The sequence below is a fragment of the Oryza glaberrima genome, chromosome 2, assembly GCF_000147395.1.
Source record: "Oryza glaberrima chromosome 2, OglaRS2, whole genome shotgun sequence".
In the NCBI taxonomy this organism is placed as follows: Eukaryota; Viridiplantae; Streptophyta; class Magnoliopsida; order Poales; family Poaceae; genus Oryza; species Oryza glaberrima.
In genome coordinates this window covers 31,073,707-31,200,977 of record NC_068327.1, presented here as the reverse complement: position 1 = coordinate 31,200,977, position 127,271 = coordinate 31,073,707, and the positions used below count along the sequence as shown (strand labels likewise).

Below are 127,271 nucleotides of genomic sequence, written 5' to 3'. Positions count from 1 at the left end.
ATGAATAGAACTCGAGCAACTCGCGAGCCTCAAGCTTTTTTGACAGCCCTAGAAGTATATACAAAATATACAATGTAGGCTAGGTCGATCTTCAGACCATTTGGCAAATTAGTTTATGTGTATATGTATATAGTACACATTCATTTTTGAAATTTGAATTTTCCAAAATGCGTGGACTGCATGCGTGCGTGCACTGTGTATCCGTGTGTTGATGGACATGTTTTTGAATAAGCTGAGACATATACATGTGTATATACAGGAAGAACCCAAGAACAGGAAGAACCCAAGAACCCAGAGCTAGAAAGCCTTTGAATACTCTTTCGGGGAGTGGTGTTGACATTTCGGTGATGCAATTACAAGCACTTTTTGGCTGGCGAGCTAGCTAGCTTGTCATAAAGGACATTTTGATTCTTGTAGCACTTGCTTGCGTCAAGTCATCCAAGTCTCATTCCTATTCTTCATCCTTTCCAAGATGGAAAACGTTTAGAAGTTTGAGCTACTATCTACTGCTAGCAGAGGTATGTGTGTAGAAGACCTTTAGTTTTGGGGCAGGTAACTGCAGAACAGTAAAACATGGAAGAGGGGCTAGTAGATCGCAGGTGACTAGATGAGGTTATATTTGGTGTGGTTTTAATGAAGGCTTTCTTCCTACAAGCCTTTCACAGACATTCACTGACTTTAATTTACACTAAATTGGTTCATTTCACGAGGCAAAATGGACTCCATACACTGCTTGTCTTAAGGGGAAAAAAATGTAAATGAATGCACTTTTTTTAAGCTATCGCACTTCAATGCTGTCTTACAAACAGTGAACAGTAGGAGTACTGTATATGTAGTATTACACACAAGATCGTAAAGCTATACCTCATCTCTTGATATATATAAGGGCACTTCAATGCTGTCTTAAAGAGAATGAATATGCTCAGGTCGGATCAGAATTAAAAGCACCGACCGATCATGTCCTGAAAGTGTATTGATCACTGCTAATGAATACTCCATATAAGTATACCATTTTTTTCTTTTCATTTCCGAATTTTGACATTCATCTCGTGTGAGCCCATTGTTAGAAGAGTAGTCTTTTCCTCAGTTCTGAAAATATGAATTTTGCCGTTCATCTCTTCTGAACTTTTTTTAGAAGAGTACTTCCTCAATTCTGAATTTCAGATGAAAAGTAAATTTTCACCACAAGCTTGTCCAAGACATTCCAGGCCCTGAAGAGACGAGAGAGAGCTAGGGAGAGAAGGGGTGCACTTCACGAGGCATTTTGTGGGAATTCAAAGCAGTGGAGTGAGTCAGCTGTGGCCTCTCTCTGAGCGAGGAAAGTGAGAGATGCGCGCAGCTAGCAAGCAGCAGCAGAACTGCAAAGCAAAGCAAAACCCAGCCCTTCACTGGCTCGAGCAACGTAAAGAAAGGCCGGGGGCTGGACGTAGAGTAGCGCAGTTATTGGGCATTAGGGCACCCGCTGTGCCAAATGGGGCATGTCACCATAAATTGCCATTACTGCCCCTGTCCTCGCTTCCCTGCCCCATCGATCCCTCTCCTCTTCAAAACCCTCGCATCCTTCTCCTTTCTTGCCCAACGATCCATCCATTGCAGCGCGCTGCTAGCATGTGGTATCACTGCTAGCTGCTGCTCTTTCATGGCTCGCCATGTCCGTGCTCTTCTTCATTAAATTCATTGGCCATGGTGGCTTGTGGGGAATGTTGGCTGGCTCGAGGCATCCACATCTTAATTCCTCTCCGGCGATCGAGCCGGCTCGGGCGTGTGGAGGCGTCGGACCAGGCTTCATTCCTCGCAAGCCGATGTATCCATGGCGTCTCGATCTGTAGTGTGTGTGTATTTGCTTGGATTAGGTTAAGGGGTTTGTTGTCTGGCTCGAGGCATCCGGGACTCCGGTTTCTCCTTTCCTACTGGAGGCGCCTAGCTTCCGGCGAGCTCGGAGCCTCGGACCAGGCTTCAATCCCTTTAACCATGCGGCATATTGTCCTGTCAATTCGATGATCTAATCTTCTTTGCGATCGATCACCGCGCGTCGTCGTCGACCTCACACTGTCTAACAATCCACTGCCGACAGACGGTAAGCTTAACATATGCTCTCTGCCTCTCTTGGCTTCATCCCTTTGACTGTTTGACAATTGATCTACCGCATGCTAGGTTATTAGGTAGTTTTAGATCGACGCCCAATTGCTCTGCAGTTAGCTCTTCGATCTGTCTTCGTCTAGATTGCAAGCCAGCTAGCTAGTACGTAGTTTCAGACAGCAGGTAGTAATTCAGCACGAACTTGCTTGGGAGTCTGAAGATGATTGATCAACATGCTAACACTACTGATCCATTAATTACGCATACATTTGTTCTTGCAGCGTTAACTAACTAGTAAGGGTTTTACTACTTACCTGCAAAAATGTATGTTTCGTCATTCTTTGATCTCCCTGCATGGTTTCTTGATCGGCAACGAAGAGAGATTACTAGATATGAGGGGAAGGAGTACCTAGCTAGAGGAGAAGTGTTTTTCTACAATACGCATTATCATGCAATCATTCGAGCTTCTAGGCGGAATGATGCGCGCATAATTGTGGGCAAGTGGCATATGCAAGCATCCAAGCGCACACAGCTGCATGCGGTGACAAATTTCTTTCCCCATGTCTTTTCCAACAACAGTAGGCCACTGATAATCCAGGACGTACAAGTCTTCTTGAGTGTGACAGGAGAGAAAAGAGGGGAGTAGCCCTGACGACATGGCACCTCTTGCCCTCCTTAAATACGCTAACCAGCCATAGAGCTCAACTGGGACTTATTACAAGTCCTTGTCACATCGAAAGTTTGAACACTAATTTAGAGTATTAAACATAGACTAATTATAAAACACATTCCATAACCTTAGACTAATTCGTGAGATGAATCTTTTGAGTCTAATTACGTCATGATTTGACAATATGATGCTACAGTAAACTTTTGATAATTATGGATTATTTAGGCTTAAAAAATTCGTCTCGCGGATTAGCTCTCATTTATGAAATTAGTTTTTTTATTAGTCTATGTTTAATACTCCAAATTAGCGTCCAAACATCCGGTGTGACAAGGATTAAAAAGTTTTAGCCCCATCTAAACAACCCCTCAGAGTAGCTAGCTAGCTCATGGGTGTCATGGTGAATAGAAAGAGATATACCAGTGTGTGTAGTTGTAGTCATTGTGAATATAGTAAATTCCACGTGAGTATAAATACTTTAACCAAACTCTCGCCAGTTAATATCTAAAATAGAGTATCACAAAATTATGGGTGTGTTTAGTTCACGCCAAAATTGAAAGTTTGATTGAAATTGGAATGATGTAATGGAAAAGTTGGAAGTTTGTATGTGTATTAAAGTTTTAATGTGATGAAAAAGTTGAAAGTTTGAAGAAAAAGTTTGGAACTAAACTCGGCCTATATACTTCAGAATCAAAACACAATGTTGCAAAACTACAGATTTGGCACCAATTTAGTATTGTAAATGTTACTACTTTTTTTTTCCTATAAACTTGGTCAAACCTAAAGCACTTTGACTAAGAAAAAAAAATCAAACTATTTATAATATGAAACAGATGAAGTATATAGGTATGGTTTGGGAAAATTTGCATCACTGAGAATATAGCAGCTATGTATGTGTAAAAAACCTCATAAATTGTCACACTGCTATAGCATTAGCTGTGTTAGCTAGGGTTTACAAGCTCAGGAGGAGGAGGAGGGCAACAAGAAAACAACAATAGAGAGTGGGGGGGGGGGGGGGGGGGGGGGGCTTTGGGGAGCATGGTATCTCTTGCGTACGTAGCTGGCGTTAATGGCAATGGCAGTATGGGCACACAACGCCGAGTACTATGTGTGGGCCACCTGTGTCTGTGATGGAGCACATCATGGGCCCCTGTCGCAGTGATCTCTGCTGAATACTGGTGCAGTGAGAGGTACGTACGTGCATGCTCACACTCTGCCATGCATGACCCTGTTCCACATGATACTATGATACTGATATGATCGCGTATGCATGGATGAGACAAATCGTTCATGCACCCAGCTTGTCCCTAATTATACACTGCAAATAACGAGTGTCTTGGCATGTTTTGTTTTATCTTTTTCGATAGGATTCCTTCCCGATACAGCATGCACATTTAGTACTCCTACATCAATATATATATCATGATCAGTGGCACATTGGCGAACTGGGCACCAATTAATTAGTTTTGCAGATTCTCTGCAGTTTGGACACTTGTAGGGGGCATATATTGCTTGTACGTTACAGTATGTTTTACCTCTGTGTGACGCTTGTACGTACGTTACTGTATACTCCCTTCGTCCAAAAAAAAAAACAAACCCTGAATTTCCGTGTCAACGTTTGACCGTTCGTCTTATATGAAATTTGTTTATATTTGGTATTTTTATTATTGTTAGATGATAAAACATGATTAATACTTTATACGTGACTTATCTTTTTAATTTTTTTATAATTTTTTTAAATAAGACGGACGGTCAAACATTACACACGAAAATCAGGGTTTTTTTATTTTTGAACGGAGGGAGTATTTTACATTTGTGTGACGGCGACTTGACCAGCTAAATAAACACACAAAGAAAATAGCGTCATTGTATTCTTGTCGAAGAGGCAGTCAGAGATCTTTCTGGCTTAAAGAAAAGGGAAATGAAAAGGAGGACGCAGTCAGATGATTACAGTTCCAAAAAAAAAAAATCAGATTGTTGCAGTACAGTACTACTACTGTACTAGTCCATGCTACTGCTGTACTGGACGTTGTATACTGGCCACGTTATGCAGCTGCTAGCTTGTGCCCCGTTTTTCCTGGGGCCGTGCGTGCGGACGTACGTGGGTGAGCTTGTGTATCACTGATGTCAGTACTACACTGCATGCCTCCTTCCCGCATACCAGGACACTACTGCATTATCAAGTCTCTGAGACTCTGAATGTAATGACTCAGGGGAGCCCCTCTCTCCCAAACACCCCCTCAAAGCAGCTATGCAGCTATGAGTATACTGCTAGTATTTGACTACTTGTAGTTGCAATATTTCTCGAGTATTCTGCAATATACTCAGGCCTAGTAGTCTAGTACTATATATGACTGCCATTTTGAGGTTGACCACTTTGTATACGTAGGTTTGATTACTTGTAGTGCTCCCAACTGGGGTCTGCAATTTAATAGCTAGCGCAAAATCCAATTGAACCACATCCGGTGAACCACAAAATAGCTGCTTTGACAAAATTTACAATTCAAATTAATCTGATGAATTTAATTTAAGCCATCGAATCAACATCCAAGCATGTACATGGCCCTTGAAAGGTGAATATGTTTCTCGATGCATGCATATATATGGTTCACCATCATCAACCAGCAAATAAGGAATAACTTGGAATTAAGCAGTGGGGATCACACTATCACAAACAATATAGTGGCTGTGTTTAGATCTAAACTTTCAATCCAAACTTTCAACTTTAATTTTTTCATCACATCAACCTATCATACACATACAACTTTTCAATCACATCGTACCAATTTCATCTTTGGAAGGAATGAAACACAGCCATTGACGAGAAAACTGGACTACTGCTTAAGTAACGAGTATTCACGAGCAGGCGATCCAAAAACAACGTAGCATCAGGCACAGTGGCCCGTCCCGTAAGGCACACAGACCAGTCGGCGTGATTTGATCAGGATGCTGCCTCTCCGATGGGACGCTCGCCTCGCACCCATGTGTGCCCCATCCCATGCATACCTGCTTGCTAGCATGCTTAGGCTGTGTTTAGATCCAAAGTCTAAACTTTATTTTTTTTCCATCACATTAATATGTCATATATACACATATAAATTTTTAGTCACATCATCTCAATTTCAACCAAAATCTAAACTTTACGTTGAACTAAACACAGCCTTACTCGTTTGTCCCCCCAAACTGTCTCTGAACCCTCTTTCAGGCCGGAGTAACAGTGTGCTAATTGGCCGGCCATTACATGCATGCATGCTGCAGCTATCTGACCCGGACTAATTTTACATCGACGGTAATAATCAAAGATAGTACTGGAGTACTATTGATATCTTAAGGTATTCGTCGAGATGGAAGCCAGAGAGAGAGAGAGAGAGAGAGGCAGAGTGCAGTACTGAGAAACATCCAATCCAATATCGTGGACAGGCAATCTGGCATCTCTTGAGTTTACGCAAACGGCAAACGTATGAATCCTCCCGTGGAATATTATAACACCGGTCAACTGTTTGCGAATACGGAGAGAACGTTATAATATGTGGTCGCGTCGATCATCGCATCCCTCCTGCCTTCGTCTGGTCTTGTCGCGCGCCACAGGCGCCGGAACTTGGATCGGAGTACTAGCTACGAGTATCATATGGTTCGTGCTCCCATCCATGCACCAGAGCCACGCCTGCCCCCGGCCGGTAACATGCATGCACTGCCGGAAAGGCTACGAGTCAAACACCCTCTGCTAGCTGCTCGTACTCGTAGATCGGTCAGTACAGCGACGACGTCGACGTACGTACATTTTTCAATGGTACTAGTAGAATTCTGCATGTCTGCTTCTTCTTCTTCTTCTCTCTTTAGCAACCAATATTACACAGTTTCACGGTGTAGAAGAGGGGAAAGATACTGACTTAGTAGCCATGTCAGATAAAATTGGTGTCAAAACCACCGAAGGATCTAAAGTGAACGATTTTTTAAGTTGAGAGATGTTATATATTTTATGATTGAAGGACAATTTTGTAATTCGATGACAAGTTGACGGACCTTCGGTTGTACTTTTTCCTGTCCCTCAACATATAAAAGGGCCATCCTACTTCGCTGCCGCACACGTAACAGGCCGGTGGAGAGTTCTACCTGGCCCAACTTGTGAGGTCGTCTGTTCATGGGCTATGCCACACCGTCCCTTGGGCCACACCGCTGCCTGACTCATTGCAGCCCAATCCGAAACACAGTTCGCGACTCTGCCACCAAGTCAGCGACAGCCCGCAAGGCCGCAAGCGCCAAGAGATCGTGACCGGGTCACAGCCCGCACGGCAGCCGAGGCCGTCCCGTCCGTTCTCTGCCACGCGGCCCAGTTCAGCTCACGTCGACCGTTGCGCCGGTTCGCCCTCTTTTCGAAAGGCAAAGACGCACCGCACCCCGTCAACCTCGCGGTTAACCAAAACCACTCCATGACATGTGGGCTCCATGGTATCCTCTGACCCACCAGGCAGTGACTCAGCCTCGAAACCAGCGCGTGGCAGAGGCAAAGATATGGTGTCTCTGAGAGCAAGTTTAATAGTTTAACTCACTACTAGCTCCAATTCATCTATAGCCAATCTAATAACTCATCCATACAATAGTTATATACTACACTATTAATATATGGTCCCACCTGTCATACACATATTGTGTCTTGAAGTCCGTGCTACAGCTGGCTATAAATCTGTAGACCACTGCTCTTTTCTCTTTTTATTTATCTTCTTAAAATATGTTTGCAGCTGACTTATAGTGTGCTATTGTACCTGCTCTGATGATACCTTTCCCTCCTCCCCTCGCTTGGCACAGATTCCCCCATCGCTGCCAAAAGCGGACGCCTCCAGCGTCCTCCCGCCATTACTCACCCAGCAACCGACTCGCTCCTCCCTTTCCGCCGCTGACCGGTGGGCCATCCCCCCACCCTCCTCCTCTCAGCTTGTATACCAGCGCTTCCGCAGAGTCACGCACTGCACAGTTGAAGCTGGTGGAGTGTGGAGTGGAGTGGAGTGGAATGGCGGGGGTGTGTGGCTCCGTCGCGGCGGCGGCGGCGATGGTCGTGGTTGTGATGGTGTCGTCGTTGCCGGGCAGCGTGGAGGCGAAGACGACGATCGAGCCGTGCACGGGGTCGGACTCGTGCTCGGCGCTGCTGGGCTACACGCTCTACGCCGACATGAAGGTGTCGGAGGTGGCCGCGCTGTTCGGCACGGACCCGGCGGCGCTGCTGGCCGCCAACGCGCTGGACTTCGGGGCGCCGGGGGCGGCGCACCGCATCCTCCCGATGGGCCTCTTCGTCCGCGTCCCCACCCGCTGCTCCTGCACCGACGGCGTCCGCAAGTCGGTCTCCGTGCGCTACGCCGCGCGCCCCGCCGACACGCTCGCCACCGTCGCCGACGGCGTCTTCGCGGGGCTCGCCTCCGCCGACCAGATCCGCAACGCCAACGCCCTCGCATCCGCGGACCCCGACGCGCCGCTTGACCCCGGCCAGAAGCTCGTCGTCCCGCTGCCCTGCGTCTGCTTCAACTCCTCCGACAACAACCTGCCCGCCGTGTACCTCTCCTACGTCGTGCAGGTCGGGGACACCGTGCCCGCCATCGCCGCCAGCTACGAGACCACCGTCACGGATGTCATGAATGTGAACGCCATGGGAAGCCCGATCGCCGCGCCGGGAGACATTCTCGCCATCCCATTGCCAGGTACATGTTCATCTCAAACTTTGCAAACGATATCGCAGATGAGCCGTATGGTTTATTGCATTGAGCTAACTGTTTTGAGCTAAAACTTTGCAAACGAGCATATTTTCTGCAGGCAAATTGGTTCGTCAGTATGTTTTTGTTCTGAATAAATAATAATCAGACAATGCATCATTGGGGATATAAACAGTATGCATGCTAGTGGACATTGCATTGGTGCCTTAGCTTTAATATTTGATTGCTTCATAGGCTGCTTATATTCTAGGGTTTAATTGATTAGTACAGTAAAGAAAATCACATCAGTTTAATGTCGGGCTTCACCATCTTGCTCGATTTTAGTCTTCCTCATGTTGGTCCGAACTGAACATTTGAAATTATGAATCTGTCGTCATTACAGTAGCCCAATTACTAGCTGCAGTTTGATGTTTGGTACTTCCTCCGTTTCATAATATAAGTATTTTTAGCATTACACACATTCATATAGATGTTTATCAATTTAAACATATATGTGTGTCTAGATTCATTAACATCTATATGAATGTGGCCAATGCTAGAAAGTCTTATATTATGAAACGGAAGGAGTATATGCGATGTTTCAATTCGCTAACATCGGAGTTAGATAAATAGAACTCTGTGTAGGCAATCGATTACTCTTCAATAGGAATTAGGAAGATACTATTGGAGAGTTATGCACGAACTGTTCAGTTTTCCTTTCTATTCATTCAGTGAGTTTCAGATTGTGTATCCTGTAAGAAAACATAAGCATCATATTATGATGAGCCTCTGCGTTTATGGACTCTATCTTTTGTTGATTGCTAATTCTTCTGTTCTGCCTTCTGTGACAACAGTTGGGCTGCATCATTTATCTTTTCTAAATATCAGCATTTTCTCCCTAGTTCTTCCAGTGACAATTGTTGCTTGTTTCTGTATCTTAGCATGTACATCTGCATTTCCCAAATCTGCTTCAGACCATGGACTAATTGTTGCAAATGGGACTTATGCACTTACTGCTGGAAACTGTGTGCAGTGTAGTTGCGGGCCAGGGAATCTCAAGTAATTTTCAGATTGTACCTTTTCTGTTTAACACGATATTATATGGAACCATTATTTGGGTCGTAATGTCTGTCTTCTCTTCTGTCTCAGTTTATATTGCACACCAGCTTCATTGACAGGGTCATGTCCAAGCATGCAGTGCAGTAACAGCAATGTTCTGCTAGGTAATGTAAGCGCTCGTTCCACCAGTGCAGGCTGCAATGTTTCTTCTTGTAGCTACGGAGGTTTTGTTAATGGAACCATTACCACATTGTAAGTAACATGTTGCTCAGAGTCTCTGTTTTTTCTACTTCTACTATCAAGTTGTTACATTCTACCTTCCTTTGCAGGCTGAGCACAGGTCTTCAATCCAGATGTCCAGGTAATTACTGTTGCTGTGAGCTTGTGGCCTGCAACTGGCTTACAATGCAGCAATATCGTGCATTTGAATTTCAATCTGCCTCAGATGTTAGTATTTTTCAGGTTTTTGAACTGGAAAAGCATGCATCCTTTTTTATTAAAAAAAACAGTAGTAAGTTGCATCAACAGAATTAACATCCCACCTGAATAGTTGCAAAAATTGCACTTTGTCACTTTGAATTCCAGAGCAACCTGCATCATACTTTGCGAATGAATACATTCATACCTTCGCTTTGGCTGAGCAGCAATTGTTCGTTCTATGATTACAAGTTCTTTAACTCGGCTCTTTTAGTCAGCATTGCCACTTTTACTTTGATACATGTCCACTGTTTTTTATTCTTCTTCTGCACGCAGGACCACATCAGTTCCCTGAACTCACTGAACCCCCTACCACGGTGAACCATGATTCAACGTTTCTCCCGCCATTATCGGCACCTGGACCTGCAGAAGCCGGCGGCGCCATTCCCCCTCCGAACTCAGGCTCACCATCAGTGCAAGGAGGGTCTTTCACACTGCCCAAAGTATCCACTGCAAATGGCCCTGCCGGAAGCGTTTCAGAGGCTCCTTGGATGAACAAGCCGCATCAGATCCTATCAAGTTTCATCTTGTGTCTACTACTTCTCTACTCGCAGATGTGAATTGCAATGTGTAGTCAAGGACCAATTCTGTAGTAATTGTAAACTTGAAGCCTCATTTAGGCAAGGGGAGGTGGACAGTATCATATCGGCGATGTTTTTGGAGCTTCTTTCTATGGGTATCAATTCATGCCATGAATTGTGGCTTTCTTTCATGACATCTTCCAGTTGTCGTCGTACTCGGTCGCATCTCTGAATATGGCCGAGTTTAGTTCCAAACTTTTTCTTCAAACTTCCAACTTTTTCATTACATCAAAACTTTCCTACACACACAAACTTCTAACTTTTCCGTCACATTGTTCCAATTTCAATCAAACTTCAAATTTTGGCGTGAACTAAACACACCCTATATAGCTTTGCAATCTTTGCATGAAAGGAGAGGTTTCAAGTACTCTCTTCTCTGACGACTGTCAATTCTGTCCATGTTATCATACATGACCATTGGTTGGCTTTTCTTTACTGGGGAGCCACGGACAAGCTCTTTTTCTTCGACCCCTCATCTGCCGGCGTCGAAAAAGATCTCGCTAGAGTGTTACGGGTAAATTTTTTTAACTGCTTGGAATCAGATCTCGTTGCTGATCTGTGGTCTACAAAGCAGTTTTGAGCCATGTGAAGTTAGCTTTCATGCTCTCTCCTTTTCTTCTAATTCTCTTTGGACTTTGGCCTCATCTTTGGTACCTTTCCGTCCGCGCAATGGTACTTTCGCTTTCAGTCTTTCAGTTGAAACTCATTTTCATCATGTAGGAGTAGCTTCTTGCCTAACGCACCACACTGTTTGATATGCAGTTCTGCACATTTCCAATGCTGAATTCCCTGACCAAAGTAGGGAAGCCAGTCCACTAACACGATGCACACCTCATATCCCAACCAACCAACGCATAGGACCAGCAGGACCATGCCACTGTATCAGGCAGAAGTGAAATGCCATTGCTCTTCTCTCTGAAATGAATTCAGATGCTCAGCTCCAGATAACATTTCGCCTTTCAGAAGCATCTCTGCAGGTTGCAACAAGTGTCTGCTCCTGTGCCGAAAGGACAGTGAATAGCTCCATGAGTCATGGCCCGTGGAAGGATCAATTGGCGCTGCAAATCGGAATAAAAATCCAAGAAATGCAGGAATATCCAACGGCGCCAGGCTTTCTGAAGAATATAGTTCTGCTGCTGCTATTGCTGATGCTATAAGCTGGTAGCTCTCGCCATTTGCTCCGTGTAAATACTGTCAAGTTAAGAGTGATACGCACGCTTTAGCAAGTGCTTTTATCGGCTTAAGATGCCAACCTCACGTGGTGATTATCCACTTTCGGTAATGTAGCAAACTAGCAGCTTATCTTCTTTAATCAAGAAGGAGAGCAGTGCCTTTCACATTTTCCTTTTGTAGATTCCTGACCAACCAACCAAATCTATGATGGTACGGAGTTCAGGATTAGTTTTTGTTCACTAGTTACTTGGATTTATCTCACATGAGAATAGCTGTTTTTTTTTTTATGTTGATCATGTGATTTACAGCACAAAAATTGATCAATAACACCACAAACATGCATAAATTGTGCCTGGTAACTTAGATGAAGCGTAGAGCAGGCAAGTTCCATCGTCCTACCATTTATTTTCAGATCAGCATAATTTCATATTTACAAAATAACATTTTCTTTAATGTGTCACAGTTCATTTAGCTACCGTAGCATCTCTCTATTTCAGCTATTGTACTTATCGTCATATTCAAATACTACCAAATATAAGTCACCGGTCATTTCACTCATTTCACTTTGGTACCATAGCAATTCAATAACCCCGCTGTACACACCTCATAAAAACACAAAAGTCTGATCTTCAGAGTTTTTTTTTCGAGTCTCTCCAGATCTTCGGAGTTTCTTTTTCCAGTACATGAATGGTACTGACAGGACCATAGTATAACACAGAGTCTTGTCTAAGGTTTTCTCTACCGACGAAGGATCGAGTATTTTTCAACCAGTCCAATCAGGCCAGATTCAAAAGAAGTTCAGAAAGCTAAACTCTTTTTCACGTGAACACGCAAAAAAAAATTGCACGTTAATATATTGAAAGGAAAAAAAAATTGTAACACAACGCAATCCACTGCCCGGAATCCGCACAATTCTGGTGGATTGTGATGAATGCCATTGGGCGTCCGGATCTCTTCCCTGCCTCTCAGAACTCCTTCTTCTCTTGGTGGTCGGCAGCCAGGAAGGGAGTGACGAAGCAGCTCCGTTATGGTTTCGATACAGTTGTGGTCCTAGCCGCTTGGTTCATATGGAAAGAGAGGAACAATAGGGTTTTTAACCAGAAGCAGTGAGCGTGAGAGGAGGTTGCTAGGGCAGCAGCAGAGGAGGCCGCCCTATGGAGGCTAGCAGGTCTACTCCCCGAGTAGATCATGGTTGTCGTGGTTGCAAAGTTGATGTCACGAGATTATAGCTTAGCCTCCTTTTCTTGCCTTTCTTTTTCGGTTTCTCTTTCAGTTGCACTGTAAAGCTGTCACAATTTCTCCCCAATCTTAATACAAAAGATGCGCAACTCTTTTGCGCATTCTCGAAAAATAAAAGCTACTCCAATCAGCGAGAGGGTAGAGGCGGAGCCACACTACACTAAAAAAAACACAAAAGCAGCAACGCCAGTGGAAGACCACAGACAATCCTCTGAGAGGATGGACTCAAAAACCATGGAGACCGAGGAGAGCGCCGAGTTGAAAACCTTAAAATTCCGCTCCTTTCACAGCTACTAAGAGACCAGAAGGACCAGAGAGTCGAAGCCGACACGAAGATGTTCAAGTAATCAGGCCCTAGAAGACGGCCACCGGTCCTGAAGCGAGCTGCCACGGGCCTCAAACTCTCAAAGATAATCCCAAAGAATAATCTGTGTTCACCAACTGCACACATCACCTCCAAACACGTACGTACGGACGTACCATGGCCGCCGGCGACGTCTAATCCAAAATTTCCAAACCAATGAACAATAGCCGGTTTGACACGACGAAGAAGCGACAGAAATGCAGATAGACGTGTCGAGGCCGATTGGCTGGCCTCTTGGACAATTTACGAGGAGTATCTGTCTAGCTGATGGCCTGTTGCTGCAGAAGTAGCAATTCGTGCTCTCCCTTTTCGTGGACAGAGAGAGCGATCGAGAGGTAGCAATTACGTGCTCAACTGATCAATTGACAAAGCATACTATACATTTGTCTCAAACTGAAGGATTCCGCGAGAAGATTTGTGGACTTGTTTTCAGAGATGCTAGGCATCATATGAAACACTGCTCATGACGCAGATCTCAGAAACTTCAGAGTTACTAGAGGATCACATTCACGGTCATTTTTCGTCGCCGTTGTAAACTAGATTTTACTACTACTTCCATTGACAGGCAGGGAAAACTTCAGAGCGATCCAATCTGTTCTTTTCTGTTAATGGTACTAAAATATTTGCGAAAATCTCATTTGGAAAAGTGTTCTTTGCACTAATAACTAGTACTAACAGAAGCACTTTTATTGCGAGAATAAGACGAGCCATCCAATGGCAACTCGTTACGCTGGCACGAGCTCTGAAATTCCGATCTCCACTTGGGCAGCACATCCAAATAAACAAGCTGCTTATGTTGTCATCTCTGTCCATTACTTTGCCCTGCAATTCTTCGTGAATATCGTTATCTGGAACCTGGATCAGAACAATCTAGTGGCAGCCAGATTAGTTGCTGCCATTATCTCTTGGTTAATTAAAGGCTAAGACAAGCTCAGGTTAAAGCGCAAAAGGAAGTGGAAAGAACAAATGAGCGAGCTGAGGATTGGTTCTGACTTCTGTAGGAGATGATAGTTGAAGTTAAAAAAGATTATACTTGAGACCACTCATGCATGCATCGAATGAGCTGAACTGCACTTTGGGTGATTTTTACGGCAGTAGTATATCTGATCTGATATTTGTTTACTCTGAACAAAGCAGATCAACTGCACAAATGGAGTGAGATCACGCGCCTCTGCTAGCCTTGCAGCTGGATTAGTACGGCAACTAGTACAAGTTGACAGTATTGTCAATATATACAGTTACATCTAGTGCTTCTGTTCGTTCACAGTGATCAGTTTTGTTCTTTTTGAAAAAAATCAGTGTTCAGTTTTGCGATCGGTGAAGATTGCAGGCATTTATTATTATTATTATTGAACTGAGCCACGAAGCTATATCATTATTGATCGAGATAAAATAGTTGAAAAATGAAAGTACGTTTTATATGATATAATAATTCTTGTGTCTACGCAGTTATACATGGGGAATATGCTGGAAATGTGCTAATGGAGAGAAGAGAAGTTGATACGGCAAGGGGCAAGAACCATGTACTTATCAAATTGCAACTGTTTGTCTAGCTTGTTTCAGCTTTCCAGATGAGTTTCTTTCTTGGGCTATGGTAATGGATGTACAAGCTTTTGTAAGCTTAATATATCATTAGGCATCTAGTGTTCACTTCAATTTGTACTTTCTACCTGAAAACTTTAATTGATTAAAATCAACTTGCATGGTGATATGATATCTGTGTATTGCTCAAAGATAAGTAGTCACTGTACATTACTATTATGATCATTAATCCTACTATACAAAGTCCAAATTGACTTATAGCTTTACATCTTAAATACATTAGAAGTCTTGGTGGCAAGAATACGAGTCATGACTTACATCCACTGAGTTGCAAGGACAACTTTACTGTATTCCCTCCGGTCACAGAAATAATGGCAGTCTAAAATGAATGTAATCTTACGGTGTTAATTTTCAGCTAAAAGAAATGTCAAATTTTGACTAATTCTAGTGTATAAATTTATAATTTGGATGTACACTAATGTACAAATAAGCCTGTCATAAAGACCACCACTTTTAGTGCATAAATCTATAATTTGGATGTACACTCATCGTATAAGTAATGAGTCTTTTACCTTTATGCCATTATTAAGAAAGTTGGAGGTTACGCATGTGCCACAAAAAAGTTTTGAGTTACATGTATACCATGACACAAATTTTCGTTTATCCGTGTGCCATTCCATCCACCTTCTGTTAGAGAATGAGCTCTGACATGTGGGACCCATGTATGAAGATAACTAAATTGCCCCTGAAGCATTTTCATCTCCACTACTCCTCTCCTCCAGTGCGCCTTGAACCCTAGCCGCCGCTGCCGCCGTTCGTCGCCGTCGCCGGCACACCGCCGCTCGTCGCCGTCGCCGGCACGCCGCCGCCGCCGCCGCCGGTCGTCGCCGTTGCCGGCATGCCGCTGTCGCCGCCTTGCCTCGCCGGCACGCCGCAGCGCCGCCACCGCCGCCGCAAAAGTGGATGAAATAGGAGAAGGGCAAAATAGATCTTTCAAACCTCTGTTAGTCTTCGTTAGTGCTGATTCCATCCAAAGTGGCGCACAGGTAAACGAAAGTTTGTGTCATGTCATACAGGTGACTCAAAATTTTTTTTAGCACACACGTAACCTTCAACTTTTTTAATGACATAGGGGTAAAAGACTCATAAGTAAGCCTGTCATAAAGACCACCACTTTTTGTTGACTATGTTAACTCAAGAACACCATTCTTCCGTGGCTGTTGGGTGGGCAGGGTGTAGGTTTGGCAATGTGCCCAGAGCCTAAGAAGAAGAAGGAAAACGATGAACTGCTGAAAGCCTTTTCGGGTTAAAACTGTTTTTGCCATAATATGGGGAGGTACACAACTGCGTCTCTTGCCTAGGCTTAGCCTCAAGTACCACCTATAAATTCACGTTAAAAATGAAGTAGTGGAGATTTTGGTTGTCAATTTGATTTGATGTATAGTGCAAAGAAAAGAAGGAAAAGAAAAGGAAGAGAAAGAGATCGAGAGACAAGATGCACTGAAGATCAGGTCCTGAGACGAGTGCTGTCACCTCTTCGCAAATTGCCTCAATGCTGAACCTATCCTGATTCAGTGATTCCTGATGGACACGACATGGATGAGTCGTCCAGAGGAAAAGAAACGCCGCACCGAGAAAACCAACAAAAATTAACCCTCATTTGAGATCATACATGCCCTTAATTGAAACCCATCGACAGTCAAAAGATAACTTTTCTCAAGACACTTATTAGTCAATCAAGATTCAAGAGCCTGGAAACAACAGTCAAAGTAGATCTTATACATACTAATCAAACTATTTTGCAACAAAGAACATATAGAAACTAACCGATCGATTGGGTTCCAGGAGATCGCCGGAGCTCCGGCGAGTTCGGGCATTCGGCACCAGAAGGAAGAGAGTCGCCGGCCTAACTGATAAGAGCAAGTTTAATAGTATAGCCCACTGCTAGCTCCAAATCATCTATAGCCAATGTAATAGCTAATTCATACAATAGTTGCTTACTAAACTATTAATATCTGGTCTCACTTGTCATAGACAAATTACGTCTTGGAGTCCATTCTGCAGCTGGCTACATATCTATAGTTTGCTGCTCTTCTCTCTCTTACTTTATCTTTTGCTCTTCTCTCTCTTACTTTATCTTTTTAAAATATGTTTATAACTAGCTTATAGCCCGCTATTGTATCTGCTCTAATACGAACAAAGAGGAGGGTTTTATGAAAAACAAGTCCTACTCTCTCCAATGGGATTGATATCGACCGTCAGATGATAATCGGACGATGAAGAGTGATCCAAGATGGTCGCGATCCAAACTCTCGGGAGTATTCTCAACGAAAACGTCCTACCTGCACTCGAGTCCAACCAATCTGAACTGCAGAGTTTGATCGAACGGCGAAGAGGTATTCTAGTCAGATCGCTACCATTAATCGCGACCCAATTCTCAGGGGTTGTGAAAGATAATTCGACGAAAACGAGGGTTTCCTGTGTAAATATACCTCCACCCCCCTCAACTCCTCTCTCTGACAGGTGGGCTCACTCGCTGACCCGCAGTCAACGGCGGCTTTCACGGTGAGCTACCGCCGCCGCTGCCGCGACTCCTCGCCGTGCCGGCGTTGGTGAGAGGTGGGCCTCGCCGGCAGGCGGCAGAAGCAATCGCCTCGACCTCGAGCTCATGCCTAATCCCTCTTGATCAATCAGCGGCTAATTAATTCGTCTGGCTTAGCAATGGACAGAGAAGCAAATCGAGCTATAAAATGTGTGAAGAGAATATAATAGCTATGAACTGTGAGTTCAACTGATAATTATACATACATAAGTCGACCTGTCAATTCTATCATACATGCGTCTATACAAGATCGATCAAAAAGATCAAGAAGAAGAAGGGGAAATCAAGAGACCAAAATCATGAGATCGAAAACCCGGAGCAAATCACTAATCACCTAGCTACTGTATGCCACTCCACTCTTCTCTCGTCGTGTACTGTCTCTGCTAGCTATAGCTAATCGCTACTGTACACGTACGCGGGGCGTCCTCGCCGGCAGATCGACTCCGCCATGGCGCACGGAAGCGAGCTCGATCGATCAGGAGCTGACTTTGGCGCGGGTGCACGGGGAGAAGGAGTAGTGGTGGTGGTGGTGGTGCGATCCGCCGCCGGCGTGGACGCGGTGCGGCGACGACGAGCCGCCGCCGCCGCCGGCCGCGTGGGTATCCCGCTCCACGAGCGAGCGGAGGCGGAGGAACTCGTCGACGGAGCAGGGGAGCCGGAGCGGGCCGGCCGAGTCGTAGCCGTAGGCGTCGCGCGCCGCCTCAAGCAGGCGGCGGAACAAGGGGTGGTAGAGGTAGGCGATCGGGATGACGAACCGCCGGAACCCGCCGCCGTCGCCGCCGTCGGCGCCCTCCACCCCGACCCTCACCGCCAGCCACCCTTTCTTCACCTTCCCGGCCTTCTTCTCCTCCCCCTGCAGCATGGCGGAAGCACCAACCACCGAAACAGACGCCGTCCTCTCCTCCGCGACGACGACCTCGCCGCCGTTGCAGCTGATTAACCTCGCTGCGCAAGTGCAATCAAGCTACGCACACTCCACGAGCTGGAGCTGATCGATCTCGAATTGGGGCGTGGTGTGTCTTTTATAGGACGCGGCCCGTGCGGGCGAGGAGTTTAGCTTTAGCTTAGCTAGTGGCAGTGGCGTACGTACGTCCTTCGCTACGGAAGCCGGCCGCCACTGTCATGGCGTGCTCGCGTTCCTTCCGGCTCCCGTGTCGCTGACACGCGGGCCTCGGGGAATATCAGGGTTCAGGTGAACCGCTGCAGTGAACGAGAGAGAGATTGATATGCTCAAAAAACGGGAAACTGTTTTGAACCCTCCCTCAGTTGTCTCCTCCTCCATCTAAAAACAATTCAATCAGTTACGAAAAATTCTGAAAAAAAATAGATGATGTTTATGCAGCGTATATATATATATCGCTCCACAAAATCTTAGGTCGTTAAAACTCAACATATATATTACTAAGATATAAAAAGTTTCAGTTGGTAAATAGTAGTGGCACTATATATTTATATCCAAATTTGTCTCTTTTTCTTCTTTAATACGTAGGTCGAATTTGATGTTGATTTTCGGTTAAGCGCTGGATTTCACTGTAGTCTATATTGTTATTTTCTTTAAATCTTTTTCATAACTATTTGCATAAAATTTAGAAGAAAAAAAGTACACAAGTCTAAAAAAAAAATCCAAAATATAACATGTGAGCCTGTTTGGCACCTACACGAATCGCCGATGACCCGGGCGGTGGCGCCCACCGGGGGATCGAGTGGGGTGGCAATAGCTTGTGGTGGAACTGATCCGGCCAAGTGGGGGAGGGAATAGCGTGTGTTCGTGCAGTGTGTGCTGCCCCACGAGAGATGGTGGGGATTGGCATGCAGATCATGACGGAATGGTTCGTCAGATTGTTGCTGCTGCTGCTGCTGCTGCTGTTGAGTACTAATCACTATTGGATTTTGTTCTTTGTGCTTCTGCTTCTAGCTGTTTCGGTTATCTTTTCCAGTGATGGTGGGGGATGCGTGATTAACCCAATCTCATCTATGGTGTGCGATCGATCGACATGACTGCAGATATGGGCGTTCCTTTAATTTGATCGAGGATGATACACATACATACGCCACAATAATCTGTGTGGTTGCATGCAGTGCTATTGATTTAGTTCTTCTCGTCAATCTTTATCTCTGTTGAAATATCTCTGTTGTCCTCAATAGTTATTCTGAGGTTAGTCTTACTGGTAGACAGGGAAGTTGTCACAGGGGAAATCTCACATCATTCTAGCTCCAAACCAAATGACAGGTGCTTTGTCAGGGGGTGTGATGGATTAGCGATCCAGGATTATTCCAGGCAGCTAGGGCCACAATGTTTTACTAATTTGTTTCTTTGCACGAGTGAGACCACCATGCACACAGATATCTCGTACTACTACTCTTCTACTAGTAGTTTGGATAAAATACGCAACTACTCCTACCTACGAGTTTTCTTTTTAAATTTTAACAGATGCACGCGCCTAATGGTTGTCTTTCTCGAAAGGATAGATATCATATCACGATGAGTAGACCGACATCTTGGACTGCTGGATTGCTTATCTACATGTATGTCATGATTATTGGTTATGTCAGCCAACTTTGTGGTCACAAGATGTGTTGTATGCTTGTAAAGTTGTACTAATAAAACTACCCAAAATTTTCACGTAATTCTACGCAAATCGCAGGTTAAGGTTCATTTACAAGTAGAATTGCATCTGCTATACAATTTCGTTGTGTTTCGACAAATTAATATGTATATTAATTGAGTGAATCGTAGTTTAGACTACTTTCTATTGCCGATGTTTCAATTTATACTATCTTTTGACTAATCCTTTCGCTTTGCATTAGTTAAATACTTAAATTTACTCTCTCTCTCTCTCACTCTGGACCACACCAATTCTCTTATATACCCATATCTAACTACGCCTCCGACAAAGATATAGCTTGGGGAGGGAGTTTATCAGTGTATTGGAACCAATCTTGGTTATTGATGTGCTTAAAAAAGTGGTTTGGGTGGTTTAAATCTGTTGACAGAAAACACGAGGCCTGGGAGATCTGCTTAACTCCAGTGCAGGTTCAAAGCTCGTCTTCGAATGTATGAGCGTGCCAGTTGATTTAATCCTGTAATCAACAAGAAATAGAGACAAAGAATTTGTGGTTAAATCTATAAATGATAGCCGATCGGCTAAGTGCCGATGACATATCATTTATCTTTGAGCCGATGTCATTTATGAATCGATTAGTGGTTATAAATAGATAGTAAGGAACTAAATCTATTCGATCGGCTGTAGATATTAACGATATATAGTTCTTATATTAATATATACTTCAATCAAATGATTGGGATAGATCGGTCACCATGCCGAGACAGTATAAATCACTTAGATCGAAATATATATTAATAACAGGATTATATATGTTTATAGCATAGCCGATCAGATAGATCTAGCATGTATCGGCTAATACTCCGATACTACTCTATATAAAGATATCAAAACAAGTATAATATACCAAACAAAAGCTTAATATACTTAAATGCAATAAGATCTTGATATAAAGGGCATATTTAACATGTCACTGAAGCATATAGATCGAATATGGTTAAATCAGATAAGATCGGCTGAAACTCCGATATTACCCTAATCGGTAACTAGAGGACATGCTAGAGATTGATATTCTAAGCACGACTTAATAGATCAAACTCAACTAATGCAGCATTAAGTATGAAAAGAAGAACAATATCTAGACAATAAAGCCGCTGGATGTTTCATAAAGTGGTAGATATCTTATATAATCTAGGACAACGTCGCTATTTAACCTAATCGGCTGCCTTCTATTAACAGATGTTAGCCGATTGTAGGTTAGATGACGATATTGCTAAAGATTATGTAAGATATATAATAACTCGACGAATTATATAGACAAGATTAGAATGTCATAAAGATGGAAGCACTAATCTCGAGAACACAAGTCGTCATAACAAGTTTTACCTCTTGTTGAAGATCGAAACCGATGCAGCTCAACCCGAAAGCAAGAACTCGTCGAAACAAAATTAAAGCAAAAAGGTGGCGATGCGCCGAAATTGTATTGAATGTGTGCGTTAAAAATTACATAGGGCTCGGGGTCTATTTATACTCGAGAATTACAAGATATGTCCATACCGGACACGACCACTATCTTTAACAAACTCTAAGATACCATAAGTCTTTGCGGCAAACTTTTGCCCAAATATATCTCTAAGGAAGTTACATAAAACATCCTAATTAATAGATACAATTGCCTTCTCAGAACTCTATCCATGTGCGGAAATCATCTTGAAGCACCTCAATTCAACCCGATGTCATACACCAAATTATACTGTCGGAATCGGCTGCATCGGCTTACCTAGTCCGACTCAGACCCAGCCGATCCTAATCGTAGCCGATCTGGACTTCAGCCGATTCTTGCTCTGTTCTCGGATCAATCTCCGCCTTCGACTCCACCTCGATCTAATCTCCTTTTCCGATACTGATATTACCAAATTTGGTCGTTAACACATGCCCCCCAAGTCCAGGATATTTGATAATGTTTCGGATTTGCCGTGTACCAACTCCGAGCAAGTTTCGCACTCTGCCGTTTTTCGACCGTTATTCTATCGCTTTAAATACCAACCGTTGCCCTCGAGAAATCTCACGCCGTGACTTCCGTTTTCACCGCTCAAGCAAAACTTTGTCCTTTCTCTCTCCGGCGATTCCTCCGACGCAAAAGCGATCCCCAGGCGATTTCGCTTCTGATCAGATCTCCGCCTGCGGTGATGTCGTCTTCCACTAGCCCGTCTACTGCGTCATCAGCCGAGTACGCTGAGGTAAGTTCTCACCGGCTAGATCCCTTTTCCTCGCATGAAATCAATTTCTCCTTTTCTCATTATGTTTTCTGCTTCCCGATTCCTTTGGATTTGTAGCACCTTTCCAACCTAGTTGCGATTCCCAGCCTATCGCACAAAAACCATTATTTTCTTGGCCCAATCGGCAATCTTAACCCCACTGATTTTATCATTGGTGAAACCAACATAATCCCCTTTAGACTAGCTAACCCTAACCTGGGTCACTGGAAGAATACCTTCAAGTCTTGGCCATCTCTCGAAAGGCCTACCCCTGATAAGAGCTGGACCACCTGGTACCATCGCATATCGGCTAGTAAGAAAGTCCACTGGGATGAGATTGGGATCGGCCAAGCGCTTTCTCTCACCATAGCCAATTCTGCTAAGGATGAACCTCTGATGGCTGCCGCCACCTATTTTTGGTCCAACACCATCAATGCCTTCTTATTTAACCAAGGGCCGATGACTCCAACTTTGATCGACATCATCATGATTACTGGATTAGATGTAACTTCATCGGCTAACCCTATGAGTATGAACACCAAGAACCAATTTGACTTCAAGACCAAAAGCATAGGAGGGTGGTCTGGTTATGTAGCGGCATACATGGGCAAAAGGCCTGTCACTCCTCGAGAGCACGTAGCTTTCTTGCTAATGTGGCTAGAAAAGTTTCTCTTTTGTAGATCCAGCTGTGGTCTCACAACCAATTGGCAATTTGTAGCCGAAGCCTTAGGATCAAAGAAACAATTCCCCTTGGGCAAAATCCTTCTCGGCTATCTATACCAAATGTTGAACAATGCATCGGCTAAGATAGCCGTCGGCTCAATAGTTGGAGCAGGTGGACCATGGTGGCTACTGCAGACTTGGCTAAACCTGGTAGTCATGAAAGTTGTCAATCGGCCATCTGTAACAGAAGCTGAATTCCCAAGGTTGGAGCCAATTGTAGAAGACGATAGAGAAGAACGCACCCATCGCAGATGCATGTCATATGGAGAATATGCATCCACACCAGCCGATGCTGGGGCAAAACTATTGGCTGAGCTGCTCAAAGATTGGTTCTGCAGCTTTTATGAAGGCTTCCAGAAAGATGCCCGGGTTTGGTTTCTTTATGAAGACTCAGCAGACCTTAAGCTCCCATTAGACTTTGGATTTGAAGACATCAATCATGAAAGATATCGAACGTCCAGGGAAGTCTTTACAGCTACAATCAGCCCATGCATCCTACATGTCGGTATTCACCAAGGAAGAAATATCCAAGTCTTCTACGAATTCTATCACCCTATAAGTTCAGCTAGACAACTTGGATTAGGCCAACTCCCAATCGGCTTATTCTTTGCTGGCAAGATCCAATGCTGAGGAGAAATTTCTTCAACTCTAATGATGGATCGACTGCTTAACCTCCAAGGACCTTCCTTAGGCAGTATCGACAATATTGAGTTAGCAGGATTTAGGAGTAGGAACTTTGACAGATGGTGGGGTGAATGGAAGTTGCATCTATTTCATCAATCGGCCACAATGTACATGACAGATCTATTCCCTGACGTCATACCCCAGGTAAACTTTGTCATCACTAAATTTCATAACGGTTAGCCAATTCATTACTTGACTAATCTTTTGTTCCTGTTTTGCAGACAACAGAATCCTCCCCTCCACATCAGAGCAATAGTGGTAGGAACATTGAATATGCCCTAGGTCTGATTCCTAATGGAGGCAGATTGTCTCCCCCTGTCATCGGCTATCATGCCCCCCAAGGTCTCAACCCTCCTCCAAGGCGCCATCAGGGAACCAACCGATGTAACCAAGAAAAGAAAAACTAGATCATCGGCTGTGAGCACCTTGACTCTAGCTCCAAAGAAAAAGGCCAAGTCTAAGAAAACCAAGCCAACCGACGACCTGCCTGCTTTGGATCCATCCATTGAACAAGCTCTGGATGAAGAAGATATTGAGGATGATGTTGATCAGGCTGCAGCCGAAGTAAGTGATACTGAAAAAACACCATCGGCTTCGCCTAAGCATATACCTCCAACTCCTTTTGCCCCCACTCCTTCAGAGTAAAACATCTTTCCCTGCAAACCCTTTTATAATCATTATTTTTCAGCTGACTACTCATAGGCTTTGTAATTGCATAAGAAGAAAACTGCTATAAAGAAGAAATCGGCAGCAGCAATTCTCAAACCAGCTCCACCAGTAAGACACTCTCAATTTTACTAGTTGATTCCAGCCGATTTTGTCTAACACTTGTCTTTTTACAGCCTCCTCCTCCTCCTTCTTCCCCTGTACAACAATCATCGAGTGACCGAACTCCATCGGCCGTGGGGAGTCATCATATTGTGGAAGAAGAACAACCAGCTGCTCCTGCTATCCCAGTAAGTTTTCCTTTGATGCAAGAATTTAGATCGGCTATATTGACTTAGCTCTCAAACTGTCTGAACTTATACCTGCAGGTTCTAGCCGATCTCTTCTCTTTTGATATCAAAGATTATCTTGATGAGGCAGAAGAAGATACTTCAAGCAAAGCTCTAGCTCTCTTATCTGACAATGCAAAGAAAACACTTGAAGATATCTCGCGTCGGCTAGAGGCCTCTTCTCTAGATAGCTTAGTGGTCGACTGTGAATCGATTAGGACACGATTGCACGAAGTTCAAGCTCTAATTCCTGAAGAACTGGCCGATGTCCTAACTCCAGCCGCTTATCTTGAGCAACATCAATTTAAACTAGAAAAAGCCAAGCTAAGATTAGCCGAACGCCGTGAACGCAAGGAGATTGAAGCCACAATCCAGGTCAATCGGCAGCTTGTGCATGAAGAAAAAGTCAAACTCGATCAGCTATCCGAAGGTCCGATCAAATCCAATACCGATTGGCTTGAAGCCCGCAAGATCGATCTCTTGGCACAGCTTGAAGAATGCAATGCTGAATTGGATATGGAGCACAAAAAGCTAGCCGATCTCCCAAAATCTGTCGAAGAGCAAAAAGCAAAGCTCAAATCGGCTATCAAGAATGTTGCTGACCTAACCAAGTCCCTGAAGGTCATTTCTGGAACTGATGCTCAAGATGCCCAAGCCATTGAAGAAGTCGAACAAATTAGGCAAAGAGCTATTTCGGCTATCCAGCAGTACTTGTCTCAATAACTTTTGTGTAATAGGACTTAGAAATTCCTGTAATCGGCTAAGATACCTTAATACCCTGCTGTTTTAACAATCCTTTGTGCCGATTAACATAACTTCTAATTTTCACTTTCATTTTTTGTATATATGTGCCCCCCAATTTTATAATGTCAACAGCATTGATAAAATTAGAAAAACAACTAAGGGCGATATAACAATATCGGCCGTTATATATCAGCAAATCATAACCGATGACAATTGGAAAAACGACTAAGGGCGATATAACAATATCGGCCGTTATATATTGGCAAACCATAACCGATTACAATTAGAAAAACGACTAAGGGCGATATAACAATATCGGCCATCTCAAGACGATGTAAAACACATCGGCTGTCATGCATCAGCAACACTAGCCGATCATGCGTCAACCCAAACACTTGGGTAATTCTTCTTCAAGTATTTGCCATTGAGCGCTCGTCCATAAACCTCACCATCAAGCCCTTGCAACATATATGCCCCTTTAGACACAACCTTATAGATTTGAAACGGTCCTTCCCAATTTGGTGATCACTTGCCGAACTTGTTATCCCGAGTTCCAATCGGCAAAATCAACTTCCATACAAGTTCACCATCCGAAAAATCCTTGGCACTACTTTCTTGTTATAATGCCTAGCAACTCGTTCCTTATCTTTGGTAACCTTAGCAAGGGTTTATAAACGCGATTGAACCAAGTCCTCCCTCTCATCGGCCATAAGGTTATAATACTCATCTGTTGTCAAACCGTCTTGCAATTCTATCCTTCTAGAGCCGATTCTAACTTCCCATGGCAAAACAGCTTCATGTCCAAAAACAAGCTTATAAGGAGGAACTTGAATTGATCCATGACAAGCCATCCGATAAAACCACAATGCTTCGGCCAACCGGGTATGCCATTGCCGAGGATAATCAGAAATCTTCCGCTTAATTAATTTGATCAAGCTCTTGTTAGATGCCTCGGCCTGCCCATTAGCTTGTGCATAATATGGTGAAGAATTCAACAATTTGATACCCACGCTATCGGCAAACTGAACAAACTCATCGGACACGAAGATTGAACCTTGATCAGATGTAATAGTTTGAGGAATACCAAATCGGTAGATTATATGTTCTTGAACAAATTGAATTGCATCCCCAGAATCAACTTTCTTCAAAGAAATGGCCTCCGCCCACTTGGTGAAATAATCAGTCGCCACCAATATAAACTTATGCCCTTTACTTGATGGTGGGTTTATCATACCGATCATATCAATTCCCCAACCTCTGAATGGCCACGGTTTAATAATAGGATTCATAGCCGACGCCGGCGCTCGTTGAATTGCCCCAAACTTCTGACAATCTTGACACCCCTTATAATATCTGAAGCAATCCTCTAGCATTGTCGGCCAAAAATACACTGCACGCCGAAGTAACCACTTCATCTTATGGGCCGATTGGTGAGTGCCACAAATTCCTTCATGAACTTCGCCGATTGCAACTTTAGCCTGATCGGCACTCAAACACTTAAGTAACACTCCATCAATCGTCCGATAATAAAGCTCATCATCCAATAGAGTGTACTTCAACGCCTTATATCTTAATTTCCTAGAAGCCGATTGAGATGGATTATGTAAATATTGATGCACATCATACCTCCAATCATCGGCTGTTATTGCTGCAATTTCAACCTTAACATCTTTGATCATCGGCTTATACCCCGATGCCCCTTGGGCCAAATCATTAGCTTCAATATTTTGTTCTCGAGATACATGCTTTAAAGTAACCAGCCGAAATTTCTTCATCAGTTCTTGGCACTTCTCATTATAAACCATTAATGTATCATTCTTGCATTCATAGTCCCCTGCCAATTGACTGATTACCAGCAAAGAATCCCCCATGATTTCAATAGCATCAGCTTCAACTTCCTTGAGCAATTGCAACCCTTTAAGCACTGCTTCATACTCAACTTAATTATTAGTCGCATAAGGTTTAATAGTATAAGCAAACTTGAAACATGCCCCCTAGGGGAAATTATAACTAGGCCGATACCACAACCATGAGTACACACCGATCCATCAAAGAATAAAGTCCATGGCACCATTTCAACCGAGCCGATTGAATCATCACGATGTTCCACAATAAAATCGGCTATAGCTTGTCCCGTAATCGCCTTCGGTGACTCATACCGAAGATCAAACTCAGTTAAGGAAAATATCCACTTTCCAACCCTTCCTTTCAATATTGGAGCCGATAACATGTATCTAACAACGTCGGCCTTGCATATAATAGTACATTCATTGGATAGTAAATAATGCCTTAACCTCGTGCATGAAAAATATAAACACAAGCATAACTTCTCCACAGGAGAATATCTAGTCTCTGCATCCAAGAGCCGACGACTGAGATAAAATACAACTCGTTCTTTTCCATCCAACTCCTGAATCAAGACTGAGCCGATTGACTTCTCACCGGCCGACAGATACAATCTAAAAGGTATCCCTTTCTGTGGAGGAATCAAAACAGGAGGGGAACTTAGGTATCCTTTAATATTATCCAAAGCCTTTTGCTGCTCTGCCCCCCAAGTAAATTGTTGATCGGCCTTCAATCTCATTAATGGTGTAAAAGGTTCTAATTTTTCGGACAAATTAGAAATAAACCTTCGAACAAAATTAATCTTGCCGATCATCTCCTGCAATTCGGTCTTGTTTCCCGGGGGCTTAATCTTTTTGATCGCATTGATACTTCTCTGAGTTATCTCAATTCCCCTCTCATGGACAAGAAATCTCAAGAACTGGCCAGCCGATACACCAAAAGCACACTTTGTCAGATTCATCTTCAAGCCATATTTCCTGGTCCTCTCAAAAACTTTTCTTAAATCGGCTATGTGGTCTTTTATTTCCTTAGATTTAACAACCATATCATCAATATAGACCTCAACCAGCCAGCCGATTAGATCATGATAAATATAATTCATGGCCCGTTGATATGTAGCTCCAGCACTCTTCAAGCCGAAAGTCATAACAACCCATTCAAATAAGCCGATTGCACCAGGACATCTAAAATCTGTCTTATGGATATCTTCTTCAGCCATAAAACTTTGATTATACCCTGCGTTTCCATCCATAAAACTCGAAATTTTGTTCCCTGACGCAGCATCAACCAGCTGATCGGCTACTGGCATTGGATATTCATCTTTCGGTGTAGCTTTATTCAGATCTCTAAAATCAATGCATACCCTCACCTTGCCGTTCTTCTTGATGACAGGAACTATGCTAGAAACCCACTCAGCGTATCGGCAAGGACGAATAAAACCAGCATCATATAAACGCTTAATCTCAGCCTTGATAGGTTCAAGCATATCGGCTTTGCATCTCCTCGGAGGCTGCTGGTGCGGCCTAACCCCTGGTTTGATAGGTAGCCGATGTTCTACAATTGATCGGCTGAGTCCAGGCATCTCATAATACTCCCAAGCGAAGCAATCTCTAAACTCTTTTAAGAGCTCTATCAGCTTGGTTCTAAATTCTGGATACAAATTCTTACTAATAAATGTCGGCCTTGGCCGATCGCCTGGACCTAATCTATTTCTTCCAAATCATCGGCCGATATAAAACCTTGACCTTGCTTGTCATCGAGATCATCTACCGTATCCTTAGTGTAGACATTTGAACCCTCCACGACACCCTTAAAATAATAGCTTGGGTTCTCCATCTTCAACTGGCTGTATATCAGAATCGGACACTTTTAGAAAATCTCCATCCCAAACTTTTCCAGATAAACAATCAAGGCCATCCATCTCCCAAAAAGCTAAATCGGCACTGGCAACATTAACTGACATGTCGGCTGGTACGATCTCTATTTTGTCGCCTTGCCACTGAATCAAGCATTGATGCATAGTTGAAGGAATACAACAATTGGCGTGAATCCAATCCGTTCCAAGCAACTAGCTGTAAGAACCCTTCCCATCGATGACAAAAAAACGTGGTAGGAATAGTCTTACTGCCGACTGTCAGCTCCACATTTAGAACACCTTTGGTTTCCGATGGATTGCCACCAAAGTCCTTGAGCACCATATTTGTCTTGATGAGATCCTCGGCATTTCTACCCAACTTCCTAAACGTAGCATAAGGCATCAAATTTACCGCGGCCCCACCATCAACCATCATTTTAGACATCAGCTTCCCATTGACATAGTCATTTATATACAATGGTTTAAGATGCTGATTCTCTGTCCCCTCAGGCTTCTCGAACACCGCCTGTTCTGGTGATAGAACCAACTTAGCTGATTCCTCTTCCACCTCGTCGACATCGGCTTGATCAATCCCGAATTCGGCTGGCAAGGTAAAAACCATGTTAACTGGTGCCATCACAATACTCTTTCCTTTTGCCAACCTCTTTGCCTCATCGGCTGCAACATCATCGGCTACAGGAGCCTGATTCTTAACACGCCACTCCTGCCTCGGTTTTGCTTTCTTCAGCCGATGATCAATTTCTTGCTCGACCTCCTGGAAGCGTTCCCTACTCCTCAATCTTTGAACCCTTCTTTTCTGATTCTTCGTAAAAATACCAGAAGGACACCATTGAGTCTTCCTATTTTCATCATCTTCCGAATCACCACGTTGGTTTACTGGGCCCAATCTTTGATGAACATGTACTCTTGTCTGTTTTGGCCGATTGCCTCTATCGTACAATCGGCTTGAACCCCCTACAACATCACTGCATCCAGGACAATCCTCGATAGATGGTAGTCTCATACCTTCATTCCAACAGAACCTAAAGAACTCACAGCCCCAATAAGGATCAAAGCCACCATTATCTTCTTCATGATGCCTTTCCTGTTGCTTGTCGTATTTTCTTTGATATTTGTTTATAATTCTAGCCGAACTTACTTGATAATCCCTCATGCGCCCCGTATCAGCTGTTCGGTCAGTTGTGTGTACCATGTTAACGGGAAATGGGTTACCATCGACCCTCATCGGCTTTTTGGAATCATCAAACTTAATCTTGCCTCCCTCAATGGCCACCTGAATCTGTTGTCTAAAAACCTTGCAATCGTTAGTAGAATGGGACCCAGAATTATGCCATTTGCAATATCTCTTTTTGCCTAATTCCTCAGCCGATGGAATCGTATGACCAACAGGGAGTTGAATTTGCTTCTCTCGGAGTAGCAGATCAAAAATCTTGTCAGCTTTAGTAATATCAAAATCATACTTCTCTTCCTTTCCAGAACTCTTTACCCATTGGCACGATATGACCTTTTTACTTCTCACCCATTCGGCTGCAGCTATTTTAGAATCATCCTCATCGTCATCCGACCCATACATGTAAGGACAAACATGATTAACCTTCTTAGAGCTTTTTCTAGCCTCCGCAGACCTATGCTCGTGCAAGGTTACCTTTTGTATCAGATGTGACAAGCTATCAAAGTCTTCAGACGAGAATTTCTCCCTAATCGGAGCAATCATATCCTGAAAGGCCAGATCGGCTAACTGAACGTCAGTTAAACTCAAGCTAAAGCATTTGTTCCTCATCTCCCTGAATCTCTGAATATACTCGTGCACAGGTTCATCATGCCGCTGCTTAATCGCCGTCAAGTCAGATAACTTCATCTCATGAACCCCACTGTAGAAATAGCTGTGGAATTGCTTCTCCAAATCGGCCCAACTATTGATCGACCCATACGGCAGAGAAGAAAACCAAGTAAAAGCCGATCCAGATAAAGATAACCGGAACAACCTAACCCTCAGAGCGTCCACAGCCGATGCTTCACCACACTGAGCTAAAAATCGGCTAATGTGCTCATAAGTTGACACACAATCTTGTCCCGAAAATTTGGAGAAGTCCGGAACTTTGAACCGATTGGGGAGAGGAACTCTCTCAAACCACTCAGTGTAAGGCTGCCGATACAAGCTTCCAGTCTCTTTTGGTTTAAGCCCAAACCGTTCCCTCATTACATCAGCAATCACATTGGCCCACGGTCGTTGTTGAGCTGTTCCCTGTGACTGTTGTTGCATGGGCTCGAACTGACCATACTGAGATGCAAACTGAGGTTGAGCCAGTCCCCCTGGCTGATATTGGGCTTGCGGGGAAGGAGACTGATATTGATAATTCAAGTTGCCCCCCTGGTAATTATGAAGGATCGGTTGAATATTACGTGCCAAATGCTCGGGAATAACTTGAGGCATTACTGTGCCATCTGGCTGTACGTGGTGAACCAAGTGTTCTGGGACGACTTGATTTAAAAATTGTTGTATAGGCTGTCCACCAGGCGTCACAAGCCCAGCCGATGTGCTCATTGAGCCTTGGTGCTGAATCGGCTGACCGATTTGCTGTCTTAACGGCGTCTGCTGAATCGGCCGCGGAGGCTGTTGCCTTGGTAACGTTTGCTAAACTGGTTGCACAACTTGTTGCTGGATTGGTTGTACAACCTACTAAATCGGGAGTGTCTGTTGAATCGGTTGCTGTTGTATTGGATCAACAGCAGGTTGAGGCGGCAGAAACATGGCAGCAACCTGATCTTGCGTCAGCCGATTCGCAACCTGCCCACTATGCTGTGGTTGCTCTCTCATTAACAACCGAGAGTTCACCAGCTGGCCTAGTGCCAATGCTGACGGAGCAGGTAAGGGAGTCGATGCCGGCGCCGTCAGCTGAGCTGATGGTGCGATGGGGGAAACTGCCTGAATAGATGGCTGGGCATCAGTGATCAAAGGCCGATAATTTGGAAAGACACCTCCTTGCAAATAAACTGGGCCTGCAGCCTGGGAGATCTGCTTAGCTCCAGTGCGGGTCCAAATATGATGAGATGCGAGCGTGCCAGTCAGTTTGATCCTGCAACTGACAAGATATGCAAATAGTATATCAAAATAGCCAATCGGCTGACAAGCCGATGGAGTAGTTCCAGCCGATAGCCGATAATAGCCGATGCCGATACCAGCCGATAGCGATAGGGTTTAAGCAATCGGCTATATGTCAAATGTAGATAATGATATAAAGGCAATCGGCTGATGATAATAAAATACGACAATAATATAATCCGGTATAAACCAATCGGCTATCAATACAATATGATAGAATAAGCATTGATCCGAAGGTTAAAGCATACATCGGCTGGAGGTCCAATGTCATAAAATCCACAAGATTGGATTAAAAAAATGAAACCTTTGTTACGATCGACTAAATCCAATATGTATGCAATCCTTGTAAGCCGATGCAACGTCCACATAACTCATCGGCTGAAACCCCGATGAAACCCTCATTGGCAATCAAGAAGCAAGCTAGAGATTATGGTTCTAAACACGACTTAGTAGATCAAACTTAACTGATGCAGCACTAAGTATGAAAAGAAACATAATATCTAGACAATCAAGCCGTTAACTGCCGTTAACTGATTTTTAGGGTGGTAGATATCTAAGCTAATCTAATCTAGCAACACGATTTAGCCGATACCGGCAGAAACCCTAAAGCGAGAAGCAGCCGATAGAGGTAAATTGATATGTTAAGACTAGATTAACAGAGACATATGATAAATAGGTAGGCAAATATATCATCCAAATCAGAGCAATCCAAGAGGTCGAATGTACTAATGCAGCCTTGAACGACGTCGACGTAGACGATACAATTGCCCGGACCGGCGAAACATTGGACTTACCCCTTCGCCGGAGATCGAACACCGATGCAGCCCCACGTCAGGTGCCAAGTCCCGCCGGACGATAAAATAAAGTAGAAAAGGTAAAAGGGGTGGCGATGCGCCGAATTATATTGATCGTGGAGATAGATTACATAGACCCCGGGTGTACATATTTATACCCATGGGTTGATACAAGTCCTTGTTGGACAAGAAAGAAACTAACCTAAAGATAAAAGGAAAATATAAAATCCTTATCGGACACTAAATACACTTTCCTAAAGAAAAAAGGAAACTAACAAACTATTCCTAATTAATAGATAAACCGTCATGCCGCATCCTCTTTAAACTCGGTCACTTAGGGATAAGCTTCCTTTAGTAGATTGATTTCCTTAACCGAATATAGCAGGAATCCGACTATTGGCGACTTGATAACTCCCATCGGCTGATTCCGAGATGCTGCAGCCGATAATGATTCTAACCCGATGACGTCGTTACCGATTACCAAATTTCACTGTTAACAAAATCACAACAAAGATAAAATTACTAGTTTAAAGTGAAAATATGGTATAAATGGTGGTTCAAAATAAAAAACTTGAAAAATATAAGTGGTCCAGACTATAATTTATTCAGTAATTAATTTATAATGCTATATAGTCTAGACCATCACAATATACTGCGTACATATTTCTTTTTCTAAAGTTAACATGATAAATTATAGGTCATCGATGCAAACGTGTTGATTGTTTTTTTTTAGTTGGCCCCTTTTCAGAACATAAACTTTATAATGCAATACATGGCTTTCGTATCAGCTCCCTTTCATGAGGATACTGGTCTATATATGTTAAACTAACCTTTAGCTACAAAAGTAACGTGTACCTTTTTTTACTGGTATCAACTTTAGAAGATAAGTAATGAAGCAATCGATTAAAATACAAGAAGTCATGCATGCACGCCTTGCATGCTTACTGTAAAACCACGGCTAACTGTGGTTTTGATGGCAAAACTTCGAATATATGATTGGTGATAACAGCAAGTTTAGTACTAGTATATACGTTTCTCTTTAAAAAAGTATACTTTTGTAAAAAAAGAAAAATTGAAAGTATATCTTCCAATATGAGTATGGACTTCTCTTGTCGACTCATGCTATAGATGCTAATGTTGGATCTTCATGGTGGGCATGTAAGAGTATGCTACACAAAAACCCACGGTGAATTTAACAATGTGCACTATCAACAATCGTATTTGTTTTTTTCCTGCTTGTATAGGTCGAATTTAGATTTGTAGAGTGATATATATCACATATCTATCAATTTTTTTTCAATTTTTATGGCGTTTTCGTGACATGTAAAAACAAGGGGGCATCCTCTTGAAAAAATAGCTTATTCACACTACAAATATTTCGACCAAACTATCATAAAACTACATATTTAAAGTGTTGTATCACAAAACTATACATTAAGTAGCTAAATTATCATAAAAATATAAATTTAGTACCAAGTTAACCACAAAACTACGCCATTTATAGCTCCAACATAAATGTAGTGTTATGAATTTAAACTCTAATAAAGGTTATAATTTTTTGATGACTTCTTCGATATTAAATCTATACTTTTATGATACTCAACATTAAATTTGTAGCTTTATTATAAATTTGGTACTAAATCTATAGTTTTGTGATAAAATACCTTAAATTTGTAATTTTACGATCGTTTAGTTAAAATGGTTGTAGTTATGTAATCCCTTCATCCAAAAGTCTAAGGGTGTATTTGGTTGGGGTGAGTTTTTACGAGAGATTAGAAGTTTAAAAGGATGAGGTTATTAACTATTCTATTTGGTTGAGAGACAAATGAGTTTTCGTGGGATGGGATAGGGAATTGAGGGAAGATCTCCCTCCTTTTTAATATTTGGGTAGGGGCTAGTAATTGATAGGAAATTTCTCCTTTACGTTGCCTAAATAAATCTCAGCCATCCATTTTCATTTAAAATCTAGTCACCAACTAAACTCCTTGTCAATTCCCACCACCTCTATCAAAAATAAAATTGGGACTAAAAATCAAATTCACATGTTAATCTCACCATCAATTCCCTCATCTAAACTTCCAATCATTTTTCCTCAAGTTGCCAAACCAGCCATAAGACATTTTTCTTTTGTCACTAAAAACTAAATAGAAATTAACTCATACACCATGTGACAAAACGAAAGAAATTATACGCATGCAACCAATGACTATTAAGATAGCTTTTCAGGTATTGGTCGATAATTTAGTCTAGCACATAGAAACTACAAATATGTTTATCTCATTTAAAAAACCAGAAAATAAAATATATCTTAAACTTTTTGATGGAGGGAGTACATTTTACTTCAAATAAATGATTTCCCACACAAAGCTATGTACACTATACAACCCTGATTAATTGGCCTCAATATTACTACTACATCAATAACTAAAATTAGCATGCAAATCAAACATGCACCAGCACAAGACTGTATACATATCCTCTTTTATTCTCCTTTTGTTGCCACTTTCGCTATTCACAAACAGCTATCTAGGGTCTATCTACCTCTGCAGGCCCCCCGAGAAAAAAGGGCAAACCAACAGGGGAGAAAAAACCCGGCCGTTGTGCGCCCGAACAGCCAAACGCCACCCGACCCACGAACATGGCCACGGTCGCGTCACCACCAAGCCATCTCACCTGTCCAGTGGCCACCCCGCATACGTGCCCTATTGCGCTCGGCATCTGGCGCGGCATCATCCATTGTAATCCTCCTACCCCCACCACCACCACGGTCCACGAGAACGGGCCTGTTTAGGGAGCTTAAGATTCTGAGAAACAACTGCTGAGAAACTAGCTGGTGAGAATCTGGAGAAACTGGAAAACTCCGCTTCTGGCTTCTAGTTTATTTTCCAGATCCTACAACTACATATTCTCATAATCTAGGTAAAAAAACTATACTGTTTGGGAGAGCTTCTGTTAACTGGAGATTCTAAAAGAAGCTGCAGCTGCTAGAAGCTCCCCAAACAGACCCAACGTCTGCTCCCCCCGTCCGCGAAACACCCGATGGGTGTACCGAACGGTTGCGTGATTCCACCACGCCTCGCCGCGACTCAACGCAACGCCGCAGCCGCCCCCACGCGAGCGAGCGACGTAGTACTACGTAACGTGATCGCGCGCTCGCGCGCGGAGACGATAAGGCGGAGGCGATGGCACGGCACCACGGTGGGGTGGTGGATGATGGATGGGTGGATGGACGCGGGATCGCGCGTGTGGCCGTCGCGAGCGCGAGCCCCCTCTCTCCGTTGGCAAGCTGACAGCGAGGTATAGGTGGTGGTGGTGGTGGTGCGCGCTCCGCTCCCGGGGCGGGCGCCACACGGTGTTTCGCCTTTGCTCCCGCCCGGCTCCCGTTGTCGTTGATAGGAACGGGAGTGCACGCGCGATCGATCGATCGATCCCCTCCTGTGCGGTGCGGAAGCCGTACGGGGCTCAACCGCTCAAGACGCGTCGATCGGTGGACGTGGAGGCACCCATCATTCGATTTCGCCCGTGCATGCCGGCCCCGCAGCCTCTTGCCACGTTGGCTTTGTCGGTACAACGACGAAAGGCTCAACTAAATTCTTCGAAGAAAAAAAAAGGAGAAAAAGCTAAACTAACAAAGGAGGAGGATGGCGATGGCATTGCGAGCAGATATCCGCTGTACGTTGGTGATCGATAGTACGATGCTCGATCGACTTTTTATCAGTGCTCACAAGATAGTGTATAATAATAATTTCGTAAAGGAAAAGTGCACAAAATGGAGCTTTGCGAGTTTGTCACGAGGTGACGGAGTACACCTGCTTTGGTACTTGTTTGGCTCGCTCGATCACCACACATGAAAAAAAAAAGTGACCTACCATGGTAAGTGGGAAGGGCCTGCAATCAACTTCGTCCCCTTCAGCTAGCTACCCTTTAGAGTAACCAATCAGGACGTACATGATATCCTAGCTAGAAACTCCAGTTCATTTTAGTAGTTATTGTTAATTATCCTACAACTAACAAAGCGAGGAGAGATCAAGACACACTTGGATTAGCACAACTGGCGTGATTAACTCCAGGGGACCGCAATAAGATCGATACGCTCATGATTAGGCGCCAAGCGCACAAAGCAAAGTGCCGTACGAGTAAAGCAGCAAACTCCATGCAAAACACAAAGCCGGCAGAAAGTGCCGGGCCATTCGAGGATGGCCGGGGTCAAGCGGTCAACAAGAAAATCTCGAGCTAGCGCGTGGGCATCTATCTCCATCCTCTTCTTTTCTCTTCTCTTCCTCTCCTGCGTGCTATACTAGCTTGCAAGCGAAAGAAAGCTAAGCTACCGGCTTCGATCGATCTCCACTTCCCCCCGGTGCACGGCACGGCTCCCGTCCCATCCATCATCTCGAACCGCACAACAACAACAACAACTAGATTGCAATGATCGCAATGTCGTGGTCACCGAGACCCTGCAGGATCATCAGAACGATCGAAGCAGATCGATCGATCAATCGAACAACCGCATGCAGCAGCAGGGCACCGAATAATCCGCGCTTTGGAGGTGAAAGCAACGTGGGGTATCGGAGCCCAGCCACACGCCGAGCCCGAGCCACTCGCGGATCGAATCGCTCTCCCTCGCCGCCCTGCTCCTGGCACGTACATCGTCGAGGGAGATAGCACATGTACAGGAGCAAATATTCCTCCTCCTCCTTCTGGTTCTTTTTCCAAAAGCAACAATTCGCTGGATGATTGGTCAGCAATCAGCACTGTTCATTGGTCCAAGCTAGTAGATGCCGACCCAAGCTGCCTGAATGAGGGTACTGGCCTTTTGTTGCGCTTTTGACCCAGTGGTGGTAGGGAACGACGAGACGCAACGTAGGGCCGTACAGGCAAATATGCAATGCAAGAGGAGAGGAGAAGAGAGGCTCCCGTGAGACGGGCGGCTCGAAATCTCCCCGGCGAAAAGGGACAGAAAAACAGGAGTCGACGCGACCGTCTAGAAGCAGAGAAGCCTGGAGATATCAGTGCGTGTGTGTGTGTGTGTGCGATTTTCCCTGCAAAAGACGGCGCCTCGCGCGGCTGCAACAACAGGATTCGGTCGATCGGTTGGAGATGCGGCGGTGGTGGCTTTTCGAAGGGTCGGTCAAGTTGGAGTTGGGGGGTCGCATCGCGTGCGCCGCGCACCACACCGACATGGCCTGTCACAGTACTACCACCGTATCACGGATGCTCATTCGTCCCGATCGATATTTTTGCTGGTCGGCTCGGCTTCGTGCCGTATACTGTCGTGTCGTGGCCGGATGGCTGCAAGCCTGCAACGAGCCGTCGTTGCCTTCGCTAGCTGACATTGTGGCTCTGTTTATTGCCTGCTAGTATATCTCGCGGCGGTTTTTCACGCCCCTGCACGGGTACTGATCTGTACAGCAAGGCTGAACAGAGTAGAGAAATTAACGTGAAGCCTATCAATAAAATGTTGGTTAGTCCTCACCCTCCTACGACTACGAGCCAGATGATTCCAACCTACTCCCTCAGTCCAAAAACAAACACAATTCTAGATTTGAACCTGGTTCAAATTTAGAATTGGGTTTTTTCGGGGACGGAGGAAGTAGTTCTTTTCTGTCGACTCTGTAAATAGCTTTATTTATTTGTTCATATTTGTGTAATCAGCAAACATATTACTCAGTGCTACTTTTTTACTAGTTTCACAATGATTATTATCAGGGTATGAATAAGACATACCTCAGTATCCTTGGGGTTGTGCAGTGTACAGATATGATATACCCTCAAGTATAAGGGAAAGTTATCTTAATCCTAAGGAATTCAACAAATATACAAGAAAACTGTCTTTCCAAATATAAGGTGTTATAGTCATATTCGGAGGAGTTGCGGACTCTGTGATCTCGTACGCGTAAGGTATTCTCCAAGTTCTATTTGAAGGCCAAGACACTTAGGGGTATAAATACAAAGCCCTCAGGGATACGGGATCATCGAATCATAATCTCACCACCGGGCATAGCAGAATCAATTCGGAGGACTCGGAGCCAAGCCGCCGGTTAATCTCATCGACTTAATCTCGACAAAGGTCTAATCGGTACTCGTCGGTTCTATTGTTCTCTTAATTTCTGTGGTTTTCTTCATAATCTCATATAAACTGGATTAAGCCTATCACCTTACGAGAGGTCTGAACCAGTATAATCTTTGTATTCTGTGTGTTTGATGTCGTATTGTGTAGATCCTACTCCAGCGTACCCTGATACCCTCATAATAGGTCTACGGGTATCACCTGTCAACAATAGTAGAGGAGCATCTAATTCTTATTTATCAATATATCTCTCCCCATTTATTTTCTATTAAAATATAATTTTTTTTTCATGATTTTCATTAGCACATTTTTAAACGGTTAAACGGTATGCTTCTTTCTATATAGAAGTTACTTTAAAATATCAAATATTTTTTTACATGTTTTAATAAATAAAACTCAATTAATTATGTGCAAATAGTTTTCTTATTTTGTATACACTGACTTTGTCTTCGTCTTAATCTATTTTAAACACCACCTGAATGCTCTATGACTACGAGCGTATCATGCTTACATGTTACTGTGCATTGCGTTTCTCGAGCATGTACTAATCGGTGGTACCATCCAAGTGATAATTAACCGTGGAAGAACGGTTAATCGAGGGAGAAATAGTAGTAGCAGTACTGTATTCTGTATATAAGGGGACAAGGTACACATCGGGAAAGGGAACTGTACTCTAAAAAGCAAGTGTAAGGTCCTATGACAGTGATTTTTGCGACGTGCCCATATCTGCTGGGACGCGTCTAAACATCAACGCCGTAGAGGAAAAAAACTGTTATTGCTACGATGACTCTAAAAATTTAAAGAACGGCCGCAAATTATAGCCCTACATTCATCCAAAAAAGAGTATAGGTTTGTCTTGGTTATGTTTAACGTTTGACCATATATTTTATTTAAAGAAATTATGATTGATATTTTTATTATTATCAGATGATAAAATATAAATAGTACTTTAGGTGCGACTATTTTTTAAAAAAGTTTGCTTATAAATTTTTGAAATAACGAACATAAAAATCTATAATTGCACTTAAATTGAGACGGAGGTAGTAGTAATGACCAGCTAAATCATTCGAGTTAAATCCCCAAAAATTTACAAGTTAAATCTTGTATGAACCCTCATGTAGTACATCAGTATGTGTTTAGTTCGTGTGCCAAAATTGTTTTAAGTATACGGACACACATTTGAAATATTAAACGTAAACTAATAACAAAACAAATTACAGATTCCGCCTGTAAATTGCGAGACGAATCTATTAAGCCTAATTAATCCGTCATTAACAAATGTTTACTATAGCATCACATTATCAAATCATAGCGTAATTAGGCTCAAAAGATTCATCTCACGATTTACATGCAAACTGTGTGATTAGTTTTGTTCGTCTATATTTAGTGCTTTATATATATATCCAAACATTTGACGTGACGGAAAAATTAGAAGTTCGAAGAAAAAATTGAGTCTAAACAAGCCTATGACAAGTAGGCAGGACACTGGCGTACCGAAATTGGAGTGGGTGACATAAGCAAACGCAATACTGAACGCATACCAATATTGCAATACAGTAACATGAGTACTGGACAGCAGCATTATTACGTGCAGTACGTCATACAACGGGTTTACTATATCGGCAGCCTTAAGCTCAGCTTTCCGACGACTAAAAAACAAAAATGCAAATGCGTACAATTAATGACAAATCAATATTTGGAAATATACACCAGGTACTTGGGGTCCGGTCCAAGCATACAACAAATGAACATAAGTACCACTAAAATCTTTAGAAAATGTTTTTTTACATCGTCTGTGTGGCTCCCAATGGCAGGAAAGATTATTAACCCAAGTTACAAATCTGGACGGCAAGAGGAAAACACCTGTCTCAGACCAAAAAATTATCTGCATCTAACATATAAAAAACTGACTACCACACCAGACTAAGTTATTACTAGTCATTAAAACAAAAACCTCTTGTTTGCTGAAATATTAAATGGTTGTTAACAAGCTCCGAGCAAGTCACCCGCAACCAATCAACATAAAAAAGAACAGGGTCAGACTGTACTGCTGTATCTAAAACTATACCAGCTATCACCACTTCACCATTAAAATGGCTGCTGTAAACCAACAGTTCCATTTCAACTGCTTTCGCCGTCTCCATCCCAACAGGCAGCAATGAATCAGACCTCATTAGCCATTACCAATTGCCTGTCTCCAATCCCTTGAGCGATTATCAGCCCCGCGGTGGCCCTGACTCGCACCAATGGACCATTTCTTTTCTTGTAATCCCAACAAAGAGTGGTTATTTCTTTTTTTGTCTTCTGCAAAGCTAAACTATCACTTCTGCAACGCTAAACTATCACACGCAAAGGCAAGAATGTACAAAGAAATTACAGAGAATTTATATGTACAGGCGAGAAAGGCATCTTTGTATATCCTCAAACAGGTAAATCCACCCATGTTGCCGTTCACCCGAGCGACCTGAGGCGGAGCAAGATTTCTGGTAAAGATCCCACACCATACATTCATCTGTTTCGTTCTCTCGTTCACATTAACTCAGTTTGCACCGTTCTACAACTTCAGCCCAATTGGATCATCGTTTGCTTGGAACCCTTTGTAGCAGCAAAAGACTGGCCAGCCCCACTTGACGCTTGTACTTTCTGGCTGTGAAGACCAAGGAAACAAACGTCTTCTGGCCTTTCTTGAGACAAGATTAATCATCTTGATCTCAGCTGCTCCTATCCACCAGGCTCTTGTGGTTCATGGGCCTGTGTATTTCGATTCCGCAACTTGTCTTTAGAAAGAGAGTCACGAGGAACATATGCATACCCCTTCGGAAGACGTTGGTTCTGTGTAGAAGCTTGATCAGATGTCATAAAAAGCTCCTTTTGAAATGTTTCCCTATTCTGAAAAACCATGTGGTCTACACATTAGCAAGGTACAGAAAAGAAGTAAAAAACCTGAAAACAGAAGTACAAACCTTCTTATCCTTCGTCTTCTTTTCTCCAGCTTCCAATTTCTGTGAGGTAACTGGTCTTCGCGGGAGCTGCTTACCAGCAAGTGATCCCCTTTCACTAAACTTCCGTTTGAACGATATCAGTGTCCTTGAGCTATCAGCTGTGTTTATCTCAGCATCCCTGTTATTCAGAGAAAACCTGATCGCCTTTTTCCCAGAAATAGTACTGTCCACTGTGACATCATCAGACCTTTGCATGGTTCCACTGTATGATTTGTTGTTAACAGTAGTGGCAGATTCTGAACTTGCTCCATGTGTAAGGTAGGAGAAAACAAGAGTATCCTTCGTTTTGGCAAGTATGTCATGATCACATAGAACCCTCTCACGCTGCATAAATTATTTTAAGGTTTACACACGGAAATATCAAGACAAATCTGATGTATAAAAAAGAAAATAATCTCAACACTCAGCAGTAGATTTTAGTGGATTAATGGTTGAAATAGCATTCACGTGCACAAAACCATATGGATTTGTTAATTGAGGGTGTATTTATCTGGGCTTTTCTTTTTCATGATAAAATACTAGTAACACGTCCAAATATCTCTTCAAAATTGACTTTCTAGCAAATAATATATACTTCCTCCGTTTCATAATGTAAGACTTTCTAGCATTAACCACATTCATATAGATGTTAATGAATCAAGATATACATGTGTGTCTAGATTCATTAACATCTATATGAATATGAACAATGTTAGAAAGTCTTACATTATGAAACGGAAGGAGTACTAAATGAGTAACTCAAGCAAGATTTTCACCTATTAATATGATTTTCACCTATTAATATGAAGGAAACAAAAGGTGATTCACAAAGAGGAAAAAACACAAGGTCAAAGGTAGTTTCTCCAAACAGGGCTTAAAGTAGCTTCCTCATATAGTTCAATTTTAAGAAACAAAGCAAAAAGTATAAGTAGGGGCCACACATACCTTCACCTTTTCTCTCTTAATTATCCTCTCGCACAAGAGTCGCAATTTTTCCAACTCAACCTGCAAAATTGTAATGTAAATATTTCATCAGGGATTGAGGGATCATTTAATCAATGTTCAATGAGAATGGACATCCTTCAGACATTTCCTCAAGGATTGTTTGAAGTACAAAAAAGAAATACAAAAACAAATATTACTTATAGAAATACAAAAAAAAATTAACAGGGCCTCTAGAAGAAAGAGGAAGTGAGGGAACACAGGATTTGATGCACTGGAAGTTAGAAACCTTAGATAGTAACTGAACAAAAATATTGTATCACAGATTTCTTTAAATAGGAAAAGTGAAATGCATCATATATACGAACCCTCATTCTTTTCATGTTGTTGAACTCCTCAAGTCCATACTGTTGCATATCAGCCTGCATCAATTTCGAATAACAAAATAAGATTACAGAAAATAATTGTACCAACACAGGATTTCCATCTACTCATGCATCACATGCTCCCTTTCTGATTATATCGGAAGGAAAATGAGAATATGCAACCAAAGCCTTCAAACCGGATATAGGATTATATGAACCCTCATCCACCCCCCCCCCCCCCCCCTTTCTTTTGTTTAAGTGTCACAATGCTAAAATGAGAAGGCAATTGACTAAGTTCATTTCCTATCATAATGAAAGATTATCTGCAGCATTAGTAGAGAATCCTGATCTTAGGTAGGAAAGAAGAGGCTCATCATTCCAGAACAGTTTCTATGTTAAACTAATACACTCACCTCCTTTTGCTCTATGCTGTGTTTGCTACAATATGCCTTGTGTTGCAAAATACCACCAGATCCTTTTGTGTTCATGTAGAAACCAGCATGTCTAGCACAATAAGGATGAAAAGTGGTTTGGCAGTCCCCATTATTGCACTGAATGGTAGAAAAAGACAAACTTATCAAGATTCCAAATGGTTGGTTTCATCATGCATTGAACTAGAAGAAAGAGCAAAGATTATGATGTACCTTTAGACATGCGCCAACAGTATGAAGGCAGACACAGCAAGTATCTTTGTCCTTTACAAGACTTTCCTGATAAATGCATCAAATAGCCAAGCATCAAGATGATGCAATATAAGATGATATGCCAACACTGACAAACAACCTCAGCTTCTAATTGTGCAAACAATAAACGCAGTTGAGACGATCCTATGAGTTCCTAAAATTGAAAAAGGGATAAATGTAATGTTGGGTATAGAAGACTACCATTCCTTTGACTGGACTATCTTGTCCCCTCACATACTCGGTCTCCAACAACCACTAAGAAAGCATTAGAAATATTAGATATCACAAAATGAGTCACATGAAAACCAAATATAATACTCATTTAAATACCTCAGCACAGAAAGCATGAATCCACTGTCCATCTGCAGTCTTTCTAAATGCACCTGATGTGCCATGGCACAGATCACACTGCACTAAGGACAGGTTTGTGCCATTGCAATCTGATTGATCACCAACACAAGCGTCTTCTGGTGAAATATCTTCGCAAAGTTCACACTTCCAGGGGCCAGAAATATTCTCAATATTTCTATAGCAATCTATGTGGACTGCAGCCTGTTGAACATGTCAGAATTAGTAACACAAGGGAGTACCATAAGACTTCAGAATTCAATAAAATACAAATAAACACCTTGCATCTGGAGCAGACAAATATCCGGTTCAACACAGTCTCACTTCGCATGCATACATCACAGTATAGTGCATTTTCTTTGGAATAATTTGGCATATGAAAAGTGCTGCGGTTATTATCTTGTGAAATTTTGTTGTTGGGTGGCTTTGACAAATCCTTGAGTCGTAGTACTGAAGAAGTCCGCTGGCCAACGTTTGGAGGTCCAGTGCCAAATTTTGGAGAATTCTACAGGTACAAAAGAAATAAGAAACATAGCCTATACAAGAATAAGAATTTGTTAATTGACCAATCAAAGTACAACAATAAACCTCTTGCTTAGCAGGTACTACATCATCATTGGCATCTTTTCTCACAGTTGAGTTACGTGAGGAGGCCGCAACTGCAGCTGCAGCTGCAGCCAGAATGGCCTGGGCTTCTTTATGTCTCTTCTCTTTTCTCCCACGTTTCTTAGCTTCTCTAACATCACGGAGAAACTGATTGACAAAAATAAAATCCCATTTTCTCCTACTGAAAGCATCCAACTCACGAGAGAGATTCTGGACAACCTTTGCTATTAAATCTTCTGCGAGATTAAGAAGCCAAGTGGTTCAGAAAACTGAAGAAACAATAAATTCATCATATAGACAGTATTGTACACTGTTCAAGCAAAGGTCCATTGAAGAAGTAAACAAGCAGCAGAGGAAACATAAAAAGTTTGATTATTCCATAAAAAATACAAAGAATAAACAACCACAGTATATTTTACCATATCTGTGCTTCAGAAAGGCAGCAGTGTCAAGTAGCCTGGCTTGCAAGTACAGCATTTCCCCTTCTACTTCATCATCAGGTGAGTGCTCAAGGATACCCAAGGATTTTGCTCTTGAAACTTGATCCATCACATCTGTTGTTTCTGTAAGTTTTATCGAGGAACCCACACGCCTTCTCTCATCAGGATAACATAATGGATCTTCTGGTGATATTTGGACAGAAAACAGATTTAATTACATCATAGCAAAAAAAATTGTATTATGAATATACGTTAAGTAGTTAGCTAGGACAAGTCCTTAAAACTTTACCAGGGTGACATGGTGCCAGCTTATCTTGCTTGAACGTATTGTCCCAAAGCTGAGTCATCTTTTCCTTGATGAGTGGATGGATATAATAGTGTGAATCATCGAAGCTGCACACAGCAAAACAGCAGTTAAGATCTTCCAGAGAGCATGCAGAAAAAGAAAATAAGGAAGGGGGTCACATTAAACAAAGAAGGGAAGTAAAACCATAGAAGAACAACTATAATTCAATTGGTTGAAATTTCTTTCGTCTTACTTGGAAAAGGGCTGTCCAGGAACATGATCTGCGTTGCAATCATGGTTATTCCCAACACCATTTTCAACCGAGTTTAACTCATGTTTTACATTATCACCTGGAGGAAAATATTGATTCAATGAAGAGACACCCTCCAGCTCCGAGCCAGGTTCAGCCTCAGTTAAGTTATATCTTTTCTTTCCAGGAGATGTACCTGTAATAACATATTGTAAGAACTAAAAAAAGGCAAACAAATGACCGGATAATGGAAGAAAGGGAATGATATCTGAAGAAAGGGCAAATGCATTGCCAGATAGCATTGCAGCAACAGCTATCCAAGTGAGACGAAATTGAGAAGACATCCAAATAGCCGTAAATGCCCATAAACCAGAACATAAACAGAAGAAATTGAGAAGGCATACACTATGGCCCTTAAATGCCTGCGACAAAACAGATAGATATAGAGGAACAGACCAGCCCTATCACATCTCACAAGTCAACAAATTCAGTATTACCAATAATAATAACAGCACACATACCTTGACTCTTAACTAACCACTAAAGAGTGGCAATATTTTAAATGGTTAGCAATAAACATATAAATAGTGTTAAATCAACACTTGCAAATTTACAACCATCAACATATAAATATTCCAAGTAAGCTAACTAACTAAGAAAATTCACAAAGTTAGTAGGCACTACATTCTGATAAAAGCAGTCAATCTAGCACAACTACAAATAGCATTCAGAGCTGATGCAGCATTACAGAGAAAATGTTGTGCAATCTCTTTTCAGGCTATTTAAGTTTTTTGCGGCTTTGTGGAATTTTAATTTTTTTTCCTAATTCTGATTGTGGATGAACAATTACCAACAGTAAATTGAACTTCCAGTAACTAATGCAAAAGAGAACAAAAGGATAGGCCATCAAACAATCAAAATGTATTTTACAGTCCAGAAATTGTACCGATTACACAGAGAGACGAAAAGGCAGAGGAGATACTTCATCATATTTTACCTTTATTTTCATTTGGTATCGCCATGGAAGTTCCAAATTGTGTATTGCCAGAGATGTTGTTCGATATCTGTCACAAGGATGGGAGTCAGATAGTATTTATGATGAAAGATTTAGTTCCTTAAGATAATAAAATAATGATAAATTCACCAGTTTGTTTTTAATATTTTTTTAGTTGAACACTTAGCGATAAAATTATTAAGGCAAGTATTGCTGTGTAACCAGTATAAATGGAATGCAAGTGTTTCCATGTCAGGCACGCGCACACGCACCCAACACGCGCACATACACAAGAGAGACTAATTGGGGAAGTGGAAAATCGTTGCTACATTTACAGACCAACTATCGTTTGCATGAATGAGCAAATTATAGTCTCACCTTACAGCTGGCAGAAAAATATAGATTGCAACACTGACAATGAAAGTGGCCTCTACTCACTACTTTAAATGCTTGTGCCAGTTATTCGCTGCCAGTAGAGAACACTTTCATTGCCAAGTTGTAGGTAATAAGATTATAATTTGATCATTCATGCAAACAATAGTTGGCTGTCCATAAATGTAGCAATGATCTTCCACTTCCCAAATTGGTACATGTGCGTGCGTGCATGCGTGTATGAGCATGTGTACAGAATCATTAAAAGTAATAAATCTTACCAATCCTCCATGCTCTTCCTTTGGAGTACCTTTAGCACAATCTTCAGCAGGGGAAGAACACTCACGCTCAGCGCCTGCTTCAGCCATCTTTTTTATTCCATTCTGCAAAAGGGTTGTTACTCCAGTTGCACATACAGCTGTGTTATCCCTCATAATCTTGTTATTATCTTTAGATCTTGTTGATGAGGATTTCATCACAGCAGAATCTGACAAGTAAGCTGTTGTTCCTTTCTCATCATCCGGAACCAATGAATTCTTCATGTTTACACTATTTGTATCCTCAGACCTGCCTGGTTTGCTATCATGCACCACCATTGGGCCCCCTTTAAGAGTCTTTGCCTGAGCAGCTGGTATATGTGCAGAATTTTGGAGCCACTTGATAATTTTCAGCTTCAGACCATGGGAAAAAGTGGTGGTTTCACCCTGACAAACAGATCATTAGCAAAGTAGTTTATATCCTCTCAAAAAAAAAAAGACAAAGTAGCTTATAAACAAATTGGCATAGTAAACATATAGTATGAACGTACCACAAGAGCAGCTTCCAAAGATTCTGAAGAAATACCCACTTCAGATGCTACATCACCAACACTAACCTTTCCTTGATCAATTAGCTAAAATACAGTACAGAAATTAATGTTTCTTTCCTTGGCATGGGTTACGTAGTAAATATCAGAGTCCTAACTGAGCTTTGCCGGAGTAGAAATTACCTTTCTAAGAACAAGAGCAACATCAGCAGAGTTTCTCATAAGGTTCCCACCAACCGAGAGATTGTTAGTATCCACTTCCATCCCTTGGATTGCTAGGGAATCTGAACTTCTAACAGTGTGGGGTAAAGAGGCTTGCTCTATGGTCTCTACTTTGATAAGGTTACTAGAGTTAAAGCTAGTGGCTTCATAGTTCATGAATTTATCCTTGTTCTTGCGCGTGAATCTTAGTTTTGGTACCTTTCCAGTGATAAGGTTTGCATCTTTTAGCCTTGCTTCTGTAGGACTCTGGTGAGATGCACAGTTACTTCTCTCTAGAGAATTGGCATATCCAATAGTAGAATGCTTTGAGCAAAATGCTCTCAGCTCGACCTACATGGAAAACAAACAAGTTGAACAACAGCGACCTAAATAAGGCTAATGGCAAACACCTGAAGAAAATGATCTCACATTAGGATGCCCAAATTTTCCCCATATCTCCATTTGATGCTTGGACTCTCGTGCACATATAGGATGAAAAGGTGTTCGGCATGTTCCTGAAAACCACATGGATAACTAGTTAAAGGACTTAATAAAATGTGATGCTAGTTTTAAGTGCCACCAAAACTGACAGAAAATATCAAAGATAATTCAAATCATAGAATGCTTCTATCCTACAAAATATTATATATGAACAATAGTTTAATATATAATTCACTGCTTACTCCATCTTCACAGCTAAGACTTAATATGTCAACTCATATGTACTTAGTGTCTTAAAATACATAATTTTGTAATTATATTGTGAACTAAACTTTAAAGCCTGGGTTCTCAGTATTACTTATTACATTGTTCTTAGCAGCCTTTTTTTGAAGTCTGTGGATATGGCATAAGTCAATTAAGGGTGAAATTATGATTAAAAGCATATTATGCTTCCTGCAATGTTTTTTGACAAAGGGTCAAATACTTGGCACCATCACAAAAATCAGAGAGTTGGAAAATATTATCATATGTGGCAATAATATAAATAGGCCCATGCCCTATGTGTCATTCTCACATGTGATGGTATTTTGCTATTTGCATATCTTTACGATGGCGTTTTCCAATTTCTCTTCAAAAATGGATATTATGGATGTTCGCATACATTGAGAAATGTATGGTTTTATGTATCTGTTCGCAAAAAATACATAATGTAAACCACACTTATCAGAACCAGACCGGCCTGGCAGTCCAAAAAGGAAAAAAAGGGACCAGATCCCAGCCAGTCTGGTACGCTGTTGGATCATTCAAGCAGTTAGCCTGACTTGAACAAGTAAAACCCTGGCCAAAGCGGACAGTTTTTCAGTGAACCAGCCACAAAATGTGTGTGGCCCCAAAAGTTGGTTCAGTTATTAATTGCAAAAAAGTTATACAAGGGTATAGGTATAACTAACTAATATGCAGTTATCCATCATTAACAGCAGCATAGTAACTGGTTGGACTAGAACCCAGTTATCATTTTGATATGCTGTGTCATGTAAAATGCAGTTACAACTTACAAGATAACCTGGCATGTAGAGAACTAAAATGGATATCTGTATACACATTTCTTTTTACTATATATACGAAAAATATTTAAATAAAGCCAACAAAGGTAACAATGTAAACCCATTATTTATTGCATGAAAAAGTACCATTCTACCAAATTCCCGCATGCCAAACATAGAATTATCTTTGCCAGCAATATTCCATCATTGTATGGTGTAGCAATACTTCTGCCACAAACTACGTTGTGTTAATGAGTTGAGCAAAGTCATCCATTCAGATGAGGATTACTTCCTTTGGAAAGTTATCACCAGAAATGAGATAAATGGCATGTTTGGTAGCTTTGCTCATCCTTATCTAGCAAGGTCAGTGGACAAGGAAACTGGGTTGCCTTGCTTGGTTTGGTAATGGACACACAAGTCAGTGTTCCCCATTTTTTGATGAAAAGACAATTCAGCTCTCCTCTCCTAGCAATGATTTCATTGTGCATTAGCAAGGGTAGCCAAGGAACCAAACACACCATACTGCCCAGCTATTTTAGCAAGAATTTTGTGCTACCGTGCAACACCTGATTTAGAATTACCTCCTCAGGTAAACCTGAGTGACAGCATATTTGCGGTTTTTCATTGAATAGACCGATAAAGTTGCTACATATCTTCCAGTTCAAAGGCAAATTTAAAGGTTGCTTTTGAAGGCCCACATTGAAGAAAGGAAAAAAAAAAAAAGCAATGACTCGGTCTAAGAAACTCGAGACCGCAGTAGAAGCATGATGCAGGGGAATTCTATGCGGTGGTACAAAATGGAAGTGTGCAAGAAAAATTATCTGCAAAACACTGATTCTAAATAACTTAAATGTATATATACATATAGTTCATCTAACTAAAATAGTAAAATGGAGACATAGGGGAAAATACATACCATGACTACATCGGACACATACACCATGCTTAACCTTGCAAATGCTGCACACCAATTTCCACTGATTCTCCTGGACACTTCCAACATTAGTAACAGGTTCCATTGATTCCATGTCTTCCACAAGAGCTCCCGGTGTCCAAAGGCTACAAAACAAGTGCACAAATTTAAGGTTCCCCCAATGCGCTGTTTGACCAGGCTCCCCTTTGACAGGTTTTAGAGCGCCTTTCTCTTTTGGGCATAGAACACAAGGCATCGACAAGGTGTTGTCCGCATCTTTCTTCAACGACTGCAGTGACTCCAAATCCTTACACCAAGTGCACAACCACTGGCCATCAGGCACAACATGCAAACCATAACACTTCTGGTGCACAGTTACCTTACAGCGGTTGCAATTGAGCATGCTATTGGACACCGTACTACTCTCCCCCAAACAACAAACATCACATACAGAACTAGCCTCAGCTCCCGAGCGCGGTAGCAGAACAAGCTGCTCTAACCCTGCATCCACACCTAAAAGCTTCCTCTTCTTGTTGGGCCGTTCTGAAGTGAGCACAAACCGTTCCTTCGATCCTAGCAACCAATTCAGTGATGATTCTCCCTCTTCTTCACATTTTGATGATACAATGCCAGCACTGCTAGTAGCTTGCTCCACTTCCAATGGCCAATTCTCCTGCTGCACAACCACCTCATGTATGCCCTGCTCTACACTCTGCTCACCGCGTTCCTTGTTACCAACGAACTGTCGCACAACCACCTCATGTATGCCTTGCTCAACACTTTGCTCACTTCGCTCACTCCGTTCGCTATGCTCCTTGTTACTGACTCTTTCTTCACCACCCAGACCCAAGTACGAGCTTGTTTCAGCCACAGCCACATCAAATGTCTCAGCTGTGTCCATCAATTCCTTGCCACTGCCCACAAATGGTATGAGGATGCACGAATCGAGCCTGCCATAGCCGAACGGAAACTTTGGCATTAACATATCAATATCATCCAAATTCACCGGCCGGAAATACGCCTCGAACTGCTCCCACACGCCAGTTTTCGCAGAGGGCTCCGTGGCTGGCTGCGGCGGGAGCTCCACATCAGCCACGTCCTGGGGCTGAATCTTCTTGTGCTTCTTCCGCGCGTCGCTCTGCCCCGACCAGTTCACGAGCCGCGCGGGCAGCGTGGGAACCCTAGGCGCCGTCCCCTCGCCCTCGAACGGCGTCCGCACCGACAGGGCCTTCCTGGCCTGCGCGTACAGGTCCACCCCGACGCCCGGGGCGGCCCCCTCCGGCAAGCCCTCGGCGCGGGCCATCTCCCCGCGGCGGCCGCCGCTCATAAAGCCTCAGCCAGGGAAGGGGGCATCGCCGCCGAGGCCCTCGCGGAACACGGCGGGGGTCGGGGGTAGGGCCTCCGGCGAGGAGGGACGGCGGCGGAGGACCGGGGGGCGGAGCTAGGGCTAGGACTAGGGCGCTAGGGTTTCGTTCCGCGAGCCCGAGTATTGAAGAGTGTGTCTCCTTCCCCCCCCTTCGCGTCTGTTCTTCCTTCGACTCCTTTCCGGCCCGATTTTTCCGCGTCAGTCTCGCTCGGATCCGATGGGAGAGAGGGGCGGGGCTGGGAGAGGCTCGCGGCGTCAGGACACGGGTTCGGTTTTGCACGGGAGGCACGCAGCATATGCTCTGCTGCTCTTCTCGTTGGGTTTGTTATACTACTACTACCGGCAGGCACCTTTACTCACCGTCCTCTTCACGCTAGCAATAACGTGAGGTATCGAAGTAACTTCGAAATAGAGTGCGGTGCAAGTAAAATGAAATTTACATTGTGGTGATATTTGGTTTAAAAACAGTAATAAATACGTTGCGGTAATGAATGAGTTTCAAGAATCTACGAAGTTTTTTTAGCGGAGAGGTTTCAATGAAGTTGACGGTTTAATGAACTATGCATGGTTAAGATAACGATTTTACAAGGGAGTTGGTAAAGGATGAAGATGATTGGAGGTACCATATTATCGTTAGGTAACATTTAATTTGGAATGTAGTTTCTTTTCCACTTGACCGTATATAGTTTTGATAAAAAAAAATAGATGAAACTTTGCGAGTCAATTATAACTTTTTAAATGGACACCTTCACAAATATGCCAAAATAAACATGACATGTATTTTTATCCGATCTTTATCAAATTTATCACATAACATTATGAGATAAGCTCCAAAATCACTCGCACTCTCTTGCATGCCATTTTGTTTTCCAGCGTGCAAGCATACATGCATGCAACATAGCGTTTATCGTACCAGTCTTAGTAAACGACAATAATTCACATGCTATATTTACTGGATATTTGGATATTCTTGTCGTTTCTACCTTTCCTGCTATGCTCACTAAGGAGATTGTTTGTCGATACAATAGAGCATAGATAAATATTTCTGCATTTACCGGATATTATTGACCTACAGCTATAGGTGTATATACCAACTTCATATTATGGTAAATATTATAATGTTACCATATTGTAAAGTTATGGGCCCATGGTTATAAGTGAATTTGACCTTAGGTCACAAAAATAATGGCATTAAGCTTGATGCTAAGGCCCACTAAGTTCCATTCACTTTCACCTAAAAAAACACAAAGATAACCCAACATGGCATATACATGCCTTGGCTATGGACCATATAAGGGTTTGCTTTTTCACGCACGATAATTGATGTGTTTTTCTCATTTATCCCTGATTTATGTGGCATTGTAATTTGAAGAAAATCAAGTGTCCTAAGTAAGAAAACATTTATAAAACACGTAATTTGATAAGTTTGCACTTGATAAAACACATTGTAACTTGAATAAAATCAAGTGTCCTAGTAAGAAAACCTTACCTTTATAAAACTAGTTTCTAAGTGTCCTAGTGTGGCAAATAGGATCCGAGAAACCCGGTGTTCGGAGATGGGGGTCGAAAGCTATGATCGCATATTTTAGCACTAAACAAGCTCATACACACTTGATTTACCCAGGTTTTCGCGCCTCTCGAGAGATGATAGTTATATTCTTGCTTTCTTGATTAATATCTGGACAACTTTTTGCACCGGAGGTGTGTTAGAACTGGCTAAGTCCAAAGCTCGTACAACTTCTATGTGTTGTGTTCTTGTGTATCTAGGAGAGTTGAACCTTTCACTCGGTGATCTATCTGGTGCTTATAAGTTATATACTCTCCCACAATCTACCTAATCACCGTGGGATAACTGACAAAGGTACTATAGTCATACATCATTACCTACACCGTACCCACTATCATACCATCCACCACTTATAATTCTTCCATGCTACAAGATGCCACCTTCCACAAGTCTACCATCGAAGTGACTAGGCCTCCCCCTGACGGTATAGCTTGGTCAGATGGAGAGAAAGGAGACATGAGGGGTGAGGCGTGATACACCAGATCCCTACATTACATACCTCTAACTTGCGGTGAGCATGCCTAATTAATGTGGAATGATGGGAGCGAGCTATTGCACGCTTCATTTGTACCTGTTGTTAGAGCGTGGTCATGTGATCCCCCACTGAGGGCGCCCACGTGACCAACCATTCGCGTCCTTGAGCAATCCTCCCACGAATGACCATGAGATGGACGCATTGGCCCCTGAACTGTCGCCTCCGAGCAATCTTCCCGTGAATAGTCTCGAGCTAGGCGCGTTGCCACATACTAGACCCCAGCAACCTTCCCATGGCTAGCCTCTAGCGGGTCGACAACCACACGTCATTTCCTAGCCAGTCCAACCTACCAACTAGTTTTCTAGTCACCCTTTCACGCAGTGTTATCTGTATGCTATCTTGTGACCTGAGGAAAATTGTACCGATATCTTAGCTTCCAGCCTAGTCGTAGGGATATCAAGGAAAATTATACTCAGTACTTTCTAAAATCAAGTGTTCTAGTAGTAGTATAGATGATGAGAGGTATAAAGTCATGTGTATACCAGATTCACTTCCTCCAATGTATCTAGCCTTTTCAATGTACTAATGCACACCTAACAGAAATGGTGAAATATACACACCATTCACCATTACAAAGAGGATGGAGATTGGAGAAGAAAGAGGCCCAAGCTACAAACTACATAGTGCTGTCAAAGAGTTTTCAGGGTGTGTTTAGTTCTTTGGGCGTAAAGTTTTTGAAGTATACGGACGCACATTTAAAGTATTAAACGTAGACTAATAACAAAACAAATTACAGATTCCGCCTGTAAAATGCGAGACAAATTTATTAAGCCTAATTAATCCATCATTAGCAAATGTTTACTGTAGCATCACATTGTCAAATCATGGTGTAATTAGACTCAAAAGATTTGTCTCGCAATTTATATGCAAACTGTGCAATTGGTTTTTTTATACATTTAATGCCTCATATATGTGTCCAAACATTTAATGTGATGTTTTTTGTCAATTTTTTTTATCTATGCAAGGCCTTTTTTCAAAAGGACAGCCAGCAGAAAAAGCGACTCACAGCACGGCGAATATACTAGTAGATGCAGATCAGATCATCAGAGACGACGGCCACGGCCAAATCGGGTTGACGCGCACGGCGCACACACACTCTCCCCCGAAGGCCTGAAAACCATCAGGCATCCGTATACAGAGCGCACAGTGTGCAGCCAGATCGAGCATTCCAATTTCCAAGCTCTCTCCCCAGAGGCCGAGGCCGCAAGCGCATCCAGAGCGCACCCACGCCACGCCGCGCCGCACCGTGCCGGGCCGCGCCGCGCCGCGCGGATGCCATCCAAGCGGCCGTCCCAGAGCGCCATGGACGCGGGCGCCGCGCCCGCCTCGCCATCCCCTCCCAGGTCGTCGAAGAAGCGCTCGTCCCGCCCCAAGCCCCGCGCGGGCGACGCCGCGCGCCACCCGGCCCCCAACCCTAGCCCGCCCCCCGCCGCCGCCGCGCCCGCCTCCTCCCGCAGCCGCGAGCGCGAGCGCAAGCGCAGGCAGCGCGGCGCGTTCGCGGACCCCGCCGCGGTGACCGCGCCCGCCGCCGGGGGGCAGCACGGGGGCGCCGTCCAGAAGCTCTGGGGCGACGCCGACGAGGTCGCGCTCCTCGCCGGCGCCGCCGCCTTCCGCGCGCGCGCCGGCCACGTCCCGCGCCTCCCGGACATGGGCGCGCTCTTCGACTCCATCAGGGGCTCCCTCTCCCCGCACATCGACCAGGCCAAGGTGTACTACAAGCTGAAGCGGCTCAAGGGCAAGTACCTGCACGCGGCGCCCGGCGCGTCCGCGGGACCGCACGAACGCCGCGTGCGCGACCTCTGCGCGAGCGTCTGGGGCGCCGACCTCGAGCCCCTTGCTGAGGGCGACGACAAAAGGGCCGCCGCCGCCGCCGCCGACCAGCCGCGCACTGTCCCGGACGCCGCCGCCATGCTGCCTGTGCTGACTGAGATGCTTGATGAGTACTGGAAGACGGATGGGCGAGCGCTGTCCAGTGTGTCCCTGGCGAAGGGGTTGTCACTGCTAGGGACAGAGGAAGCAAGATTCATCGAGGGCAAGTGGAGGAGGCAGCTTGATTCAGAGATACAAACGCAGATGCGGCGACATGATCTGGCCAAGGAGGTCTACGCCTTGCTCATGGACGCCATCAAGGCCCTCGGGCCTTAGCTCGGGTATGACTGTCATCTACACGAGTAATTTATCCAAACTCTGCCATTTCCTTCCCTAGTCCAACTTCTCGCTGGAGAATTCGTTAACGCATTGCTCGTTCGTACAATTACAGTAGAACTTATACAATCTATTATTCGGCAATTGATTGTTCTTGCTGACTGTTGGGGTATTTTACCAAAAAGGATAACACGATTGTGTGGTCTGTCGTCTGTTCACAAAGTAGCAAAGAAGCTATTTTTCTCCATCAGCACACCACAGATCGAAGTATTAAGCAATTATGCTTCCCATAGCATGATGGAAGTAACAGTCTTATAATCAGGAAGCAAGCAATATCAGCTTGATTTTGGTTTCTGTGGTCAAAAAAGCCTAGAGAATTTCATGTTTCATACTTGCTTTACATATTCTTTGCATCAACCTTGAGCAAAGCCAGAAATCAACCATGCCAATCCTAAATGGCTGCAACACCCCAGTTTTTATGCACTACTAGTATGTATATTGTGTCTATGACTGGATAGTTTGGATTTTGGAGATGGAATAGTAGCGTGAAAGGAGAATTTGGAGATGACACAATAAATTATGCATAACTTCATACACATCTAATAACCAAATACAGCACATGCTATAAGCCATATGATGATGATGATCTCAATTAAGTTGTCAAAACCAACAACCAAGCCAACAGAGTATCTTTGCTAATACTTTTTTCCTTGAGGTGTATCAGAAAATGAATTTGTGAGAGGTCACAACCCAGGTTTTTAAGCTACTTCAAATAAAACTGTTTGAATTTAGAAAAAACTTCTCCAATAAAGTATGTGATTGCCAAATCAAGTCCATGGCATAGAGAATTCTGCCATGTATTTTCTTATGTTGGTCTCTTGGCTTTGGCAGGAGTAAACACATAAGCCGTACAGTTGTCCAAAAAAAAAAGGGTAAAAAGAGAGGAGAAGAAATGACCCCACTAAGATATGGACTAGCAATAATTGACCCCACAGGGCCACAGGATATATTTTCTGGCTCTGCTACTTGGCTATCTCATGGGCACCTGAAAGACCAGATATAGATATGTGCACCTGAAATTTTGAATTCTGCTTGGTTAGGGAAACAAAACTATCAGAGAGATACATCTACGAAATATTAGACACGAGCTATTACATATGAGATTGATGACTAAGAGATAACATATTTGAAGTAACCTGTAGTGATCGAGAATTAGATGAGGAAGGTCATATACTAATTAGTGGAGTAGTACATAAGAGGGTGTTGAAAGGAACATTTAAGTACTGAGCACCAAGGTCCTTTAATAGGCATGCTGCATGCAGCTGAATGCTTTGTTTGACACCTATAGCAAAGTTGATTATTATTTCGTCTCTTCAGAGCGTTAGAGCACTACCTCAGTTTTCTTTTTAATGGAAGAACCGGCTATTGATTTTTGCCAGCCTCATTGCCAAACTTTATTAACGATCTGATCAGCTTTGTTTAACATCATGGAGACGTGATGCATTATATCTATATGACTATATCTACATATATCTTCATTCATAGGATGTACTGTGTTTCCCTTTTTTGCTGAATTTTTGTTCTTATTTGATAGAGTTATAGAATGTTTGATGTTTAGGCATATCTGTTGGGTATCTTTTATATAGCGAAGTACCTGGTGCTTGCTGGGTATAAGGGTATTACTGCGGTAGTCAAATTTGTTGAGCTCAGCAGCTCAATGCAGCTTTTCTATGTTTGGTGCACTACCGTTGAAAAGAATCTTATCAAACTTCATTGCTCTCAGGATCTCAATTTACCTTATTTGCAGTCAGTCACATTGTTCACAAACTGAACTGACACTTACCTTGCAGTCAGTCACATTGTTCACAAACTGAACTGACACTTACCTTGCAGTCAGTCACATTGTTTACCAACGTCCGTTTTGCAGGTACAAGATGGTGGTTTAGATAGAGCTGGGTCTGGGTACATATATCTGCAATGCCTTTTGTATTGGCTGGTCGAAGCATTGTACTCGGTTGATGATTGACGAGGCCAAGAATCAAGTGGAACTCATTTTCGACTGTATCAAATAATTTAGGTTCATAACAGTTGCTTTGGCCGTTCTCCCGTCAGATTTAGATGTGAAAATGATTTAGTGGCTTAACCTGTTTGTAAATCGTATGCTAACTTCTGTATCTGTCATATTAGTGCATTTTCAAGTGTAAGGGGTCAGCATTTCGATATTTACTACATGGTGTGGTAAAAAACAATTAGGCCATCTTGGTTAATGATTACAATGTTGAAACTATATTTGCTTATCATTCAACTTCTAAACTGATTGTTCACTTTGTAAAGCTTGTTCCAAACACAATCGCTGCTCAAGAACACCCAATTCCCTTAGAAAAACTAGCTCAGAAAGCCTTATTCACTCCACAAGCTGTTCCTGTTGCACACAGGTCACCAAAGAGTTCGCAAGAAGCAGCATGCTTATAGCTTATGAAAACAACATGCTTAGGTAAATGACCAAAAGAATCTGATGGCTTCTCATGGACAAGATTAGGCTAGTGAGAGCTCTCCAGCAGGGATATTCCTTTTCACCAATTTCTCCCATGATTCGTTGGTTTCTTCTATGACCTTCAGAGCATATTCCTAGGAGAGAGAAGTATACAATCAGAATGCAAAAATATCCTCTATGTTTAAATATAACTGAAGGAGTCCAGGCTTACCTTGCTTGTGGGTTTGTTGCCCAGACCAAATCTGTTTGCAGGCTTACCGTCTGGTATCTTGTAGTCCCTGAACCAGTCTCTGATGGCAGTCAATGTTCCCTGAATAGGTAATGTAAAATGTCGGACAAAGCAATTGTAAAATATAGAGGGGGTGAAAACTAACTGCATTAGCAACATTTTTAACCCTGCCCATGTAACATATTTTAAATGCAAAACTAATCAAAACTTCCAAGCGAAAAAACCTAATAACCTCAGCAAAAAAAAAGCTTCAGGGTAATGCAGTAGTCATTTAGAAAAGGATGTGCGCAACTAGGAATCTAGGATAATAATTATGGCAAGAGTAACACATCTGTCTTTTTCTCATGTTATGAATAAAAGGTAAGTTTGCTAAAATATGTTTTGCTTTTAAAAAATGCTTAGCCAAGGTCAGAATTCAAAACAGAAAACATTTGTCATAATCTAAGGGAAAAAAAGCCTACATTCTATCAACGAGATAGGCAATGCCAATCAGTGGAGAACAAGGACAAACACTAAAAATAAAGGCAGGCATCAGTCATACCGGAAAATGCTTCTCAACATCATCCACATCATTCACAAGAGATGCTTTAGGATCATCCAAAGAAATAGCCACAATTTTCCAGTCAAGCTCACCCTCATCAATCATTGCTAAAGCTGCCAACGGTTTTACCTTAAGAACATCTCCAATGTTAGCACGTCTTTCACCAATCTCAACAACATCAACTGGAAAGAAGGCCATCAGCAAGATTGGTCAGAGTGGCCGAAGATGATATATGAGCCATATCTACCAAATACAATGACACCGAAATGTTTATTACCAGGATCATTATCCCCAAATGCTCCTTCGACATCGGTGTTTGCAAGAGTTGGGTCCTCCCATGTTTGGGGAAATAATCCATAATTCCAATTAATGTTGTACCTGATATACCAGATAATTCCATGATGGGTCATGCACAAAGTTCATAAACAGGGTCAGCAAGGACAAGATGCACAATGTTCATCAACAAGGCCAGTAACAGCATAAAATCAATTGCTTGCCAACAAGCAAGTTTCACACTGCAAGGTTGATACCAGCTATAAGGCGGAAAAGGAACCTGTCCACAAAATATGTACACTAATCCTTTTCAAAAGGACTGAAATGGAAGTAACAGAACAGCCTAGCATTGTTTTGATTAAGAAAAATTATACAGAACCATGACTGCAAGGTTGAACTTGAAAGCAGACGAAATTCAAACCTTCTTGTAGCACAGTTTTGATGACAAGAGCAGGTCAGCTAAATCTATTATATGATAAAGAGAAGGCTAACAAGAGTCACCGCATTCGCTCCAAGGTCCTAGAAAATTACCATATTAACTGAATAAAAAGAGTAAGATCTACGCAGTTGTTTATCATGGTTTGTCCAAATTATAAAGTGTAGATTGATTGATATAGTTGTATACAAAATAAAATTGAATGTATAGAAACAGAAACAACAGTTATACATAAAATCCAACTCTGCTTTCGAATAAACTTTAGCCTAGCTCTGTGCAAAACTGTGTGGAAATCCAGCTAGTTCAATTAACATCACATCTTTGTAAAGATCTGCTATATCTAAGATGGCCACATTATACCTTGTGTGATTCCACCGCCAAACATGGGAGAACAAAATGTTCTTTTATGGAATCCCAAAAGTGCACAAGGTGGCGGCAGCTACAGTCTGATATTGACAAAATTCAAGCAGCCCATCTTTTTCACACTGAAGTAAGGTCCCACGAAAGAGCACCACATAAAAAACACAATCTCCTACATTATTTCCCCAGCCCACAACAAATATTGTAAAACATGAATTTCTGGTATGAAAAGAGTTGCTATTCTATCCTTAAAGACCAACCTATCAACAATTGATACAACAATTGAAACAGACCAATTAAACTCTCTAATACGACTTCCCCCATTCTTAATGAAATTTGGTCGACCGAATCTTTCGGCCGACCCGGCAAAAAAAAAAAATTCTCTAATACACTAAAATTATTAATAAAAGAAGATGCGACATCCTAAACAAACAGGATAGGATTAAATAAACAAAACTCATGCAACAACATTAAGGATTTCTAGAATTCTCAAACACGAACAAGCATGGACACAAAAGAAAATGTTACATTTGCAAACTAATCATGGCATCCTCTTGTGGAGTGAAGATCTCAGAAGGAATTCCCAGTTAAATTAAACGGCCGTTATATCCTCGATTTGCAAGTCGCTCGTCCAATTTTAACACAAAAGACGCAATATTTTCAGCAGAAACGAACATAAACTTAGACATTCAGAATACGAATTTCCTCAGTTTCTAGTCCTTACGGGTAGTATCGGAGGTTGCCCTTCTTGGTGTCCTGCTTGATGGGGGTGAATGACTCGTCGGTGGCGACCTCCATCTTGGCGCTGCTCTCCTTGGGGATCTCCACGACGAAGTGGAACACCCCGTCGCCTGCGCGCAGGGGCACGTCGTGCCACGGCGACACCTTGCGGCCCCCGCCGTCGACGAGGAACACGCGGTAGTCGAGCGTCTCGGGCAGGCCCTGCTCCTTGGGCCGGAGCTCGGCGGTCCTGAGGAGCGCGGTGGTGGCGAGCACCCGGCGCTGGAACCGCACGGCCGTGGGGAGGCGGGCCGTGCGCCGGAGCCCGACCCCCGCCAGCCGCGTGAAGCGGGTGGCCGCCGTAGCCGACGCCGTCGCCGCCGTCGCCATCGTCGAGAGCTCGCCGGGGGATCGTCGGAGTTGGTGCGGAGTGAACAGCGGCGGCGGCGGCGGGAGACTGGAAAGTGGGAGCTAGTCTCTCCGGATGACGAGGCGATGGGTACTTGCGGCTCGCGTGGTAGCTAGCCTGACCAGGTGGGCCCACCCCCGTGATGTGGTCGCAGTCGCAGACAAGTGCGGATAGATCGCGAGTGGTGTTTGGGCCGGGCCACATCACCCGGTTCTCTTCGTGAAGGATAAGGCCCGGCCCATGTGTGAATTACTCCGGCCCACCTCTTGACACGATCACTACCAATTCTGGCGATCCAAATGGGGCTCCCGGTGGCGATGTACACCGTTCGATCGAAAATAAACGACCAGATGGAGGATTTCCCTCGGGCCATTGGGGAGTTTTTGCAGAAAAGCCCTCGTATGATCTCGTATTACCGTTGTGTTGGCGGACGGTACAGATCGGCTTGGAGGGAGAAAAAGATAACTCTTTGCATATTAGTCCTCGTACTTTGTAGAATTTACCGTTCCAACTGGGAATATGGGAGAAATTTCAGTATTTACCATCCAATACGATGACCTTTAAGGAGCTGCCACTCAATACGCTGGCCTTTCAAAATTTACCACCAGGCACGCGAAATTCTTTATTTGGAGCCACTTCGTCCGCCTGCCCCGCCGTCCATCTGCGCGACTGTCTCCGAGCTAGGTGGCGTCATTGCCCAGGCACGGTCGTCGTCACCTCGCATCCCGCCCCCACCGCCGTCCCCATCCCCAAGCTCGTTCAGCACCGTCGCCACCGCCGTCCCCAACCCCCATCGCCACCATTCCCATCCCCAAGCTCGTTCAGCGCTGTTGCCATGCTCGCGCCCCATCGCCGCCGTCCCTTAGCTCGTCTGCCGCTGTCGTCGAGCTCGCATTCCGTTCCGCCGTTGCCGCCATGCCCGAGCTCGCGTCCGGTCGCCGCCGTAGTCACCCCCAAGCTCGCGTTCCGCTGCCGCCGTCGTCACCCCAGAGCTCACGTTCCGTTGTCGCCGCCGTCGCCCCCGAGCTTTCCGCTGTCACCGCCATGCCCAATCTCTCATCCGATCATTGTCGCCGTCGCCCCTGAGTTCGTGTTCTGTTGTTGAACCGCCATGTCCGCAAACTCCGTCCCCGTCTACCATCTAGACGTCGACAAAATCATGTGCTCCTCCGTTCCTGTCGAAGGTGCAATGTCCCTCGCTAGCAACCGCGGCGGGAGTGAGCTCAGGGATGATGGACAAGCCTTGAGACGACGGCCGACGAGCTCGGAGACGAAGACAAAGACGGACGACGCGGACAAGCAGACGGAATGGCACGAAATGAAGAATTTCGCGTGTCTGGTGGTAGATCTTGAAAGGCCAACGTATTGGGTGGCAATTCCTTAAAGGCCATCGTATTGGATGGTTAATACTGAAATTTCTCGGGAATATGGGGATCGGAGAAGCCGCAACTCGCAGCCAAAGCCTTGCCGGCGACGGCGATGCAGGAGATGCAAGCACCGCCGCCGCCGCCGATTCTTCTTTTGGCGCCTCAGGTACCCAAAAATATAATCCTGTTTTTTTTCTACTGCTTATCCAAATTGCTCCTCTGTTGCTTAATTACCTACTTGTATTCGTGCAATCGTGCTTGCCTTCTCTGGGATCTAAATTATTACTAGCCCTATTCTAGTTCTTATGATGTTTTCGAGGTTGGATTTGAACTGATTTAGAAGAATTATTATAGAATAGAATGATGCCTCCATAGAATGGGTAGATTTCCAACCATGGTGGAAGATGGAGGAACTAATGTACCTCACTCAGATGGCAAAACATCGTGGATTTGTGGCTACTTGCTAAAGCAGAAGGGCGTTTTGGTGTCACTGTCAGTGTCACCAGAGCCAATTGGAATGGACCCCTAGCTGGCAAGGACGCATCGTGTTCTTCATGTGTCCATCAATGTCCGGCCACTGTAAGATCGGATCTTGTGAGTTGGTGATTGCCTTTCGCTGTTTCGCAAGCATGTAGAGAGCTTGGATGTGCGCCGCAGAGGGAGGCTTGTCTGAAACTTGTGTAGGGCATGGTCAGCATGTAGGTCTTCCCTATGAAGAAGATGGTAAGCAGCTAGGCCAGTCTATTCCATGTCCCAATTACTATGCCAAACGACTTCCAGATGATAGAGGGGAAGCACATGATGAGACCTTTTCTGTGTCTGTTTGACATGGCATGATTGGTTTCTTGGGAAGTGCTTGATATGGTTACCAGCAATCATTTATCATCCTATTTTCAGCTGAACAGTTAGCAACAAAACCAACTTTTTAAGCGCAGTAGGTGGACTGGCAAAATCAGTCTTTAGTTTGATATGTGCTTGATCAGAACATGTGAACGACTTATTAAGTACTTTTCTTAGGCTGCGTTCGTTTGGAGAATAAAGGGAGTGAGTTTGTTTCGTATTCCGCGCGCACGCTTCCCGAACTACTAAACCTTTCGTTTTTTGCAAAAATTTTCTATAGGAAAGTTGCTTTAAAAAATCATATTAATCCATTTTTTAAGTTTAAAATAGTTAATACTTAATTAATCACACGCTAAGGACTTATCTCGTTTTGCGTATCTTCCCAATCTCCTCTATCTCATTCTCCTCAAACACAGCCTTAGAGAGGTTTCAGCTGGAACATGAATACATGATTTGTGATTTATTTATTTTTATTTTTTTTTTGGCAGTTTGATTGGTGTTTCCCTAAAGTCTGCATTATACTACTGAATCGCTTGGAATATCTTTATGATTTCAAATAATGAGGCTCCTTGATCTCTCCACCTGAAATTCTGTAGAACTGGATTTCCTTGACGAAAACGGGCCCCATCTGCTGGCCTCAGTGGCCTGGGGACAAAACTTGACGCTGAAAATCTTTATGCCTAAACTGTAATATTGATTAATGAATATTACAGCCCATAGTCTTTTTTTTTTCTTTTTTGAAGATTGTCATAGTCTCAACTAAAAATACAACAATGATATTCTGAACCTATTCACATGCAACTTCGTACCATTTTTTTGTAAGTAATACAGAACTGGTGCTTAATTATGATGATGGCATCTTATCTAGACTGTACTGTACAATTACAATGATGAAACAGACAGATAATAGTAGATGACATCATGGGCTAAGTCTCAATTTATGATTTTTTGAGATTCTATACTAGTGGATAGCTTCACTCCCATAATATTGTTCTAGTACTTTGTTCAAAAAGATGAAATACTATAAATATTACCTTTTTTAATCTTTTTGCAGTATGGTTTCCACTATCAACCGACTCTTGAAGAATTTTGGCAAAGTGCATTAGTCTCGGTGCTGGTTGACTCTGAAGTCAGGAAATTGTTTTTCGGAGCAATCAGCGAAGAAAATTTGGAGTAGTATTTTTCTTAACTCTAATGCCTAATCAGTAAGAGAATATAAATTGCGACAACAGAGTATCAACTATAACTAAATAAGCCACTAAATTGAACTATTGCTTTTTTTTAAAAAAAATAAACAGTTGGGATGTATTAGTAAATTTCAAAGTGTGCAGCCTTCTGAACTGAAAATATTAGAGAGCTGATTTCAGGTAAAGAACCAAACCTGATGTACTTTATCATTCATTTATAAATTACAATAATGAATTAAGCAGCGTATCTGCTTAGATAAGCTAATTGTATGTCCAACGGATAAGATGCAGCAAAGAAGGATGAATCCTTTTCTCCTTTCCAACAAAAGGGGCATTTTCGTGAAGGCAAAGCAAACGCAGATATTCTAGAACGCATGATAGAAGTGGCCAAGAACTCGAAATGTGCAAGAATGTACGCAATAGCTTAATCTAATATAGCATCTCAAAAGCCTCAAATCATTGCTGCAAATAACATCACCTTCTGCATGTAAGCATTGGATTTCAATTGAATATTTGTTGGCTCCCTGTTAACCTCATGTGACAAGGTTAGCATTAACCCTTTTCTTTTGCAAGAATGAAGGTTAACAACAGCATTACCTCCATTAAACATTCTAATATACAATGCCGGCCAACAGAAACCATCCCATGCATATTTAACAATTCATAGTGTTTCTGTTCTTCAGTTGTGGTTGTTAACTTGTTATTGTTGTTTCAGTGGCGTTCGCGAAAAAAAATTGTTGTTTCAGTGATGTCCATGTATTGGAACTGCAGCTGCATAAAGAAGAGAGAAGACACTGTCGTTCTACAGGGAGCATCACACAACGAAGGCAACTTGGCTATATCAGTAGCTGACTAATAAACTACTCAGCTCTAATGGCTTCATCAGCCCACTGCTTTGGATGAAACTAGCTGCATGCGCACCATGGCACTAACTTGGCTTGGGCATGTAATTATTTCCCTTTCCCTTAATTTCTCCTGGATATTGACCTGACCTTCAGAGAGAGAGAGAAACATTTCAGTGCGTCTGATTCATGGCCGAATCAGCTCATCAGAGGTGCAGCGGAGGTCGTTGTGGAATGTATGATGATGTGCCACGCACGGCAGGAGGATCGGATTGCTGGGAAGATACGCCCATGTCCATATTCATCTCCTTTTGCTTTTGTCAGGCGCCGCGTCTCGCCGGCTGGCCGCCGCGGCCAAAAAAAGGAGAGCATATGCTCATCACTGGATCAAACTATGTCTAATGACTCCACAAAGTGGCAGTGAGTCAGAGCTAGGCAGCTCCCTAGTTCTTGTTGTTCAAGTGAAGATAATCTTGGTTTTGAATACCTGTTTGGAAGTCAGTTTTGAGGATAAACTTGGAAGATTGGAGTCTTTTACCATCGACTCACACAAATTTTAAATTGCATCATCCATTTGTACCCTTTTTCAATTGGAAGATGGTAACAAAAAGATCAGGGGTCAAGTTTGTATTATCTATTTGTACCTTTTTTTCCAATTCAAGTTTTTACAATGTATTTGGGCTGTCTCCCTCTATCAGATCTTCAAGTGTGGAAAGTATATATATTAACAAGCAGTCCATCTTATATAGAGTACTGGATTATGGAATTTTTTTAAAGCAATTATCTCATTTTCAGACAATGAATATATGAATATATTTCTGGGGCCAAACTGGTCTTTTACCCAACAGTTATTGGAACCCTGCTCATCCCAACCAGGACATTGTCCAGTGTATATACCACTGGACATGGCAACTTTCATGTTGTAAATTTTTATAGTAGTGGGTGTACAAGTTCATCTTGGCTTGTGCCTACCAGGCAGCAGCAACCAGTAGCAGCTAGCCTAGGTTGCGATCGAATTGGATGACAGGCTGAAAGACAGAGAGAACCGAAGCCGCGAGCGCAAGAGGGATTAGATAGAATTCTGACGCAGAGCTCATCGATCGACCGATCAGAAGGTTCTTTGTGCCTAGCTTTTCGTGCAGATATGCAGAAACACGTACGTAGTGGACGCTGGAGGCCACTCACTAATCGTGTGTCAACCTAATTAAACACTCCCGTCCCTTTAACCACCTCGTAATCTTGTACTGTACCACTTACTGATTCTTCATTGAGTCATTGGTTTTTATTACCAAACCGGATGCTACGTAATTAACCAGGTGCTTTTGTGATGACTAGGGTAAGCAACCAAATTACTTTCCAGGAAAGGATACATTCAGTTGCATGCAGCTGATGAGAGAGAGAGAGAGACAAAGACGACAATATTTTATAATATCTATTAAGAAAATTATGAGTGAAATTGTTTACATACTACCTCTGGTTTTTAAATAGATAACGATCTTTTTGTCGCACGTTTAACCATTCGTCTTATTAAAAAAATTATGTAATTATAATTTATTTTGTTATGAATTGTTTTACCACTCAGAGTATTTTAATCATGATTTATATAGTATATATTTGTATAAAATTTTTTAATAAGATAAATGGTTAAACATGTGTTAAAAATTAATGGCGTCATCTAATTAAAAAACAGAGAAAATATATTATTCTAACGACTTAAAAGCCGATGTAAAAAATAAACTACGATAAAAAATTAAAATTAGCTCTATATTTTAATATTAATATTTCAACTTTGGTTGCAGTCGATATGCTGCAGTAAACACGGTAGAGCTCAAAACACTAGTAAGAAAAGTATAACTTTCGGACTCTACGAGATCAACAGATGAAGTTAAAGGCTTAAAGCCTAGCGGTAGTATTTTCCGTGGGTCGCGAGGTGAGAAGAGAGGCGATGGATGCATGCACGCACGCACGCACGGATGGATGGATGCAAATCCTGTTTGGAGCGCACCATGCCGGCATGGAAGCACTTGGCACATCAGCAAGCACTAGCTGCTATGCTAGCTTGCATGGGCCGGCCGGAGAGACGCCCTGATTGCTTCCATTAGGTTTGGTGCCCCTCTCATGCGCTGAGATCATCACACTCTCGATCCAATGCAAATCTCAGAGCCCTGATTGCTTGTTGCTTGATCGATCGTATCTTTGGGTTAAAATGAGGGAGAAGAGAAAGGGGGTTAGAGGGGAGCTGTGCATGAATGATGTGTGCACCATGGATAGTTACTCGCTCCTATGTGTCGGAACTACATATCTTAAAAAAAATACGTGCCTTTTTATTTATGGTTTTGATAGGGTTCACTTGTTGAAACAGGGTGCAGGTCTATCGTGGTTTCCTAAGTGATGTGTCTTGCACTCTTTTAATTAAAAAGAATGACCGAGCGAGGAGTGAAGATAGCTCGATCGATTAGGGTCTATATAGTGGAACCTATCCACGTGAATTCAAATCTCAAACTTAAACTTGCATACAATGCTCGTATTTTTTATAATTAATCTAATCTCGTAAAGTATGCATGGCTACATACACACATGATTATGTTCAGTGGTAAAGTGGTGTTCTTGCGTTACGAGAGGCAAGGCCTCTAATCTTGTTTAGATGTGGGAGAGTGTGGTTGGTGTCCGTGAGTATGTTGTGCGCATATGGTTATGCTTGAGAAAAATGACCAAGATATGAGTAGTCTAATGGCTAAGATCATTAATTTGATGTAATATGACAAGCAAAACATCATGCTATATGCTCACAAAATAGAAAACATAAGTCTTTCATGTGGCGAGTCTCCTGCATCTAACGACTCTCGAGGATCTCTTCATGCACCATCTCTACTATCCCCTTTCTCCTTTGCGGCATTCTCAATGGCGTCGAGAGGCAAGCAAATATGTTAGAAAGGTATATGTCTCTTGTCCTTATGGAGTAACTATGATTTTAGGGTTTTTTAAAACAAAGTGGATGAGGTTTAAATCTATTAGACAATTTAGGTGTCTTTCGTCTACGGTTTAGATACGTTTAGAGTATCTTGGTTTTTGTTATCTCTCTTTGTTGATGCCTTATTTGTTTGTGTGAACCTTGATGAAAATTTAAGTGTCTGCTGGTGATCCAACTAGCGACACTTGATTCAAGGTTCGAGTTGTAGACTCCTTTGGTGATACTGGTTTATTGACCTGTCAAAAGAATGAAGATGGCGACCAATGCTCGTTCATATGCTTTTGCACGTACCGGGGTTGGTCAACGTTATGGATGTGCTCGTCTACTTACATGTCTTTTGGCAATGTAAGATGCTCTATTTGCTAGGTTTTATATTTTCTGATGTTGTAAAACACGGTTGTAATCTTTTCTCTTATTTGATATATTTGGCATGGCTTCTACTACTATAAAACGTAGTCGCCCTCCTTCCTCCCCTTACGTTGCACACACGACCGCCCTACCCTTAAAACTAGGAAAAAAATGGTTGGTTAAAAAGAAAATCAGAGAAAAATGGTTGGTTAAAAAGAAAATCAGAGAAAAATGGTTGGTTAAAACAAATGGTTGGATACCATGAGCATGTGTAATCCATCACTGCATGAGCCCATTGCAATGTACGGATAGTCGGGCATAGCATAGAATAAAAATCCATGTTGTATACCCCTCAAGTCGCTTTGACTTTGGTTAAAGTCAACTACTTCAAGTTTGATCAATTTTGTAGAAAAAAATAGTAACATTTTTAACCCAAGACAAATATATTATAAAAATATATTCAATTATTGATTTAATGAGACTAATTTGGTGTTGTAAATATTACTATATTTATCTATAAACTTAATCAATCTTAAAGTAGTTTGACCTTGACCAAATTCAAAATGAGTAATTATAATATGAAACAGAGGAAATAGTAAGTAAGACCTGATACATAAAGGCCAAGCTGAGCATAAGTGTATGGTTAAACCAAAATTTGTGGCTTAAATTATCATGAATATATTGTCCATTCTCCTTGTAATGTTACACGGTTACACCCATATATAAATATATGCCTTTATATTACACTGTCGCACATCTCCCAGAAGTGATAGCATAGTGTAACTCTTTATATAAACGAAATGAAGATAACAATTATATATGGTTTTTCTGAGAATCTTCAGTTAATTAATTAGCACTCCAAGTTAAACTGAAGATAAGAGTAGCTAGCAGCAACCAACTAGCTAGTCAGCATTGATGCCACATCTTATCAGTCGAATAACCCATTGACAGTATTCTCCCTACTGGTCTCTAGTCTCTACACATTCATGTACAATGCATGCATGCATGTACATCGATTGTTGTCGGTACACAAGCACTAGCTCTGCTAGACAGGGGTTAACACAAGTAGTAAAAGCCTAGGAGCTGCAGATCAGAGAAGTTCCAGCTGACTCCCACAAACCTTGACTTGGACGGCTCTGATCATGCATCCTCTTCTCCTCAGGTAGCCAAAAAGAGACATGACAAAGTTGCAAAACCCATCGGCAGTATGTGCTCACTGCATTTTCCCGGCAAAGCAGAGAGAAAATTAAAAAGACGACGCAGACATATAGCCCTTTCTTTCTCTCTCTCCTTTAGCCGGAAGTGGAATATTAAACAAGCTGGAAACGTACAAGCCAGCACTGCTCGCAACAACAACATTCAGAAGAGAGAGAAGTATAGAGAGAGAGAGGGGAGCATGAGTCAGATCCATGATCCATCAATGGCACCACACAGTCCACACTTGGGCATCTGGGCGAGACGAGACGACTAATCCAACTTCGATAGCAACGGTTGCTGCTAGCTGCTGTGCTGAACAGTGCAGCGTCGTGCAGCTATATGCCTATATATATCCCTCAAATTCATTGCCTCTCCTCATCACAGCCACAACACCTAAGCTAGCTGCAGCTTGTGTGCGAGCTACTCCTGCAGCTAGCTACTAGCTACAGCCAAAGATTACCAGCAACAGAAATTAACTGTGTGAGACGTCGATCAGATCGTTCGAGAGAATGGGTGTAGGAAGGGTTATGAACGATGCGAAGCCGTACCTGGCGATGATACTGCTGCAGGTGGGGTTCGCCGGGATGTACGTGGTGGCCGTCGCCTCGCTCAAGCGCGGCATGAGCCACTTCGTCCTCGTCGTCTACCGTAACCTCTTCGCCACCGCCGTCATGGCGCCCTTCGCCCTCTGGTTCGAGAGGTAATTAATTAACTAGTACTAGCGCTGTTAGCTAATTAGTTAGCTCATCAACTAATATAATCTCTTTCTCTAAGTCAAGCTAGATTTAATTCATTAAACTTCCTTTCATCGTTAATTAGAACGCATGCATGCAAAAGCATAGACCATGCATTGTTTGTGGTTTGTACAACACACGCATGAGCTTACATGTTTGCCTGAAGTCTGAACTCTGAACAAGCATGAATAATGAAAATAGCTAGTCTTGCGTGTTTTTCTATTTTCACAAGAGATGGGAGTAGTCCATTTCTAGCTATAGCTAGCACTGCTGTTCGTTCGTTCGTTCGTTCATAAGCCGGGTGACGTAGCGTTTTAATTAGTCCCTTTCAGAGTTGATGGTGCATGATATGCATGCTCCACGATAGGCACTTCTCCAGATCCTAATATGAAAAAGCAGCTTGTCAATTCCATTATGTATCTGCAAATTTAACATATGCCGATCGAAATTCGAAAAGTATATATATATGCGTATGCTTTCTTTTCCCAGCTAGCTTTTAATCCCTTGAATGTCACGCGTTAAATCAGCTTATGTACATATATATTCCAACTAGAATCTATAGATCCCAGACAAGAACAGCAGCGGTACAGAAAGCAGAAAATGACACCTTACATATTAACCGTACCATAATCAACCGAATTTTATCACCATCAATTTAGTGACGGCCTAGCTATATCTGTGTTCACTTAGCTAGTTGAATCATGTTCTCAGGGCCCTCCTAGAGTTGCAACTAGCAACTGCTGCATGAGCATTTTCTTCAGTAATCTCAGCTTAATAACCTAATTAACTGAGCTAATTAATTAATCAGTGGTTGGCTTTAATAACTGATTATTTGCTCCTACTTGATACAGACGAGTAAGACCAAGGTTGACCCTCATCATCTTCCTGAAGATCATGGGGCTCGCCATACTTGAGTAAGTTAATTACAAGTCAAATAATACTAATACGATTATACAGTACATGCAATTCAGCTCTAATCCTGACACGTGTACGTACTTGTCAGGCCTGTGCTTGATCAGAACCTGTACTACATGGGGGCCAACCTGACATCCGCCGGCTTCGCCTCCGCTCTCATCAACGTCCTCCCCGCCGTCACCTTCGTCATGGCCCTCGTCCTCAGGTAATCAATAATTAGCATATAATTAGCATGTGGATTAATCGTTTAATCAGCATGGAATGCGAGAGATTAATGGTGAATCGGTTGATTAATTAATTAATTAGGATGGAGAAGGTGAAGCTGAAGAGCGTGCACAGCCAGGCGAAGATCGCCGGGACACTGTTCACGGTGGCCGGAGCGGTGCTGATGGTGCTGTACCACGGCCCGGTGGTGCAGTTCCCGTGGACCAAGGGGCAGCACCACGACGGCGGCTCCGGCGCCGGCGGCGCGGCGGGCGGCGGGTTCCTCCAGGGCACCATCTTCATCGTCGTCGCCTGCGTGTGCTGGTCGGGCTTCTTCGTCCTCCAGTCCAACACCCTGCAGAGCTACCCGGCCGAGCTGTCGCTCACCACGCTCATCTGCCTCATGGGCTCCGTCCTCAGCGGCGCCGTCGCCCTCGTCGCCGAGCGCCACAACACCCACGCCTGGCTCATCGGCTTCGACACCCGCCTCTTCACCTGCGTCTACGCCGTAAGCTAATTAATTAAGCTTTTGCTCAGCCATGGCGGTGTTCGCCGCCGGCGCCGGCGAGCTGTCTCGCGCTGACACATGGTGAGATTATGCATGGATGGATGCAGGGTATCGTGTGCTCCGGCGTGGCGTACTACGTGCAGGGAATCGTGTCGAGGCAGAGGGGCCCAGTGTTCGTGACAGCATTCAACCCGCTCTGCATGATCATCACCGCCATCATGGGCTCCATCATTCTCAAGGAAGAAATCAGACTTGGAAAGTACGTAGTACATTATCCGTACAATATACTACTCTACCTCGTACACGACCCCATTATACTATATATAGTACTTAATCATGATTAGAGTGAATAATTAACAAACTATTTGGTTAATTAATTAATTGATTTGTATGTTTGTTTGTTAATTCTTGCAGCGTGATCGGCGCGGTGATCATCGTGATAGGGCTGTACGCGCTGATCTGGGGCAAGGGCGCCGACAAAGTCGAGCAGACCGACGCCGGCGCGGCGGCGGCGGGCAGCAACAAGGGCGGCGGCGCCGGCGGTGAGCTGCCATTGACGGCGGTGCCCAACGGCCACGGCAGCAAGCACGGCAACGGCGGCCATGTCTACGACGTCGAGACGCCGCCGGCGGCGAACGGGCACTACTAGCCTAATTAAGCACATGCAGCAGCAGTCCGTCATCCTCGGCAGTCCATTGTAAGCTAGTTGTGGTTCGATTGATCGATCGAGAGCGTGACACGATTTCTTCTTCTTCGTCGTCTTCTTCTTCTTCTCCTTCTTGATTTCTCCTAAGAATTCTTGTGAGGCTAGATTAAAATTTTCACATAATGCAATGTAATGGATAAGGCCAGGACGTGTCTGTAAGTGCTTGCTTAAGTAATCAATCAATAGCTCTGCTGTCTTACTCGGAGCTGCAATTAATTTACTTGTCAATTAACTATAGTGCAAATGCCTTTGCTTAATGCATGTGTTGTCAACGAGACAGTACTGCTAATCTGCTATACTGCCATCTCCGTTATTTGCTCTTGGCGTGTGTCTCCACTAATTACAGGCTTTTTGCGACTAATTAATTGACTCGAAATGGAATCCAAATGTACATGCAAGCTGGTATAGCTTTGATCGATGCAACGGCATGCATTGATTGATCTGTGCATGTCGTGATCTCTGCCTGCCGTTTTAGCTAGCTTTAATATGTTTGGCTTTGGTACTGAATGACATTTTCTAATCAAAGTCATTAGGTGCTGAATGACATCGATTGATTTAACAATAGATCAACAGGCCTAAACATTCTCTTCTCATCTCTACTTTTGCACAGTGAGTGACTGACTATTGCTATCTCTGGTATATAGGAACAGAACATGTCCTCTGAAACTGGTGAAATCCTAGCTAGACATAGTTCAACTGGTTTGGATTGGCCCCTTTAAACAGTCACCTTCTGTACTCAACTTCTTCATCAATCTTATCTTAATTATCTCTATGGAATCAAACACGTAAACCTAGCTACCTAGCTAGGAGCAGATAGTTTAGCTATCTCTTGCTAATTGTCTGAAAAAACAGAGAATAACTAATTTGGATTTTGATTGGACATCATATGGATATGAGCTGCATTGGGGCCGGATCGACATGACGACGTAAGATGATCATTTTGTAGATGGGCGACAGGCCGTGTTGGGTGTACACGCATGCTGACGTGCGTGCGTCGCATATACCATATGATGGAAATGGCAGATCGATCGGTAGTCACTAACATCAGCACTAATTAAAAAAATCCCCGGGATCATGGGAGATATTTGGAATCTCTTTACGGTAAAGAGCAGGGGATATGAACCAAATTCTGCCGTATCTTTTAGTGCTCGTTCATTGTCTTATTAATGACAATTTGTTTATCTTTATTAACTAAAGTTAGTGTGTGTGTACAACTGAATCAAAGTGTGCGCGTAGTATGTGTTCTATTAGTTTGTGCGATGATATAAGTTAGTTCACAGTACAGTGTGACTGTGGAGTCTAAAACCTATAAGTCTGTGATAATTCGAGAGAAATTATATAGTTTTCTGTAGGAAAAAAGTATAATTCCTGTAAATTTCAATATTTTTACAATGCCTATTGTAACGCACCAATATTTACTGGTATGACGAGGTGTGACGATAGAATTCCCAGGCTTATTTAGAGAGCCGATGCAAAGCTGGTTTATAAGAATTTAGAAAATATAAGTTTGTCAATTCCTACTCTCCAGTTTCGTAAAAAAAACCATTTAAAGGTAGGCTATATCTAGATTTGAACGCATGAGTTTCTTTTTGTGGGACAAAGATAGCTTCTACTATCTCATTGTCTAGATTCTAAGTTAAATGCATGTTTACTTGCTCGTCATTTTACCCTACCAAATTTTAATAGGATAGTAAACTAAACACAACCTTACCATTATCACTCCACCAAAATTTGATAATTTTAGATGTTTCCTCTCATAAAAACATCATCAATATTTGACAAGGCACCAAATATATCTAACGCTATTCTTTTTCAATAATGCTAAAATATACCAAAATTTAACATTACTCTATCTTTTTACTATTGCCTATATTTATATAGATGTTAACCTATAAGTCTTATAACCTGAAACGGAGGGAGTATCAAACTTTAATAAGGCTAAAAATGACAACAAAGAGAACAACCACTGTGTGAGAATCTGCAGCCGCTGAAACTCAACCTTACTCCATCCATCTAAAAAACAACCTAGTACTAGATATATCTCTCTAGATTCGTTGTACTATAATGTGTCATATTTAGTTCTAAATTCGTTTTTTTACGGAGGGAGTATTTCATTTGTCTTCACCATGGAAGAACTGGTCCCACTTACCATAGACCCACCACAGTAGTACACTACAGTAGTGAGTAGTACTGTCAGACCCTGTTTAGATGGGACTAAAACTTTTAAGTCCCTATCACATCGGATGTTTGGACACTAATTATAAATATTAAACATAGTTTATTAATAAAACCCATACATAATCTTGAACTAATTCGCGAGACGAATCTGTTGAGCCTAATTAATCCATGATTAGCCTATGTGATGCTACAGTAAACATTATCTAATTATGGATTAATTAGGCTTAAAAAATTTGTCAGATAAATTAGCTTTCATTTATGTACGTAAGTAGTTTATATTTAATACTCTAAATTAGTGTTTAAATACAGAGACTAAAGTTAAGTCCCTAAATCCAAACCCCACCCGACAAAGCCCACCTCACGGGCACCCCTAAACAGAAGTAAATAATTTCAAAATAGTCCCTCAAGCCGTCGCCTTCCTCACGCTCTCTCCCACTCCGCCACTGCTCCAGCTCCCCCTCCCCGCAAGGCGGCGGAGATCCCAAGGTCGTCGGGGGATGGCGGTGGTGGCGGCTGCATCTCCGGCGCTAACCCTCGCTGTCGCGGCCGCGGTGATAGCGGCCGCGTGCCTCCTCCTCTGCGCGGAGGCGGTGTGGCTGGACTTGCCGCAGTCGGGGACCAAGTGCGTGTCCGAGGAGATCCAGTCCAACGTGGTGGTGCTCGCCGACTACGCCCTCATGTACGAGTCCCACCCCTCCTCCCACCCCACCATCGCCGTCAAGGTAATTCCCCACATTTCTAGCCGTCTCTCGCTTCGGATTCTATGATGCAGTGAGGCGCTTCCGTTGTTTTGGAATTTTTGGATGGGCTCCGATCTAGGTTGCGGTAGTTTTGGACGAATTAGGTCAACTCCATGGTAGAACGATAGATGGATGATTATTCCGTGAAACGGAGCGGTGGCGTGAAGTTTTTGGTTTTGCTGCGGGTTTAGAGATGCTTAGCGCACATTATATTGTGCTGGAATAATCGTTGAACTGGTTGAGTCCTTGAGTGCGAGGGATTATGTGTTATTGGTGCAGCTGTGCTCGCGAAAGACAGAAAAAGTTTGTGCCTAGTGTTCACCGGATTGCGATGGGAGCTGAAACTTGGAATCATATATTCTTTGTGTAACCTGCTAGGAATTTGTTGTTCTCTAGGATCTAGTGCTCTGTCTAGATTCCATTTGCATCGCAGGGAATGATGATGATAGTATTCTAGAATAACTGGCTGATGCGTCAAGTGGATTGGTATGATTCGCATTGATGACGCAGGGTATGCTTACATATGATCCACAAACCGTGTCGATTCCTTCTGTCTAAATTGCGGTGGTTTCTGTCCAGGATGTCACTCGTAACAGAATACAAGGTGATTCATCTTACAGAATCACACACTTGCTTTTCTAGCGACTTCTGTAAGAAACTCCATGGGTTGTGGGAAGTAAAAGGTGATCAATAAGAATCGCATCGATGCGAAATAATGAGAAGACAACGATGCAATCATGTTATTATGTGATGTGAAATTAATACTGTAATGACTTGGTACCATATGTGTATCTTTTTATTCGGAATCATTTGCATGAATATGACAGTGTGTTGCCATGCTTTTTGCGTTCGAACAAACAAGGGGACATACTGAATAAATAGACTAACGTGTAGACATATGGTTGATAAATTGCGAGTGCCGTATAAGATTGAATAAGTAGATAGACTTAGGTGAGATAATGGTAATGTCATATAAATTATTAATTGTAGAACCCACTTAAGTGAGCAGGTGATATCTCAACTCTTTCTTAATATTATTTTCCTTGAAAATGCACAAGAGGAACTTCATGGGACTAAAATTTCCAATTCCAAGGCAAATGGATGGAGTAGATTGTAAGGGTTACTAGGGTTAAATGGCCATGCAACTCGCTATATACTAGTTTCTTTAGTCTTTACTCCAATTTATGTCCACTGATTGTAATTTTATTTATGTGAAGTATAATATTAATTCATTAGGAGATCTATTTTCATCCATGAATTAGTACTGGCTAGATTAGACACTAAGCATACTATTTGTGTTTGCTCCATTTTGAACAGTCCTTATGTTTTTTCTTTTCGCAGCTTTCGAATCAAGAATATGGTTTTTTTTTTTTACTGTGCGAGTATCAATCTGCAGTTACTGCAGTCCACTAATGGAGTAAATGATGCTACTCCAATCCTCTCAAGCTTAGCATTTCTTCGAGAAGCTTAGCAATTTGCTTTTACATGATTTGTTGAATGAATTACTATCTACTTGTGCTGTTATAGTTCTGTAAATGCTTATGCTTGGTGCAGGTTACATCACCATATGGGAACACCTTACATCACAATGAAAATGCTACGGTTGGTCAGTTCGCATTCACAACTTCAGAAGCAGGAAACTATCTTGCATGCTTCTGGATAGATAGCGCAGAGAAAGGGTCAGGAATATCTATTAATCTTGATTGGAAGATTGGAATTGCAGCAAAGGATTGGGATGTTATCGCTAAGAAGGAAAAAATTGAGGTAGGAGTAGGCTTAGCCAAACTGCTGACGGTCCATATGACCATATTTCACTGATGTCCAGTTTAATTCACTGCTTCTCTAATTGCTGCAATCTAATTCCTTTTGTAGGGTGTAGAACTAGAGCTTAGAAAACTTGAAGTGGCAGTACAATCCATCCATCAGAACATGATATATCTCAAAGCAAGGTAAGTTTTACTTCCACATGATTGACTTACTGTGGTTGAGGCTTTAAAATGAATATTGGTGGTACTAATAGAGGGTTCAGTAGATTGCCAATGGAACTTGGAAGTGGTAATGAAACAATCATATTGTCTTCAATTCTCAGCACTAGATACATTCAACCACAAAGAGCGAGCATTGTTTACAAAACTTACGATCTGCAGTCCAGATCTGCTTTCTACTTTGAGAAACTTTATATTTCAAGATCTGTTGCGATTGAACCCAGTCATTGCCCTTATATGGTTAAGAAATCATAGTGTTATATGAGATTATGTGAACTTGAAGACATTTATTACCGCCCTACAGGATTTTAAATTAGCGGCAAATCTAATGATTTATTTGATTTGTTCATACAGGGAAGCAGAGATGCGAACAGTGAGCGAGAAAACAAACGCTAGGGTAGCCTGGTTCAGTATTTTGTCACTAAGCGTCTGCATTGTGGTTTCAATTTTGCAATTGTGGCACCTTCAAGGGTACTTCCAGAAGAAGAAGCTCATCTAGGTTAGCTCGCTTGAGCTGTACCGTGACTCCAAAATTGCAAATGTTGTTACATTGGGGAAAACAGTTTTGTCATGTTAGTTCGAACTTCACGCTAGCGAGGAGCTGCTTGTACTTTATGTAATTTAATCATGGTTCAGTTTAGATGTGTTGTGCATTATGATTGCAAATAGGTGACATAACTGAAATCTCCCTGGAATATTTGATGCCTTCAGGACATAGATTACAAGAAATTCATCGTCTTATAATGGGATGCAAAAATTGTGGCTTATGTGGTCGTGGGCGGTGGTTTTTCTTCCATTTGCTTTAGCTATTACAGATCTCATGTAAGTGTCATAGTATGGTCCGATCCTTGTACCAGTAAACCGGCTTAGATGGAAACACCGATATGAGAAGGCCAATTATCTAGCATGTCTTTGTCCTGAACCTACAGTTTCTGTATGGACAAATACACGTTAACGGATGAATCACGCACAATGATGCAAAGTCAAAACATCCGGAGCAACATCGTCAGAGATCTGATCACAGAAAGAGGCTAGGCTGGCTAACTTGCTATTAAAATTTTCATACGTTCTTAAACTAAACCAGAAAACCAATGACAGCCGGCCTAAGCTGTTAACGACTAAGCATTCACATCCCAAAATTCCCAAGTCCTAACACGTATCCATCCCTATTCTAGTATTCTGATAACTCTCAAGCTCTTGATGATATCACCATGTCCGCGTCACCGTTGCGACGACGGCGAGCACCATCTCCAGCTTTCCAGCTGCTCCTCGACGCCACGCAGCCGCAGATGCCCTCGGTTCTGATGATTTCTACGCTGGCGAGCCTGAGAAAAACCAGTGGCAGATGCGCTCACCATGGGCAAGGCCGGTGACGCCGAGCAAGCCGTGCACAGCACTGCGCCGGCGGCCGGCCACGGCTCCGCCGTCCGCCGGTACGCCGCCACGATTGGCGGGGCTGTCGATGCCAAGTGTGTCCTTGTGCTGTTCCTTTCCATCGGCGTCTTCGTGTTGGTCCTCTTCATGCTTCTTCCTCTCCATGACCATGCATCAGAAACCATCCCTGATGATGACCCTGGGGTACTTCCTGGTAAGAACACTTTCCTTCTGCAGCAACTTTCAGCACTGATTAACCGTCTGATCATATAAATTGACAAGCTACATGATTTAATTATGTTTGTAAAGTCAGATGCATTATCTCCAAAATCCAGACAGTGGAATCAAAAGATTTCGTAATCAAATGATCTCAAATAGTGGTAGATTAGAAGATACCAGCTACTCATGCTAGCTAAGCTTTCAGCAAATATGAAGATAAATTGTGCCAAGCTTACCTTTATCCTCTTATGCATCTCTCAAAAGAAAACGCCTATCATTCCTCCAGGTGAAATTCAGGCTAGCTTCTTCTTGTTAAAGAAACGTCAACAGCTCATTCCACATGTCAGAAGGCTACAAAAGGACATATACAGAGAAATAGGGATCCCCAATACTACGGTATGTCATTATTCCACTTTGACAAAAGAATTTGTCTTGCACTCAAGCTATACTGAAATGATCGCTGAAAATTTTGCAGGTTTCGGTTTCTATGCATACATCCAAATATAAGGATTCCACTTATGTAAAATTTGGTATTCTACCGAACCCAAGAAATTCCTCCATAAGTGCACAATCCATTATTGCCCTGAGAAAAAACTTGATACAACTTACGCTTGAGCAGTCGAATTTATCTTTGACATCATCTGTCTTTGGAGATCCACATTGCTTGGAGATCTTGGGGTTCCCAGGAGGGATCACGGTGCCTCCACCACCTGACGGCAATATATGCCCAACAGCTCTTTTCAATGTCACACTCAACATGACTATACAACAACTAAGGGTGCACCTCAAGGAGCTAGAGAGTGAGCTTAGAATTATATTGCAGCTGACACCATATGAGGTCCATACATCTTATCTCATCTGATATAGTCAGTTCTTTGACAGCAAGTGACAGCATTTAATTTTGTGCAGGACTTAATTGTAGAGATAACAAATGAAAATGGTTCGACGATCAACCTGCCTGTTACAGTCCACATTTTAATTGCCCCAAACGATCCTAGCAATTATCTAGAAACCTACAGACTGAAACAACTAGCCCAAATCATCATTAAATTAATTCCAAAAAACCTTGGCCTAAACCCAATATTTGGCATGATTGAGAATTTGTGGTTGTCACCATGTCTACAAAGTTATATTCCATCATGTGCTCCTAATCCAGCTCCAGCTCCAGCACCATCATTATCCCCATCCAATCCTGAACATCCACAGCCAACTACCACCAAGCCTTATGGAAGTTTTTCATGCCCGGCTTTGGAAAGAAGAAAAACTGTCTCTGTACATCGCAGGTTATCGGCGATATCTCCCATGATGGTACCACCAGAAATACCAACGAGGTTTGATAGTTGGAGTGTACACACTGACAGGAAAAATCGCTTTCCACTTGCAAAACCAATGTCCCTTGTGCCAGCATCCCCATCAAAATAAGTAAGTTGCTTATAGAATTACCAAGCTAGTCCTTAAGTGTTCTATATTGTTTAGCAAGATTGATGCACGTTTTTGTTACATCTTAGAGTTATAACTATGAAACATTCATTAATGTAAATTAGAGCAAACAAACAAGAGTAAATTAGTTTACATGACAGCAAGACAGGGATTCAGATGTTAGGTTTTCATTTTATCATCTGAATATTGTTATTTCTATGATAAATGTTTATCTTAGTTATAAAGAGTTGAACACAAGTTTCAGTATTCGAATTTCAAGTTGATTTATTTTATCTGTTATCCATGCACTCTACAGGCCAGTGCCTTCAGGTCAGATAACTGTTGTTACTGTCTTCTGCAGTTGATTCTACACTTGTTCCTTCAATGTGATTTTGTCAGTTACATCCAAGGTTGCATGAAGTGCTTCTGAGTGAAAGTCCTACACTCCTACACTAATGCAGAGTAATGCTCAAGAAATCTTAACCAAGTGTATATATGAAATGGTTAAGTTCTCTTTTTGACCAAAAACACTGTAGGGGAAATGGTTAAGTTCTTTAGCAGTAAGATGGAAAACCTCCAGCTACAGGTGGTTAACCATAAGTTTCTTTAATGCGTTCAGAGATTTTTCATCCAAACAGCTTGTGCATTTGCATGAGTTATATAGATTGCTCTCGTCCCAAAGAACCGTTCTGTGAGTATATGGGTAACATCTTGTGCTCAGATGCTCGCTTATCTGTATTTTTATAGCGATACTGATGATTATCAATTATATAAGCAAGCACAACTTATTCTGAACCGAATAGAGTATCCAGAAAAATTAGTGTATAATTTCTCAAATCCATACAGAGATTAATAAAGATTACAACAAGTAAAGATCACATATGCCATCCATTATCCATCGGCATTCTCATAGCTGCTGACTCAAAACTGAAAAAAAAAACTTCTGAAAGAAACTGTGAAAATATCCTTACTGATCAAAGGCAGAAAACACTTTCTTCTGCACGAGCTCCACGCTTAGACGAGGCGATAATCTGGGAAGCTTTTCCTGCAAAACGATCATTAATATGAGCTATGATGACACAAACTCGAGACTCAAAACACCTAAACTGAAGGCTAGGAGCGAACGCGATTGGGAGGACGACACCACACCTCGCTGCCGTCGGGAAGAACCTTGGCGAGCACCGGGATCTCGTACTGGTACATCTGCTCCCAATCCGGATTCGTCGTGATGTCCCTCTCCTGATCGAAACACAAACCCCAACTTCTCAGGATGAAACCCCCGAAGGGAGAGAGAGCGCGAGAGCCACGAACGTGGTCTAGTCTGCTTGCCTGAAGCTCGAGGGAGGCGAGCGAGTAGGGTGTGCCGGCGAGCAGGAAGGCGGCGTGGAGCTTTTCCTTGAGGCCGTCGCAGAGGCAGCACCCGGGCTTCGTGTACAGCACTAGCCTCCCCGCCCGCGGCGCCGGGGAGGCCTCGCCGTCGCCGGCTGCGGCGCAGAGGAGGCGGGAGGCAGCCCTTCCATGCTGCGAGAGGCGCAGTACGCCCGCCGCGCGCGGAAGCACGGTTAGCGCCGCCGCCGCCATCGATTTCGTTTGGGTTATCGCTGAGCCGCTCCGCGCCGGCGGCGAGGCGACCAGGTTAGCCGCGCTGCCACGGGCTGGGCGGGCCGCACACGTGCCAGGCCCATGGCCCAAAATTTGCACGGCTCGCGTGTTCATGACGGGCTAGGCCCACCTCACTTTGGTTATGGGCCCAAAACGCCCAAGGCTCGCGTGTTACTGATGGGCCAGGCCCACCTCACCATGGATATGGGCCCAAAACACGAACCCACAACGCCGCGACGTCGCGCATCTCCTCCTCCTCCTCCCCCATCCACGGCGAGCGAGGCGAGGGCTCGAGGCCGACCGCCATGGCGGCATCCGCGATCCGCCAATCCCAAATCTCCCCCTTCTACGCCGCACGTGCCATCCACATGCCGGCGGAGCGGACCGGCGGAGCCTCGTGGCGTTCGGTTTCCGGTAAGCTTTCGGCTACTTCCGCGTAGAGATTTGTTACTGCTTGTCTAGTACAGTCCACCATGGTGGAGCACAACAGCGGTAGTGCTTATCTGGAAATGCCATTTCCACATAGATGGTGATGCAGAAAAATTGCCAAACGGGATACTGCAGTGTGTCAATTAGTTGATGCAAGTAGCGGGTAGAATACACTGTGGAGTGAATATGAACGAATTATCATCTTTGCAAGTTGAAAGCTTGATAAGGACGTGATTTTATCGCCAATTAAATGCATGGTGTTGTGGCGTGCGATACAAAAGATGCATATTACTGCGCCTGTATTTTTCTCCAGTGTTGATAAACAGTACGAGAGAGATGGTTGCAATGATTTGTAGATTGGATTGCAATTCTGAATTCTGTAGTTAATTGATGGTTTAGGACTTTAAGGTTTCAATAGTTCATTTGTCAGTCTTTAGAAAAATGTTCCATTTGCCATTTCTCGAATGTATATATCATAACTATGCAGCTCATTCTTTCTTGTAATTTTGCAACCGAAGAGTGGGTATTATACACATTGTTTTCTGGTGAATATATAGACAATGTATCAAGATGTTTTCTTGTCATTTTCAGTTCTTTTCTCTGTAGCAATGCTCGATGGTCATATTTACTGCTTATCATCAGTATAATATGCCTTATTGTCATGCCTACCAATTCAGAAACTCTGTTAATGAAAATTGACTGATGTTGGCTGAGAATGATTTCACATGGTTTTCAAATCAAGGGCTCTATTTTCCGAATCGAGAGGATTGGAACTTGTCTACAACATTTCGCATTCGCAAGAAAATGGAACACTGACAAGAGCTACCCATTGGCCATATTTTAGTATTTTGCCACCCTAATCTGCTCTTTTACAGTTTTAGGATTTATTAAGCATATGAGTTGGGGCCTTGGGGGATCTATGGGCCTGCTTATAATGAAATGGTGATTCTTCACAAACTGAATAGGATAAGTGCATCTACTATAACAATATAATGATACAAATAATATTGCTTATGATCAAGACATGCATAAGGTGAATTTCTAGCAACTTTAGTATTATGGTAGAACTATAAACTATAGTATGGATCGACTACAGTAAGCACAACCCCTGGGTTCTGTATACATATCATCTTAAAGGACATACATGCTAGTGAGCTCTTTCTCTCTAAAAAAAAAGAAAAGGGGGACATGCCATTATAGCAGATGGTCTAATAGTATAGCTATTTGTTCTTTTCACCTCAGTACATTTTGGATTTGGTGCTCGTGCCAGTTGTTTTATTCTGGTTGAATCATTCAGTTAGGGTACAATACAAATGCAATCTTACTTTCACTATCTTTTTGGAGATTGCAGAATAGATGCCAGTACCAATCTATCAGCTGTTAAGCACTATCAGGTATCAAATGTTAATGGGTAATTGTTTTCTTGGTGCAGAGTGGCTCTAGTGCACAAACAAATACACTGCTGCTGTACCTTTTATTGAAGTGGCCACAGGAGAGCCATACAGGTACCATAACATCTTGCTACTACTACTCATGATTTCTGAGGCTGCTTTTCTTCTTTTTATTTCTGGAATCCTTGGTTACATTGACATGCACTTTTACACCAGGGTGTTTCCTAAACCATTTGATTTGTTTTTTTTTTGAACGGAATAACCATTTGATTTGTGATAGTTTTCTCAAATTTTAAACAAATTCCTGAGCAAGTAACATTGGGTCACAGTATGAAGTTGGTTAGTGAGAGTGTGAGCCTAGGCACTTAGGCAGTACCTTCTTCAGTGACTGATCATTCTAGAACTCCTCCAAACAAAGCCATCCTCCTTTTCTCTTACTTTTGTACTGGGAAAGTGAAATCAATCAGGTGATTGTGCAGTCTCATTTTTGAAAAGAGACAAAGGGTAGCTGTTGAAATATCGTTTTCTAAAAAATTGTCTGCGATATAGCTGTCCCTAATTCCCAAAAACTTTTCAGGTTACTGATTCTTGATTCCCAGCACTTTGAATCATAGCCATCTCTAATCCCTAGACCTTGTAGTTGTGACTGAATACCACTGTCAATACAAGTGACGATCCTAGTTTTGAAAGTCAGATATTGAAATTCTCACGTTCCTAGTAGACTGGAAAGGTAAATAGATATTTTAAAGACCAAGTGAGCCTCAACTCTCAACTCCTGCAAAATACATGTCCCTCTTTTGCTGAAACTTTCCCCGACCAGTGGTCATGATGGCACAACGTAGAAAGTAAGTATTTGTGCAGTACAATTAAGTGGTCCTTTGAACAAGATATTGCCTAGAACTCCCAAATTTTTCTAATGAGCAAACACTTAAAAGTTGGAAACCATTTCTACAGTGGAAGACCAAAATCCCCTAGTAACAAATGGCAGTAGAAAATAATCTCCATCTAATCTGTCATAAGTTCTGGACCTTAATACTAGTAGAATTCTGTTTCTACTGATAATAGAACTCGTAAATCAACCGTTGGTATCACTTCAATTCATGATAATATTGGCAACAAAATACTAACAGTAATGACTACCGTAAAGTTACTCAAAATTCTTATCTGCTACGAAATCCTAATGTCTTCAGTATGGCACTACAGTTATTAGGCAAGCGAGGCTTTATTTAACGCTTCGCCTAATTGAATAATGTTTTTTCAGATGTGCTAAAATTAAGTGGGACTTGAATAAGATGGGTTTTTAAAAGAACACTTAGGCTGAGTTCGAACCTGTAGGTTTGGAACCTCTCTTTGGTACAAAAAATAGAGTACCTCATCAATACATGATTAATTAAATACTACTATAAAAAGTAAAAATTGTAGGATCGAATCACAACAACTAAGCCAACCAGAGGGGGGGTAAATGGTTGGTATGCCCAAAAACCAAAACTTTTAGCGGAAATAAAAGTTACCCTCAAATTCGAGACCGAAGTAGATGCACCGGTCCGACCGCTTGGAATACGTCGGTTTGACCGATGTAGATCGATCGGTCGAACCGCTGAAATCGCCTGCAGCTCCCTGTCGCCGCCGCCGGTCTGACCGTAGGTCACCCTACTGGTCTGACCGCCGGTGTGTCGCCGGTTAGACCACCGAAACCCAGTGAAACACAAATCGAAGAACTTTTAAAGTGGATGACGACTTTATTGATTCTCTCTGTGTTTACAAAGTGCACCAACAGTACTCCTTACAAAAATCTCGACTAAACTCGAAACCCTAACTTAACTATCAACTCAATTGTTCTCAAAAGCGATACCGCAAAGCCTCACGCTCCCTCTCTATTTATACCCGTGGTAGGCAGCCTAAAGCCACGAACCAAACTCATACTAGAAGTCCTAATCACTCTAGGAAACCCTCTAGTACAAGAAAAAAGCTTTACATAACCAATCATACCAAATTTGGACTCTTTCCAAATTGACTCCGCATCCCATACGCACACAATACCTCCATCGTATGCCATATGGTATCTTCACTAACCACGTGTATTGAACTCTAGCCTTAGTATCCCGCATAATCTCTGACCACCACGGACGTCGTCTTATCCCCAAGCCGACTCCCGGTCCATCACCGCAAATACTCTCCCGGCATCTCGAGTCACCTACACATAGAACAAACAAAGAAACCATATTCCGAGACCAAGCTATCCCCAACTTGACTCATTGTTAGCACACAACAGTATTACATACGCATAGTATCCATCTAGAAGCCATAATCATGAAAATAATCACGGATATCTAAACAAACAACCCGAAACCGAAACCGACACAGAGTCGGCCGGTCAGACCGCGGGCTGCGCCGGTCTTACCGCGCGATACACGCCGGTCTGACCGGCAGCACATGTCTGGTCTGACCGGACCACGTCCAGCAGTACCTGTAGATCACCTGTAAAATCCAATCATCTCTAAAACCACCTCGCAAATAAATTCCAAATATATATCTAATAAAAAAAATACGTAAGGTTTCCGGATTTTTTTTCGTCCGTCATCCCGTTTCCACGTTGCTAAAATCGGTTTTAATCGGCTCAATAATCGAGTCGGACCCTTTTCAATCTACTTCAAAATCACGATTGATATAGAATATATATTAGTTGATGTAACCATTGAACACAACTAGCAGCGTGCCAACTTGGTTAGTGGAGAAAAACTTAGCTGTTGCCACCTGGGTTCGATTCCCCCGACACTCTCCTTTACACCTGTATTTTTTTGCACTGTGTATGGGCCGGCCTCTCATATACCAGATTGCACTACCATTTAAAAAAATTGAACACTAATTATTACTCAGGATAAGTCTGCTTTGCCTCCCACATCTCAAATTCTATTTAATCGCAATTTTTTTCTGCCAGATTGCACTACCATTTAAAAAAATTGAACACTGATTATTACTCAGAATAACATGTATTTATTTGCACTGTGTATGGGCCGGCCTCTCATATGCCAGATTGCACTACCATTTAAAAAAATTGAACACTAATTTTTACTCAGAATAAGTCTGCTTTGTCTCCCACATCTCAAATTCTATTTAATCGCAATTTTTTTCTGCCAGATTGCGCTACCATTTAAAAAAATTGAACACTAATTATTACTCAGAATAAGTCTGCTTTGCCTCCCACATCTCAAATTCTATTTAATCGCAATTTTTTTTTCTCTCCGCCACTAGCACGGACCACAATTTTTTTCTCTCCGCCACTAGCATGGACCATGCACTGGAAAATTAAAAGTTTTACACCGCTTTCTTCAACAGATATTTTGTGATTCAGAAATCTTATAATGAACCAATTTTAATTTGAAAATTAAACATATTTTTTTTCGTCATCTACAGAACACCGACATATTAGAGTCTGCACCATCTATCATCCACACATGAGCCGTTAAACGATCCGTCTCCACGCGACTCGGTATTCGATTTTAGAAATTAATATATCAGGTGCTTGCCATGCAAGAGTTGAAAGAGCGTGTGTTATAACAATATGAGTATATCAATATGCAATGGTGTTTCTTATCAGTCCTGATTATCATTAACCAAATGAACAATTTATCTATCTTGGAACATCATTACATATTAACTGTGTATTTATAGCATTTAATCTTTTATTATACCCGTAGCGGAGCATGGGCATTTTACTAGTTAAAACCAATAATTTCAAATGCCAATTGTTCATCACAGAATAATAATCAAAAACACCTTTGATTTTACAAAAATATATTAATATATATTTTAAAGCAACTTTCATATATATATATATATTCAGAAACATGCTCTTTAGCGCTTCGACAAGAATGCGCGTGAAAAAGAGAGTACTAGAAGATTAGAACCAGCAGTTTCGAATGCACCCTTTAGACCATAGGTTGTGGTTATATGACACAAGTCATAATACATTGATTTTTTTACTAACTTTGGCTATGTTTAAACATAGTGTAAATTTGTTCGGAGTTGAAAACCCATTTCAACACCCTAGAACCCGTAGTTACACACTGCAGTAGAAAAATGATCCCCACCTAATTTGTGGATCCTTCATTCTGCTACAAAATCGGAATGTCTTCAGAATCACACTACAGTTATTAGGCAAGCAAAGTTTATTTCCCAGCAGAGGCATAAACTCTGCCTTTTTCAAAGCCAGGTTAACATCACCTTCACCCCCTCCCTCACATGCAAAACAGAAAAACCACAGCACTCAAAAGCGATCGAAGTTGAGCCGAGAGCGGCTGAGCCCCCGCCCCCATCACGCTAATAATCACGCACGCAAGAGGAAGCTTCCCTCCCCACCCACTGTCCCCTGCTCCTAATGCATTCCAGCTCTTTGCCGCGAGGATGAAAGATCTTCCTCTCTCTCTCTCTCTCTCTCTCTCTCTCTCTCTCTCTCTGGGAGATAATTTATTCGAGCTGTCCTTCTCGCTTTGACGATCCGACGAACCAGAAGGAAAAGAGGGGAAGGAGATGACAAAAAACGATCATCCCTGCCCCTGTGTGTAGCGATCGGATTGCATCATGGGGGGTTTTTTTTTCTTGTGCGAGCTAGGCTGTTAAACCGCGTCGCCGTGGGGGCGGCAAGACGGCAGCTAGTTTGTTGTCTTGCTCACTCGCTGTCTTGCTGACCTCTGAGAGACCGGTTCTTCTCTCGTTTGTCTGATGAGGTAGACGCCTGCCTGCCTGCCTGCTACTGCTGGTGCATTCATGTACATGCTGTGAGAGGGACAAGAGTTCCAAAATGCGACGATAACCGCTCGGTTCTCGGGTTTATTGGTGTTGACGTGTTGTGAAGTCGATCCATATTTCAAAATTATCCAAACAAATGTTCAATTTTTTGATAAAATTTATCTAAGTTCCATCGTGTTTTTATCGGTTTATCGTGGTTGTCAATGAAACTGGTAGGGGGTAGTATTGGACTACCTGTCGTATTTGTAAATTATAGGGAGAGAGATTCCTAGCAAAGTGTGAGATTTGAAGGCGCCTTTTTAATGAAACGTCTCTCTACACATCGCAATCCACTAATCGAGCGATGTCTAAACGAGGTGACGTTAGTCTGCTTGAAAAATGAGGCTGGTCATTTTTGGTCGCTACCTCCTCTTTGATCTTGGCCTTTTGACCCTCCTGGATTTCAGGCTTGTCTACGTAGAGGGTTACAGAAGACCAGCTGTCCCTACCTCTTTTGTATTGTTGGTATACGTGGCAAATTGCTAGGGTGTGTTTTACTTACCTGTGTGATTATACTAGGGATTGGTCGTGATCAGGTTGTGTCATGAGAACAATATGTTCATACCAATTCTTTTTCTTTCTTTCTGATTTTTTTGTCTTGCACTGGCATTGGTATGGAGGCTATACCTACTCGTCGGCAGGTTGGCTTTTTTACAGACCGCAATAAGTTATTTAGAAGATACTCCTACCGTTTCAGGTTACTAGATGTTTTGACTTTCGTTATAGTTAAACTATTTCAAGTTTAACTAAATTTATAATAAATGTAGTAATATTTATCATGCTAAATTAGTTTTATCAAATCAATAATTGAATATATTTTCATAATAAATTTATCTTGTGTTGAAAATGTTATTATTTTTTTCTACAAACTTGGTTAAACTTAAAGCAGTTTGACTTTGACCAAAGTCAAAACATCTTATAACCTGAAACGGATGAAATACAATAGTGGACATCTGTTGGTGATGCTTTTAGATACTCTTTGTGTATTTTTCTTTTCACATTATATTTAGATAGAGATTATCTAATTATCAAATCACCTGAAAACAACAGAAATTTCACTCAATTTTTTTGGGTGGATAGGATTGCAAATAAACCCTCAACTCTAACCTCGTCACCGTCGCTGTGCATTTATTGAAGAAGAGTTTGTCGTCGCTATTGCCGTCGCAGTTGATTTACCCCTTCTCCCTCCCAAAATCCAGTGCTCGATTGAAGGTGAGTGAAATTCATAGTAATTTCAGTCACTTTAAATCTCGCAAATCCCATTTAAATAATATGCAAATAACTTGTATAATTTTTGGCCAAAAGATAACTCGTAATCCCATTTACATAATATGCAAAAAAAAAAAAAGTTGTACAGTTTTTTACCAAAAGATAACTCGTACAATTTATTTTTAACAATGCAGAAAATGTAATATTGTCTATAAAAACGGGTACATCGTTTTATTGTTCATGCATTTAACAGTTTATTGTATGCTACGTGTTCTTTCAACTTTTTTTCATGCGCCAAAATGTGAGATCGGTGATATGACCATGTGTAGTTGTGTACTCATGTATCTGTGTCATAGAGAGAAGGGGTTTGGCAATATCTGTTACAGATTGCTCGGAAATTCACCGAGATTCCGGCATTTCCAAACATGCCTGACTGAACTGCATACCAATCATGTGAGGGTAACACAGTCAAGGCAAAAGAAAAAATAGAAGTCCTATGTTGATATGTGTTCCTACTTTGACCAGTGATATCCTGCGTAAGCAGATAACGCTATACTCTCCTTGAACACACACATCCTAGCCAATAGCCACCATACAGAAGAACCCCAGCTAGCAGTGATCCATATGCTCTGCTTACCTGCCTCCTGGACCAGCAGAGCCCCTTGTCCAAATCAACGACTGATAAAACAAGTACAGAGCCGAGCTGCGAGGTATCTTCTCTGACCGAGCAGATCCATCTCACCGTTCTGTCATAAAACTAATCCCTTTCACACTACTAAATTTTATGCATTCCCTTATATATCCCTGAATTTTAGTTTGGATTTCTTCCATACCCCTTTTTGTTTAGTTATCGTGAGTTGACTGTTGTATTCCTATCAAAAAGTCTATTTTTTTCCTTTGGTACGAAGAAACATATAAGATTATGAAATACTTCATCTGTTTCATATTATAAGACTTTCTAGCATTGCCCACATTTACCCACATTTATATATATGTTAATGAATATAGACATATATGTGTTCCTAGATACATTAACATCTATATGAATGTGGATAATGCTAAAAAGTCTTATAACCTGAAATGAAGGTAGTATATTGTTGGAGGATAGAAATTTGTTATTTGAGACTATTATATCTATAAGTTTATTATGCAAGATATTATTTATCACAAAATTTACTTGTAGATATGGAAAAACTAATATTTATTTATTATAGTTATTAAAAATTATTTATGTAGCATATAAATAGATTTGTTTATATAGCAAACATGTTGTACTACTATCCACAAAATAAACTACATATACATTTTTAATAATTAAAAAATAAATAATATTTTTATGTCATATCTAAGAATAAATTGTCATAAATAATATCTTGTATTATAAACTCATAACTATAAAAGTCTCAAACAATAAATTCTTATACTTTACAAATTTAGAGTATTTGTTTTTCATACCATAGGGTAAATTAGACTTCTTCATAAGAGTTTAACTGTCACTGACGTAAAAGGTATGTAAGGAATCCAAACTAAAATTCAGAGATATATAAGAAGATGAGCAAAATTCAGGAACATATAAATGGGCAAATTTTCAAAGACACGCTAGAAATTTTCTAAAAAACTAATCAACACACCTCAACCTTTAAAAAACAATCCAAGCACCCATCCCAGAACAAGTTACTGTTCTTTAGTCTTCATGGACCAATCATGTGACATGCGCACACGTACTCTGTACCACGCATGCACGCTGCTGGCACAATGATATCGTGTGCCGCCTGCACCTGTTTGGTCAGTACTGTACGCGGTCCGAGCATGAACAATGTATAGTGGCCTCGAGGTTTAGCTTCGAAGAGAGTGTGCAACATAGATTAGAGCAAGGCTAATACAACCGACTTGTTGGCTATAAGGTTCTTTATAGCCTTTTCTTAGCCTATCCATATAATAGTTAGCACTTTATTATTAATACAGGGCCCACTTCCCTCTCACACAGAGTTTCTTGGTCCTTGTGTTCAAGCCGGCTATAAGTTTACAGCCCGCTTCTTCTCTCTTCTCTCCTCCACCCTCAGCATTTAGCCGGCTTATAGTCTACTATTATACTTGCTCTTAAAGATAAAATCGCAACTGAGGATACCTCATTCCCAATGCCCGGTGATTTGAATGGGTCTAGAAAAGGATTTGCTTCTCAGCCTTACTTTTTTTAAGCAAGAACTAGCTCTATCTATTACCATATTAACTATAAACAACTTAATAGTCTACACATATAATAGTTAGATACATATTTATTGCATTATTGATAATTGGTCACACCTTATTCTTACAAAATTTCTTAGAGTCCCTGCTGGAACCGATTACAAATCTATCGCTTGTTTTTTTTTCTCTTCTCTTTTCTCTCCTCCAACTCAGTACGAATTTGAGGTGGCAACTTCTATAGCTCATCTATATCAATTTATTGTACATGCTCTTACAGTCTATAAAATAATTTAACTTCGATACAAATATGCACATTAATCCCTTATATCATAAATCATTTTATAACAATGCACTGGCCCTCGTGTCAGGTGAACAAATACTCCTCTGTCCTTCCCCTAGCTCCATTCCTTTCTTTTTTGTTCTTCGATATATGCATGTTGCCGACCTTCTCAACTCTTGTTGCTGTTGTCCTTTTTGGCTCTCGATGGCACCGTAGCTCTGTGCTCTAGATTTGGTCACTGCCCTTCTGTGCTTTGGGATCTGTCCTCCACCGTCGTCACCAGTGGTGGAGCTACATGTTACCTATGGGGTCAGGGTTTTTACAAAATAGCCAAAAGCTATTGATATTTGGGTTGCAACAATAGAAAACGTGCCATCCATCCCTCGTGACTTCAACCAGCCACCATAGTGTCTTTGTGCTCCAAACGTGGCCGCCCCGCCACTATGCTCACCGAGTATCGATTCACCTTCCAGGCATAGTTATTAGGACCGGACCGGACATCGAACCGGTCGTAGCCTCGGTTCGCGGTTTGATTGGTTTGATCGGTTGAACCACTGGCCCAACACGGTTTAAATAAATTGAGGTACATAGCCTAACTGCACAAGTATGCATAGCTCAGTGGTGGGGTTGCTTGAGTCTAAAGGGGAGATTGAGTGTTCAAACCCCTCAGCCCACCTTTTTCTCCTATTTTCTTCCCTCTCCCCCACGTTTCAGCGTGCGCTAGGCCCTTTCTCACCCAAATTCCCCACATGCACCCGGTTCTTTAGCGGTTTACTTGCCCGGTTCTTTCCAAAAACCGGTGGTTCAATCGATTTTTCCTGGGTTGATTGCACGTCCGATCTTTAAACTGGACCTGACCTGCTAAGCCCCTGGTTCTGGGTTTTTATTGGGTCAGACCGTCGATCCGGTCCTAATAGCTATGCTTCTAGGTTGCTAAAGTCAACCGCAAGGGCACCCTGATCTAGGAGAAGCGCGGCGGTTGTGGTTGCGAGAGTGGTGTATCACCGTCCTCTTGCTCGACTCCATGAGAGATACTCAATTAGATGACCTTAGCGTCCACCTCCTTCCCCTTTCAAGCAACAGTTGAATGTTCTCTCACCATAAATCACATCATTTTTGTCAACCCAACCACGCTCTCTAAAAGCCACTCACTTTTTCTCATCTCTCCTCCACGGCAACTTGCCATTGAGGCGGAGCCGTAAAGTCATTAGTTACGGTGGGGCGTTGTCCATGCCCTCAGGCGAACTTAGGTATACTTTAAAACACATTAATTTTATTTGAATTTTATAAAGAAAACTTAACATGAATCAGTCTAACAGTAGGATAAATTTTCTGTATTTTAAAGGAAGCCTCAACCTTGAAGCGGCATGGCGATCACTCGAAGTGAGTGCAGAGCTAGGGTACATGTGGTTGTACGGCTGGGGATACACCCAAAGTCAAGATCGTGCAGGTGGTGGGTTCCGGCGTGGGGTGGGGGGCCGAGCAGCACGTACAGCTAGCTGGCCTGGAAACCGGCTGGCCGCCGGCGGCGGCTGCCGGCCGGGACCGGACGGACGCGGACCACGGTACTTGTTCGATCTGGACTATAATGGCCGCCAGTTTGTCCCCGTGGTACGGAGGCGCTGTAGCTATAGCGCTGGTTTAAGAGCAAGGTGAATAATGCAGCTAACAACGGGCGGTAAAACGGCCCATGTCAAATAGTGCAGCTAATACTAAAAGCTAGTATGTACAGCACTCCATTTGTGCACAACTTCTGGTGTTAGTTTTTCATTTTCTAATCGTACTTTACTAGATCAGTCCATCACGTGATTGGGTGGTGTTAGGTTGGCCCCACAAAATGTGTAAAAAGCTGCTCTGTAGCCGGGCGGTAAAATAAGCGTCGGCTTATTTCTCTCTCCTGAGTTCTCTCTCCTCTACATAGGAATTAAATGATGTGGCATATTTTTGAGCCTGTCTAGTCAGCTTATTGTGCCTGCTCTAAGGGAGAAATTACATGATGTACATCTCTCGAGTGTGAGTTTGCGATCACTAAATTAATAGTTTGATGCAGTAATTAACTCGGACTCAATTTAATTACCAGTGAAGCTAGTACTTAATGAATATGTTGCTGGTTGTTAGGCCTGGTTTAGTTCCCAACTTTTTCTTCAAATTTCTAACTTTACCATCACATCAAAACTTTTATACACACATGAACTTCTAACTTTTTCGTCACATCGTTCCAATTTCAATCAAACTTAAACTTTTAATTTTGGTGTGGACTAACCACACTCTTAGTTTGCCTAAGATTATGGCTATCGTTGGCGCACAAAGACAGCACACATCAGACAAACCTATATGCCTGGTACAACGACAGACTCTAACCAGGCAAGAGGCAACCATATACAGTTACGCACGCCCTCATGTTGAACACAAATGTCTGCCACTTTTGACTGAAAGCACATGTGACAGATTAAGATTGGTGTGAATGTGTAAATGTAATGATGATTTTCTATATGGACAAAGCATGTGAGCATGTATGCTATCTTCAGATACCCTCCGATACCCTTAATGCCTTGCTCCGGAGCTGTTCTTCTTTTTCCGTGAAGGAAAATGAGTCTTCTCCTGAAACATATAGCGATTTCGTATCAAAAGTCGTAGTTTTCAACCTTTTCAGTTGCTGACAGCACGAGCGAATGTGCTGTAGTTTTCAATCACCCAGGTAGAAGCACGTATGTACTTTCCAGCCATCCGTTCGCACCAGTATTGTACGCTGGCTACTATAATAAATACATATGATCCACCAACCATTACAATCTTCCTCGACTTTGGCCTTGTACTTTTCTAGATTTTTTTATTAGATTACCGAAACGGAGTATTTAATTCATGCTTTAGAAAAATACGTTTTACTCAAGAAAAATTCTTCTACCTTAAGTAATTAGATCACGCATTTTAAGTTAATTGGTAAGCTTATTTCAGTAAATATTTAGCTTATCCTTATGATCAAGCTGATAATTCACAACAATCATATGCAGTAATCTACTACAAATTAAATAGGACCTTTGCGATGAAGGTCATGTACACCATTGCATTTTTTTAGATAATGAAAAAACCTACTATTACACACGGGACATGGCATATGCATGTATACAAGCATGCCGGTCATAGTACAGGGCATGTTTGGTTTGAAACCCTACCAAAACATTGGTAGTACCAAACCTTAGGCAAATTTTGGCACTACCAAATTTTTGATAGTATAGATTTGGCTCCACTATTGATTTGGCAAAAATTGGTTCCAATCCAAAATGCTAATATGCACTATTCAAAACTACTAAAGAATTGTTAGGGCAAGAATTGGTACCAAACCAAAATGGCCCATATTGCCATAGCGTTATTAACGGGCAGTAGTACCAGTGTACAAGTAATCACTATGGACAAATAGATGTGGCTACAGTCCTACGCAAGGCAACGTCAGCGTGAGGCAGCCATCGCTATCCGGGAATCTGCTTGCTGCTGCTAAGGTCATCGGCTAGCTAGGATAGATGGATCGGAGTGCGACATTGACGTGCTCAATCTGATCCTCTTCCTCTCGATCGCCATCGATCGGTATCAACTCCACGCGGTTTGCGGTCGGTCGCAACCCTGCCTGCCTGCCAGTGCAGCTCCAGCTAGCTCTCGCTATAGCATCTTCTCATCTTCTCTCCTCTCCCCTCCCCCCTCCCTGCCGCCGCGACATCGACGACTGCATGCCACGCGCGCACACCGAATTCAAAGCGCCGGTTGGTTGTTGTCTTTTGTCTCCCCTCCCCTCGCGCCCGCGCAGCGGTGTGTCTCGTCTCACTTTTAAAAAATGAGTTAAATTTGATCAGTGCAATTGTAAATTTGTCGTTACAATTCCTCTCTTTATAACCATGCCACTTAAATTCTATAAAATTAGAACCATGCTACGAATTCTGGTCAAACTTTTCCTTAAAAAAAAATAACTGACACGGTTACGAGTAGGCGAATTGTAATAGCATTTATTTGAATTGGTGCATTTGCAATGTGACACATACTCCCTCCGTAACAAAATATAAGTGATTTTGGGTGGACGTGACACATCCTAATACTACATATCTAGACATGAGTTATGTACAAATTTGTATTAGTAGTATATGTCACATCCACCCAAAATCCTTTATATTTTAGGATGGATGGAGTATCAAGTTAACCCTTAAAAAATTATAGGGTTCGTTCGCACAGTTTCAGCTCTAGTTACATCTTTTTTTTAGTCGAAGACCAACCAGATTTAGCTTCACCCAAAAAAGGAGTGGAGTTGACTAAACTGCTCTCACAAATTAAACTAGGGAGGTGAAGCTAGACTTAGGCAGCTCCACAATTTCAATACAGACCCAACTCCTGAAGTTAAATTTAGAAATTGAAACACTACCAAACAGGCTCATAGTACCCCATTTTTTTAAATAATGAACTACTTCACATGATGAATGTTGAGTTTTTGGAAATACACCATGTTACTTATTAGAGAACAAGCGCAAAACCATCCCGGGGAAAATGAAGTTATTTGAACTAAGGGAGTTTTCAAGGTAAAACCATACATCGGTAATAGACAGGGTCGGTCAACGAGGAGCAACGGCATTGTCGCAATGATTTCATCCACATGCCTCTACTAGCATGCATATTGTTTGAAAAAATGGTGATCCTTTCAGTTGCCTTCATAAACCGCACAAATTGAGGTTTATAGTTGACTTATAGTTTTTTCTCTCACCGGACTCACTCAAATGTTGCCATGGTTTTCGCTGTCAAAATTGAGAAGCACTACCAACAAACTTGTCGTCCAGTGTTTTCATAGGCGATTGACACCCAACCTGAATTGCACACGGTTACAACTATAATTAAAGTACTGAGAACCCGCCTCCGATCCTCCTCCCCATCTTAATCCAATATACATGGTTCGTTCAAGGTTTTGGATGGTAACCGTGAAATATGTTTCAACTGGAAATCAACAAACTGCAACAGAAGGCAAAAATAACATCAAAGGAGTCGGCATGACCACTCTCTTTTCTACAAGAAGTCGGCGATGGCCTTCACAGAGATAGCAATATTGAAGTCGTCTTACATTGTCCACAACTTGATGTCGGAGCACTTCACCACCTGGTATTGCCCCATATGGTTTAAAGACCGGTGTCACTTTGTCTGCTTCCTTTCAACTGGATATGATGGTTTCAAGCATACCCCTCCCTACCCCTTGAATCTACTGATTGTTTGCCGGAACCAGCAACCACATGGAACTTCACCACCCGGGCTGCCTCTAGGCAACAAGATCCAGCAACTGCAAGCTACGCATCCACTTCAATTGCCTACTTCAAGTTTCCTTTGAGTTTTGCCTTCTGTTGACACAAAATATGTCGTGACACACGAAGGTCTTGGAGATCTGCTTAACTCCAGTGCAAATCCTAATTTTAGGGTTCAAGACATATTAGTTAGTTTGATCCTACAACTAACAAGGATGATATAAAGAATTGAACCAATGAACCAATCGACCAATACTGATATAATGTGGTAGATGCAGGTCCGATGGTTAATGCTAGCGTACATCGGCTGGAGATCTTATGCTAGTAGATTCGCATGTATATCGGCTAGCTAGCTGATACGTATGATAGTTGAAGCCCAAAATTATGATAACACATCAGCTAGAACTCTAATGGCCATTGCATAAAAACCTATCGCCTTACAAGAATCAAACTTATTAACAACAATAATCTAATAGATCAGACCTAACCGAGACAGTATAAGATCGCAGATGATAAGAAAAACCTATTTAGCCAATAGATCTACACAAACATGATGGATATCGAATCAATCAAAAACAACAATGTGATTAGAGAAATACCAGCTTAGTCGGAATATCGGACCTAATCGAGGAAGTACTAAGCCGATACGACTCTAAACAACGATACAGTCAAAAATAGAACCAATATATTAGATAGACATCCTTTTGCATCAACTTGGTTAGAATATCGTACCTATCAGAGAAAGTTCTAGGCACACTGATATAGACGAAGATGATGGAAATTACTTCCTCGTTGAAGATCGAAACGATGTAGCCCAACTCGAAACTAAGAACTCACCGGAATAAAAGGTGGCAATGCGCCGAAAGTAATTGTATTGATGTGTGGAGATGTCTCGTAAAGCCCTAGGGTGTAAATATTTATACCCTCAGGTTGATACAAGTCTTGATCAAACACAATACAAGATTTCTTAATAACAAGAAAAGGAAAATAAATAACCTGTCTATTCAAGATATATGTACTAAAAATACAAAAATTGCCTTGTTGTGATCTTCACAATTCCTTCTTGAACTCGGTTTGATCTAGATAAACATCCATCTACCAATTAGTTAATTTCTTTAACCAAATCCACTAAAGAACCGTACCAAATTTCATTAACCACCATGGTTAATGCTGTGGTGTTTTTGGGCACACCACAGCATAGCCTCAACGTTTCTTCCACTATCCTCGAGATGAGGAGACCGGATGCTAGCAAACTTGATCACAAAATGAGAACAACCTGATTATGGGAGATATCCGACCAGCCTACGCTCACTACTAATAGTGGAGATGAGCCTAATCTGGCCTCTCCTTCCCTTCACCCGCGTGAATCGCCGAGCCCGAGAGGAAAATGGGTCATAAATGGGAGTTTTTTTTTCTACATTACTTTTTGCGGAAGTTAGAGAGGGATCGAGCAAGAGAACAAATGTCCCTCACTATCTCAGAAGCAACATTATACTACTCCTCTTATCTAAAAATATAAGAGATTTTGACGGAATATGACACATCCTAACACCTATTTAGATTCACAGTACTAATGTGTCATATCCGGTTAAAATTACTTGGACTTTGGGATAGAGAGAGTACGTTATTTAAGGACTGGCAAGTGCTTAAAATGCGATGGTAATAGTTGGTACAAACACAGAAATTGTTTTATAAGAATTCGGGCTATTTCTTAGTTTTTTTAAAGAAAAGCTTATTCCGGGTTTCACCGGTTTTTACCGGTAATATATCGAGCGGTAATCACAGTGGAAACGCCGTTCAGGAACTGTATTCGGTAACCGAACGGTTTTAAACAAGTGGCCGTGGCGCCGCGTCCCCAGTTCCCCACGGCACACACATCTCTCTGGGTCGCTGCAACCGCCGCCCCGCCCCGCGCGCGAAGCTGCCTACGAAGCCGCGGGTGGCCCCTGGCCCTTCTCCGTGCGTGCGTGCGTGCGTACGGCCGCGGGGGAATCAACAGATCTGCACAAGAGTTCAATACACACCAGCACACACGCATATATGCACGTACTCCTACGTTTCGCCGCCCCGTACTAGGTACTACTGTTCCGGCAACGACGACGAGCCGGTGTGCATGGTTTCCCACTACTGTGCATGCAAGCTGTCTGTCTTGCAGACGCGCCACGCCACGCCACACGCGACAGTGGTCCATGATCGCGCGTACGTGTGTGCCTGCGTTTTCTCGGCTTAATTTGCAACTACTAATCATGCTTACTTACTGTCTCGCTAATTAAGCATGTGGCTGTGCTGACATGTCGAGCTAGGATGGAGCGGGCGGTGCACTGCGGCACTGCACACAGCTGTGCGTATATGCTACTGTGGGTAGTCAACACGGCGGCTGTTTGATGATCACGGTTCAGTGTAATTAGCACGAGGGTTAAATTTAACTAACAACCCGAGGTCGTCGTCGCCGCAGGCACGTGTGTCTTGTAGACTTTTTTTCACGGCCTTTTTCGCTGGCCTGCTGGCTGGCTGGCTGCAGGCCATGTACACAGCCGTCGACGATGTGTCGGAACACCACCAGTACTACGTACATGAAACATGTAATAATGGTTTCTCCCAAACCATTTGCTTGTTGTACTAGGTACGAACAGGTTGTGATTCGAAACGTGTCTAATTAATCAGACCGTGCAGATTCTGCAGAAGTACACGGGTCGAGTTATTATACTTCCTTCGTTTTATATTATATAAGGCTGTTTAGCATTGCCTATATTTATATATATATATATATATACTAATAAATCTAGATATATATATGTGTGCCTAGATTCATTAACATATATATGAATATATATTGGTAATGTTAGAAAGTCTTATAACCTGAAACGGAAACGGAGTTAATACAAATTAATCAATTACTCCACAATAATTAGGACGCTACTACTGTCAACACACCCTGTCACGACTCTGGATAGACATCGGTCGTCAGTTCCAGGTCGATGTACTGGCCCAAACCCAGCCATGTACAAGCACGACGACCGGACCGGTTTTGTTGGACACCTGTACAGCTCAAAATGATGGTAGAATCCACAGGAGCGATCGATCGAACCACCATTTCACGCCAATGCTCCTCATACTACTAATCATATACGCATGCATGCACACTGTGCTTATAACTCATCCACACTCAAGGAGTAAACTTTAAGGAAAAAACGTGTTGCTGTTCGGATCATGCATATGCTTGCTGGTTAATTAGCTAGCTGTTCTGTGGCTGACATGCTGCGTACGTGCACGTATGAAGCAGTTGTACTACTACTGGCCAATCGATCGAATCAGTAGAATCCTTCCTTCTTATTCCCTTTGTCTCCTAATTAATCCGATCGGTTTTCTTAGTATTTCCTCTCCATTATTGCTAATGTAGCTGCACGGTACTGTGTACAAATTGCCCAAAAACAAATGACATTATCAGCATGACGCTATCAAAAATGGTTACAATACTCACAACCAGTTCAGTCTAGACAAGAATAAGCAAATAAATAAGATAAGTCATGGAGTTAATTATACACAGTCTGATGCTGCTCAGCTGCTGTGCCCTATAAATAAGCCATGAGATGCAGCACATCACACCAGCCGGTAGCCACACACACGCATTACACCTACACCTACCTACTACTCTCAGTTGTTGCAGCCGTCTTCTTTGCAGTTTGGTCCGAACCATCGCCATCTCCATCTCCATCGAACGATCACACGTCGGAGTATCAGAGGTGAGCGGCGGCGGCGTCGGAGGAGGAGGAGGAGCAATGGTGAAGAGTGGGCAGGAGGCGGCGCCGGGGAGCGGCGGCAATGCGGCGGCGGCTGCGGCGAGGCAGGGCGGAGGAGGAGGAGGGAGAGGGAGGCAGTACAAGGGGGTGAGGATGCGGAGCTGGGGGTCGTGGGTGTCGGAGATCAGGGCGCCCAACCAGAAGACGCGGATATGGCTCGGGTCCTACTCCACCGCCGAGGCGGCGGCGCGCGCCTACGACGCCGCGCTGCTCTGCCTCAAGGGCTCCGCCGCCGACCTCAACTTCCCGGTGCACCTCCCCTTCCACATCCCCGCCGCCGCGATGTCCCCCAAGTCCATCCAGCGCGTCGCCGCCGCCGCCGCCGCCAATGCCACCAGCCCCCTCCAGCACCACAGCGGCGCCGCCTCCTTCGCCACCGCCACCGGCGGCTACAACCCCGCGGCCGCGCCCACCACGCCGCCGTGCAGCTACGGCGACATGTCGTCGTGCTCGGCCGTCAGCTCGCCGGAGACCGCCAACTACTACGGCGCCGACCACGACATGGTGGCGCGCGAGGACGACGTGGACTACGCCGCGCTCGCCGACATCGACGCCTTCTTCCAGTCGCCCAAGTGCATGGACTACTCCATGATGGACCCATGCAGCACGTTCTTCTCGCCGGCGCCGGAGTCCCTCGCCGCCGAGTGGGAGGACGAAGGTGAGATCAGCCTCTGGAGCTTCTCCTCCCTCAACTGATCGATCGAACCGGAGATCGATGGAGACCAAATCCATGGAGGTGATCGATCGATCGAAGCCTCCACACTCTCCAGTGATCACCATTAAGCGCAAATTCAATTACTGACTGATATATCGGTACGTGACCAAGAATTGGCCACGGTACAATAATAATCATATAATCATTCAATTCATAACTATTATCTACATATATATATGTAGTATATACTTAATCAATGTACTAGTGCTACTGCTTCTTGATTATTTTAGGCTAATTCTGAATTGCGTGGGAGCTCTGATGAAGCTACATGTTTTAAGGCAGCTTTCCATGGAGCAAAACTCCCCTCAATTCCATGTCATGCCATGTGTAAAAGTGGTGTTCCTGCAATTGCAAGTAATGAAGTATAATCAATTACTATGATGTTAATTATACTCCTCTCTACTTATGTCCAAAGCATAATGGTCCTTTTTACTAGTGCAGTTATGGCATGATTGGTATCTAGTCGACGCAGAATTTCCGGGATCCTTACGACTGAAATTAAATTAACTTCTGTGCGTGTGTGTCTGTGGGGCCCTTGTCAGTCGTATGCGTCTGTCGTATTTCAGTACCCAGCTTTGATCCATCGCCGTCCTCTGCTGAAAATGCTACACTTGTCCCGCTTCTCTAATTGTCAAATCCAAAACGTTTTATTTACTAATCGAGCTGATGCGGTCAATATTTATTTTTATACTGTCACGTATCAACTGCAGTATGCATCTGTATATGTTTGCAAGAAAAGGGTATGGGCGTTGTGAGCTGTGGTCAAAAGCAACAGAGAATTTCCTTTCCCTATCATGTAAAACAGCTGGATTTCGTAGCGGATCATGGCGCGCCGCTTAGATTAATCGCAGTGTCCGTCGGAGAAGAAAGCGACCGGCCAAATCTCAAAAAAAAAAGAGGGTAAAAACGAGAGGAGTCACGTATCGGTCTCGTCACGCTCGAGCCCGAATCCGCATTTCGCGGGGTAATGCGAGTTCGGATCTGAGGAAACGAGCCCGACCCGTTAAAGGCGCGTCGTCCAGCCGCCCGAATGCCCGATCCACCTCGTCCATAGCAGCTTCGCATCCGAACCCGAGAGGCCGAGACAGCCTCGCCTTTGCCCTACTCGTCTCCTTCCTTCCTTCCGCCGCCGCCGCCGCCGCCGCGAGGGCCATGGGGTACACCAAGGAGCAGCTCCTCGCGCGACTCCAGGTTGGTGCCGCCGCCGCCGCCCACTGGGCGCCACTGCTCTCTACCTCCCAACTCCTCGACTGTTCGCTTTGCGTCGTTTCCTGGTAGTGGGGATCGGCTGGATTGGTGGTCGTGGATGCGCCGGTGCTACGGATTGTAGCGTCGGCGAGATGCTTCCCGTTCCGTTCTAGCTTGATTTGGTTTTGGTTAGCATAGTTATAAATGGAAGCGCGATAGGGCGTTTTTGCTGCCGAATTTAGTTGGGTTGTGCTACGGATAGTTTTTTTTTTTTTTTTTTTTTTAACCCCGGAGGCCGGAATTGCCCAGTTATATTGTGCGATTATCGAGAATTGTCACATCCTATGTGTAGCAAACTAGAATTGCTTGCCTTCTGGCATCACAGTGGACCGCGACTCAATTTAGTGGTATTGTCTTGTGCAGGAGCTCAACATTGAATTCTCGTGCTACGATCACCCGGTTGTGTTGACGGTGGAGGAACAGGTTTGCAAACCGTGAAGTTCACACTTCGTTCTACAATACTTTTGATGGATTTACTGTAAGTGCTAATTGAACTTCCGCAATGTTAGGCCAAACATGTTGGGCATTTAGGAGGTGCTTTGAGTAAAAATTTGCTACTGAAGGTATGTGTCTTACCAAGTGATGGACAGTTAATTGCTTGGAACCTATTTTCATGTATTGATATTTTTGAATTCTGAGTTTCAGGACAAAAAGCATAGGCTGTACGTTGTTTCTGCCCTTGCTGGCACCAAAGTTGACATGAAAAGTATGTGCATTTCTTGAAAACTATATCCTCTTTGTTACTTATTTGAATGTATGCCAACTAATTTTCTGTTTTCCTTAAACCCATTAGTTTTATCACAGCGTCTTGGTTTGGGAAAAGGTGGTCTGCGGATGGCTCCTGAGGAAAATTTGCTTGAAGTGCTTCAGGTCAGCCATTATTCATGTTTATCTAAAACTGCATACTGTTTGAAAGCAACGAAGAGCGAAATATAGTGCATCTTTCAGTTTCATATATTACGTGAAAATTTCACAAAAGTTAAAAAAAAAATTCTGCCTGTGATGAATATTGTTGGTTGTGAAAAAACAAATATCCCTTCATGTATTGTCTTGTCCTTTTTCTGTTTCATCTTTAATGAGTACTTGAATTTTGGTGCTTCCTGGCTCTACCAGCATTTTAGCTGGATAGCTTATTGTTATAGTTTCACCCTATATAATTTTCTTCACATGTTAATGTATTTTGTCCTTGATTATGTCCAGGTACCCTTAGGCTGTGTTACTCCATTTGCACTACTTAATGAGTCTGCAAGGTATGGGTGCTTGCTTTCACATGTTAATTAAATATGATTGGAATGGGAATTCGGTCCATTGTTGTGGAATTTGTATTTCTAATAGCTTGAAGCCTTTAAACTTGAAAAAAAAGAACTTTGTGAGCTCTGTTCACTTTACCCTAAACGGTGAAGAGCTATTTACTAGTGTGATGTGCTCATTTTATATCCGAGCGTCGTTGTTTTCATTCCACTTGATGGTTTCCACTTTTAGGATAGAAATTAGAAATGCAAATGCTATGGTTGTGACTGATGGAACCACATGCCTCTTGTTTTATAATGCTTAGCTTTTAATGTGTCCTATTATATTATACTTATATATCAGTTTTTTTCATGGTTATGCTATTGCCTTTTTAACTGATTCATATAACTGTGTATTTGCAAGCAGTGCTGTCTCACTACTACTGGACCAAGGTTTCAAGTCAAAACAGAGCTGCTACTTCCATCCACTGACAAATGATGTGACAATCGGTATGGTTGATACTATCATCACTTCCGTAACCAACACTGTTTCATCACACCATGTGTAATGTCATTAGTTAGTCATTACTGTGATACTAGAATGCACACCATTCCGTTAGTTAGTTATCATGGCACAGTTTCATGTAGGTTGCACAAGGCCTTGGTCTGGCTACTGTTATATTATTTTTATAAGGAGGGAGACCTCCGTTCAACTTTCTTTACCTTTTTCAAAAGAAGAATAGATTAGTAAAATGGCTTTCTTTTCCTGATTTACTCCATTTCAGCTCTCAGCTCAAGCAATCTGGACAAGTTTCTCATGTCCATTGGGAGGCAACCAGCTTATGTAGACTTAGAGGTAATCTTTGGATCACCGGAATATGTGCATATGATTTCATTCGGTCCTTCCGTCCCAAATTATAAGGCCCTCAATATCATACTTTGATCATTAATTTCTTCCATAATGTTATTAACAACTACAAAATTAGTATCATATGAAAGTACTTTCATACACAAGTCTAAATGTTATGAATGCGTAACACTAAACATAGATATTATTAGCTTAATTATTAGTTAAAAGTTACCAATATTGATTTTTCCTAGAAATAAGGGTGCCTTATATTTTTGGGATGGAGGGAGTATGTGCTGGGAAGGGATTGTGAAATTATTGGTTTTGTGCAGGCTTCACCAGTTGTAGGCAAGGATAATCCTCCTGATCTAGCAGATCTTGTACCATCAGGTGTCCCAAATTCTGCAGAACCAATTGAGAAGGTCACACCTACAAATGTTCCTCGTCAAAATGATGTGCCCAAAGAGAAAACATGTCTTCCTGGTAAGCTGTTATCTACTGATATATATATTGTCCCTTGTTATTTCTTCTGTATATGCAATCTATAGTCCTTACATTTGGGCAGTACATGAGCGTAGTAGTAGTGCTACTATAAGGAGGTACTACTGTATTATAACAACTATTGTTAATTAAACAAGCAGGAATAGATGACAGTGTGAGGATGAAACATGTGAACTTGTTCATGTTGTCTTTTACTCATTAACCTCCATTTCTTTTACATTTTTCTTGTGTTTTTTTTTATTACACTTTCAAGTTACAATAACCAGACATGGCATACTTTGTTCTTGTATCAGAAGTGAAGGCTAAGCCTAAAGTTCAGAACAAGGGTGCAGAAAAGACGCAGAGCAAGATACCTACAAACGGAGCTAATGTTGAGAAATTTGTAAATGATGTATTTGACATCATGTCCCCGTTGTTCCTTTCTGAGGTAATAAGATTGTGCATGATGACCCTCATGAATAATGTCCACTCTTTTTGTTGATAAATTTCTTTTGCAGGTATCAAAGAAACTGAATGTTAAGCAGGAAGAACTTTCTTCTATATTTGATGGCTTTAAAGAACAAGCCACTATTGATTTGGAGAGTGTAACGGTTAGTTCTCTTCTGCTATATGTTAGCACTGATTGCTCATTTGTGTTCATGATAGGCAACCGTGGTAAATACCCTAGCTTCCACTAATATGTGTCGAACAAGCATCTGTGGTAAAAATTAACCAAACAAAAAAAAAAGGCCATGGGCCTAAGTAAATGTTGCAAGTCACAATTTCTTTGTGAAGGCCTTCATAAGAAACTTTCGTTGTGGTAAAATCAGGCATCAAACTGCCCACGTTTGGAGTTTGGTGTGGTGATGTACTTCAGTTTGAACTTCAATAAATTTCTACCTCGTTAAGTTGTGAAGCATGTAATGGACGCGGCTGTGTTTCACTGCAGACGAGTCTGAAGAATGCAGCATACACCGCTGGATTTGAGGCTGGCTTCGAGACTATGCTCAATTCAGGTTTAAAAGGACAGGCTTCTCGGAAGTAAATTGTTTCTTTTAATACAATGGACATAAGTCGATTCAGTGAATTTTGTATGACATTTAGTGTAAAATCGATCAAATTATAAATTATGCTTTCCTTTGACCTGTTGTCTACTTCATGTTTGCTCAATTTTTCAAGAAGGTTGAGAGATCAACCTTGTCAGTTGAGGTAAAATTAGATCTCTTATAAGCTCTCTAAATGAAAAACACCGTTGAACGGACAAGCGTTGGAAAACACCGGTTAAATTTATTCTCCGTGTTTGATAAACTTTAAAACGTTGCATTGAGCATTACATAATTTCATTGTCTGCTCAAATAGGAACATTCTGCACTGCCATGTCTATCATTTACATGGTCAACTTTTACAGCAGATGTTCTTCAGCCATCCATCATTGTCACCAACTTTCGGAAATTTCCATGGTCGTTACACATTCTACCTGCCATTGCCAACAAAACATTAGTTAATCAGAGCAACTTTACTAATCAGGTAGTAACAAAAAGAGAAGAATGGTAGCTATCAGGTTACTTAACTGATCAAACAGGTATTTCTCTTTGATTGCTATTTGGCGATGATCTTCAAATTTAGAAAAGAAACAGAGAGCGCCACCAAGCGTAGAATGCTGAAATGAGAATTGAAGAACAGCAAAAACTTCAAAACAATAGCATAAAATCAATCAAATCAGCAAGTGAAGCCAATTCCCGGAAGCCCTTTTCCCCCTTTTGTTCTTCCATAGTAGATTCATTGTACATAATCATGTATGATCTCATGGGAAGAGTGGCAGATGAGATCAAGAGTGGCTGTTGCCTTTTGAGTGTTTGGTCGGAGGTTCAAGACTTCAAGTAAGGAAGGAGAAGAAGAAAACGCAAGTAGCGACGAGAACAAAAGACTGGAGTGCCGTCATGTCATTACCGCCGGCGTCGCCCGCCTCTGGCCTTCCTCGCCGCCCGTACTCCCACCCGTCGTCGGGGTCTTCGAGCCCCCGCGGCGGCCACATCCACGAGAAGGGCCCCCACCTCACGATCGTCTGCTCCCTGTCCCGGCCATCGCCGCCGCCGCCGCCGCCGCCGTTGTTGGCGCTGCCGCGGCGAGCTCGGCTGTTGGCGTTGGACCCGGCGGCGGCGGAGGACGGCAGCTGGTACCGGCAGACGGGGCAGGAGTTGTGGAGGCGGAGCCACGGCACGATGCAGTCGGAGTGGTACACGTGCTTGCACGGCATCTGCCGCGCGGCCTCCCCGAGCTCGAAGTCCTCCTTGCAGACGGGGCACTGCGAGCCGTCGGACAGGTGCGCTCCGGTGATCTGCACCGTCGGGAGCGAGTCGATGGCCGACGACGGCGCGGGCGCCGGCCCCGGCCGGTCGTTCTGGGTTAGCTCCTCGATGAGGTTGTTCAGGTTGGGCCCATTGAAATAGTTCCCAGGGTCGATGGCCGGTGGAGTCGACGGCCGCCGCGCCACCGGCGGTGGGGACGGCATGCGTCGGCGAGGCGGCGCCGGCGCTGGAGAGGGCGCGGGTGCGGGCCCGGGCTGGCGGAACGCGCGTCCTGGCACCGCGGGCGCAGGCTGGCGGAACGCGCGGCCCGGCGCCGCCACGGGGGGCGCCTCGCCACCGTATATGAGCCAGCGGCGCGGGTGGCCGTCGTAGTGCGGGTGGTAAGGCTGCGGGAAGAAGTGTGGCGGGGGCGGCGCGGGGCGCGGCGGCGGGTCGATCTCGTGGAGGAACCTGCCGAAGCAGCGCGGGCAGAAGACGTCGGTGGACGGGTAGGAGATGATGCGGATGGCGCGGCCGCACTGGTAGCACCAGTACATGCGGCACGTCCGGTGGTGCCGCACGCCGCCCTGCGCCGTCATCGTCGACGACATGGCGTGGATCGATCGATCACACAGCTAAGCTATAACCACTTGGATCGCTCGAATTCTGTACGGGAAAATCTTGCGTGGGGTATGCATCTTGCATGGGCACGGCGCCGGTTTTAAGGGCACGCGCGCTATTGCGCCATGGAGAGGGAGAGCTCGACGGTTGATTGGGTCGGCGCGCGCGCGGGGAAATTAAGCGAGTGCACGGGTGGGAAGGGATGGCTTTGCGAGGTGGACGAAAGCGATTCCGCGGTCGCGGCGGCGTGTGGCGTGGTGAGGCGACGGCGTACGTAGTAGAGAAGGGCGCGTGCAGTGTTGGGCGCGGGTGACTTGTGCGTGGTGCAAAAGCGCGCGGCTTGCTTGCCGGCCAGGAGGAAGAGGAGGACATTGGCGCTCGCGGGAAGTAACTGTGTCGGTTGGGCCATGCGGGCAGCAAGGCCCATAGGATCGGCATGTGAATGTGGGCCTATTCTGGAGAGAATCAGGCAGGATTCGAATCACCGTGGACCTGGAATGCTGTCGGGCCCAAAGAGGTCAGGCTGGTGACTGGTCCCGTCCCGTCGGGTGGAGCGGATGGGCGGGCGGAATAATGCTGCCCGTGCAGGTCACGAATATTCACCTGCATATTCTTGCCACTGTCTCCGCCAGTCGTTGTGAACGTTACGCTATGAACTGGTCGCCGCCGCCGACGACGACGCGAGGCATCTGCTCGGAGAAATATACTCCTACCATGAGTCCATGACTTTACAGTACTCGTAGAGTCTCATAAACCTTTCAGCCAAATATAAAGTCGACGTATTAATTGGTCGGTATTTTCATATCGAAAATAGTAGCTCTTGACCCCCAAAAAAAGGAACTGCTGGGTAGCTCTTGGCCAATAATTATTTCTCATAACAAAAAGGAGATGACTAAGAAAAAAAAAAAGAGGTAGTGCTTGATCGTATTCAAAAGAGTGTACAATACACGAGAAAATTTTTGCACCGCTACCATTCTCTAGCCATAAAGTAGTCCCTCCACAGCCCAGATTCCAGGCACCAACAACAACCCCAACAGACGCTGACACATCGGGCCCACATATTAACAGGCCCCACACGCAGCGACCCTCCGGTTCATCTCCACCTCCCAAAAGATCGATGCCCTAACAACTTGGAAGCCCATCTCGCCTCGCCGCCCCCCTTCATATTCCCCCTCCGCCGCCTCGTCAATTCCACGCGAACGCGAGAGCTCTCGGAAAGCACCACCACCAGCACAGAGCCAGCGCGAGAGAGAGAGAGAGGGAGACCAAACCCCATCCCGGATCTCTCGTCGTCGGCGGCGTCTGCGATGGCGCTCTCCGACCGCTCCCGCGAGTCGCTCCTCCCGAGCTTCCTCTACACCTCCTCCGCCGCGAGGTCCTTCGCCACCGGCGCCACCCGCTTCCCCTCCCCGGTGTCCCCAGTTTCCCCGGCTCCGGGTGCCGTCGGGGGCGGCGCGCCCATCTCGATCCAGGCTCCCAGGGAGAAGATCGAGATGTACTCGCCGGCGTTCTACGCCGCCTGCACTGCCGGTGGGATCGCCAGCTGCGGGCTCACCCACATGGCCGTCACGCCGCTCGACCTCGTCAAGTGCAACATGCAGGTGAGTTGGGGGAACGCCTGGATCTGTGACCCTGCTGGCTTTGGCGCTTCTGGGAGCCCTGCTCCTTCGTAGATCTGGTGATATTTAGTTTTGTTCGATGGTTAGAGGAACGTGTGGTTGCGAACTTGTGATATCCATCTAGGAATCTAGGCATGTCGCCATCCGTTTGCGTAAATCCAGCCGCGCGCGCTTTGCTGTGCATACAGCTTTGACTGTCGTTAAAATCTGTAGTTTTTATTTATCCCGTCAATGTTCTTCGTCGGTTCCAATGTGCTTGCTTCTCATTATTTAGTTGGCGTAGGGATTGATGAGGAGTAGATACTAGAGTAGCTATCGATGTTAAACATGTTCAGTACTAGTGTTTCTGCAGTTGAACTGGCGTATGTAGAAACTGGAGAGTTGATTCACCTGCCCTCTTATTTAAGTTACACTACTAATCCTTCTTCTTTACTTGGTTGCAAATTATTCCGCTACCAGCAATTATATTTATCTACTGTTAAGTTCCAAGCTTTTTGTTAGTGTTAGTGTCGTGGAGCAAAATGCTTGTGTATCTTTTGGTGAAGATACTTTATATTTCTCACTTTGATAATACTTTATGTTTCTCACTTTGATAAGACGATTGGTGCATCTCCCTTTTGCCGGTCTCTACTTTGTTTATTGGAATGTAGTTTGATTCTTTGAGATGGTTGGGTAGGCAGGTAAAATGATCGGTGAATGTGCGATGTCCAGTCAATGTTTGTTTTAAGTTGTAATTGAAATGTTTCTATTATGGATTTTGGACTGACAAGTTTTGGTTGATTTTTTTCAGATTGATCCAGCAAAATACAAGAGCATAACATCTGGGTTTGGCGTCCTCTTAAAGGAGCAAGGACCTAGAGGCTTCTTCAGGGGATGGGTGCCTACCTTGCTTGGTTACAGTGCTCAGGGCGCGTGCAAGTTTGGGTTTTATGAGTTCTTTAAGAAGTACTACTCAGATATTGCAGGGCCTGAGTATGCTCAGAAGTACAAGACCCTAATTTACCTCGCTGGATCAGCTTCTGCTGAGGTGATTGCAGATGTGGCTCTCTGCCCATTTGAAGCTGTGAAGGTTCGTGTGCAAACCCAACCTGGATTCGCTCGTGGACTGAGTGATGGGCTCCCCAAGTTCGTCAGATCTGAAGGCGCTCTTGGGTAAGTATAAATAACATGTTTTTATCTTAGAATCTGATATGTGGCAACTCTTTCTCTAGTTTTATGCGCCTTGACAAATCTCATTCCTTGATAATGACAGGCTTTACAAGGGAATTGTTCCTCTGTGGGGTCGCCAAATCCCTTGTAAGTATTAGTCACTTTGCTACATTGATATTATTTTTAATGTTTTCATTTATGTAACTGCTACACGAGACTGGCACTAAAACCTGATGTTCCAGGACTTGCTTGTGTGATAATTCTGCACTATCTTGTTTTTCTTTGATAGTTGCAATATCCAACACTGCTTCATAACTTGCTAACTTGTCAACTGAATTTTCTGTACAAGTGAACTTCTATTGCCTCCATGGCTCATGCTGATATTATTCACTTTTCTTTTTTTTATTGTCAATATTTTTTTTCATAGTTTATATGGTTTATTCACTTAAGTTCTGTTTACTTATTCATGGTTGAAATTTAATTCATTTAGTTGAACTAGGGTTGGTCAGATTACCCATGGGTTGTCCTGTGTCCACCCCTAAACACTGGCTATTTCCTGAAACAACACAAAAATAAACCCTTCACATCTGTTACTATTTTCTGTTGGTAGAGAACTCCGTTTCAAATTTCCTTAAATTAACTGTTCTGTTTTGGATAATGTAGTTATCAGTTTAGGCGGAAGTTTACTACTACTAAAGTGTTTTGTAGTTTCTGCTATATGTGTAGTTCCGCAGATTGGCTATCCCCAGTTAGCTTTTGTTAACATTTATATATATATGAATATTTATTGAACACTCTGAAGTATGAACCATCAACTGTGTATGGATTAACAGTAGCTGTCAATGTAACAGCTATGTAACTATTATGTGATAAATTTATGCGTACGGGGATTTGAACACAGTGTGGCATGGCACCAATGAGTTTTTGTTTGTTTATTTTTATGAGAGCTATGCTGTCATGTTATTTCTTCTATGCATCCATTGAATACTTCCATCGTGTCCAGATACTATGATGAAGTTTGCCTCCTTTGAGACCATTGTTGAAATGATCTACAAGCACGCTGTTCCTGTTCCGAAGTCTGAGTGCAGCAAGTCTTTCCAATTGGGTATCAGTTTCGCTGGTGGTTACATTGCTGGAGTCTTCTGTGCCATTGTCTCTCATCCAGCTGACAACTTGGTCTCTTTCTTGAACAACGCCAAGGGAGCTACAGTGGGTGATGTAAGCATGTCTTCTACTAATAAAACCCATTATGTGCAAGTTTTATTTCTTATCTTGATGTTACTTTCATGTTGGTTGACTGCATATGAAAGTTGCATTTCTGTATGTTCCTTTCATCAGAGTCCATCAAAGTTGTAGTTAATGTTACATAACTGCTCCCATCAAATCTTCGTAAACACTAGAAAAGTTATAGCACAAGAGAGGTTTATTTCTATAGGCGGATTATTAAAAATAGTCTGCCAGTAATGATGATGAACTTGTGTGGTTAAATGAGCTGTCAGTATCCTAATAAATATGGGATATCCGATATATTTATGTACTAAGCTCGACAGGACCACCATATACCAAGTTCTATATGGAATCAAGTCTCATACATATGGCGAAAGTCCTGCATATATATGGAATCAAGTCTCATGTATTCTATTCATGTTCTTATCGTGTTAATTGAATGTACATGTTTGTTGTATTATCACAGGCTGTTAAAAAGCTTGGTCTTTGGGGCCTTTTCACTAGAGGACTGCCCCTTCGTATTGTTATGATTGGAACTCTTACTGGTGCTCAATGGGGTATTTATGATGCTTTTAAAGTCATGGTTGGACTGTAAGTATTCCTTTTGCTTGCTAATTAATTTAATTGTTAGAACATTAAAAGGCTTTTGAGGAATTAAGGACTTATGGCCCATTTATATATTTTCAGTCCAACAACCGGTGGTGTTACGCCCGCGCCCGGTGCAGCAGAGAAAGCATTGCAAGCCAGTGCTTGATTCTTATGCAGAGATAATGGCGATGTATTCCTGAAGATCCATCTTTGTTGTGGCTGGAATTGTATCAATTACTTGAGTTTAGCACCTAAATCTTAATTTTAGTGGATGATTCTTGTGTCATCCTTTTGATGAGAGGAACTCATTAATCAGGTGAAGTAGGTCTTTTTTGCCCCCGGGAAAGTTTGATGCTTGATACATAATAAATTTTTGGACAGCAAGGCTGTTAGAGCTCAGGTTTTGGCATCACCTGTACTGAGGAATACTCACATCTTTGTGTTCCCTAAAAGCATACATACCTTGAATCAATGCTACCCTATTTTTTTTGTTGGAAGTCAGATATATGTGTGTGAAACTGTCAATACCAGGAATCTCTTGCTTCCGGTGGTGTTTCATTTCTACACGAGGGCTGTGTTCGCATGTGGATGATGGGAACATAGTGCCTCCGCATGGAAAACGGAGCATTCCATTAGCACATGATTAATTAAGTATTAGCTATTTTTTTAAAAAAAATGAATTAATTTGGTTTTTTTAAGTAACTTTCATATAGAAATTTTTTTTTTTGTAAAAAACGCATCGTTTAGCAGTTTGCGGAAAACGAGGGATTTAGGTTGGGAACCTAGAGTCCGAATACACCCGAGGTTGGTATCTAAACACCAGTTGAATCTAAACTCTGAAGGCATTTTTCTGCCAAGTCGGCTGCCGTAGCTTGATGTGCTTATTTTGACCAGGTGGCAGAACTTCATTCTATTTCCTTTCTTAGCCTTCAGGATTTTCGTTTTGCAACTGTCTTTCTAATCTGACCACTGTTTGCATCGGGGGCAAAATGGAACATGCCATACTAAAATCCTCTTGATCTCGGCGGCAAAGCCCTCTGAAGTCTCTTGTCCAATGCAGGCCACACAGTTTCTCTTCTTTGTTTCGCGGTTGCTGCTTGACCTAAACCTTTGATTGATCTTGACATCCAGCGCTAGTTGACTTTCGTATGTGCAGTGTTGCGGCGTTAAAGCGGTTTTTGTATTTCCCTGGTGAAAGTCATGCAAGTGGTGTATTGACAATCAGGTTTTGTACGGCTACATCATGTATAAGCAGACGATCTTCGTCCAGAATTGTCCGTGCTCAGCGATGCTGCCGTACAAATGTACAATACATACCTGGGATGTATAGCATGTATTATGCATCCATAATCATAACCTGCTGCAGAAGGAACGTGCAGCTATCAAACTGGCAATAGGATATGTACAAAATCTTGATGCATGCATCAAGTTGATTCGGAAAACAATTGCAACTTGCTTCAAACTCGACGAAAAACAATTGCATCGAAACATGTCTACTACTTAACATCAAATTGACGGTTTGAGTGTACATGCTCAATGTCTAGTTAACAGCAACATGCCAGTTGATTGTACATCGACATTCTGGATGAGGTCGTTGTTTAGATCATATGTGTTACTCTCTCTTTCTCAAAATAATCATCATAAATGTTTATGCACCAAGACCAATAATAATTTAAATCACATCAATTAAGACACCATACACACATTTTCCTACATATCGAGAAGAAAAGAGAACAGAGAAAAGAAAGTAGGCTACAGATTTGTAGCCGGCTGCGACACGTACTCTAAGATGTTATGTGTGTATGAGAGGTGGGACCGGGTATTAGTGGTGTAGTATATTTTTATAGTTAACTATTGTATGAATGGGCTATTAGATTAGCTATAGATAATTTAGAGCTAGTAGTTGGCTATACTATTAAACTTGCTCTTAGCATGCACATATTCTCCTATGCTGTATTAATTGTATTTTGATAAAATTCGTGTTCATGCGATTATATGATGATCAATTTAAGAAATTTTAAATTTCATTATATGATTATCAATTTAGAAAGGAGGGAGTATTAATACTGCTTCTGATCATAGATGATGCCTTGAGAAGCCTCAGTTACAGGAGAAAAAAAACTGCTTATCTGAGCGATGCCATGTGATTTATTTGTGCTCATGATTAAGAAAGTAAATCAGCCGGGTTTAAAACCAAGTGCGGTTTTCCTATCACGTCCACTTGCACGCCTGCACGTTGGTTGCTAACTAATCAACCAAATCTGCACGCATGTGATGAGCTGCGGATCATGTGCCGATCTCCACGCAAGCACTACGCTACAGCGAGCGGCGCCGGAGAAGGAAGCTGCTGCCGTCGTGCTCCGGCTGGCCGGCCGGTCGGCCGCGACGCCGCGTACATCACGCGTGACGTCTTCACGTATCACACCACGTTAAACAAGCTCTCGCACACTCATGCCAGAGACGAGTAAACAACAGAGAAATAAATGGAGATCAGCATGGTGCCCCTACCTTGCCTAGCCTCCGACGGACAACCATATAATTTGTAGTTAAGTACCTCCCTGAACAAGAGATACATTTGTTAACTAGAGCTAGAGCAGGTACAATAGCAGACTATTAGTCAGCTGTAAACATATTTTAATGAGATAAAATATGAGAGAGAATAGCAGTGGGCTATAGATCTGTAACCAGCTGCAACGTGAACTCTAAGACGCAATGTGTGTATGACAGGTGGGACCATATTGATAGTATAGTAAGCAACTATTGGATGAATTAGCTATAAATAAATTGGAGGTAGTAGTGGGCTATACTATTAAACTTGCTCTTACACGAAGTACAGGCGTACTGATGACGATGATGATGTTGATCGTGCAGTTCTCTCGATCTATACCACTGTAACCTGCCCACAAAAAGGGTCAGGTTCATATGACCAACCCTTCATATATTTTGGTTTATCCTCCCTTTCAAAAGACGCTAGCTCTCCTCACTGCTTGTGATCTATTTTGTCAGGACCCAGGATTGATTCCACCTTATAATCACCATAAAATATGTGATCATGTACTAATAATACTACTCCTCCTAAGTCTAAAATATCCACCAAACTCTTAACTAATCAGCAAAGATAACCAACACACTGGCTGGCCAGTAGACATGCATATGAAAAAAATAATATGATTGCTTCGAATCGAACCGCTCCCCGCGTTGCCGGCAGCCGATTCGATGGATCGCCACGTTCAAACGCCGCCGTTGGCTCGCACAAAGAATCAAGGCTTTCCCTTCGAACTTCCAGAAATACGGTCACATCGACATATGCATGTAGCATTAGGGGTTGGTTTGTTTTGAGGCCTATATTGGCCTTACCAATATTTGGCAATTTCAATAGTGTTTATTGTCTATTTGTTTTGGAGCCAAATTTTGGCATGCCTAAGAAAATTGGCCATTTCAACAGTTAATTTAGGCTATTTTGACTTCAATTCAAACACAATTTTTCCTTTGCCAAAATTAGCCATGCCAAAAGTTACCAAAATTTGACATTGACAAAAATTGGTAAGGCCAATTTAGGCCACAAACCAAACCAGCCCTAGATATAGACGAAAAAACTAATTGCACAGTTTGCATGTAAATTGCGAGACGAATCTTTTGAGCTTAATTACGCCATGATCTGATAATGTGGTGTTACAGTAAATATTTACTAATGATGGATTAATTAAGTTTAATAGGTTCGTCTCGTAGTTAACAGGCGAAATCTGTAATTTGTTTTATTATTAGTCAATATTTAATATTTTAAATGTGTATCCGTATACTTAATTTTTTTTTTTTGAAAAACAGGCGGCAGCGACACCAACTCTCTAGCCGCACGCTGCACCCGCGAGTCGTCGTCTCTCCGCATTATTATTTTTTTTTCTTCGTCTCTTGCACACGCAGATCCCAGCGCGGCCAATGGCGCCACCCGAGTCAACCCCCTCTCGCGGCACAAACCCACCCACCCCGCAATCGCAATGCCATCGCGTCACGCCGCCTGCCGCTCCCGCCTCCCCCATGAGATGACCCCTCCCCCGCCGCCGTCCCATGTGCTCGCCACCGTCGATGCGGCGGCATCCGCTGCTCCCTCTCCTCGCCGCCGTCCTTGTCGGCGCCGCCGTCCGCGCCGGGAAGATCGCCACGGAGGTGGTCGTGCCGGACTTCGTGGCGTCGTACCTGCTGTTCATTGACACCTACGGCGTGTTCCTCCAGTCCGGCGGCGGCGGCGCGTTCCAGGCCGTCGTGTACAACCCGGCGGGGCAGCAGGACCGGTACTACCTCGCCGTGGTGCACGTGCCGTCCAAGACCTGCGTCTGGGTCGCCAACCGCGACGCGCCCATCACCGACCGCGCCGCGCCGCTGCGGCTCACGGCGAGGGGGATCTCCGCCGAGGATCCCAACGGGACCGTCGTATGGTCGACGCCGGCGTTCGCGTCCCCCGTGGCGGCGCTCCGGCTCGACGAATCCGGCAACCTCGCGCTGCTCGATGGGAGGAACCGCACGCTCTGGCAGTCGTTCGACCGGCCCACCGACGTGCTCGTGTCGCCGCAGCGGCTCCCCGTCGGGGGCTTCTTGGCGTCGGCCGTGTCGGACTCGGACTACACGGTGGGCGGCTACCGGCTCGACGTGACGGCGGCCGATGCGGCGCTGACATGGAACGGGTCACTGTACTGGCTCCTGTCCACCGACGTCAAATCCACCAGAGATCGCGACGGCGCCGTGGCGTCTATGGCGGTGAACGGCACCGGCCTGTACCTTCTCGCCGCGGACGACACCGTCCTCATCCAGCTCCCCTTGCCGGACGCCAAGCTGCGTATCGTCAAGCTGGGCGTGGACGGGAAGCTGGTCATCACAAGCTACGCTTCGGCGAACGCCACGTCGCCGTCGCCGACGGACGCTGGGTTCGTCGCGCCGAACAGCGGGTGCGACCTGCCGCTCTCCTGCGGCGCGCTCGGGTTCTGCGCGCCCAACGGGAACGCCTCCAGCTGCACGTGCCCGCCGCTGTTCGCGTCGTCGCATGACGGTGGCTGCACACCGGCCGACGGCTCCAAGGCGATGTCCGTCGCCTCCTGCGGCGGCGCCGGTGGTGATGCCGCCCCGACCTCGTACATCAGCCTCGGCGATGGTGTCGCGTACTACGCCAATAGGTTCTCACGGCCAGACATGGTCGGCTCCAACGGGTCGTCGTGCCAAGCACTCTGCTCCGGCAACTGCTCCTGCCTCGGTTACTTCTACGACGAGTCGTCCTTGTCTTGCTTCTTGGTGCAGCACCAGATCGGCTCCCTGGTTAACGCCAACTCGACGAGGCGAGGCGACATGGTCGGTTTCATCAAGGTCCAGAGCTCGCAGTCACCGGGGTCGCCGAGCGGTTCATCTTCCAACAACAGCACGCTCATCGCCATCCTCCTGCCGACGATCGTCGCGTTCGTGCTCGTCGTCGTCGTCGGCGCCGTCATCGTCGTGTCGTGGCGCAAGCAAGAGCGGCGCGCGGGGAGGCGGGCCTCGCGATCCAGGGACGTGCAGCTCCGGCGCCACCGCTCGCCGGCGTCCGACTCGGCGCACCTTGTCTACGGCAACGACGACGACGGCGACGACATTGTGATCCCTGGACTCCCGACCCGGTTCACGCACGAGGAGATCGAGGACATGACCAACAGCTTCCGCATCAAGATCGGCGCCGGCGGGTTCGGCGCCGTGTACAAAGGCGAGCTCCCCGACGGCTCCGCCGTGGCCGTGAAGAAGATCGAAGGCGTCGGGATGCAGGGCAAGCGCGAGTTCTGCACGGAGATCGCCGTCATCGGCAACATCCGCCACGTCAACCTCGTCCGCCTCCGCGGCTTCTGCGTCGAGGGCCAGCGCCGCCTGCTCGTGTACGAGTACATGAACCGCGGCTCGCTCGACCGGACGCTGTTCCGGCCGGCCGCCGGCCAGCCGCTCGAGTGGAAGGAGAGGATGGAGGTGGCGATCGGCGCGGCGAGGGGGCTCGCGTACCTCCACTTCGGCTGCGACCAGAGGATCATCCACTGTGACGTCAAGCCGGAGAACATCCTCCTCGCCGACGGCGGCCAGGTGAAGATCGCCGACTTCGGGCTCGCGAAGCTCCTCACGCCGGAGCAGTCGGGGCTCTTCACGACGATGCGCGGCACCCGCGGGTACCTCGCGCCGGAGTGGCTCACCAACACGGCGATCACCGACCGCACCGACGTGTACAGCTTCGGGATGGTGCTCCTCGAGCTCGTGCGCGGCCGCAAGAACCGCAGCGAGCACGTGAGCGACGGCGCCGGCGCCGCCACCGGAGACGACTCCAACTCCTCGAACGGGACGACGGGCAGCTCGTCGCGCGGCGCCCGGAGCGATTACTTCCCGCTCATGGCGCTGGAGGGGCACGAGGCGGGGCAGTACGCCGCGCTGGCCGACCCGCGGCTGGAGGGGAAGGTGGTCGCCGGCGAGGTGGAGAGGGTGGTAAAGGTGGGGCTCTGCTGCCTCCACGAGGACCCGCAGCTGCGGCCGAGCATGGCGATGGTGGCCGGCATGCTCGAGGGCACCATGGAACTGTGGGAGCCACGCGTGCAGTCGCTCGGGTTTCTCCGGCTCTACGGCCGGGGGTTCGCCGGACCGGCCGACGGCTCGGGCGGCAGCGGCGGCGGCATCAAGCAAGCCATGGCGGGTTCCAATGGGGACCACACAAGGTCGGGGACGACGACGGTGACGACGATGAGCGGGTGGCCGTCGTACATGTCGTCGTCGCAGCTCTCCGGTCCAAGATAGGGCGGCGCACACCGGCGAGAAGATTGTGTTGTTAGAGATAGATTATACGGTTGCATTGATCATTTTGGTTGATTTGTAAACAGAGGGATTAATTTGTGCATTCGTGAGGTCTATACAAATTTTGACCTGTTTTCCCATCTGCTTTTCTCAAGAAAAATGGAAGGATAAGTGAGTTTTTTTTTTCTTTTTGGGTTGAAGCCGATGAAATCGAACTGCTTGGTTGGTGGAAATGGTTGACCAAGTGAATCAGTGATCAAAAAATTCTAAAGGAGTTCGTAAATGTTTTGACTTTCCCACATCTCTCATTTCAAATGGATTATAAAACTCAACATATATGGGACGGGATTTTCATCCCTCCAATAGATGTTGTCTCGTTGCATACATGTTATTTAAATGGTTATAAAAAACTTTTAAAAAAATTGCCATCACAGATTAATATGAAATGTATCACTCCATAAACATTTGTGGAGTGATATATTACATATTAATATATCTTATGATTTTTTTAAAAAAATTTATAATTATTTAGTTGATATGCACGAAAGGAGGGGATATGCATGTGTATGCCTTTGTAAGTTTATCGTGTGCCATGCAAATACGCCATTTGCGTCGATTGGTACTCGTTGGTACTATTTACGAGACCTATTTAGTTGATATGCAAGAAAGGAGGGGATATGTACGTGTATGCCTTTATTAGTTTATCGTGTGCCATGAAAGTACGCCATTCGCGTCGATTGGAACTCGTTGATACTGTTTACGAGACCTGAACAAGCAACTGAATTGCATGCGTGATGCGTGCGAAATGAAGGACGAAACGGAAAAAGGCAAGTTTTCCGCCTAGTCTCCCTCTCGTCCTCTCGTTGCCGTCCCCGTCGCCGTGCATCAGATCATTTCATCACCGGCAAGTGCAGCCGCCCCTTTAAATCTCAGCTCCACTTGTCTCGTTGCCGACGCGTGTGTTTGCTGAGACGCCATTGTCACATCGGTTGCTGCTTCCTTCTCGGAAGATAGCACCACCAGAGGTCGTCGTTGGGTTGTAATGGCGGAGGTGCAGAGCGTGCAGGCGCTGGCGTCGTCGCTGGCGGCGCTGCCGCCGGAGTTCGTGCGTTCCGAGCACGAGCGGCCGGGGGCGACCACGTTCCGCGGCGGCGACGCGCCGGAGATCCCGGTGATCGACATGGCGGCGCCCGAGTCCGCCGCGCGCGTGGCGGAGGCGGCGGCGGAGTGGGGGCTCTTCCAGGTGGTGAACCACGGCGTGCCCGCCGCGGCGGTGGCGGAGCTGCAGCGCGTCGGGCGCGAGTTCTTCGCGCTGCCGCAGGAGGAGAAGGCGCGGTACGCCATGGACGCGTCCTCCGGCAAGATGGAGGGCTACGGCAGCAAGCTGCAGAAGGACCTCGAGGGCAAGAAGGCGTGGGCCGACTTCTTCTTCCACAACGTCGCGCCGCCGGCCATGGTCAACCACGACATCTGGCCCAGCCATCCGGCTGGCTACAGGTACGCGTCTCCATCCATACATAGCTCGCCATGCGCGCCGGAAGCGGAAGCTAATGGCGACCGGGCGCGGCAGGGAGGCGAACGAGGAGTACTGCAAGCACATGCAGCGGCTGGCGTGGAAGCTGTTCGAGCACCTGTCGACGGCGCTGGGACTGGATGGCGGCGCCATGTGGGAGGCGTTCGGCGGCGACGAGCTGGTGTTCCTGCATAAGATCAACTTCTACCCGCCGTGCCCGGAGCCGGAGCTAACCCTCGGCGTCGCGCCGCACACCGACATGAGCACGTTCACCGTCCTCGTCCCCAACGACGTCCAGGGCCTCCAGGTATTCAAGGATGGCCACTGGTACGACGTCAAGTACGTCCCCGACGCCCTCATCATCCACATCGGCGACCAGATCGAGGTACGAAGCTCTCTTCTTCCTCCTCATCTTAGACTCCCGCGCATTGCGTCGAACACCTGACATGCATGGAGCTGCCATGTGATGCGATACAGATTCTGAGCAACGGGAGGTACAAGGCGGTGCTGCATCGGACGACGGTGGACAAGGACAGGACGCGGATGTCGTGGCCGGTGTTCGTCGAGCCGCCGCCGGAGCACGTCGTCGGGCCGCACCCGCAGCTCGTCACCGACGGGAGCCCGGCCAAGTACAAGGCCAAGAAGTTCAAAGATTACCGGCACTGCAAGATCAATAAGCTCCCCATGTAAATTTGTAATTGGGCCATGGAAACATCGCCCCCATGACACCCAAGTACCAAGAGTGCTATTGCTGGATGTGGACGCTGCTCAATGTGATGCTAGTTAAGTTGCTCTGATTGCTAATCTGCTGCTTTCTGATTCGTAATCACCTTCGGAGCATCTAAATTCAGATTTTAAACAAACTCTTTCTGAATTGCCTTCCATGCCGACACCGGCATGTAGGCCATTTGATGCGATGGGAGCATGGAGTAATGTTTTTCCATCTCTTGAACAGTACACCCGAAAGTTGACGGAGAATGGGTCGCTTGATGGTGATAAAATCGGACAATTCATTCCACCGGCCTACAACCACCATCAAATGATTTGTCGATCACCGCCTTCTCTCCCTGCATGATTCCCTTCTCTCTCTCTCTCCAGTCTCTCTTATGCATATAACTACTTTTATGTTTTTCTTTCAAATTATTTATTCGATCTATAATATGATATAGTCGCTGTAACTATATTTTTATAACAAAATATGACATGACTATATTTTGATGATAAAAACATACATGTTTCAACTGTTTAGATATGAGGTTTCACTTTCACATGAAAGAAGTTAATGTTTCAATTGTAAATCAACAATGTTGCGCATTTTAAGTTTTTGGATTACAATGGATCCGTGCTTAATGTTGCATAATAGTTATTGAGATGTTTCACTAGTTTGTTTGCAAATGTTGCACGTAATGTTCTTAGAGTGTTTCAGCGACACTAGTTCATTTGCATATATTGCATGTAGTGTTCTTTGAATGTTTCAGCATTTACAATTCCATGTCGCATGTATGATATGTTTTAATTAGGAGTATAATCGTAAATTTTTAATCTAAAATATAATCACTTGAGATTCTGTTCTAGAGATTCAGTTGCAATAAATATAATAGTGTAATTAGATTTTAGATTGGATAAGTAATTTGAGAGAGAAATGGTTTAGTTGAAAAGTTACTTGGAGAGAGCATGGAGGAAGAGAGCTATAGCACTATAGATTTTTTTTAATTGAAAATATAAGCATGCAGAGGCAAAGGAAACATGCATGCAACAAGACAGGCATCAAGCATCCACTGGAGAAGAGGAGGGCGTCCGATTTTGTCGGAGAAAATTTGGGCGCCCGATCCATAGTTTCTTCAAATATTGTCGTAGAAAATCAAGAGCTTTTAATTATCTATGTGATTTCAATATGTCAACGCATTATATTATAGTCTTGCCAAAAAAAGAATCATCTAAATTAGAGCCAAATGTGTCTCGATTCTGTTTTTGAAGCTAATGATCAAGTAAATCGATTGTCTGGTAGTCTTCTGATGGGCAAATTTACAGTTTTTTAGCTTGCCTCGGACGTTAGTGTACCAGTTGCCCATTTTTCAAATTCTTACATTAAAATGCGCCTACCTACTAAATTCTTGTATCTTGTACAAGTACAATCTAGCAATAATTTTAATCCCTTCCTCCCTTGCCACTGGTGAGGTCGAAGGGGCGCCATGGCAGGTCCTAGGATGATGAGGCAACCGTAAATCTATAGGGGACGCAACTCCTGAGGGACCCTGACAGATGGGGTCCAGCATCATGAGTCCACATGGCCTAACTCAATGCTTTCTAAGAGCAGGTACAATAGCAGACTATTTACTAGCTATAAACATATTTTTAATAAGATAAAAGATGAGGGAGAAGAGCAGCGGGCTACAGATCTGTAGCCAGCTGCAGCACGGACTTCAAGATGCAATGTGTGTATGACAGGTGGGACCATATATTAATAATATAGTAAGCAACTATTGTATGAATTGGCTATTAGATCGGCTATAGATGGATTGGAGCTAGTAGTGGGCTATACTATTAAACTTGAGTTGGGATCCTCTCCTGTAATGCATGTGCAGTAAGTGCCACTGACATGTGGGCCCGGAATAGGTGGGACCCACATGTCAGTGACACGTACTGCAGGTGCAGTATAACAGTCGATTTGCATTGCTCTAAGATGGAGTCAGGGATCTGACGAGTTGATGACTCCGACGGCAGCCATCGGAGACGGAAGGAGAGCTGGAGGCTGGAGATAGTGTAGTAGGCTTCTTTTCTCAGTAGGTCTTTGAGGCCCAACAACTAATGGCCTCTGATTTCGTTACCGCTGGGCCGTTTCCTTGAGCACCGGAGGCCCACATCGAGTTGTTATGGACCATGTCAGGCCCATAGTCTTCGCGTTTTGGATCGAGGAAAGGCCCGTATCAGAACGTTCAGCCATTTCGGCCCACCCCAATATGGGTCGCAACCACTGGTAGGAGGTAGCGATCCAAATCTGGCAATCCCTGGCCCCATGGACATCAGATTCCACGGCGGCAGGCGGCAGCATGGACATTCCAATATGCCATCGTCTTCGTCTCTCGTAGTCTCGTGAAGAAAAGAGCACGTTTATAATTGTACACACATGTTACTATTTACTTACTGTGTTAACTCCGAATTGGATCAACATGTCGTACCAAAGTTAGGTTCTTGACGCAGACGGTTTCAGTGACCAAACTGGACAAGCAGAGGTGTCCTGGTTATCTGATACGTACAGGCCAGATTAGCATTGACTTGGCATACTCTGGAGCAGGCAAAATTCACAGAATCGCTTTTACTGACCAGATTACACCATCATTAACATAATAAAGATGCTTGTACAGTCAGGGGCGAAGCTATAGCAAGTTACTAGGGTCAGTAGACCCCGATGATTTCTTCTGAGGCTCTTATACTCCTTTCTATTTTACAGCTATTACCCCGGTCAAAGAAAACACTAGACCCCGGTGATTGTTTCGTTAAAGCTCAACTGGTGGCAAGGAACGATACCATTATCAGCTAGCAAATAGAAAAGTAGTTAGCAATTGTGATTATATGTCAGTCTACATAGATATACATATACGTTTTAGACTGGCGCTCATAAAGTGGCCCTTATTTAGGATTAATTGCTCCAATAGCCAACTAATCCTATTATTATTTCTTGATTATCATCACAATTTGGTTGAACCTAGTCTCTCAAGTCTGAATTTGAGGAAATTAGAGTTTTGAAATATAAACGTCTGATTTTTCAAGTTCAGTTACATGATCATGAGGCATGAGCCTGGGGGAATTGTTGACGAAAAAATCAAACCCACCGGCCTGGGAGATCTGCTTAGCTCCTGTGCAGGTCCAAAAATTAATGAGGTGCGGGCGTGCCAGTCAGTTTGATCCTGCAACTGACAAGATATGCAAATGGTAGATCAAAACAGCCGATCGGCTGACAAGCCGATGGAGTAGTTCCAGCCGATAGCCGATAATAGCCGATGCCGATACCAGCCGATAGCGATAGGGTTTAAGCAATCGGCTATATGTCCAATGTAGATAATGATATAAAGGTAAACGGCTGATGATGATGTAATAAAATAACAATACAATTCAATATAAACCAATCGGCTAGCAATGATATGATAAATAAGCATCGATCCGAAAGTTAAAGCATACATCGGCTGGAGGTCCGATGTCATAAAATCCACAAGATTATATTAAACACTTAAATCTTATTGCGATCGGCTAAATCCAATATGTATGCAGTCCTTGTAAGCCGATGCAACGTCCAGATAACTCATCAGCTGAAACCCCGATGAAACCCTTATTGGCAATCAAGAAGCAGGCTAGAGATTATGGTTCTAAGCACGACTTAGTAGATCAAACTTAATTGATGCATCACTAAGTATGAA

General features: G+C 43.6%; 15 protein-coding genes and 1 long non-coding RNA gene across 18 annotated transcripts; 11 read left to right on the top strand and 5 right to left on the bottom strand.

The window, feature by feature from the left end:
* Positions 1-7,599: 7,599 nt before the first annotated feature.
* Positions 7,600-10,675, top strand: LOC127761219 (lysM domain-containing GPI-anchored protein LYP6-like). Its single transcript, XM_052285476.1, has 5 exons — positions 7,600-8,436; positions 9,369-9,486; positions 9,577-9,738; positions 9,816-9,847; positions 10,240-10,675. Exons 1-5 carry the CDS (start codon positions 7,755-7,757, stop codon positions 10,521-10,523), a joined length of 1,278 nt encoding a protein of 425 aa, XP_052141436.1. The 5' UTR covers positions 7,600-7,754; the 3' UTR covers positions 10,524-10,675.
* Positions 10,676-17,613: 6,938 nt separating this feature from the next.
* Positions 17,614-18,489, bottom strand: LOC127763574 (auxin-responsive protein SAUR32-like). Its single transcript, XM_052288317.1, has one exon. The coding sequence runs from the start codon at positions 18,324-18,326 to the stop codon at positions 17,940-17,942; it is 387 nt and encodes a 128-aa protein (XP_052144277.1). The 5' UTR covers positions 18,327-18,489; the 3' UTR covers positions 17,614-17,939.
* A 22,364-nt stretch (positions 18,490-40,853) lies between these two features.
* LOC127762006 (uncharacterized) lies at positions 40,854-52,430 on the bottom strand. 2 transcript variants are annotated; one of them, XM_052286345.1, is made up of 19 exons: positions 50,791-52,430; positions 48,820-48,905; positions 48,373-48,741; positions 48,193-48,276; positions 47,666-48,088; positions 47,016-47,082; positions 46,022-46,214; positions 45,772-45,875; positions 45,462-45,665; positions 45,025-45,278; positions 44,717-44,941; positions 44,419-44,640; positions 44,290-44,343; positions 44,050-44,115; positions 43,819-43,956; positions 43,409-43,462; positions 43,044-43,103; positions 42,081-42,443; positions 40,854-42,006 (listed from the first exon to the last, which is right to left on the bottom strand). In XM_052286345.1, the coding sequence occupies exons 1-19, from the start codon at positions 52,112-52,114 to the stop codon at positions 41,839-41,841; spliced, it is 4,458 nt and encodes a 1,485-aa protein (XP_052142305.1). In that variant the 5' UTR covers positions 52,115-52,430; the 3' UTR covers positions 40,854-41,838. The 2 variants fall into 2 exon arrangements, with proteins under 2 accessions (XP_052142305.1, XP_052142307.1); XM_052286347.1 differs by having other exon boundaries at positions 45,462-45,662.
* Positions 52,431-55,302: 2,872 nt separating this feature from the next.
* LOC127763271 (STOREKEEPER protein-like) lies at positions 55,303-58,700 on the top strand. The gene is made up of 2 exons (XM_052287919.1): positions 55,303-56,405; positions 58,328-58,700. Exon 1 carries the CDS (start codon positions 55,528-55,530, stop codon positions 56,398-56,400), a length of 873 nt encoding a protein of 290 aa, XP_052143879.1. The 5' UTR covers positions 55,303-55,527; the 3' UTR covers positions 56,401-56,405; positions 58,328-58,700.
* LOC127763272 (soluble inorganic pyrophosphatase 6, chloroplastic) lies at positions 58,679-61,936 on the bottom strand. Its single transcript, XM_052287921.1, has 5 exons — positions 61,458-61,936; positions 59,942-60,042; positions 59,665-59,846; positions 59,106-59,204; positions 58,679-59,028 (listed from the first exon to the last, which is right to left on the bottom strand). The coding sequence occupies exons 1-5, from the start codon at positions 61,841-61,843 to the stop codon at positions 58,936-58,938; spliced, it is 861 nt and encodes a 286-aa protein (XP_052143881.1). The 5' UTR covers positions 61,844-61,936; the 3' UTR covers positions 58,679-58,935.
* A 9,026-nt stretch (positions 61,937-70,962) lies between these two features.
* LOC127761495 (WAT1-related protein At1g21890-like) lies at positions 70,963-73,909 on the top strand. Its single transcript, XM_052285795.1, has 6 exons — positions 70,963-71,314; positions 72,200-72,262; positions 72,352-72,468; positions 72,570-72,975; positions 73,083-73,234; positions 73,390-73,909. The coding sequence occupies exons 1-6, from the start codon at positions 71,124-71,126 to the stop codon at positions 73,622-73,624; spliced, it is 1,164 nt and encodes a 387-aa protein (XP_052141755.1). The 5' UTR covers positions 70,963-71,123; the 3' UTR covers positions 73,625-73,909.
* Positions 73,910-76,256: 2,347 nt separating this feature from the next.
* Positions 76,257-79,341, top strand: LOC127764729 (transmembrane emp24 domain-containing protein p24delta3-like). The gene is made up of 4 exons (XM_052289643.1): positions 76,257-76,581; positions 78,154-78,363; positions 78,472-78,548; positions 78,939-79,341. The coding sequence occupies exons 1-4, from the start codon at positions 76,357-76,359 to the stop codon at positions 79,081-79,083; spliced, it is 657 nt and encodes a 218-aa protein (XP_052145603.1). The 5' UTR covers positions 76,257-76,356; the 3' UTR covers positions 79,084-79,341.
* Positions 79,342-79,940: 599 nt separating this feature from the next.
* On the top strand, positions 79,941-82,383 carry LOC127764719 (uncharacterized). Its single transcript, XM_052289631.1, has 5 exons — positions 79,941-80,172; positions 80,464-80,573; positions 80,653-81,015; positions 81,087-81,599; positions 81,958-82,383. The coding sequence occupies exons 1-4, from the start codon at positions 79,941-79,943 to the stop codon at positions 81,597-81,599; spliced, it is 1,218 nt and encodes a 405-aa protein (XP_052145591.1). The 3' UTR covers positions 81,958-82,383.
* A 22-nt stretch (positions 82,384-82,405) lies between these two features.
* On the bottom strand, positions 82,406-83,198 carry LOC127764733 (uncharacterized). Its single transcript, XM_052289646.1, has 3 exons — positions 82,926-83,198; positions 82,746-82,835; positions 82,406-82,641 (listed from the first exon to the last, which is right to left on the bottom strand). Exons 1-3 carry the CDS (start codon positions 83,175-83,177, stop codon positions 82,564-82,566), a joined length of 420 nt encoding a protein of 139 aa, XP_052145606.1. The 5' UTR covers positions 83,178-83,198; the 3' UTR covers positions 82,406-82,563.
* A 255-nt stretch (positions 83,199-83,453) lies between these two features.
* LOC127764734 (uncharacterized) lies at positions 83,454-91,097 on the top strand. 2 transcript variants are annotated; one of them, XR_008015938.1, is made up of 3 exons: positions 83,454-83,612; positions 85,060-85,132; positions 90,887-91,097. It is a non-coding gene; the product is annotated as an uncharacterized LOC127764734 (long non-coding RNA). The 2 variants fall into 2 exon arrangements; XR_008015939.1 differs by lacking the exon at positions 90,887-91,097 and adding an exon at positions 88,433-88,564.
* An 11,273-nt stretch (positions 91,098-102,370) lies between these two features.
* LOC127764727 (ethylene-responsive transcription factor ERF014-like) lies at positions 102,371-103,645 on the top strand. The gene has a single exon (XM_052289640.1). The coding sequence runs from the start codon at positions 102,529-102,531 to the stop codon at positions 103,243-103,245; it is 717 nt and encodes a 238-aa protein (XP_052145600.1). The 5' UTR covers positions 102,371-102,528; the 3' UTR covers positions 103,246-103,645.
* A 666-nt stretch (positions 103,646-104,311) lies between these two features.
* LOC127764722 (uncharacterized) lies at positions 104,312-108,203 on the top strand. Its single transcript, XM_052289635.1, has 12 exons — positions 104,312-104,455; positions 104,876-104,935; positions 105,022-105,075; positions 105,158-105,218; positions 105,306-105,382; positions 105,713-105,762; positions 106,169-106,251; positions 106,527-106,597; positions 106,921-107,071; positions 107,383-107,516; positions 107,587-107,679; positions 108,018-108,203. The coding sequence occupies exons 1-12, from the start codon at positions 104,417-104,419 to the stop codon at positions 108,111-108,113; spliced, it is 969 nt and encodes a 322-aa protein (XP_052145595.1). The 5' UTR covers positions 104,312-104,416; the 3' UTR covers positions 108,114-108,203.
* Positions 108,204-108,215: 12 nt separating this feature from the next.
* LOC127764720 (probable E3 ubiquitin-protein ligase RHC1A) lies at positions 108,216-110,184 on the bottom strand. The gene is made up of 3 exons (XM_052289632.1): positions 109,019-110,184; positions 108,640-108,728; positions 108,216-108,545 (listed from the first exon to the last, which is right to left on the bottom strand). Exons 1-2 carry the CDS (start codon positions 109,965-109,967, stop codon positions 108,691-108,693), a joined length of 987 nt encoding a protein of 328 aa, XP_052145592.1. The 5' UTR covers positions 109,968-110,184; the 3' UTR covers positions 108,216-108,545; positions 108,640-108,690.
* Positions 110,185-111,126: 942 nt separating this feature from the next.
* On the top strand, positions 111,127-115,061 carry LOC127764723 (mitochondrial phosphate carrier protein 3, mitochondrial-like). The gene is made up of 6 exons (XM_052289636.1): positions 111,127-111,578; positions 112,387-112,748; positions 112,849-112,892; positions 113,749-113,963; positions 114,439-114,563; positions 114,660-115,061. Exons 1-6 carry the CDS (start codon positions 111,285-111,287, stop codon positions 114,724-114,726), a joined length of 1,107 nt encoding a protein of 368 aa, XP_052145596.1. The 5' UTR covers positions 111,127-111,284; the 3' UTR covers positions 114,727-115,061.
* A 3,445-nt stretch (positions 115,062-118,506) lies between these two features.
* LOC127764710 (G-type lectin S-receptor-like serine/threonine-protein kinase At5g35370) lies at positions 118,507-121,612 on the top strand. The gene has a single exon (XM_052289623.1). It carries the CDS (start codon positions 118,626-118,628, stop codon positions 121,344-121,346), a length of 2,721 nt encoding a protein of 906 aa, XP_052145583.1. The 5' UTR covers positions 118,507-118,625; the 3' UTR covers positions 121,347-121,612.
* Positions 121,613-122,084: 472 nt separating this feature from the next.
* Positions 122,085-123,660, top strand: LOC127764721 (flavonol synthase 1). The gene is made up of 3 exons (XM_052289633.1): positions 122,085-122,840; positions 122,914-123,241; positions 123,334-123,660. Exons 1-3 carry the CDS (start codon positions 122,386-122,388, stop codon positions 123,544-123,546), a joined length of 996 nt encoding a protein of 331 aa, XP_052145593.1. The 5' UTR covers positions 122,085-122,385; the 3' UTR covers positions 123,547-123,660.
* The last annotated feature ends 3,611 nt before the right edge of the window (positions 123,661-127,271 follow it).

Bases quoted from the DNA above. Each gene is read 5' to 3' on its own strand.
- LOC127761219 (XM_052285476.1), top strand. From the start codon at position 7,755: ATGGCGGGGGTGTGTGGCTCCGTCGCGGCGGCGGCGGCGATGGTCGTG. The intron at 8,437-9,368 runs GTACATGTTCAT...TCTGTATCTTAG, and splicing joins TCTCGCCATCCCATTGCCAG to CATGTACATCTGCATTTCCC. The intron at 9,848-10,239 runs GTAATTACTGTT...TTCTGCACGCAG, and splicing joins TCTTCAATCCAGATGTCCAG to GACCACATCAGTTCCCTGAA.
- LOC127763574 (XM_052288317.1), bottom strand. From the start codon at position 18,326: ATGCTGCAGGGGGAGGAGAAGAAGGCCGGGAAGGTGAAGAAAGGGTGG.
- LOC127762006 (XM_052286345.1), bottom strand. From the start codon at position 52,114: ATGAGCGGCGGCCGCCGCGGGGAGATGGCCCGCGCCGAGGGCTTGCCG. The intron at 45,876-46,021 runs GTAAGACGAAAG...TGCTGTGTGCAG, and splicing joins CCTGGACAGCCCTTTTCCAA to CTTCGATGATTCACACTATT. The intron at 44,344-44,418 runs GTATTTAAATGA...ATGCTTTCTTAG, and splicing joins TTCATGCTTTCTGTGCTGAG to TGGTTGTTGGAGACCGAGTA.
- LOC127763271 (XM_052287919.1), top strand. From the start codon at position 55,528: ATGCCATCCAAGCGGCCGTCCCAGAGCGCCATGGACGCGGGCGCCGCG.
- LOC127763272 (XM_052287921.1), bottom strand. From the start codon at position 61,843: ATGGCGACGGCGGCGACGGCGTCGGCTACGGCGGCCACCCGCTTCACG. The intron at 60,043-61,457 runs GTAAGGACTAGA...CTGGTATATCAG, and splicing joins GGCAACCTCCGATACTACCC to GTACAACATTAATTGGAATT. The intron at 59,847-59,941 runs GTAATAAACATT...CCTTCTTTCCAG, and splicing joins ATTTGGGGATAATGATCCTG to TTGATGTTGTTGAGATTGGT.
- LOC127761495 (XM_052285795.1), top strand. From the start codon at position 71,124: ATGGGTGTAGGAAGGGTTATGAACGATGCGAAGCCGTACCTGGCGATG. The intron at 71,315-72,199 runs GTAATTAATTAA...TACTTGATACAG, and splicing joins TTCGCCCTCTGGTTCGAGAG to ACGAGTAAGACCAAGGTTGA. The intron at 72,976-73,082 runs GTAAGCTAATTA...GGATGGATGCAG, and splicing joins TCTTCACCTGCGTCTACGCC to GGTATCGTGTGCTCCGGCGT.
- LOC127764729 (XM_052289643.1), top strand. From the start codon at position 76,357: ATGGCGGTGGTGGCGGCTGCATCTCCGGCGCTAACCCTCGCTGTCGCG. The intron at 78,364-78,471 runs GTAGGAGTAGGC...TTCCTTTTGTAG, and splicing joins CTAAGAAGGAAAAAATTGAG to GGTGTAGAACTAGAGCTTAG. The intron at 78,549-78,938 runs GTAAGTTTTACT...TTGTTCATACAG, and splicing joins ATGATATATCTCAAAGCAAG to GGAAGCAGAGATGCGAACAG.
- LOC127764719 (XM_052289631.1), top strand. From the start codon at position 79,941: ATGGGCAAGGCCGGTGACGCCGAGCAAGCCGTGCACAGCACTGCGCCG. The intron at 80,574-80,652 runs GTATGTCATTAT...AAAATTTTGCAG, and splicing joins TAGGGATCCCCAATACTACG to GTTTCGGTTTCTATGCATAC. The intron at 81,016-81,086 runs GTCCATACATCT...AATTTTGTGCAG, and splicing joins TGCAGCTGACACCATATGAG to GACTTAATTGTAGAGATAAC.
- LOC127764733 (XM_052289646.1), bottom strand. From the start codon at position 83,177: ATGGCGGCGGCGGCGCTAACCGTGCTTCCGCGCGCGGCGGGCGTACTG. The intron at 82,836-82,925 runs GCAAGCAGACTA...TGTTTCGATCAG, and splicing joins TCGCCTCCCTCGAGCTTCAG to GAGAGGGACATCACGACGAA. The intron at 82,642-82,745 runs GTGTGGTGTCGT...ATCGTTTTGCAG, and splicing joins TTCTTCCCGACGGCAGCGAG to GAAAAGCTTCCCAGATTATC.
- LOC127764727 (XM_052289640.1), top strand. From the start codon at position 102,529: ATGGTGAAGAGTGGGCAGGAGGCGGCGCCGGGGAGCGGCGGCAATGCG.
- LOC127764722 (XM_052289635.1), top strand. From the start codon at position 104,417: ATGGGGTACACCAAGGAGCAGCTCCTCGCGCGACTCCAG. The intron at 105,219-105,305 runs GTATGTGCATTT...TAAACCCATTAG, and splicing joins CACCAAAGTTGACATGAAAA to TTTTATCACAGCGTCTTGGT. The intron at 106,598-106,920 runs GTAATCTTTGGA...GGTTTTGTGCAG, and splicing joins CAGCTTATGTAGACTTAGAG to GCTTCACCAGTTGTAGGCAA.
- LOC127764720 (XM_052289632.1), bottom strand. From the start codon at position 109,967: ATGTCGTCGACGATGACGGCGCAGGGCGGCGTGCGGCACCACCGGACG. The intron at 108,729-109,018 runs GTAATGACATGA...TTCTCATTTCAG, and splicing joins AGAGGCGGGCGACGCCGGCG to CATTCTACGCTTGGTGGCGC.
- LOC127764723 (XM_052289636.1), top strand. From the start codon at position 111,285: ATGGCGCTCTCCGACCGCTCCCGCGAGTCGCTCCTCCCGAGCTTCCTC. The intron at 113,964-114,438 runs GTAAGCATGTCT...GTATTATCACAG, and splicing joins AGGGAGCTACAGTGGGTGAT to GCTGTTAAAAAGCTTGGTCT. The intron at 114,564-114,659 runs GTAAGTATTCCT...ATATATTTTCAG, and splicing joins TTTAAAGTCATGGTTGGACT to TCCAACAACCGGTGGTGTTA.
- LOC127764710 (XM_052289623.1), top strand. From the start codon at position 118,626: ATGTGCTCGCCACCGTCGATGCGGCGGCATCCGCTGCTCCCTCTCCTC.
- LOC127764721 (XM_052289633.1), top strand. From the start codon at position 122,386: ATGGCGGAGGTGCAGAGCGTGCAGGCGCTGGCGTCGTCGCTGGCGGCG. The intron at 122,841-122,913 runs GTACGCGTCTCC...CGGGCGCGGCAG, and splicing joins AGCCATCCGGCTGGCTACAG to GGAGGCGAACGAGGAGTACT. The intron at 123,242-123,333 runs GTACGAAGCTCT...GATGCGATACAG, and splicing joins ACATCGGCGACCAGATCGAG to ATTCTGAGCAACGGGAGGTA.